Source organism: Prionailurus bengalensis, chromosome C1 (assembly GCF_016509475.1).
Source record: "Prionailurus bengalensis isolate Pbe53 chromosome C1, Fcat_Pben_1.1_paternal_pri, whole genome shotgun sequence".
NCBI classification, from domain to species: domain Eukaryota; kingdom Metazoa; phylum Chordata; class Mammalia; order Carnivora; family Felidae; genus Prionailurus; species Prionailurus bengalensis.
Window position 1 is genome coordinate 12016679 of NC_057345.1, and position 122744 is coordinate 12139422.

General features: G+C 55.2%; 4 protein-coding genes and 1 non-coding gene across 13 annotated transcripts; 2 read left to right on the forward strand and 3 right to left on the reverse strand.

Annotated features, from left to right (window-relative positions):
* Positions 1–1190: 1190 nt before the first annotated feature.
* CROCC (ciliary rootlet coiled-coil, rootletin) lies at positions 1191–46096 on the forward strand. Of its 3 annotated transcripts, none has more exons than XM_043573868.1 (37): positions 1191–1432; positions 2037–2178; positions 3324–3478; positions 7931–8116; positions 8213–8296; positions 8381–8442; positions 8529–8694; positions 9306–9412; positions 13610–13846; positions 14551–14647; positions 15314–15397; positions 15836–16069; positions 16812–17011; positions 19116–19298; positions 20607–20751; positions 21394–21540; positions 21985–22215; positions 23382–23575; positions 23858–23985; positions 25120–25289; positions 27317–27496; positions 28219–28353; positions 28679–28822; positions 29243–29481; positions 30201–30360; positions 31860–32027; positions 33452–33824; positions 39303–39472; positions 39590–39710; positions 40021–40184; positions 41469–41684; positions 42332–42556; positions 42931–43080; positions 43394–43594; positions 43798–43929; positions 44689–44868; positions 45575–46096. In XM_043573868.1, exons 1-37 carry the CDS (start codon positions 1373–1375, stop codon positions 45659–45661), a joined length of 6057 nt encoding a protein of 2018 aa, XP_043429803.1. In that variant the 5' UTR covers positions 1191–1372; the 3' UTR covers positions 45662–46096. The 3 variants fall into 3 exon arrangements, with proteins under 3 accessions (XP_043429803.1, XP_043429804.1, XP_043429805.1); XM_043573869.1 differs by having other exon boundaries at positions 44689–44760; XM_043573870.1 differs by lacking the exon at positions 7931–8116 and having other exon boundaries at positions 44689–46096.
* A 1138-nt stretch (positions 46097–47234) lies between these two features.
* Positions 47235–53210, reverse strand: MFAP2 (microfibril associated protein 2). 2 transcript variants are annotated; one of them, XM_043573872.1, is made up of 9 exons: positions 53109–53210; positions 50795–50870; positions 49725–49844; positions 49486–49512; positions 49308–49388; positions 49150–49194; positions 48255–48342; positions 47993–48066; positions 47235–47751 (listed from the first exon to the last, which is right to left on the reverse strand). In XM_043573872.1, exons 2-9 carry the CDS (start codon positions 50829–50831, stop codon positions 47648–47650), a joined length of 576 nt encoding a protein of 191 aa, XP_043429807.1. In that variant the 5' UTR covers positions 50832–50870; positions 53109–53210; the 3' UTR covers positions 47235–47647. The 2 variants fall into 2 exon arrangements, with proteins under 2 accessions (XP_043429807.1, XP_043429808.1); XM_043573873.1 differs by having other exon boundaries at positions 49725–49814; positions 53109–53209.
* A 3778-nt stretch (positions 53211–56988) lies between these two features.
* ATP13A2 (ATPase cation transporting 13A2) lies at positions 56989–76240 on the reverse strand. 6 transcript variants are annotated; one of them, XM_043573874.1, is made up of 29 exons: positions 75965–76240; positions 69373–69467; positions 69090–69272; positions 68696–68754; positions 68413–68527; positions 68072–68151; positions 66857–66934; positions 66606–66675; positions 65705–65839; positions 65549–65615; positions 65334–65465; positions 64360–64515; positions 63774–63884; positions 63641–63687; positions 63368–63556; positions 62278–62484; positions 61731–61826; positions 61485–61644; positions 61256–61376; positions 60987–61111; positions 60118–60278; positions 59877–59993; positions 59672–59751; positions 59203–59355; positions 59018–59114; positions 57976–58199; positions 57742–57893; positions 57490–57659; positions 56989–57397 (listed from the first exon to the last, which is right to left on the reverse strand). In XM_043573874.1, the coding sequence occupies exons 1-29, from the start codon at positions 75972–75974 to the stop codon at positions 57263–57265; spliced, it is 3525 nt and encodes a 1174-aa protein (XP_043429809.1). In that variant the 5' UTR covers positions 75975–76240; the 3' UTR covers positions 56989–57262. The 6 variants fall into 6 exon arrangements, with proteins under 6 accessions (XP_043429809.1, XP_043429813.1, XP_043429810.1 ...); XM_043573878.1 differs by having other exon boundaries at positions 57976–58034; positions 65705–65812; positions 75965–76215; XM_043573875.1 differs by having other exon boundaries at positions 59224–59355; positions 75965–76215.
* LOC122482343 lies at positions 69561–69723 on the forward strand. The gene has a single exon (XR_006297130.1). It is a non-coding gene; the product is annotated as a small nucleolar RNA SNORA16B/SNORA16A family (small nucleolar RNA).
* A 6200-nt stretch (positions 76241–82440) lies between the features above and the next one.
* Positions 82441–113866, reverse strand: SDHB (succinate dehydrogenase complex iron sulfur subunit B). The gene is made up of 8 exons (XM_043573880.1): positions 113649–113866; positions 102900–103027; positions 92343–92428; positions 89735–89871; positions 88989–89105; positions 87511–87612; positions 86152–86274; positions 82441–82662 (listed from the first exon to the last, which is right to left on the reverse strand). The coding sequence occupies exons 1-8, from the start codon at positions 113721–113723 to the stop codon at positions 82585–82587; spliced, it is 846 nt and encodes a 281-aa protein (XP_043429815.1). The 5' UTR covers positions 113724–113866; the 3' UTR covers positions 82441–82584.
* Between the last annotated feature and the right edge of the window lie 8878 nt (positions 113867–122744).

Sequence of the window (122744 nt, forward strand, 5' to 3'; positions counted from 1 at the left end):
TGGCTACGTGCCCGATGTGGTTCTAATCTCCTTCTACTTTTCAACCCACCCGATCCTCAGTGACTCTGTGTGGTAGGTCTTTCAGTCCCGTTTTAGAGATGAGGAAACTGAGGTCCAGAGAGGTACCTTGTCCAAGGTCATACTGCCAACGAGGGGCAGAGCTGGGACTCCCATGTGACCCCAGATCTGCCGCTCAGTCCGGAGTTTCGGGCCTAACTGCAGCAGGCAGCTTCCTTGCCACAGGGCAGGAACCGTGGGAGGTGGTGGGTGGACCTCTGGCCGTGGGGCACAGGGACTGTACATTTGGGATTTTCTTTTTTTTTTTTTTCAACGTTTTTATTTATTTTTGGGACAGAGAGAGACAGAGCATGAACAGGGGAGGGGCAGAGAGAGAGGGAGACACAGAATCGGAAACAGGCTCCAGGCTCCGAGCCATCAGCCCAGAGCCTGACGCGGGGCTCGAACTCACGGACCGCGAGATCGTGACCTGGCTGAAGTCGGACGCTTCACCGACTGCGCCACCCAGGCGCCCCAACATTTGGGATTTTCAAAGGAATGAAATCGACATTTATCAAATACTTAGTATGAGCCGGAGTCACACACTCTTTGTGCACACCCCAGTTTTTTGTTTAAATTCCCAGACAACTCCATGAGATTGATGCCGATATTATCTGCATCTTACAAGAGGACAGTGAGGCTCAGAGAGGCAAAGTTCCTTTCCCAGAGGCACACAGCCTGTGTGGGGGGGGGGGGGGGGGAGGAGAGGGGAATGGAGGCAAAGGGGTGTGGGCGATTCCACAGCCTGCGATCTTTGCCCCGAACCCGATGTGGGAAAACGTCATTCCAGCACCCTTTGAATACATTCTTAGCAAGTCACGTGACCCCCATCTGGGTCAGCAAAGGAGGTCTCAAAAGACTAGCCTTTCCCACCTCCTGATGCTGACCCCGCCCCCTAGGCTTGGAGGGCTCTAGGACCCAGCAGCTGGGAAGGGTGGACTGTGTGTGTGTGTGTGTGTGTGTGTGTGTGTGTGTGTGTGTGTGCGCGCGCGCGCTGGGGGGGTCCCCTCATCTTCAGGTCCCTCCTCCTCCCTCTCTCCAGCCTTTCCCTTTCTCCCCCACCTCTTCCCCCTTTCCTCCCCTCCCCCTCTTCATCCCTCCCCTTTCTTCTCTTCCCTCCCCTCTTCTCCTTCCCCAGCCCCTCCCCCTCCCTCATCCCTCCCACCTCGGTGGTCACATGGGGGGGCACCGCCGGATTTAAGCCTAATCTGCCCTGTGCTCAGCACAGCGGTCTGGCTGTGGGGTGGGAGAGCTGAGCTAGTCTCTGGGGCCCTGGAGAAGGGCCTGGAGGGGGGTGCCCACAGCTGCCCCCTCCATGAGCTTGGGGCTGGAGGAATCGGTGGAGGCCCAGCTGGCACTGGAGACGGTTATCCAGGTGGGTCCTGAGGACTGTGCCCACCCTGTCCGGGGCAGGGGAGCATGGGTTTAGCAGGAATGGATGAGTGGTAGGTACATCTTGGGGTCATGGGGTGGGAGGGGTGGGTGGGAGGGTGCACGGGGGCCCCAGCTTGCAACTCCCAGCCGGACTGGGGTACAGAGGTGCTCAGAGCAAAACTGCTTTGGCCCCTTTATCCCGGGGCCCTGTGGGAAAAGGGGATCCCTGCTCCCAGATTTAAGGGTTGAGGTGACCTCTGCTAGCACAGTGGAATCCTCTGGGATTGGAGGGTTGGAGCTGGACTGGAGCCCCCAGCCCTGTGCTGCCCCGATGGGTTTTGTGAGCGAGCCATGCGGTTTGGTTCGCTTCTCTGGCCCTCCATGGGGCCTCCTTCCCGGGGCAGGAGGCACTGAAGCGTGCCCTCCCATGGGGCGTTTTTCCGTTGTAGCTCCCAGGCTTCCCTCCGCATGGGGGCTTCCTGAGGGTCTCACGGGCCCCCACATCTTGGGCAGCAGGACTTTGTTCCTCTCCCATCCAGGCCAGGGAAACCAGGGCCCCCAGTCCCCTTCACACTCTCTCTCTCTCCCCCCCCCCCCCCCCACAGACCCTGGAGAGCAGCGTCCTGAGGGCAGGCCGGGAGAAGGGCCTGAGCGAGCAGGACCCTGCCCAGGACTCTCAGCTCGCCTGCCTACCTGCCCGCATCAGGGAGATCATCACCCGCAACCTCTCCCAGCCTGAGAACCAAGGTGCCGCTCTTCATTCGCCCCCACAGACACTGCCTGCACCTCACCCCTTCTCACATCCCCCTCTTCCACGGCCGTAATGACAGGAATGACCGCAGCTTCCATTTCTCAAATACTCACTGTGAGGCGGGCACAACCCTGTGATGGAGGGACCCATTTTACAGATGGGGAAATGGAGGCTCAGAGGTATAGTTTGGCCAGAGTCGTTCTCCATGTGACGCTGCGAGACAGTGGGGATGAGCACCCCCACCCGCAGCCCACAGCAGAGACTTAGACCCAAACACCACGTTCTCTCCCAGGGAAGGTGTGAGCTTGGCTGAACCCCAGATTACAGGGGGAGGGCAGCTCAGTTTAGCTCAGGGCTCTGCAGAAGTCCCAGGGATGGTCCTGTCCATTCCCCAGCAGGGCAGAGAGGCTGATGGGCCCCTGTTCCTCCTGCTGGGTGCCGTCCACAACCTCCTGTGTGGTTTGAGAGTCTGGGAAGGGCACACTCAGTTACAGCTGGCGTGTCGGCAGCTCTCCTTGGTGGTGATTCTGGGGCTCCGCCACAGTCCTTGTCCAACCTCTTTGGGACGACCAGGGGTGTTGGGGCCCCTGGGAGCCCCAGGCAAGGAGAGACTTAGAGAACCCTCACCTCAGGCTGAAAGAGCCTGGAGACCTGTGGCGTGTGTCCAGTTCTCCTGGGATGGAAGGGGAGCCCACAGGGCGGGGGACACTTCGACTTTTCCCTTTTTCCCCCTCTTCCTCTTCCTCCTCCTCCTCCCAACATGACCTATACTATCTGAAGCCCTGGCTTCAGAGGTTACATGAAGCCCTTCCCTTAAGTGAGGTCTTCCTGGTCTCCTGTTTACCAATTCCACCCAGGTTACAGATCAGCAAAACTGAGGCCCAGAGAAGAGTAATACTCGGAGAAAGAAGGAGCTAGAATTGCTGGACGGAGCCTCCCTCCAGCACGTTCTGGGCCCGCTGGGGCCACCCTTCGGCGGTGTCTGGGTCCGCTCTGAGTCTAGCCCTAGGCCTGTCTCTTTGCCCACCTTCCTGTTCTTATCTCTGTTTGTAGAGCACCTATCGTGGGAGCGTGTCCTCCTGGACCCGGGGGGGGCGGGGGGGGGAAGGAAGCCAACCATGTGCCTGCTGTCCCTCTCCAGCCCCGCTGCCGGCCGCGGAGATGGCATCAGTGCTGTCGCTGCAGGAGGAAAACCAGCTGCTGCAGCAGGAACTGTCCCGCGTGGAGGACCTGCTGGCCCAGAGCCGGGCGGAGCGTGACGAGCTGGCCATCAAGTACAACGCGGTCAGCGAGAGGGTGGGTGCTGCCTGGGGGCCGAGAGCTGGGCCACCGTGCTCCCCTGATGCGAGGGCAGGGAGACAGCCAGGCCAGGCCTGTGCCCCGGGCTGAAGGTGGGCCTGGGGTCCGGCTGGGCCGGATGTGGATTGTGGCCCTGCTGACGCGAGTGGCCTCGAGAAAATCACTGTGCTCTCCCAGTTTGTTTTCTGTCTTGGGGAGGCTAGTATGATGTGGGCTTGAGAGTACCTGTCACCAGGGGTGACACCGGGGGTGGGAGCACAAAGAGTAAGACCCCTAGAGACCCCTGCCACCCCTCGAGTGTCTGGACGTCTCTCTGTGCTCCCGTGGGTGGGGCTCTTGGGGCCCACCCAGCGGCGGCTGAACACGGAGGCCGGCAGGTGGAGGGGGCCCAGGCAGCATTCTGCAGGCCTTCTGGGGCCACCACAGACTTGCTGCCACCCCCCGTGGGACTGAGGACCAGCAAAGGAAGGAAAGAGAATCCAGGCTTGCCTCCAAGTCCAGACAGGATTCGCATTCCCCAGGCTTGTGCTGCAGGCTTGTGGGGCTCCCGGGGCAGGGGGTCGCTGTGGGCCAGGGCCGGGAGCACTGTCTCCTTTGGGCCCCCAGTCTTGTGAGAGGTGACGCTAGGGAGTTGATGGCTGCAAGTTCGGGAGAGAGTTGCACGGGGGAAGGAGTGTCTAGATGGGAGATGTGTGGGTTGTAATCACAGTCATAATCGTAGCTACTGGTTATTGAGTGCTTACTGTGTGCCAGGCACTTACTGGGTGCTTTACGTTTGATGCACCAAGCTTGGGACCATGATGATGCTCGTGTAGCAGAGGAACTAACAGGCTCCAAGAGGGAGAGCACCGTGCTTGGGGTCCCACAGCCGGTGAAGGCTAGGTCTCTCTACCCCCAGCCCCAGATGTGCATTGCAGGTTTGTTTTCTGGGTGTAGGAAGAGACGACTGGGCTGGGAGTTCCAGGGGGCAGTTGGAAAGCTGGAAGGACCTCGGACATGACCCTCTGGATGTAACAGAGAGACTGGAGCCCAGAGACTGAGGCTGGCCCAGAACGCCCTGTGCGGGAGGCAGAGCCAGGTTAGCCGAGGACCCCTGGGCTGGGCCTGTCCACGCGGGGGCATGCATACTCCTTTTGGGAAGAGGGATATGTGTTCGTGCCTGTGGTTGTGAGGTTCCGCCAGTGTCCTGGTATTTGCTTGCCTGGACAGGCTCCCGACGTGTTGGGACATGCAGAGGAACAGGGTGGGGGTCCCGTAGTGGCCCCAGCTCCGGGGACAGTATAGAGCTACTTTTCCCAGAGTTTTCGGGAGGTGTGGTGGGTGAGCTGGCCCGAATCCCACATTGTTGGTGGTGACGGGGCCTTGAGCCAGCCCTCTTCCAATTTAGCCCTCTCATCTTTTGGCCACTGGCACGATGCCAGGTCCCCGGGGGCTGTCTCTTAAATGCCAACTTCTGACTCATAGTGTGGCTAGCACGGCGCCCTAAGCGGGCAGGGGCAGAAAAGGAGAGGTGGGGGTGGGTGGGTGGCAGGTTTCTTTTCTGCTAACACGTGTTGCTGAGGCTGGGCTGCAGCAGGTCAGAGGCTGGGGTGTGTGTATGGCAGGGGGGGCTGTATTCGTCTAGAAGATTCCCTCGTGGCTGGGGAGGCCCCTGCATAGCATGTAGAGGGGGCCTGGTGTTTCACTTTTGTCTGTCTGAGATGGTGTGAGCGAGGCCCCCACCTGCAGGCAGGGTTTGGGTGCGAATGACCTCAAAGCCTGTCCTGGGGGGTGGGCTCACAGAGAACATGAGAGCCTGAAGATCACTTTATTACAGATGGGGAAATAGGCCCAGAGCAGGGGCATGATAGGCCCAAGGTCAGTGGTGGAGTTGGGTTGAGACCCCTGGTCCAGGGCTCTGTAGTCCTGTGGCACTCTGTCCCTGCTGCCCACTTGTGCCCAGGGTACCGGTGGTGGGGCCTGCCCCGGTGGCCATAAGTGTTACATGCGGGCAGCTTTGGAAGCCGGTCGGTGAGGTTGTTCACTGTTTTAAACCCCGCAGCATCCCTGGGAAAAAGAAGTGGAGGCAAGGTCAAGGTCTGTGTCCTGTTGACGCATGGAGAGAAACTGAGGCAGAGGATCCCAGTGGCCACTTCCCAGGTTCCAAGGAGGACCTCACGGTCCCTATGGAGGCCCCCCCATCTTCCTGTCCCTGTGGAGCAGGTGTTGGGCGAGGCAGCTGCGAATGGGAAGGAAGCCATGGCCACATCCCCTGGGCTCCACAGGACAGACCCCCTGGGCTCCCCCAGTGTCCATGGCAACCTGGACAGAGTGAATGAACGGCGGGTAGTTGGGCAGGGGTTGCTAGGGGAGACAGTAAACTTCTTTCATCCTCAGCGTGGTGACCGCCTCTTTCCCTTTTGAATTACAAGTAAAACTGAAAGGCTGTTTTGTGAGGGGTAGAGTTTGTGGAAAGGGGTGAGGTGTGGCCGGGAGTGGCCCTGGTCTGGCTGTGAGCACTGGGGAAGCGGGCGGAGCACCCAGCGACGGCCTGAACCCCTCCACGTCACAGCAGCAAACAGCCCCCGTGTGCAAAACGCACAGAGCACAGGCCGCGATCGGACCCCACACAAGACACGTCACACGGAAACACGAGTCCCCCGCGGTGATACGCGCTCAGATTCGTCGGATTCGTCACCGGACACAGCATAAGTCACACCGACAGCCGGGCACCGCACAGTCTCCCCCCCCCCCCCGTTCACAGCACGTACCACCCAGACGCACAGCCACATGGACGAGACGCACCATCCTGCGGACAACACGACACGTGGTCTCACATCTCACGGACACACACGGCCAGACAAAGGCATGCGTACCTGCACGTGGCCTAGAGTCGCTGATCCATGTGCCCCAGACCCCCCCACGTACAGGCCTGCATGCAGACATAAAAACATACGAACACACGGGCACCCCCGTCTTGCACCGCAACAGAGACCTGTGACCACAGAGGCCTCCTCGCGGAGGTCCCCATGAAGGCCTGGACACAGAGATACACGGGGTCCCTTATGGAGACAAATGCCAAAACACACCCAGCCGCTGCCAGATACACATGGCATCTCACTGCGCTGAGATGGAAACAGTCTGCCTGTCACCTGCCTTAGGTAGGCTCCAGGCAGACCCTGGTCACGGGCCTGCAGCCTGCCTTCCAGGCAGAAGCCCCCAAGAAGTCCCCACCGGCTCCTCTTTATGGGTGGCACCCCAGTGGCCACTGTCGCCCTGCCCCAGCACAGTGGCCCGTGGCTGAGTGGCCCCTGGGTGTCCTGGGTGTGAATACAGGCCCGGAGGGCTAGCCTGGTCTGGGCCTGGTATTTAGCCAGGGCAAATAACCCTGGAAGCTTTGGAACCCACGCGAATGCCGGGCCTGGGCTAGCAGCCCAGGCAGTGGGGAGGTGGATGGTGAGTGTGGGCCTGGGCTGGAGTCAGCTGGGCTGGGCTGTCTTCCCCTTGATTCTCCCTGACGAGTGTCACTCTCCTCTCAGTCCTGCTCACCCTCAACTGCCCATTCCCTCTTCCCTTCCCCAAAAGCTTGAGGAGGCTGCTGGGCCTCCCGGGGCCAGCAGGTGCCTAAGGGGTTAGGAGGCTCAGCCAGAGTGGGGCACCGCCTGGGCTCACGGGCTCTGACAAAGAAGGGGCTGCCAGCTGCCTGGGGGTGGAGCAGGGTGCTGACGGCAGCTTCCCGCAAGGTGGGAGGTGGGGGTAACTTGGGGCTGAGATGAGACAGTATTAATAAGCGTGCCTTATGTCAGAGAGTTTGTGCCTCTTACAGAGAGAGCACTGCGTGCGTGTCGGGGTGGGGGTAGGGGTGGGGTGGGGACTTCACCTCTGTCACCCTGGGGATGTTTGAGACCGCCCCTGTCCTTATGTGTGTGCGTGTCTCTAAGCTCAGATACGCACGTGTATATTTTTGCTTCTGCTTGAATGCATTCACATTTGCTCATGCGATTAATTCATGATCTCCACAAACATGCCACTGCCACTCCTCTGGGTCTAAGATACAACGGGGAACAGAAATCCAGGTTTTCCTGAGCACGCTTTGGGTGGTGGTGGGGAGACATAGGCATGGAGCTAATAATCAACCGCCGCGGGTTAGGTGTTTGGCGGAGAGGATCACTGTGCACGGTGCACGGAGGGTGTAATGTTTATCTCCGGGTGCAACTTTGTGTTTTGCATGCAAATGTTCCTGGGCCCACCTGCATGTGTCCATCCACGCCTTGCCTGTGTGTCGATGCATGTTCAGCCTATGTCCACGCACAGCGGCATTACCCTGTGCACGCGCGCATCACATCCCGGGCTTGCCCATCTATGCCTGCAAGGCATTGTGGGTCTGGGCCCAGCCTGGCACCCTCTGCAGAGCTCTGGGCCTGCTTTCCCGAGAGGCCTGCGCCTCTCACCCAGGCACCTTCCCTGCAGCTGGAGCAGGCTGTGCGGCTGGAGTCTGGGGAGCCAGAAACGCAGGAGCCCACGGGGCTGGTCCGGCAGAGCGTGGAGCTGCGGAGGCAGCTGCAGGAGGAGCAGGCCTCCTACCGGCGCAAGCTGCAGGCCTACCAGGAAGGCCAGCAGCGGCAGGCCCAGCTTGTGCAGCGGCTGCAGGCCAAGGTCAGGGCTACCCACTCCTGCTCCTGTCCCCCGTGTGCTTGCTTTGCCCTGTCCCCAGCCCCTGGGGCTAACCTTCCACTCCTCACCCACCCGCAGACCCTGCAGTACAAGAAGAAGTGCTCGGAGCTGGAGCAACAGCTTCTAGAGAGATCTACAGAGCTGGAGCGGCAGCGGCTGAGGGTGGGTGCCGGCGTCGAGGGGCGGGGCGCGAGGCGGTCCCCTCCCTCTGCTTGCCCAGGCTGATGCCCCACTTCTCCCACCCAGGACACAGAGCACAGCCATGACCTGGAGAGCGCCCTCATCCGCCTAGAGGAGGAGCAGCAGAGGTGGGGCGTGGTAGGGAGGGAGGCTAGCTGGTGGGGCTGGCCTCTCCTACCATGTGTCCACCGGTCCCCTTCATGTCCCCCCACAGGAGTTCCAGCCTGGCCCAGGTGAACTCCATGCTCCGAGAGCAGCTGGACCAGGCGAACTCGGCCAACCAGGCTCTGAGTGAGGACATCCGCAAGGTGACTTCTGACTGGACACGCAGCCGTAAGGAGCTGGAGCAGCGGGAGGCGGCGTGGAGGCGTGAGGAGGAGGTGGGCACGGGGCTCCTGGGAGGCCACTGGGGCCTCGGGGTCCCAGGCTGGCCGGCGGGGAAGGGCCACCGTAGAGTGGTGAGGACGAAGGAGCCGAGGGGAGAGGGGGAGAGAGAGAGGGACGGCCTGCTGGCCCATGAGCCTTTTAGGAGAGGTAAAGAGTTTGTCGTCGTAATAGCTGGCCTTGCTTAGCCTACACGACATGCCTGGCATGCACTTTCTCTTCTGTTCCTCCTAATAACTGTGTGTGGTAGGTGCTGTCATCCTCATTTTAAAGAGAAGTTAAGTCATCCGCCCACGGTCATGCAGCTGGCAGCTGGGATGCAAACCTAGGTCTAGCTCCAGCACTTTCTGCCTTTTGCGCTGCCTCGTGCAGCCGCAGCCCGTGGAGGCGTTGCAACCCGTTCCCTGTGCGAGAGGGAGGCTTGAGAGCCTGAGCGGTGCGCGCAGGCCGGGCGCGGGCCCGGGGGAAGACCCACTTCCCGGACCGACGACCGGGTCTCCCGCGATGGTTGGAGTTGGGGGAGGAGGCGGAGCTGGGGAGGGGGCGGGGCCGGGGCGGGGCCGGGAGGAGGCGGGGCCGGCCCTCACTCAGCCCGCCTTCCCTCCAGTCCTTCAACACCTACATCAGCAACGAGCACAGCCGCCTGCTCCTCCTCTGGAGGCAGGTTGTGGGGCTCCGTCGGCTGGTCAGCGAGGTGAAGATGTCCACCGAGAGGTGAGGCCCGGCTGGCGGAGGGGCGGCCTGGGGAGACGCTGCAGCCGCTGGAGACAGCCCCGCTTTTTAAATTGAATTCAACTCCGCAGTTGAACTTTAGTCCAATCTAACACACCTACTGTGTGCCAGGCCCTGTAGAGGTGCAGAGACAACTAGTAATAGTTAATTCCTACCACCGTCATGGCAGTCAGCAGGTACTAGGTGTTTACTCTGAGCTAGGCTCTTTGGCTGTTTCGTGGCTTCTGATATGGACAGGGTCCCAGGAGGTGGGAGCTGTGATACTCCCCACTTCACAGATGAGGGCACTGAGGCTCAGAGAGGTAGAGTGACCTCCCCAAGGTCACACAGCAGTAAGTAAGTGGCCTAGTCAGGATTTACAGCTCCTGCTTTTAATCTGCTAGAATGTGCAGCTTCTGCCACAGGACCTCGCCAGCTCTAGTGATGAAAAGATATGGACCCCCCAAATTCTAGACCGAGGAAGTGAGTGGTGAGTGAACAGAACAGAGAGACTATCCCAGATGCTCAGAAGGATGGGAGGGTTGGGGAGGTCAGAGAAACACTTCATAGATGAGGTGGAATTGGCACTGACCTCAAGGGCTGGGTAGGATTTTAACCACCAGAGACAGGGGCACTCCAAGCAGAAGAAAGAGCGTGAGCAAAGGCTCGGAGTTAGGAGGAAATGGCAGCCAGTGGGTCTGGAACAAAAGGCAGGGGAAGGGAGGTCAGGTTGGGAGAGCCTCAAAGGCCCATGTCAGCAGGGGAGCTCGGTCCTGCTTGATCTTTGAGCAAGTGAGGTGGCAGGGAGAGCTGAGACAGGCAGAGTAGTTCCTTTCTTTTTTCGCGTTACAATTTTATTTAATTATTTATTTGCTGATCTTTTGTTAAAGCTTTTTTTTAAATTTGTTTTTTTATTTAAAAAATGTTTTTAATGTTGATTTATTTTTGAGAGAGAGACAGACAGAGCATGAGCAGGGGAGGGGCAGAGAGAGAGGGAGACACAGAATCTGAGGCAGGCTCCAGGCTCTGAGTTGTCAGCACAGAGCCCGACGTGGGGCTCGAACCCACAAACTGCAAGATCATGATCTGAGCCAAAGTCGGACGCTTAACCAGCTGAGCCACCCAGGCACCCCAGATGATTTTTTTTTAAGTCATCAGGTATTCAGTGTCCAGATTTCTAATTGGCTCATCAGTGTCACAGATGGTTTTGCTTCACTTTTTGTGTTTACAGTTTGTTTGAATCAGGACCCATCGTAGATGCTCACCAAATGTGGTTGGCTGACTTGCCTCTTCAGTCTTTTCATTTATTTGTTTAGGAAACTGGGGCAGTTGTCCTGAGTGATTCCCATAGTCTAGATTCTGAGGTGGTGTTTAACACCTTTGTCCCCTGTATTTCTTGTAGATTGGATGTTGGATCTAAGCCTTGATCAGATGCAGGTTCAGGTTTTTGTTTTTTGTTTTTTTTTAAAGAAGACTTCTTCCTAAGTGCTGTGTGCTCTTCTGTCAGGAAACCCCAATGCCTGGGTGCCTCTCTTTGTGTACATTGGAGGCCCTCGATGCTCAGTGCCAAGACTCAGACACTCATCAGGGGTCACCAAATCATGAATGTCCCATTCTGTCACTTCTTCGTGTATTAACTGGAATTCTTCTATGAGGCACTTCCTCTCCTTAGTATTAGGCACCTAGTGGTATAGTTGATTCAGGAAAGGAAAGGATTTAGCCTGTTTGATATATTAAAAAAATATATATATGTGTATATAATATATATACTATATATATATGTTATATATATTATATCTGTATATATCTATATATATCTATACATCTATATATATCTATATATATCTATACATCTATATATCTATATATATTATATCTATATTTTATCTATATATATCTATATAATATATATAACATATATAGATATAATATATATAACATATATATGTATAATGTAATATATATATATTTTAAGTAAGCTCTTTGCCCAACGTGGGATTTGAACTCAGGACACCAAGATCAAGGGTTGCATGTTCTGCAGACTAGGCCAGCCAGTTGTCCCAAATATGTATTATTTTTATTTAGCATTTAAAAATTTAATTATTTTACTTTTGAATCACTTACATATTCACAAAATTCAAATTTCAAAAGGGTGTACAGTGAAAAGTCTCCCTCGCCTTTCTGGCCCAGATGCTTCCCTCCCAGTTTCCTACATGACCTGCCAGACTTATTTTATACAAGAAATACAGCAGATCTCATTCTCTCTCTCTCTCTCTCTCTCTCTCTCTTTTCTGCCCCCTTCGTTGTTCTATACTTTTGGTAGAATTTTGTCTTTGAGTTCTTGAAGATACTTTCTTCACCTAATAGTTATAACTTCAAGGTCGCTCCCTCTTAAGCTCTGAATAGCTGATGCATTTTTCTTGGTTACAGAGTATGCCATTGAATGGATATGCCAGATTTATTTAATAGTAGCTCTCTTTCTTTTTTTTTATGGCTAAGATTTTTAGTGTACTTATTTTCAATTGTTTTCTATCTAACATTGCTTACCTAGAAGTGATCAGTTTTGTTGTGGACCTCTTTAATTAATTAATTAATTTTAATTTGCAGCCACGTTAGTTAGCATATAGTCCAATAATGATTTCAGGAGTAGATTCCAGCGATTCATCCCCTACGTATAATACTCGGTGCTCATCCCAGCAAGTGTCCTCCTTGTCCGTTTAGCCCATCCCCCAACCCACAACCCCTTCAGCAACCCTCAATTTGTTCTTTGTATTTAAGAATCTCATGTTTTGTCCCCCTCCCTTTTATATTATTATATATATTATATAATTATTATATAATTATATTATATTATTATATAATAACATTATATTATATATTATATAATTATTATATAATTATATAATTATCATATAATTATATAATTATATAATAATTATATAATTATTATATATTATGTCCTCCCTTTTATATTATTCTTCTCTTCCCTTATGTTCATCTGCTTTATACCTTAAAGTCCTCATATGAGTGATGTCATATGATATTTGTCTTTCTCTGACTAATTTCACTTAGCATAATGCCCTCCAGTTCCATCCACGTAGTTGCAAATGGCAAGATTTCATTCTTTTTGATTGCCGAGTAATACTCCATTGTATATATATACCATATCTTCTTTATCCATTCATCCATCGATGGACATTTGGGCTCTTTCCATCCTTTGGCTGTTGTCGATAGCGCTGCTATAAACATGGGGGTGCGTGTGCCCCTTCGGAACAACACACCTTATCCTTTGGATAAATACCTAGTAGTGCAATTGCTGGGTCATAGGGTAGTTCTATTTTTAAGTTATGTTTTTACTTTACACAAAGCAATATATATTTTTTAAAATTTATTTTTGAGAGAGAGAAAGCGTGGGGAGGGGCAGAGAGAGAGGGAGACAGAATCCAAAGCAGGCTCCAGGCTCTGAGCTGTCAGCACAGAGCCCGACGCAGGGCTCGAACCCATGAGCTGCGAGATCATGACCTGAGCCAAAGTCAGATGCTTAACTGACTGAGCCACCCAGGTGCCCCACAATATTTTTTTAAGTTATTTATTTTGGGAGGGAGAGATCACAAGTCGGGGAGGGACAGAGAGAGAGAGAGGGAGTGAGAATCCCAAGCACTGTCAGTGCAGAGCCCGATGCGGGGCTCGAACCCACAAACCACGAGATCATGACCTGACCTGGTCAGATGCTTAACTGACTGAGCCACCCAATAGTGGCCCTCTTTTGATGCACGTGTAGATTGTCACCAGTATTTCTTACATGAGCAGTACTGCAGTGGATCACTTTATACACACGTCACTTCCCTTGCATTGGGCTATATCTGTAGGATAAATTCTTAGGAGTGTAGTCAGTGGGTCAAAGAATCTGCCCATTGATGCTTTTCAGAGTGCTTCCTAATTGCCCTGCACTGTGGTTACACCCACTTACCCTCCTGCCAGCAGTGTAGGCACAGCCTGTTTTTCCATAGCCTCATGTACACTGTGTGTTATGGGACTTTTTTTTTTTTTTTTTTTGCCCATCCGATAGTGGCATCCCACTGTTAACATCCTGGGATAGTTTTAGTTTATACTATAGTTAAATTAAACTATTAAACTATCCTGGGATGGTTTTAATTTATACCCCGCCATCCCATCCCCCTTCTGTGCTCTCTCCACCAGGGACCTGCTGCAGCTGGGAGGGGAGCTGGCCCGGACCTCAAGGGCCATCCAGGAGGCGGACCTGGGGCTGAGCGCAGGCCTGCGGCTGGCCGAGAGCCGGGCAGAGGCGGCCCTGGAGAAGCAGACACTGCTACAGGCCCAGCTGGAGGAGCAGCTGCGGGACAAGGTGCTCCAGGAGAAGGACCTGGCCCAGCTGCAGGTGCAGAGCAACCTGGACAAGGCCAACCTCAGTGCCAGGTGCGTGCCTGGGAGGCACCACGTGAGGCAGGCTTCCCTGCGGAGTGTGCGTCTGGGGGCGCAGGGAAGAGCGAGTGTTTGTTCACCGGGGCTGGGCCTTTCCCTTGTGTGAGCTCAGCCAGTCTTCCCAGGCACCCCATTTGGCAGAGGGGGAGACTGAGGTTCAGGGGGCTCTTGTCCAGGGCACATTATGAGCAGTTTAACCACTGAGGCTAGAATTTACGCTCCTAGCTCTTGAGATCTAGATGAGTCCCAGAGATAAAGTGAGTGGCCACTTCATTCTCCATTTGTTTGTTTATTTATTTATTATTTATTTATATTTTTGACAGAGAGGGAGAGAGAGAAGCGGGGCTCATATTCACCCAAAGCAGGGTTCATGCTTACCTGAAGCTGGGCTCGAGCTTACCCAAAGCAGGGCACGAGCTCACCCGATGTGGGACTCGAACTCATGAACTGTGGGATCATGACCTGAGCCAAAGTCAGAGGCTTAAAGACTGAGCCACCCAGGTGCCCTCATTCTCCTTTCATAGATGAGCAATCTGAAGTCCAGAGAGAAGTGACTTGCTCAAGGTCACACAGTTAGGGTGGTGGAACCGAGGGTCCCCCCTGAAGGTTTGGGAAAGCATGAAGGACACATTGCTGGTGGGTGTGAGGAGAGGCTGGGGTGGGTCTCGCATTCACCTCTGTTACTGCTCTTCTTCCAGAGTGACAGAGCTGTCCCTGACAGTGGAGCGCCTTCAGAACCAGAATCTGGAGAAGGATCGGGTCAACAAGGCCCTTACTGAGAAGCTTGAGGCCCTGGTGAGATGCACCTGACCCTGAGATGTGGCAGGGTGGGATCGGGAGGCCGACCAGACCCACAGATGAGGGCCATGTTTGCTAGGACCATCCCTAGCATTCCATTCCGATTTGGTTTCACCCCCCCCCCCCATTAATTGAGCACCTAGTGTGTGCCAGGCTTAGTGGTAAGTACATTCACCTCCTTTATCCCATTTCATTCTTTCAGCAGCCCTGTGGCATGATCCCCATTACACAGATGAGGAAACTGAGGCCTAAGGAGAGATACTATCTAGAGTCTCAGAGCCAATAAGCTGGGGCTTGAAAAGATGCTTGTGCCCTGCTAGCACAGGGCTCCTTCTCTAGGAACTGAGCTGCCTCCCCACCAGAGGGACGCCCTTCAAGGGTATTGCCTGGGTTGGTCATCCTTCTGTGTGGGGCCTGGCCTGGGTCCTATGTCTGGCTCTCCTCCAATAGGCTGTGTGACCTATATAGTGACACTGCACTTCTCCGGGCCTGGTCTGTGCATTGAGGGCATGGGGGATCCCATGGGGTCTACCAAGCATCTGGCCTCTGAGCATGGCCTTAGAGGCCACCTGATGGGTGGGGAGCCAGGGAGGGAGAATAAGGTGGAGATTCAGACTAGGGCAGAGACCCTGACCATCCCTTGTCTCCCCCACACCACTCCAGGAATCCCTGCGGCTCCAGGAGCAGGCGGCCCTGGAGACTGAGGACGGAGAGGGGCTGCAGCAGACCCTGAGAGACCTGGCACAGGTGGGAGGTGGGAAGGAGCCCTGGGCAGGGAGGGGCCGGGCAGCCTGGGGCCACCACGTCCTCTGGTGGCCTTGCGCTGAATCGCAAGCGGCTGGGGGCCCTGGGGACCCATGCTGCTGTTGGACACCCCTGCCAGCTGAGCCTGGCCTCTACCCCGAGGGGAGCCCCAGTCCGAGATGGGGAGGCGCTGCAAATTCCGGGCCCATCTGGGAGAATCGCCCAATGTCGTCTCGGCAATACACGGGAGAATAGCCGGCGTGCCGAGGCCTGTGAGCCAGGGCGGGTGGAATCGGGAGGACCTGTAGGAAGGGAGCTTAGAATGTGCGGCGGAGCGCGGAAGCCGGACACGGGGCGCCCGCCACCCCACTGCGTCGCCCGGGCTTCTTGGTCCAACTAACCCGCGGCCCCCTCCTCACTGGCCTGGCCCCCCCACCTCAGGCCGTCCTGTCGGACATGGAGAGCGGTGTCCAGCTAAGCGGCTCTGAGCGCACAGGGGACGCGTCGGACGGCAGCCTGCGGGGGCTCTCGGGCCCCCGGACCCCCTCCCCGCCGCGACGCTCCTCGCCCGGCCGCGGCCGATCCCCGCGCCGAGGCCCATCCCCGGCCTGCTCCGACTCCTCCACGCTCGCCCTGATCCACTCGGCCCTGCACAAGCGCCAGCTGCAGGTCCAGGTAGGCGGGGCACCAGCGCCCTGGGGCGGAGCCAGAGTCCCGGGGGCAAGGCTTGGGGCATCTGGGGCGGAGCCAGTATTGTGGGGGTGGAGCTAAGGAGGGGCGGGGGGGAGGGAGGAGCCTGGGCTGGGCCTGAGCATTTTGGGTGGAGCCAAAACCCAGAGTTAGAGCTACTGAGTCAGGTCCCATGGAGGTGGGTGAGAGCTCTGGGGCAGATCTGAGCCCAGAGTGGGAGGTGCTTGGGCAGCTGGGGGCGGAGCCTGGGGCAGAGCTAGAGTCCTGGTACCGAAATTAGAGAAGAGGTTCCCGGACAGGCAGAGCCAGGACCCTGGGAAAAGGCCTGGGGGGAGGAGCCAGTCTAGGATGAGAGGAACCGGGGGAGCTAGGGGCAAGGAGGAGTCTGGGGGAGAGTCAGAACCAGAATGCAAAGGGGAGGAGCCTAGGAGCCCTGGGATAGTCAGAACCGGGAAGAGGTCGGAATGTGCTTGGTGGTTTGCGTGGAGCTTACTTAGGTCAGTGTGTCTGAGGAAATGGCGGTCAGAGCCCCGGCAGAGCACTCGGAAGGGGGGTGGGGGCACAGTGGACGGGAGCGGAAACCTAGTCTGGAGGGCTTAGCCCCACTCTCCTGCCTCAGGCTTAGGCCACAGAGTAGGCTGGGTGTGTTCCTGGAATGAGCAGAGAGTAGGGGGCGCTCGAGGAGCTTCCTAGGGCTCCCCCAGACTCAATGGTTCCCCTGCCACAGGACATGCGTGGGCGCTATGAGGCCAGCCAGGACCTCCTGGGCACCCTGCGGAAGCAGCTTAGTGACAGCGAGGGTGAGCGCCGCAGCCTAGAGGAACAGCTGCAGCGTCTACGGGACAAGACCAACGGGGCCACCCAGGCTCATGAGGATGCCCAGCGTGAGGCCCAGCGTCTGCGGGGCACCATTGACCTTCTGAACAGGTGCCTGAGAGGTCAGAGGTGGGGGCCTGGATCTAATGCCAGCCCGCATGTGGATTGCACTTACATGGTCATAACTGGCCATATGTCTGTTAAAATTCAAATTAATTGAGGGCATCTGGGTGGCTCAGTCCATTAAATGTCTAACCCTGATTTCGGCTCAGGTCATAATCTCACAGTTTGTGAGTTCGTGCCCTGTGTCAGGTTCTGCGCTGACAGCACAGAACCTGCTTGAGATTCTCTGTCTCCCTCTCTTTCTGCCCCTCCCCTACTCCCTCTCTTATCTCTTTCTGTCTCTCAAAAATAAATAAATATTTAAAAAAATTAAATTAGTTAAACATTTTAAAAAGTAAAAGTTCAGTCCCTCAGTTGTCCTTGACACATTTTAAAAGCTCAGTAGCCACAAATGGCTACAGAACGTTTCTATCATCCCAGAGAGTTCTAATGACAGTGCCATTTAGACTCTGTCATTGGAGATCTTTGAGACAAGAAATTACCCACTCTTAGCTGTCTGGTTATTTTTGTTGTTGTTGTTGTTTGCTGTTTCTCCTCAATGTAACTGCAGAATTAAAAGTTTGAAAAAGGAAGGGGAGGGGTGCCTGGGTGGCTCAGTCTGTTGAGCATCCGACTTCAGCTCAGGTCATGACCTCATGGTGCGTGAGTTTGAGCCCTACGTTGGTCTCTGTGCTGACAGCTCAGAGCCTGGGGCCTGCTTGGGATTCTGTGTCTCCCTCTCTCTCTGCCCTCCCCAGCTTGTGCTCTGTCTCTCATTCTCTCTCCCAAAAATAAATAAACAATAAAAATTAAAAAAAAAAAAAAGAAGAAAAAGAAAAAAGAAGGGGAAATAAGAAGGCAGGACCTTCTCACAGCCTCACCTGCCTGTCCTAACCTCTGTTAGGGAGCACTGACTCTGCTCCCCGTTGTGTTTCCTGGCAGTGACGTAGATAAGGCTTCTAGTACACCTGCCATGTGCCAGGCTCATTGCCAAGCGCTTCGGGCAGATTATTTAAATTAGTCTTCCCATCAAACTCCCGCAGGTTGGAGCTGGGGCTATCCCGAGGTTGAAAGACTTGTCCCAGCTGACGCAGCAGTGTGGCTGGGGGTAGAAATTGGAACTCAGGTCCATCTGAGAGCAAAACCCGGGCTCCCCATGCCTTGGAAGGAGGGCCTTATACGTGGCTGTGTTCACGGTGAACTCCTCATCTTGCGTTCTGCTATTTAAAAAAAAATTTTTTTTTTTCAACGTTTATTTATTTTTGGGACAGAGAGACAGAGCATGAACGGGGGAAGGGCAGAGAGAGAGGGAGACACAGAATCGGAAACAGGCTCCAGGCTCCGAGCCATCAGCCCAGAGCCCGACGCGGGGCTCGAACTCACGGACCGCGAGATCGTGACCTGGCTGAAGTCGGATGCTTAACCGACTGCGCCACCCAGGCGCCCCGCGTTCTGCTATTTTTATTTCATATATCATGTTATATGGTTTTTCCCACCCACTGCGGCCTTCGTGTCTGGTATACTTACCGGTTGCCCCTTCAAGTGAAGAGGCGGGCAGTGGAGGCTATGCCAGCGATCAGCCCTAAGCTGATGCCCAAGCTAAGAACCCCGGCTGGCTCGGAAGGAGGGGTGACACCCCCTGCTCCGTTGCTGTGACCACTGGCACTGGGGCAAGAGGCAACACTCTGTGAACCTCCAGAGTTCCCAGTTGCAGTCCCCTCCCTCCCTTGCTGGCCACCGTGTGCAGCTGGGCATACCCAGCTCTACTGGGCCTTCCAGAATTGAGGGGCATTTCCTGGTCATACAGACTGGTCCGTGTGTCCCGAGAGCCTAGCGTGGCCTTTGCCACCTGGTGGGGTTGTTGGCCAGTGCCTCCATCCGTTCCTTTGGGTGGGCTGGGGGGGGAAGGAAAGCTGGGTGTCCTCTGACGGGAAGAGTCCGCTCCAGGGAGATGCGGACGAAGTGAGTCTTGCTGGGGCGGGGTCAGGGAAGGCTTCCTGGAGGCAGGTGCCTTAGAGGTCAGAGGACGGGGCTCACGGGAGGACAGCAGCACGGCCCTCTTGGCCGGGGAGAGCCGCCCCAGCAGCGCCTTCAGCTCTCCCTCCTCCTCCAGGGAGAAGGACAGCCTGGCCCGCAGCCTGCAGGCGGCCCAGCAGCAGGCCGAGGAGCTACGGCAGGAGCGAGAGAAGCTGCAGGCGGCTCAGGAGGAGCTGCGGCGCCAGCGGGACCGGCTGGAGGAAGAGCGGGAGGACACGGCGCGGGACAGCGAGCGGACTCGCAGGGAGCTCGAGCGCAGGTGAGCGGCTTCTGGCCTCCCCTGCCCAGAACCGACCTTGGGAGTCCCGACGGTCCTCCCTGGGGGCCGGGGAGGACCGACGGTGTCCCAGACATCCTACTGTCTGGGCACCTCTCTGAGGAAGGGTCTTCTCACCAGCCCCGTTTCGGGAAACTGAGGCTCAGGGAGATACAGTCACTTACCTGGGATCAGAGGACTGCTATGAGGCAGGAGTGTGGACGGTGACAACAACGATAACTAAAATAGCGGTAGTAACACTAATATCATTGTTTAGGGGCACCTGAGTGGCTCAGTCCGACTTCAGCTCAGGTCATGATCTCGAGGTTTGTGAGTTCGAGTCCCACGTCGGGCTCTGTGCTGACAGCTCAGAGCCTGGAGCCTGCTTCGGATTCTGTGTCTCCCTCTCTGTCTGCCCCTGCCCTGCTCCCACGCTCTCTCTCTCTCAATAATAAATAAACATAAAAAAATTAATATCATTGTTTAAATTGAAAGAGTAATCTAATATTACCAAGTATTAGACACCATTTTAAGCACTGAGGTTCTCTCTCCCCCCCCCCCTTTTTTTTAACGTGTATTTATTTTTCAGAGAAAGAGAGCAGGGGAGGGACAGAGAGAGAGGATCCCAAGCAGGCTCTGTGCTGTTAGCGCAGGACCCGACGCAGGGCTCGAGCTCACGAACCGTGAGATGACGACCTGAAGCAAAGTCGGCCGCTCACCCGACTGAGCCTCCCCGGCACCCCTACACTGAGGTTCTCGTGTTCAGCCCTCATGGCAACTCTGCTGTAGGAGCTCTCATCCCCATTTTGTGGATGGTGAAACTGAGGCATAGAAGGGCCATGTAATTTGACCTAGGTCATCACACGACTAGTTAGTAAAGAGCCAGGCTTTGAACCCAAGCGTTCTGCCTTCAGAGTTAACCTCTTGATCACTGCACTGCCTCCTCCTCTGAGGCATCAGTACCAGTGGTGTTTAGTACATTGTGGTAGAGAATATCGTTCTTGCTTCTGCAGACTGTTGGGGAGACATGTCAGGCACTATTTTAAGCATTTTATGTTCAGTAGATCACATATCCTTATAACAACTTCATGAGGCAGCTGTTACCCCATTTTGCAGATGTGACAACTGAGGCCCAGAGTCCCAGAGTCCCAGAGCCAAAAGTGGTGGGCTTGGCTGTCCTTGTGAGTGAGGCTCTGGCCTCCAGGGCTCCCGTCTCAGGCCTGGTCCCTGGCCTGCGCCAGCGCCGTCTGGCTGCGGGAGACTCTGAGCAGGGAGGTGACGTGGGGCACCCGCCCACCCTGTGTCCCACAGCCACAGACAGCTAGAGCAGCTGGAAATGAAGCGCTCAGGGCTGGCGAAAGAGCTGGTGGAGGTGAGGGAGGCGCTGAGCTGTGCCACGCTGCAGAGGGACATGCTACAGGCTGAGAAGGCCGAGGTGGCTGAGGCGCTGACCAAGGTGGGTCCCCGAGGCCCCAGGCCTTCTCCCTCTGGCCACACACTGCCCCCTGTTTCAGGCTGGCCTCTGACCCTGTGCACAGGCTGATCCCGGCCCCCCAGACCACAGGCTGTCCTCGGACCCCAGTCATAAGTGAACGGACCTCTATTAGTGGTCATGTCCTTGCTTTTCCAGATGCGTCTGGGGCGGTGCTGTTCAGGCTGTCCCATCCCACCTCTGGACACAGGTCCTGGGGTCTGTGAGAGCTGGGGACACAGTCGTTGGCGGGTGCCTGCCCCACCCCTGTACTCTGGGTCTTGAGCAGTGTCCCCTTAGACCCTGCTCTGTGGGACCCTCTGACCCCTGCCCTGCCCTACAAGAGCTGGGGTTCCCTTGGCTCCCGCACAGCTCTGCTGTGTGTGGTTTCTTTTGAGTAACTTCATAGGCAGCCGGCCTGTAGCGATTGTTTTCTGTCTCATGTTGTGTTTTCCCTCGCCCCCCACCCCGTCTCTGAGGGTGTTTCTCCCCACCCTCCCGCCTCCATGCCTCCACCCTCTCCCATCTCCGTGCCTCTGCACGTCGTTTCCTGCCTCTCCCCGCCTCTCCCCTCTCTCCATCTCTCCCATCCGGCTGTCTCTGGCCACCCTGGCCCCCACCCCACAGGCTGAGGCCGGCCGCGTGGAGCTCGAACTCTCAATGACCAAGCTGAGGGTCGAGGAGGCCTCTCTGCGGGACTCCTTGTCCAAGCTGAGCGCCCTCAACGAGAGCCTCGCCCAGGACAAGCTGGGTCTGAACCGCCTCGTCGCCCAGGTATGCCGTGTGCCCGCAGGCCGCCCACCCGTGTGCCCCACTCAGAAGCCCTACTCGCTGAGGTGCCCCAGGCCCAGCCTCGGCCCCCGCCCCTCACCCTCGCTGCATATCTGCCTGTACACCTCTGGCCCTGTACCTGTCGGGACAGGTCCCGGTCCTGTCCTGTGCCTGGTCCATCTGTGCCTGTCCCGGTCACTGCCTCTCTTTCTGTGTCTGTTCTGACTCCGTCTGTGTCTTCTCTCTCTCGGTCTGAGAGAAAAGAAGCTCCGTGGACCCTCCTCCCTGCTGCCTCCTCCTCAGTGTCCCCACACCCTTTCCCCCGGGGAGCCTCCCCTGGGCTGGCTGTGATGGGTGGGTGGAGAGGAGGGGGCGTCCGCGGTCCTTCCGCTGGTGGAGGGGCTGAGCTGACCCTCCGGCTGGTTCGCTTGCACCTGGCTGCCGCAGCTGGAAGAGGAAAAGGCGGCCCTGCTGGGCCGGCAACGGCAGGTGGAGCAGGAGGCCTGCTTGGCACGGGAGGCGCAGGAACGGCTGGAGCACCTACGGTTGGAGCAGGAGGTGGAACAGCAGGGCCTGGAGGGCTCCCTGCGGGTGGCCGAGCAGGCCCGGGAGGCCCTGGAGCACCAGCTCCCCACGTTGCGCCAGGAGCGCTGCCGGCTGCAGGAGCAGCTGGCCCAGGTGGGTGTAGGGGGGGTGGGGATGGGAGCGAGGAGGGGGAAGGGGTTTCTGCCTCCCAGCCTCCTGCCTCCTGGGATCCAGGGGATCCCCATCCAGGGGATAGCTCCCGGGCCTAGGAGCGTGATTCCGGGTTTAAGTCCAGCCCTCCCTTTGCTAGCTGGGAGCCGTGGGCAAGCTCCACAACCGCCCGATGCCTCAGTTGACCCCTCTGTCACGTGGGGCTAATAGTTCTTATCACAAAGGGTTGTTCTGAACAGCACAGTCGCGGAGGCACTTGGTAGACGGCTCACCACCCAGTAAAAATTCATGATACGATACCGGATAGAGAAGTTTTGAATTGGCACCTTAGACTTCTGGGGACCCAGCGGGAAGGCACCTTAGGATTTCAGGGATCCAGGGGCCTTGATATAGTGCCTGTCCTGGAGAGCCCAGGTTCCTGGGAGGGACCTCTAGGCGGTGGGCTACGGGGCACAGGACACAGGGCTCCAGGGCTCCGCTCTGTTTTGTGTATTCAGCTCCTCTGGAAATTTTCGGGCACAGAAAGCATTCTGGCACTCCCCACACTGAGTGAGGACACTTACTACTTTTTTATTTGAGAAGGAGAATGGGGGAGAGGGGCAGAGGCAGAGAGGGAGAATCTCAGGCAGGCCTCATGCTCAGTGCGGAACCTGACGTGGGGCTCAATCCTGTGAACATGAGATCATGACCTGAGCTGAAGTCAGGACGCTTAACCGACTGAGCCCCCCAGGCGCCCCTGTATTTATTTGTTTTGAGAGACAGAGAGAGAGAGAGAACGAGAGAAAATGAGTGGGGAGGGGCAGGGAGAGAGGGAGAGACAGAATCCCAAGCAGGCTCTGTGCTGTGAGCTCAGAGCCCAGGGCGGGGCTCGATCTCACAAACCGTGAGATCATGACCTGAGCCAAAATTAAGAGTCGGACGCTTAACGACGCACTGAGCCACCCAGGCGCCCCCTGACGCTTATTTTGTATGCGTGTACATCGTAGGTCCAGAGAACGCTGTGACTTGTCCAAGTACACACAGCACACACAGCCTGAGGTTGAATCCAGGTCTCCCTCCTGCCAGGTCGGGCTCAGGGTCGGGGTGCTGCCTGACGAGAAGCCGGGGAGTTTGGGGAGTGGTACTCATGGTGCCTGGGTCGGGGCCAGCTCTCCCGGCAGCTGAGCGGGCGCGAGCAGGAGCTGGAACAGGCACGGAGGGAGACGCAGCGGCAGGTGGAGGCGCTGGAGCGGGCAGCCCGGGAGAAGGAGGCTCTGGCCAAAGAGCGGGCCGGCCTGGCGGTGCAGCTGGCCGCAGCTGAGCGAGAAAGCCGGACCCTGTCAGAGGAGGCCACACGCTTGCGGTAAGGCCTTAGGCTCTGCCCAGCCCACCCTGGGCAGGCGGTGGGACGGGGGGGAGGGGGGTCTGCCTGGGGCCGCCCTGGCATTCGCCCATGGGGGCAGTTACTTAGGAGCCAGGCTTGCCAACACGTTCTAGCTAGGGCCCAGCCTTCCCCCAGGGAGCGTGGGCCTGGCTGAACAGGTAGGCTGGCACCTGGCCCACGGCCGGCCACGCCCTGGGAGCCACAGTTTCCTGGGGCCCAGGAGGCTGAGTCCCAAGGCCTCAGGGATTGTATGTGCCGCAGCCTGGAGAAGGAAGCCCTGGAGAGTAGCCTGTTCGAGGTGCAGCGGCAGTTGGCGCAGCTCGAGGCCCGCCGGGAGCAGCTGGAAGCCGACGGGCAGGCCCTGCTGCTGGCCAAGGAGACCCTGACTGGTATGGGGGCCCGAATCGGGGGTAGGGAACTCCAGGCTCCAGCCCGGTCTATATAACCCATCGGGTTCTGGGGGCTCTGGAGGTTGGGAGCACTGGCCCTGGAGTCTGGCTGACCTGAGTTCCGATTCTGCTTTTGCTACTTAGATCTGAGCTCTCTCGAGCAAGCCTCTTCCCTCTCTGGGCCGAAGGTTCCTCATTGGCAGTTAGAGGTGATAATGCTCCTCCTCTACAGCAGTTGCCAGGATGAGGCGAGAAAAGCGTGTGAAGGCCTTGGCCCAGGGCCTGGTTCAGCCAGCGGTGGCTGTTTGTCCTCGTCAGGGCACTTAGGTCTGAGTTCTCTGCAGAGCCACGGACTCTCTCGGCCCCCCACCCGCAGCCCCTCTTCCCTCCACGTTCCCCACCCAGTGTCTCAACTCAGGGGTTCCTCTTACTCAACGAGCATTTACCAGGCATCTACTTGGGCCGTAAAAATTAATTTTGCTGTCCACATCTACCTGAGCCAGACAGAACCAGGAAGGGGCAAGCTGACAGAGTCTCTGGTGGGCTTCCAACCCAGGAGATGGTGTTTAGATTGTTCCCAGTGGGGTATGACTTCCCCATGGTCACCTCCATTAGTGCTGACAGCCCAGCAAGTATGTTTATAGCAATCAGTCATTAAAGGAGACGCCTTATGGAAAGCCGTGCAGCTTTGGAAAATTACCTGACTTCCCTGAGCCTCCATTTCCTCATCTGTAGATTGGGCATGAGACAAGCCACGTAGGTGTGTTACGAAGGTGTGGTGAGAATATATCTCTCGTGTGCTCAGCCAGGAGTTTGACCCCTTGTAAGCATTCAGTCAATAATGGGGGCTGTTATATGTTTGCTAACCTCCCCATTTGGGGGAGGGAGGTCTTCCTCATGTCGTTTCATTTCTTTGATGCCCTTCGCAGTCGACAGGGAGGGAGACAGGGCCAATAGACTCATGTGGCAGATGGGGAAACTGAGGCCCAGAGAGAGCAGGGAGCTTCTCCAAGGGAACTCAGCTTAGATCCCAGGGGGACCCTCGATCATCTGGGAGCTGCCCACGTGGCTCATCAGGTTTGAGTCTGCTGGCCCATGGGAGGTTCTGACCCAAGGCTGTCCCTTCCTGTGCAGGGGAGCTGGTGGGCCTACGGCAACAGATGACAACTACAGAGGAGAAGGTGGCTCTGGACAAGGAGCTGATGGCCCAGAAGCTGGTGCAGGCTGAGCGGGAGGCCCAGGCCTCTCTGCGGGAGCAGCGGGCCGCCCATGAGGAGGACTTGCAACGACTCCAGCGAGAGAAGGTTCGGGCAGCTGGTTGGGGCAGGCGGGGCTCTGAACCGGTGTCTCCTCTGTGACCTCAGGCAACTCACCCTTCTCACTCTGCATCAGTCTCCAAATCTGTGAAACGGAACCTCATCCCTGTCCCAGGGGCCCTGAGGGCACCTGTGAGGATCCACTGGGGATGCCTTATCAAACATGCAGATTCCCAGGCCCCAAATCTGGTTCGGCCCTGGTGATCCTGATGCAGGGGGTCCACAGCCACATTTGGGAAACGCTGATCTAATGTATAGTAGGAAAGCACTTTTTTTTTTAAGTTTATTTATTTTGAGAGAGAGAGTGAGAGCGCGTGTGTAAGTCAGGGAGGGGCAGAGAGAGAGAAGACAGAAGATCTCAAGCCGACTCTGGACCGGCAGTGCAGAACCTGATGCGGAGCTCGAACCCACTCACGAACCAACCTTGAAATCAGGACCTGAGCTGATGTCAGACGCTTAACGCTTAACAAACACTTTCATTTGCTAAGAAGTGCTGTTTGCATACGAAAGACCCGCTCTGGGACCTGAGCACTTAGGCAAAGAGCCAGGTCACCAGAAGACCAAACAGAGCTATCTAAGAGCACTGGTTCTAGAGTTTCTTTGCCTGGGTTTGGACCTGATCTTGGTCATATATTGGTTAGGTTGCCTACGGCCTCAGTGCCTGTAACGATGGGGATAATGATAGTATAGAGTATTGTGAAGGTGAGGTGAGATAATCCATAAAAAGGGTTTGGAATAATGACTGGCACTTCATAAGTGCTCCATAAACGCTGATTGTTATTACTATGGCCCTAAGATACTGTCCAGAGCCCCGTGTTGGACAGGGCTGCGTCTCTCAGCAGTTCAGGCTGTTGCTTTATGACTCCAGGGGCCACCACATCGCGCCTAGAGTCAGTCGTCTTAGATTTGGGTGGATAGTATTTCCCTTCTCCAGCAGGGGGCAGCAAAGATTTGAAGAAGGGGCACCTGGGCCTACTTCTCGCAAGGTTGCTAGGGCCTACTGCTGGGGCCAAGTACCCGCCTGGGACCACCAGGGGGCCGTTCTTTCTTTCTTTCTTTTTTTTTTTTTTTAATTTTTTTTCAACGTTTATTTATTTTTGGGACAGAGAGAGACAGAGCATGAACGGGGGAGGGGCAGAGAGAGAGGGAGACACAGAATCGGAAACAGGCTCCGGGCTCTGAGCCGTCAGCCCAGAGCCCGACGCGGGGCTCGAACTCACGGACCGCGAGATCGTGACCTGGCTGAAGTCGGACGCTTAACTGACTGCGCCACCCAGGCACCCAAGGGGGGGGGGGGCGTTCTTTCTTTGCCTGTGGGTTCTACCTACTCACCCATCCACCCGGTCCCCAGGGCGCCAGACTCCTGTGTCCTCTCCGACTCCTCCTGTGCCTTCTGGCTTGGCCTCTTAACATCACCGAATCTGTTCTCTTCTGTCGGGCTGCTCTGCCATCCCCAGACCCCCTTTGCTCCCCACGGCCCACCCCGCCCCTCACTACCTCAGCCCGGATCCCCGTCCCTCTTCCACAGCTTCCAAACCGCCCCTCGATCCAGCTCATCCCTAGCTTGCCCCGACTCTTCTCAGAATCAGCTCTCTACAGCCCACAGGGCCTGGTCTGGCCTGGCCGCTGCCCATGGCTCTGATGCATGTCCCCTCGTAGTTCAAGCTCCAGTGACCTTAGATACAGTGTGTCGGGTTTTCTCTTTCCTCCGGGCCCGGGGCTGGCCTCTGGGTTTGGGATTCTGTTTCTCTCTTGACCTGACGGACTGCGGCTCATCTGTTCTTTGGGAAGTGTTCTCTGGCCCCCGGGCCAGGCTCCTGCCGCTCCCTGGGGCGCACACAGCCCCGGCGTGACCCCGTCACAGCCCTTACCATTCACCCCACCTTGTAGTTGCCTGGTGGCCTGCCCTGCCGCTCAGGTTCTGGGCTACAAGTGGCTCTCGCTGGCCTGAGGTCGGTGAGGGGCCGCCTGAGTCCAGCCTTGCGGGTCACACGTGCCCGGGGCCTGGCCCGCAGGAGGCAGCGTGGCGGGAGCTGGAGGCCGAGCGGGCCCAGCTGCAGGGTCAGATGTACCGGGAGCGAGAGGAGCTGTTGGCACGGCTGGAGGCAGAGAAGGAAGAGCTGAGCGAGGAGATCGCCGCCCTGCAGCAGGAGCGTGACGAGGGCCTCCTCCTGGCCGAGAGCGAGAAGCAGCAGGTTCGTGAGCCCCGGGGTGGCCTCCGCTGCTGCCCCAGAGGCCCCTGTTCTCCCGGGGCTGGTCCCTGTTCAGCCGCTCAGTAGCTGGGAGCTAGGAGTCCCTCTCTGGGTCTCAGTTTCCTCACCTGCAGGATGGGGGGACTCCAGGGGTGTGTGTGAAGCATTGCTGAGACCACGTTCAGTGAGCCGTGCCTGGGAACTCCCGGAGCGGCTGTCACATTCGTGGCACTGTGAGCACTGGGTCCCAGAAAGCTGACCCACAGCCTGCCATCCCTTCTGCCACTCCAGGCTGGCCATGGTGTCCCCGGGGCTGCCTTCTGAGAAGTCCTTGCGTTGCCCACGTGTAGCAGCTGAACCCTCCTCAAAGGAGCTAACTCCTGACTTTCCCATACCGTAAAGGAGACAGGCCTGTCCTTACTGGCTGTGTCACTCTGAGCAAGCCACTCTGCCTCTTTGAGTCGAAGGGCCAGGATTACCGTGGGAAGTTGGCAGGATTTCTAAGTTGTGTCCACGTCCAGACTTGCTGTTCTGGCGGTTGTGCCTTTTTCGGGGGCTACGGAGGGGCTGAGTCCGCACCGCTGCCCCGGGTCCACCTGTGGTGACCCAGACAAGGCACCGAGCCCCCAGGGGGCACATTTCCCAGGGCAGGGTGGGGGAAGGGCCCAAGCGTGCCCCCATGACCAGCCGAGCCCCCAAGCCCTTTGCTCCCCGCCTCTGCCCAGGCCCTGTCCCTGAAGGAGTCCGAGAAGACGGCGCTGTCGGAGAAGCTGATGGGTACACAGCACAGCCTGGCCGCCATCTCCCTGGATTTGGAGCGGCACAAGAGAGACGCCCAGAGCCGGCAGGAGCAGGACCGGGTAGGGCAGGCCAGGCAGGTGGGCCTCCATCCGAGCCAGGAGGCACGACCCTGCTTGGAGGGGCCCCCTCTCCCAGGCTGTGGGGGGAGCTTCAGCCCCTCCGTGGGGTCCCCCACGAGAGGGAGGTGGCACAACTCTGCCCGGTGAATCCTAGTCTGAGGGAGAGAGCGGCTGTGGGCACAGCACTCACTGGGCATCAAGGGATCAGCAGACGGTGTGGCAGGCCCGCGGGAAGGGCCGCGTTTGGAGCCGACCCTCCTGGAAACAGCCGGGGGAGGGGGAGGGGGACGGGAGCACCAAGTCTGAGGAGTCCTGTCTGTCCTAGAGCACTGTGAACGCGCTGACGTCCGAGCTGCGGGACCTACGGGCCCAGCTTGAGGAGGCTGCCGCAGCCCACGCCCAGGAGGCCAAGAGGCTGCAAGAACAGGCCCGAAACCTGGACAGGCAGCGGGAGTCCTCCATGCGCGAGGTGAGCCATTCCGGGCAGCACACCCTAAATGCCGCGGGGGGCCTGGCCCACTAGGGGCCCAGAAGAACGTGTAAGGTTTGTCCCTGCATTTGAGAGCGAGCGAACAGCCAATGTAGAAAGGAGGCGGGAAGCCTTTATTAAACGCTCGTTGTATCTGTCTGGGACTCGGCACTGGTGGGGTCCCTGCCCTCTTGGTGTCCCTCCATAGAAAGATCCTGGTGGATGATTATTTCAGGCCCAAACACCACTAACTCCAGCACGCTCTGCCCCCGAGTCAGAACTCACACCTGTGGTCTGAGTCGCTGCAGAGCCGCGGGGCAGGTGCCTGTGGCCGGGGATACAGGTGCGGGCTGGCTTCTGCCAAGTGCCGGCTCCGGCAGGGCCCGTACCCTGTCCCGTGACAACCTGCCACCCTCGCAGGCAGAAGAGCTTCGGACGCAGCTGCGCCTGCTGGAGGACGCCCGTGACGGGTTGCGGCGGGAGCTGCTGGAGGCCCAGCGCAAGGTGCGCGACAGTCAGGATGGCCGTGAGGCCCAGCGCCAGGAGGCCAGCGAGCTGCGGCGCAGCCTGGGTGAGGGCGTCAAGGAGCGCGAGGCCCTGCGGCGTTCCAACGAGGAGCTGCGGGCGGCCGTGAAGAAGGCTGAGAGCGAACGGATCAGGTGGGGCAACGTGGGGGCAGGGGCCAGCTCGGTCCTTCACCGGGCCCATCCTTCACCCCGGATCACGTCCCTGGAAGCTGACTTCACCCCCAGGGTTCTGGGGAAATCACACAGATGGGGAGTCTGTGCCCTTGAACCACAGCTGGCCACGTGGGTGGTTTTAGGCAATTTTCCCATCTGAAAGAAGGGGAAAGGAAGCAGCTGACCCCACCTGCTGGTGTCACCCTGGAGACTAGCCCCAACCCTGGAGTCACCTGTTGGCCTCTTGCAGCCTCGGGCCTGGCCCCCGGCCCTACAGGGCTTAGCTCAGGAGGGGCCACGTGGGCAAGTAACACTTGGGGCACCTCTAGGCCAAGAGCCAGTCCGACCAACTCCAGGGATTAGGGAAACAGACTTTTTTTTTTTTTTTAAAGTTTATTTATTTATTTTGAGAGACAGAGTACGCGGAGGAGGGGCAGAGAGAGGGGGAGAGAGAGAATCCAAGCAGGCGCCTCACTGTCAGCGCAGAGCCTGACGTGGGGCTTGAACTCACGAACCACGAGATCGTGACCTGAGCTGAAATTAGTAAGAGTCTACACTTAACCCACTGAGCCACCCAGGCCCCCAAGGAAAACAGGCTTCTGTGTAGATCCCCACCCTGCACTCTTCCCGGGACCCGTGGCTGCCGCTGACCTCTGCCCTCTGCCCTCTGCCTCCCCCCCGCCCCACCCCCACTCCAGCTTGAAGCTTGCCAACGAGGACAGGGAGCAGAAGCTGGTGCTCCTCACGGAGGCCCGGGTGGCCGCGGGCAGGGAGGCCGAGGAGCTGCGGGCCGGACTGCAGGAGGTGGAGCGCTCGCGGCTGGAGGCCCGCCGGGAACTGCAGGAGCTCCGGCGGCAGGTACCCGCCCCGGGCCCTTGCCTCGTGCTGCCTCTTGTCCAAATCTCAGAGGAATCCATGAGCAACAAAAGGTGTAGACCCTGTGAGATGGATGGGGAGCTGGCGAACACTTGTAAAGAGCCCGGCAGTAACTATTTCCAGCTCTAGGGGCCATACGGTCTCTGTCGCGATTACTCAACTCTGCCAGCAGGGCGAGAAAGCAGCCCGACACAGTACGTACATGTGTGGGCGCGTGTTCCATGAACACTTTGTTGATGGGCACCGAAATTCGATTTTATTTCATTTTTCGCGTGTAAGACATAATATTCCTAGATTTAAAACAAATTATTTTTTTTAATGTTTATTTATTTTTGAGACAACGCGAGAGACAGAGTGCAAGCAGTGGAGGGGCAGACAGAGGGAGACACAGAACCCGAAGGGGGGCTCCAGGCCCTGAGCTGTCAGCCCAGAGCCCGACGCGGGGCTCGAACTCACGAACCGTGAGATCATGACCTGAGCCGAAGTCGCATGTTTAACCGACTGAGCCACTCAGGCACCCCTGTTCTTGGATTTTGTTTCCACCATTTCATGTCCAACTATTTACAAACATGTAAAAACCGTCCTTGGCTCAGGCTTTCCCAGAAGACTTACAGAACAGGCAAGAGCCCCATTTGGCTGCTAGGCTCTACCTCGTCCAGAGATATCACAGCGTGACTACCAAACTCTCTTCATCTCCCACCGGGGCCCCCCCTTTACCACTTTGGGCTCCTTCCTGTTGGGTTGAAGTCCTGGGAAGCCACAGTAGTGTCTGAAAGGAAGTCACATTTATGTGCCAGGCTCTTGCTGGGTGTGGTGCATGCAGCCTCCTCACTCTAGCGGCGTGGGGTAGATGGGCCTTACCCCCCACCTGCTCCTGTGGGGAAATGGGGGCTTAGAACATACCTCTGTATTCCGCTCATCTGAGATTAAATCCCAGTCTGCTGCTTGTGGGCTGTGTGGCTTCGAGCAAGTCACTTCTCCTCTCTAGGCTCCATTATCTATTGAATAAGGATAATGTCAGTACCTGCCCTGTAGACAGTTGTGTGAGACCAAATGAGTTCGTACAATCGAAACGCTTAGAACAGATGTGGACACGTGGTAAGCACTCTGTAGGTCAGACATCACTGTAGAGGAAGGTGACCAGGAGGCCTGTGGTTCCTGCCCTGCAGAATTCCTTTTCTGATGCGGGTCCACCACGCCCCAAGATAAGTAGTTGCGATTAGGCAATAAATGGAGGTGATTGGTGTCCAGGTGCCTGGCATGGCTGGAGCTCAGTGAAGTTATCTGGAGCAGGTCCCCAGTGGATTCGAGGTGGTGTTCAATGTCTGTGTCCCTGGAGCAGTGGGTCCTGAGTGCTCCCTGTGCCTGGACAGGACAAGGTATAGGGGCAGAGTTGAACGGGCCCTCGCCACCCTGGGCTAGAAGGGGCTGTGGATGCCGAGAGTGGATGCTGGGTCCTACCTGTCTGCTCTCTCTCACAGATGAAGGTGCTGGACGGTGAGAACACCAGGCTGGGCCGGGAGCTGGTGGAGCTGCAGGGCCGCCTGGCCCTGGGCGAGCGGGCAGAAAAGGAGGGCCGGCGGGAGGCCCTGGGCCTCCGACAGAAGCTGCTGAAGGGCGAGGCCAGCCTGGAGGCCATTCGGCAGGAGGTAACTCGGGTGTGGATGGGGAGGGTCTTAGGAGGCAGTTGGGGGTGCCCTGGGTTTCCTCCCCCCCGTCAAGAAGCGGGTGGGGACTCCAATGCTGGAGTCATTCTGAGACATCACTCTGGAGGACTCGTTTCTGTCCTCCGCTCCTTGAGATTCTTCTCCAGGTATAATAGTAATAACAGCTGCGGGAACTGTGTAGCAGGGGTGAGGGGGGTAGGGGGAGCTCTGTAGACATAACCTTGTTTGATTCAGCAGCCTAATGAGGCAGGCTCTCTTACCCCATTTTTCACAGAGAACCAGACACTTAGGCTCAGAGAGGTCAAGGGGTCTACTCAAGATCACACAGCCACCCAGGTCTGTCTGACTCCCAAGCCCATACTCTTTCCATTCTGCTTTTCTGGCTGTTTTCACTTTAGTGCATCTACTGTGTGACCTTGACTAAATCACTTAACCTCTCTGTGGTTCAGAGCACTGATGGGATGGGGGCCCCAGCATTAAGTCCTGGCATCCAGGGGCTCTGTGAATGGTGGTTTCTAGTGAAACTGATGGCTGTGAGTGGTTGATTTATCCTCTAAACCAGAGGGGTATGTGTGGGATCATGCACTCCATCAGAAAATAATTTTTTAGTACATGCCCCATTGTGTGATTTATTGATAAGCTATGTGCACTGAGAGACAGTACAGCCTACTGGTTGGAAGAACAGCCACTGGAGGGGCGCCTGGGTGGCCCAGTCGGTTGAGCGTCCAACTTCGGCTCAGGTCCTGATCTCACGGTCTGTGAGTTCGAGCCCCGCGTCAGGCTCTGTGCTGACGGCTCAGGGCCCGGAGCCTGCTTCGGATTCTGTGTCTCCCTCTCTCTCTGTCCCTCCCCTGCTCACACTCGCTCACACTCTGTCAATCTCTCTCTCAAAAAATAAACATTAAAAACATAAGAAAGAAGGAAGGAAGGAAGAAAGAAAGAAGGAAAAAGAAAGAAACCAGCCATGGAGCTACTGTGCTTGGCTTTGAATCCTGGCTCCGAGCTTACTAGCAGTTTGGCCTTGGCACAGCTGCTCTGTGCCTCAGTTTCCTCCCTTGTAAAATGGAGATGATTCATGGTGGTAAAGTTTTTTGGGGAAAGTTCTTAGTCCCTGGCACTGATAAGTCCTGTCCAGGGAGGTGTGGGCTGTTAGTTTTATTACTAATAAATTGTATATATTACAAGGCATGTACACAGAAAGAAGAGAAAAAAAGATTCTAGTAGTTAGTTAATTCCCACTTTCCCGTGGATATTCCTGCACAAACTGCCTGGGTGGAGACCACTAAAGAAGCAGGTGTTGTGCCAGCCACTTTTGGGTGGGTGGGTTCCAGGCTGGGCCCGGGAGGCGGGGCGTCGGGTTGGGGGTGGCCTTGCTGACCCCCACCTCCCGGCGTTGCCCGACCCAGCTCCAGGGAGCCCAGAGGAAGCTGCAGGAACAAGAGGGCGAGTTCAGGGCCCGCGAGCGAGGCCTGCTGGCCTCCCTGGAGGAGGCACGCGGCGCCGAGAAGCTGCAGCTGGACCACGCCCGCAGCTTGGAGCTGAAGCTGGAGGCGGTGCGGGCCGAAGCCGCGGAGCTGGGGCTGCGGCTGAGCGCGGCCGAGGGCCGGGCGCAAGGCCTGGAGGCCGAGCTGGCCCGCGTGGAGGCGCAGCGGCGCGCAGCCGAGACCCAGCTGGGCGGCCTGCGCTCAGCTCTGCGTCGGGGCCTGGGCCTCGGGCGCACTCCCAGCCCGGCCCCGCTGCCCTCGCCGGGCTCGCCGGCCCGGGGCGCGCCCGCTGGAGGTGAGTGGAGCCACGAGGGAAAGGGCGAGGCGGTGGGCGGGCTTCACTGTGGCCACGCCCCCGATTAGGTCGGCTCCGCCTGAGAGCCGGCTGCTGTCTGGGCCATGTCTCTCTTTTAACGGACCAGTCTCAATCCCGCCCCATATCGCTTTCCTTCCCTTTGGGGAGTCTGCCCAGGCTCTTCCCCTTCGCTGATTTGTGTTCCTCTGGTTGCTTCATTTTATTTTTTTATTTTTTATTTTTTTAATTTTTTTTCAATGTTTATTTATTTTGGGGACAGAGAGAGACAGAGCATGAACGGGGGAGGGGCAGAGAGAGAGGGAGACACAGAATCGGAAACAGGCTCCAGGCTCTGAGCCATCAGCCCAGAGCCCGACGCGGGGCTCGAACTGACGGACCGCGAGATCGTGACCTGGCTGAAGTCGGACGCTTAACCGACTGCGCCACCCAGGCGCCCCTGGTTGCTTCATTTTAAAGGAGGTGCTGGTGCTTTTTTTTTTTAAGTGTTTTTCAGAGAGAGAGAGAGAGAGCGCGCGCGCGCGCGGGGGGGAGGGGCAGAGAGAGAGGGAGACAGAATCCGAAGCAGGCTCCAGGCTTTGAGCTGTCAGCACAGAGCTGGACGCGGGGCTTGAACCCAGGAACCGTGAGATCATGACCTGAGCTGAAGTCCAACGCTCAACCGACTGAGCCATCCAGGCGCCCCTGATGGTGCTTGTTCTTAATGCCCCTGACTCCTCTGAGACTTTGAGGCTCTGTCCTCTATAATTGATCCTCACTCCCTCTCTCCAGCAGTCTCCCACCCCTAGCTTGATACCCCTCCACACTAGACTTGTGACCCCAGCATCACAGCCAGACCGTTACCTACCTGGCCTAAAACCTCTTCCAGCAACTCCTTCAGAAATCGTTCCAGTCCCATTTGTTCCCAGGGCCCCGTGGATGACTCCGGGAAAGTCAGCGCTGTGCTATAGCAGGGGTGAGCACACCTTTGGAGAGCATCCTTGTCTCAGCCTGACATAATTCTATCTTGACTCCTAGGGCCTAGAATAGAACCTCTGGAATCTTAGCACCGTGGGCAATTCACTATGGGATACTGAGTTGTTGCCTCTTCAAATCCACAGATTGAACCCCTGGATCACATTCGATCAGTTATGCAATACTTATTAAGCGCTGGCTGGGTGCTCAAGACAGCTTCACTGTGGGATGGAGCAGTAAACAAACTGACTGGCGTTTCTGCGCTTAGGGAGTTTCTAGTCTAGGGAGAGGCGCAGACAATAAATGTGATATAGAGAGGAAATCGAGAATGTTCTGGGTGGTGGTAAGGGCTGGAGAATAGGTAAGGACAAATGCATTCAAGGACATTGCTGGTGAGAATGTAAAACAGCACAGCTGCAGTGGAAAACAGTTTGGCAGTTCGTCAAAAAACTTAGAATTACTGGCAGCCTGAGTGGCTCCGTCGGTTAAGCATCCAACTTCGGCTCAGGTCACGATCTCGCGGTTCACGAGTTCGAGCCCCACGTCGGGCTCTGTGCTGACGGCTCAGAGTCTGGAGCCTGCTGCGGATTTCGTGTCTCCCTCTCTCCCTGCCCCTCCCCTGCTCAGGCTCGGTCTCTCTCTGAAAAATAAACGGTTAAAAAAAAAAAAAACTTAGAAAAACACTTAGAATTACCATGTGCACCAACCATTCAGAGCATCATAAAAGGTGGAATCAACCAGTGTCCATCGACAGATGAGTAGATAAACGAAATGTGGCATAACCACACAAAGGAATATTATTCAGCCTTACAAAGCAATGCTATTCTGATCCGTGTTACAACATGGATGAGCCTCGACAATATTATGCTAAGTGAAAAGCCAGTCGCAAAGGGACGCTTGCGGGAAATACCCAGAAGAGACACATGTATAGAGGTAGAAAGTAGATTAGAGGTCACTAGGGACTTGGGGGAGGGGAGGCTCGGGAGTTAACTGCTTAGTGGGCACAGAGTTTCTGTTTGAGGCCGTACCTGTCAGTTTGCTGGGGCTGCAAAACCGAGTACCTTAAACTTCAGTTTGTGTCTCATTGTTCTGAAGGCCAGAGTCCCAGATTAAGGTGTCAGCAGGACCATGCTCCTTCTGAAGTCTCTAGGGAAGGATCTGTTCCAGGCCTCTCTCCTGGCTGCCTATAGTTCCTAGGCTTGTGGCAGCAGGACCCAAGCTTCACTTGGCCTTCTTGTGTGTGTATCCAAATTCCCCCTTTGTGGGGCGCCTGGGTGGCGCAGTCGGTTAGGCGTCCGACTTCAGCCAGGTCACGATCTCGCGGTCCGTGGGTTCGAGCCCCGCGTCGGGCTCTGGGCTGATGGCTCAGAGCCTGGAGCCTGCTTCCAATTCTGTGTCTCCCTCTCTCTCTGCCCCTCCCCTGCTCACGCTCTGTCTCTCAATAATAAATAAACGTTAAAAAATTAAAAAAAAAAAAAAGGCCACCAAAATGGATGTAGAAAAAGCATTTGATAAAATTCAACATACAGTTATGATCCAAACTCTTGGAAAACTAGAAAAAGGTTTCCTTAACTGATAAACTAGTTCTCCAAAACCCTACAGCAAATATTACATTTGACTCCTGTATTTAATATTGTACTGGAAGTCTCAAAGGTCCTAGCCGGTACGCTATGGTAAGAAACATAGAATTAATGTTTTAAGGTTCAGGAAGGGAGAAACAAAACTGCCACTATTTACAGATCACGTGATTTTTCTATGTAGAAAATACAGGAGGGGGCACCTGGGTGGCTCAGGCAGGTAAGCATCTGACTTCGGCTCCGGTTATGACCTCATGGTTTGTGAGTTCGAGCCCCGTGTCGGGCTCTGTGCTGACAGCTCAGAGCCTGGAGCCTCCTTTGGATTCTGTGTCACCCTCTCTCTCTGCCCCTCCCCTGCTCATGCTCTCTCTTTCTCAAAAATAAATAAACGTTAAAAAATTTGTAAAAAAATACAGGAGAAGCTACAACAAATTGTTAGAACAAGTAAGAACCTTTAGTAGGGTTGCTGGAAACAAGATCAACATACAAAAGTTAATTATATTTTACTATATCAACAGAAGCAGAACACGTTTGTTGTTTACTGCCAACAGCAGAATTGATAAAATATCATTTATACTGGCAATAAGAAATCTCTCCCCCAAAGAAAACACCAGCTCTAGATGACTTTACAGATAAGGTCTACTATCCAAGGAAAAAATAATTCTAATCTAATATGACTTTTATGGAGACAGCCATAAATGTTGAGAGACGTTAAAAGAAACCTAAATAGGAGAAATGATTGTATGTATCAACAAATTCACGATTATAAAGATGTCAGTTCTTCCAGATTCATCCATAGATTGAATGGTATTTCGGCAAAATTCTTTCTGTGTGTGTCAAACTTGACAAGCCAATTCTAAAACATCTATGGAAAAACAAAGACTAAGAAAGCCAACACACTCTTGAAGAAAAAGAACTACATGGCCAGGGGTAGGGGTTTGCCTTGCCAAAGATAAAAGTTAATATAAAGTTTTAGTAATTCAGGTGCTGTGCCACTGAGACCAACACTGGTTGTGTGGTCAGGGACCAGACCTGCATGTCCAAAGAAACCTGATCTGTGTTGGAAGCTGGATCTGTGATGGACTTTCCCAAAAGTCTCAAAAGTATTTGGATAATTGAGAATCCATACAGAAAAATAAAAAATAAAGAGACCCTTCCATCACCTTTTAGATAACATCAATTTCAGTTAGACGCACCACATTTTTTTAAGTTTTTTATTTATTTAGGTAATCTGTACATCCCTTGTGGGGCTTGAACTCACAACCCCAAGGTCAAGAGTCCCATGCTCTTCTGACTGAGCCAGCCAGGCACTCCTAAATAGATTTGAAGATTAAATACAAAAGACAAAACTGTAGCTTTTAAAAGACAACATAGGAAAATATTCTTACGGCTTTAGGACAGGAAAGGATTTCTTAAAACACACACACACACACACACCCTGCTAACCATAACGTTACTAAATGTTATTTAATTAAAATTAAGAACCTGAGAAAAAGATGGCTAGGAAAGCATATTGTATGTTATATATATTATCACAGCAAAGAAATTTAAAAAAGAATTTGAAGAGAGAGAGACAGAGTGCAAGCAGGGGAGGGGCAGAGAGAGAGGGAGACACAGAATCCGAAGCAGGCTCCAGGCTCTGAGCTGTCAGCACAGAGCCCGATGTGGGGCTCGAACTCGCAAACCATGAGATCATGACCTGAGCCGAAGTCAGATGCTCAACCTACTGAGCCACCCAGGCGCCCCAGAAAATTTTAAAGATACAGCAAGGGCAGGGGTAGGGGTGTTTGTGTGGGAAATGGAGAGCCCCGGTGAGGAGGTGGTAGGTGGGGGAAGGATGGGTGGGAGAGGAGACTCTGAGGACAAGGGACAAGTGGAAGGTCCTGACTGGCAGTTCCCCTGTCAACACCGAGGGGACAGCAGGCACGGGGCAGTGAACAGGTACAGACGAGTGGGAGGTGAGGACGTGAGGACAAAGGACACGCCTGAGTAATCCTTGCAGGCCACTCTGTGGGAGGGGCCCTTGGGGGCAGTGGGTAGACATCCTGCTCCAGGTCCTGTGGCTGTTGACAGAGCCGTTGGGCAGCTTAGGTGTCACTTGCGAAGGCAGGAGGAAGCTATGGGCAGGTTGACGCTCTGCCCTGTGGTTCCGATGCTGACCTCCAGGTGGCGCCCTGTCTCTGTGCGCCCCTCTGGCCTCTTCAAGCAGACAGAGTTCATTTCTCTTTCTGGAGGTAGGGCTACCTGGTTCTAAATCCCATTGCGGGATCTTCCCAGCTTGGAGACCAAGCAGATCGCTTAACTGCTTTGAGCGCGTCCAGCCTGTGAAGGTTCTTACTCCTCAGAGAATTATCGTGAAGTTGGGATAGGCCGTCAGTGCCTGGCAGATAGGAAGCAGGGAGATGTTGAGGCGGTGGAACAACCACCCTTGGACTGGGCCCTGGGTGTGCAGCCCTCACAGTGCCCCTGGTCTTGGCGGGGAGGCAGACCTTGGAGCCTCATGACCCAGCCTGGGATCAGGGACACGTCTGGGGAGCAGATCTAATGGAATGGGCCAGGCAAAGAGAGGCCGTTGGGGGGAGAAGGGGACAGCATGCACGAAGGCCCTGGTCCCGGAAGAGGGAATGTTCTAGAACTTGGGAGCCGAGGGTCATGTGGAATGGACGGCTTGTAAAAGGTGAGAGGGCTGTGCTAGGGTGAGCAACGGGGCCTCTGCACGACGGCAGGGAAGTTGGGCTTACTCTGAGGGGCCTGGGACCAGGGAAGGGTTAAGCAAGAAGGTGAGGGCCAGCGTGTGGTGGGAAGCTCCTGCAAGCTGCTGGGTGCGGCTCGGGGTGGGGGGGGGGGGAGGTGTGCGAGCAGCCCGCAGGCACCACCCAGGCCCGAGAGGCTCGGGTTCCCGCAGCCCTAAGCGTGCCGCCTCCCGCAGGAAGCGGCGAAGGGCTCAGCAGCCCCAGCCCCTTGGAACGCAGCCCTGGGTCCGAGCCACCATCCCCAGGACCTGCCACCTCCCCGGCATCCCCAGACCTGGACCCGGAGGCGGTACGGGGGGCCCTCCGGGAGTTCCTGCAGGAGCTGCGGAGTGCCCAGAGACAGCGGGTGAGGCTGGGTGTGAGCCGCTGGGTAGGGAACCGGGTGGCTGAGGGCCCTGCGAGGGGCTGCAGGTGTCAGAACAGGGGTCTTCCCTTCCTCCCCCGCCCCACGTCGGGGCCGCAGGATGAGCTTCAGGCCCAGACCGGTGTCCTGAGTCGACAGCTGGCTGAGATGGAGGCTGAGAGGGACAGTGCCACCTCACGGGCGAGGCAGCTGCAGAAGGCTGTGGCCGACGGTGCAGAAGGTGAGTTTGACCCCCCCCCCCCCCCCCCCGGCTCCCTGCTCTCTGTGCTCTTAGCCGCTGAGGTGGGACGTGTGGGATTGGCCTGAGCGGCTCCTCCGTCCCTGCCCTGCCCACCGTGACCTGAATGGGGGGCCGTCTCCTCTGGGGGTCCCTCCCTGGTCAGCTCCACTCCACGTGTGCAGACCGGCAGACCCTCAAGGACTCGGAGAGGCAGGCCCTGTGGCGGGCGGAGGGCAGGCCGGGCATCTGGTGGCCAGGTTCGGGTCTCGGGGTGCGCCCGGCCAGGCCTGACGGGGCTGGGGTGCTGCAGCCCGACGCCGCGTGGACGGGCGGCTGAGCGGGGCCCAGGCAGAGCTGGTGCTGCAGGAGGAGAATGTGCGGCGCAGCGAGCGGGAGCGCCGGGCCGCCCTGGACCAGGTGGCCGCCCTGGAGAGGAGCCTGCAGGCCACCGAGAGTGAGCTCCGGGCCAGCCAGGTAGACGGGAGCTTTTAAGTTTATTTGGTTTTGAGAGCGAGCACGAGCAGGGGAGGGGCAAAGAGAGAGGGAGGAAGAGAATCACAAGTGGGGTCCTCACTGTCAGCGCAGAGCCCGATGCGGGGCCTGATCCCTCAAACTGTGAGATCATGGCCTGAGCCGGAATCAAGAGTTGGATGCCGAACTGGCTGAGCCACCCAGGCGCCCCGTGAATGCACTTAACCTATGGTGTTCAGGGGACGTCGGTTTCCTTTGTCTCTGTATAGCCACATGAGTGGTGTTCTGGGGTTTTTGTATGTGTTTGGGGGACATCTGTGTACACGTGTCGTGTGTGTGTGTGTGTGTGTGCACACGCGGATGCGTGCGCCCGGTCCAGGACACCCTGGCCCTGGGGGCGACAGTCCAGGCCACCGAAGCCTTGAGCCCTTCTCATGCCAAAGGTCCCCTCACTCCTTCCCCCTTCCTCCCCGGCCCTCCATCGTTGCCCCCACAGCCCACCCCCCTGTCTCTGGCTCCAGGTCAAGTTCGAGCTGGATTGTTATGTCTGTGGTTCCAGCTCTGGCCTCCGGCCCAGCCGCAGGGGCCGCGGGAGGAGGCCAGGAACAAAGCTGGGCAGGGGCCAGAGTGGGGCTGCCGGGCCCAGACATGGCAGAGTTGGGGCTCTGAGCACGGCGGCAGGGGGCCGGGCTTGGGGGGGGGGGTTCAGTCTGTCTTCCTGTTCACTCCCTACTCCTCAAGCCTCTTTTTACTGTCTGACCCCATGTGGGGGAGGGAGGAACATCATGCCCTAAAAGCAGGGGGGCCCAAGGCTCCTACCTGACTCAGCTCAGATCACACAATGCAGCTTCTGGGCCTGGCTCTGGGGAGTGATGCAGCAGAACAGGGAAGCCCTGGAATCTGCCTTTTCACCCTCCCTTCCCACCCCGGGGCTCTGCGAACACTTCGTGGTACCCCTGGGCCCGTGCAGTCTCCCCACTGCACAGATGTGCGGTCGGGCCACAGAGCAGGAAGGGAGAATCCTGGATCACAGAGCCTGTTAGAAAGGCCAGATCAGCCAGATCCAGAAAGCGCTCTGGGATCCTCAGGCCAACCCATCCTGTGAACATGTGGGGAGGTGGAGGGCCTCGCAAGGGTCACAGGCTGGCCCCAGGTCACGCAGTGAGGGGTTGGGCCAGCCACTTCAAGGCTGCTCCCCACTTTCTCCTGAGGGTCCTGACGGGGTGTGGGAGGCGCGGGGTCGGGGGTGGCTGGGCGGCTGGGGCCTGACCCCTCCCTCACCCGCAGGAGAAGATCAGCAAGATGAAGGCCAATGAGGTGAAGCTGGAGAGTGACAAGCGGCGTCTGAAGGAGGTGTTGGATGCCTCTGAGAGCCGCACCATCAAGCTTGAGCTGCAGCGGCGCTCACTCGAGGGGGAACTGCAGCGCAGCCGCCTGGGCCTCAGTGACCGTGAGGCCCAGGCCCAGGCCCTCCAGGATCGGGTGGACTCCCTGCAGAGACAGGTGGGTCCCCATTACCCTTTGCGGGTTTCTCATCTGCACGCTCAGGGCCGGGTGCTTTACGGGGACTACGTAATACTCCCAACAACGCCGAGGCAAGCATCATCCTCATTTCGTGGACAGACAGAGAGGGGCTACCATCACCCAAGATCACATAGCTAATAAGAGACACAGCCGAAATTAGAATTTAGGACTCTTTGACACCAGAATCTTCATTCCTAGGAAACATGTGGGACGAGTTAGAGATGTAGGTTTCACTCATGTCCCTTTTTTGCCTTGGCTGCCAGGAAGCTCAGCTCTAACTAGAACGTTCAGTTACTCTGCTAGTCCTCCAAGGGCACCCACCAAAGTCAAGAACACAGAACATTTCTGGATTGTGGTGGTTACCTTTTCTCCTCCCTGGCAGGGGAGGAGACCCTGGGGTCTGGGACATCCGGGTTTGTGGCACTCCGGGTGAGGGTAGTTAAAACCAGCAGTGGGACGGAGCCTAGGCTGCAGTGGGTTGAGCCAGTGGGAGCGCATGGGAACAATGAGGGTCGATGATGAAGGCCTAGGCAGGGGTGGGAGGAGCTTGGCTTGGGTTCACCGTTCCTGCTGGAGGCCAGGGTGAGAGCAGAGCCACTTCACTGTCCTGTCTGCCCTCCTGCCAGGTGGCAGACAGTGAGGTGAAGGCGGGGACTCTGCAGCTGACAGTGGAGCGGCTGAACGGGGCCCTGGCCAAGATGGAAGAGAACGAGGGGGCCTTGCGGGACAAGGCGCAGGGCCTGTCAGAAGCACTGGCCCAGAGTAGCGCCAACCTTACCAGCACCCAGGACAAGAATCTGCACCTGCAGAAGGCCCTGACCGCTTGTGAACATGACCGCCAAGTTCTCCAAGTACGGGGGTTCCAGGGCCTGGCTGGGGGTGGCCCCAGTGAGAGCCAACAAGGGCAGACTTGGAGGGGCCCTTGGAGGACAGTCAGTTGGGAACCCTAGGGAGCCAGTCCATGAGCGCTCTGAGGTGGGTGGGCCCAGTAGGAGCATTGGCCAATAGGAGGGGGCTTGGGGTGGGCGGGGGCAATACGAATTCACCTACTGGTATAGGCTTGAGGGACCCAGATACGGGGTCATGCAGGTCAGTGGGCCAGGCCTGCTGTCTGCCTCGCCCTCCAGATAAGATTTTGGGGCTGTTTTGTGGGTTGTAACCCTGACCCAGAGGTACAGAGGGGAGCCTTTGCTCCATCCTGGCATCAAACGCCCCTGCCCCCCAGGAACGGCTGGAGGCCGCTCGGCAGGCGTTGTCGGAGGCCCGGAAGCAGAGCAGCTCCCTGAGTGAGCAGGTGCAGACGATGCGAGGCGAGCTGGCGGACCTGGAGGTGCAGCGGGCAGAGGCAGAGGGCCAGCTGCAACAGCTTCAGGAGGTGAGGGCCACGATGGGCCCCTTCTGTCCCCGGGACGCCGAGGCCCTCAGGATGCTGCGGGACCTTCCGTGTCCCCACCTCATCCCGAACCCGGGCCCAGCCTCCCGTGAGGAAGCGTGGTTCATTCAACCCGCGCCCCCATTACGCAGATGGAGAAGCTGAGGCTCAGAGAACAGCGTGGCCTCAGGTGATAGTTCTCTGATGGGGGCCTCACCACCCCCCCTGCGGGGCCAAGGCTGGCCTCACCATCCCCAAGCTTCAGAGGCACACGCACCGAGGCCCGGAGGCATTAGGGGCCTGCCGGCTTCTGCAGGTGCTGCGGCAGCGACAGGAGGGGGAGGCAGCGGCCCTGCACGCGGTCCAGAAGCTGCAGGAGGAGCGGCGGCTGCTCCAGGAGCGCCTGGACGGCCTGCAGCGAGCCCTCGCTCAGCTGGAGGCCGAGAAGCGGGAGGTGGAGCGGTCAGCGCTGCGGCTGGAGAAGGACCGGGTGGCCCTCAAGAGGATGCTGGACAAGGTGGGCTGAGCCGCCGGCGCTGTCCCCCCACTTCCTCGGGGTCTTGGCCTTACGTCCCCAGGGCCGGGGGCCTCAGGTGCCCTCCGGCCCCTGCTCCTGCTGCCTCTAACCTAACACCCCTCTCTGCGCCCCTCCCTCTTCACTGGAGCTCCCCCCACCCCTTCCCCCGGGTGCCTTAACCCCCTCCTCCTCTCCCGGCCTAGGTGGAGCGCGAGAAGCTTCGCAGCCATGAGGACACGGTGCGGCTGAGCGCCGAGAAGGGCCGCCTGGACCGCACGCTCACGGGGGCCGAGCTGGAGCTGGCTGAGGCCCAGAGGCAGATCCAGCTGCTGGAGGTCCAGCCCCTGGCCACCCCCTCTCTCCCTAGCCCTGGCCCCGGGCCCCACCCCTGCCCCAGGCCTGAGTGCCAGACCGTCCCAGGAGCTGCTGATGGCTCAGCCAGCCCAGGGTCCTCAACCTCCATAGCCCACGAGCCCAGACTCTTGCAGGGCACAGCCCAGAGCAAGGTCCTAGAGGGAGGGGTCCTCCCCAGAGTGGAGAGGAGAGATGCCGGTTAGCGTGTGAGCCTGTGTGTTTGCGTGTTGTGGAACATGGAGGCGTGAGCGTGCATGGGAGTGTTCTGCATGTAACGTGACTCTGGCACACAGATGTGACAAGTCTGCGTGTCAGGAACGTGTTCCAGGTGTGTGTGTATCTTCCTGTACCGAAGTCTTCCTGTCTGTAGATGTAGGAGTATTGGAGCTTTGCTCGTAGGCACGCGTCCCTGTGACCAAGGGCTAAGTACTTCCGTGCTTGCTTTGGGGCCGGTAGGAATGTGGGCGTGTCCACGTTTGACTACATCTGCGCGTGTGTGCACGGTGTGCGCATGTGCACGCCTGTCAGCGGGGTCACTAGGTACCCTGACCCCGGATTCGCAGACCCGGGGGGCCAGGAACATGGGGGACAAACCAGGATCTCTTTTGCTCCCCCCGCCTGCACTGTCCTGAGGGGCCTTCTAGGCTCCCATTCCTGGGACTGCCCGCCCCGCCCCCCTCTCCCCCCCCCCCCCCCCCCCCCCACAGGGTCACACCCCTGACTTGCTGCTCTTCCCGCAGGCCCAGGTGGTGGCACTGGAGCAGGACCAGAGCCCAGCCCGGCTGGAGGCCGCGGAGCAGCAGCAGCGGGAGGTAGAGCGGGAGGTGGAGCGCCTGCGCAGTGCCCAGGTGCAGACAGAGCGCACCCTGGAGGCTCGGGAGCGGGCCCACCGGCAGCGCGTGCGCGGTTTGGAAGAGCAGGTGCTCAGGCCTGGCCGGGTTCTGGCCCTGCCCCAGGATATTGCAGAAGCGCCCTCGGGGGGAGGAGCGGGAGAGGGCTGGCTGTGACCTCGGGTGTGAGCAGTCGGCGGCACCTAGGACCGAAGTGGTCCAGGGGATCTGTGCTGGTCTCCGTCATGGCTGGACACGGGCTCAAGTGATGTCACTGGAACTCCGTCCCCGTGCTGTGGCTCTACTGTCCTCATTGTTGTCTCCTGGGTGGCACAGGTGGCCTCAGCAGCCCCAGCCTAGGCTATCCCGACAAGCTACCATCCCAGAGGAGAGAGGGGGCCTTTTTCCTTAGAGCAACAGCAGAAGTCCCAGGGATGACCGTTCCTGGCCTTAGTCCCTGACTCCTTCCCAGCCATCCCTGACCTGACGTGTGCAGGACAAGGCTGCTTGGGTAGGGCCAGGCCTGGGTCACGGGCACCCCTGGTGGGGCTGGTGTCAGGCCTGCCTAAGTGATGAGAGTGGGGACGGGTGGCTCCTGACAAGATGCCAAGGAGCAGTCAGCAGCTGCCACGTGGGTCGGGACGGAAGGGGTAGGAAGCACCCTGGTGTTTAATGAGACCCATTTTTTCCTGAAGCGGGCAGATTGGGTCCCTTCTGGGGTCCCAGCTGCAGCCACATGCCCCTTTCTCTGGCATCAGGCTGGGGACCAGGCTGGCCCTACTTTCTCTCTTCCCAGGTGTCCACACTGAAGGGACAGTTGCAGCAGGAGCTCCGGAGGAGCTCAGCATCCTTCCCCCAAACCTCCGGCCCCCCAGGGGAATGAGCCCCTTCCTGGGTGGCCCCCTGGCCCAGAGCTCGGCTCAGGGTAGGGAGGAGCCAGGTGGCCGTGCTGGACGCCAGGGACTCTGGTGGCAGCTTCTTAGCGGCATCCGGGGCCCCACCTCAGTCCAGTCCCCACCCCTGGGATGAGCATCCAGGTCACCTGAGTGTCTGAGCCAAAGCCAGGGGGTCGGGGAGACCCCCTTGCCCCTGGCTGGCCCTAGAGCGTGGGCTCATGGGAAAGAGGAGGGGTGCCTGGGAGTCAGAGACCCAGACCCTCCCCTGGCTTCCCAGAGATCTCTCCGCCTTAGTTCAGAGTGTCAGGAAATTCCTCAGAGTCCCTGTATTTTTATACCTTTTTACAATGTTAATTGTTCAGAACTGTTGTTTTTTTGTAACACAAAGACCCCGTTTTCTAAAAATGGTGTGTACAGATGTGTCCCCTTACTTCAGTGTGCCTTCCTCCACTCGAGAGATGGGTGGGGAGACACAGGGGGCCTGGGGCAGGGGTGCAGGGGGAGATAGGGTCTTTGGAAAGGCCCGTGGAACTTTCCGGCCTCAAAGGATGCTGGCGTGGGGAGGTCTCCAGGGTCCCGCACCACCCATCCCATGTAACAGACGGGGCTGCTGAGGCCCAAACTGCACAGCCCGGCTCTTTCCAGCCACAGCGTTCTGGCCCCTTTCTCTGGCCCCTCGTCAGGACTGGGCCCACCCTCTGCACCGTGGCAGGCCTCTCAGGCAGTGTGCGGGCCTGGGAGTGAACGTGGGTCTTGCCCTGGCTCCGCTGAGTGAGCCTAGCAAAGCTGCGTGACCTCTCAGAGCCTTGGTTTGCTCATCTGTAAACTGGGAACGTGCCTCACAGGGTGGTTATGAGGAGGCACACGTGGCAGGTGCTCAGGGTCTCCGAGGAGAAAGTACTCGTCTCCTTGGAGTCTGATGGGGTCGGGTGGTGTCCCCCCGCCCTGCCACTTCTAGCTGTGGCTCCTTGGTGGGTCACTTAATGACCCTGTCCGTAAGGTGGCGATATTACCTGTGCCCGCCACATGGGCCTGTCTGGAAGGCAAACGGGACTGCGTGCTGATCGCTCACGTGGAGCCTGGGCCTCTATTTCTGCCCCCCCGAACTCGCAGCCCTCCCCCCAAAGGCGGATCTCAGAGCCCACCTCCCATGACCTGCTTTATACCCTATAAACACCTCTGCGCCTCCACATGGGTGGCCTCCCGTCTTGGCCTGCATGCCTCTGATGACAGGGCACTCACGCCCTCACTGAGCAGCCCAATGAGAAAGTTGTATCCCTGAACCTTCTATTTCCAACGCAGCCCTCTGCAGTGCCCCCCCCCCCCCACCGCCGACGCAGGACCTGGAGGGGGCAGTGGTCATGATCCACCTTTCTGGGGCGGGGGGGTCAGCTGAAGCTGGTGGGTGAAGAGGCAGGACTGGGACCGCAGAGGCAAGGCCACAGGTCACCTGAACGGTCCCTTCTCCCCAAGGGGCCAGGCAGCCTCTCAATGAGGACAGGCAGTGTCAGAGACACCTGGCCACCCGCTCTGTGCTCCCAACTGAGAAATGACTAAAGCTTTTGTAAAAACAATTTTAATTTTGTATAAAACAAAGGTGGTCTATGCCCGGGAGCTGTAGGAAGTCCAAGCAGACCGGCTGGGGTGAGGGGCACAGCCTACCTCAAAGGGGCTGGTGGGCAGGGGGACTGTCCTCGAGGGACTGAGAAGGCACATCAGAGGCCCAGGTCCCACCGAGAGGCCTGGGATGCCCCTCCTCTGGGGGCGAAAACTGGGCTGTGGGGAGCCCCCATTGTGCCCCAGGGGTGGCCACAGGCTGGGGGAGGGGCCTGAGACAAACCCCCAGGGCCACAGTCCACTAACTTTTTACAGGATAAAAGGAATGTCAGGCTGGGGAGAAAAGCACCAGGTGAGGCAGGGCCCGAGGGCCCCGGATCTGAGGAAGGCCCAGGGCTTGGGGTGCTGGCTCCGCCCTAGCAGCCCCCACAGCTCCTCGCACAGGAGGCCGCCACGGACTGGCACAGGCCACTGCTGGCCATCACGCCACATTTGGAGAACTTGTCCCGACACAGGTCAGCTGTTGCGGGGGGCAAGGAGTCGGGGTCAGGGAGAGGCTGGTCATGGGAAACCATCGGCCCCTTCCCGATCCCGGGACAGGGAATGTTCTGAGGAGAAGCAGCCGGGAGGGAGTTCAGGAGCCCCCTGGAAGTGGCCGTGGTGCGGAACACGGGTTTAATAAACACCAGGTGGACGGACCGGAAGAAGGGCGGCGAGTGGGTGTGGGGAGGGGGAAGGTGTGGGGGTGCAGGCCTCCCTACCTCGGAGGAGCTCCTCGTGGGCACACACCGTGCGGACACAGATCTCCTTGTTGACCACGTACACGCGGCGGAGGCTGGGGGGTGGAGCCGGGACGGTGGGGTCACCCCCGACCCCGCCAGGGGGGCCCCACGCATCCCCGCCCCTAGGCCTGGGCTCACCCGAGTGGAGTTCAATTCAGGGCTCATGCTCCCCTACAGTCCCACCTCGGGCGGGGGGCACTGTGGCTGCCTGCCCTGCCCCCCAAACCCCGCCTGTGCTCACCTATAGAAGCAGACCTCATTGAGACACTGTTTGCAGGGCTTGTGGATGGAGTAGAGGCGGGTGCACGGGTACTGTTCCTCGCGGCAGTCTGGGTGACGGGCAGGATCAGGCTAGGGGCCGCGGCTTGGGCGTAGCGTAGCCCCCAACGATGCCCACCGAGACTGGCTCTCATCGCGGGGTCTAGGTCCGCCCTGCACCCTCTGGCACAGCGCAGGCACACACACACACACACACACGCACGCACACACACACAGCGCAGACAGCATCGCTGGGGCTCCCAGGGCTGCCCGATTTTATACAACATATGCATACACGCGCAAGTTTGCAACCACGCTTGGAAGCACGTACCTGAACGGGCATAAGCTCAAACACAACCGCACCCACACACAACGGTCACCCAAGTCCACACCAACCAACTGGGCCGGGCTCAGAGGAGCACACGCGGACACTGAGCTCACGGGAGCGAGAGCAGCCTGCACAGTCTGGCCGTCTCCGGCTCTCGGTGGGGGCGGCACGGGGGCGGGCTCAGCTGGCCTGGGCTTCTGGTCCCCTCTCTGCCTCGCTGGCCACGAGCACCACCCACTCTGCTGGCTGGCAGGCAGGCAGGAAGGCCCCAGCACGCTCCCTCCCTCTTCCCAGTGTCTGGGGGTGGAGGGCCCTTCCTGAGGCTGCGACCAACTGCGGGGGGGGGGGGGGCAAGGGGGGCATCTCCCAGAGCTTCCCGGGGGGCCCTGCGGTTGCCTAAAGCACTGGCCTGTCTGCAAGCCCCCGACCCTGCCATCGGCCCGGCAAAAGCAAAAGGCTTGTCCGTCTCTGTCCCATCAGCGCTGCAATCAGCTCTACCCCCGCTGCTGAGGCCGTGCCTCTGTTTCTCCAGCTGTCAGGAAGCTCTTACCCAGAGGCCCAGGCTCCGTGGGCTCTGTCTCCGCATTTCCTGGTGCTGGTGTCAGGAGAGGAGCAGGCAGACATCACTGAGAGGGGTCCATTCAGGGCACCAGCCCCGCCCCGGCACTGACCCGCCGCTCCCAGGGTTGACAGGAGCCGGCAGCCTACCTGGGGTGGGGGCCAGGACGACTTCCTGCTGGACTTGCTGCTGGGACTGGAACTGCTCCGCAGGGGGCCGAGGAGTCACCTCTGAGTGGGGCGGCAGGCGACAAGGGGGTCCACTCCATCTCTCCACCTCAGCGCTCAGCTGCCCGCCCCCGCCGCCTGCCCCACCCCAGCCCTTTACCTTGATAATCATAGTAGTCCGGTTGGTCTAAGAACAAAGACGAATGCGAGGTTGCCGGGGGTCAGGCGAGCTCCCAGTCTCGGGGGGCACAGGGGGTCACGGCTACACCCAGGACCACCCCCTATGACTCCCACCACCCTTCCCCACCTGGTCCCCAGCTGCATCGTGCACACCTGGGAGCCAGGCCTTGATGATGTGGCCGGGTGTGGGGAGGGCTGGGCGGGGGGCAAGTCCCTTACCTATCTGGTCACTGTAGTGGGTGTACTGGACGTGTTCCGGGAACGGAGACAGAGAGTCTAGGTCATATTGGCCCTGAGCCAGCAGGCCCGCTGTGAAGAAGCAAAGCATGAGGGGGTGCCCTGCAGGGAAGGACAGCACTTCTGGGAGGACAGGTAGAGGTCCCAAGGGCAGGCCGGCAAGACCCTAAGATCCTACAACCCAAGGGATCCAAACTCCTTCCTCGACCCTTACAGAGGCCCTTACAGAGCCGGCTCCTGGGCACCTCACGGACCTTTTCTGGCCTGTCTTCCCCTGCTAGCCTCCTGGCTGTTCCTGGAACTCAGCACACTCCTGTCTGCCCCAGGGCCTTTGCACTCGACTTTCCCTAGGCCTGCGATCCTGGTTAACTTCTCCTCCTTCAGATCTCAGCTAAAAATTCAGTTCTGCCAAAAGGCCGTCCCCGGCCTACCCACCCTCTCCATCCAGTTCCTCTGTTTATTTCCATCCCCATGCTCAACACGCTGGCATTTATCACGCCTACTTGATATAGCAGCCTCCCTTCTCTAGACGGGCAGCACCAAGAAGGCAGGAGTATGTCTGCCCAGGTCATCATTGTACCCCAGGGTCTAGCCCAGTGCGTGGCACATGGTAGGAACTCCGTATCTGTTAAATGAATAAATGTTAGCTATGGCAGGGCCTTTGATCCCTATGGATAACTCCTCATTTCGCCAATAGGGATCACTCCAAAGTCAAGATTGCATGGCGGGGGAGTGGGGATGGAGAGGGGGTTGGGGTTGGGTCCCAAATGGGTCTAGAACCCAGACCTGCAGACTCCCTGCCTTGGGTGCCTCCCCCTCCTACACATCGGCTTCCTCCTGGAAGGCCTCCCTGCCTGGCTGCTGCTGTGGAGGGTTGGGGTGAGGGCTGGGGAGGCTCATGCTCTGGGAGGGGTTGGCCAAGTACAGTCTGTGGTCCGGGAGGTCCCGGGACCGGGGAGTTGAGTTCAGGCCACAGGGCACAATAAAGGCTCACTGCCAGCTCCCAACCCCCAGCCACACAAGGGGAGCCCCCAACCCCAGGAGCCACTTACCAGGCAGGAACAGCAGGAAGAGGTAGGCAGCTCTCATGGCTACGCGGCGAGGCAGTCTGGGCTGGTGTCAGGACAGCTGGAGGGGGTGGGGGGGGCGGGCTGTAGCTTGGACCCACTCACCCAGGACTGTGGAGCCCACCTCTGCTCCCCTGCATCTAGCCCGGTGAAGGAGGGGGTGCTGGGAACAGAAGCCAGGCATAGGGAGTGCCGGGGAGTAGGGCGGAGCGGGGGCGGGGTCTACATCGGCTGTCCCCGAGGGCCCACTGGGTGTTCAGGTCCCAAGTCACAAGGCCCCCAACCTCGCTCCAGAGTTGATCTTACAAGCGGACAGAACCCACCCCGCCCTTCTCACCGAGGGCACGTTTCTAGCCCCCCGCTAGCTCTGACTCTGCTCTCCTGGCCCGCAGCCGTGCCCGCTTCCGATTCAGCACCTCCCGGTGCCTGGTGCACTGATCATGGAAACCCTTGACCCCAGGCCCATCCTCAGGACCCCAGCCCCTCTCGGCCACCATCATAGCCCCGACTCTGCAGCGTCTGCCAACCCCACCACCTGTTCCCAATTAGCCCCTGGGCCCCGAGTGTCTTGCTCTGCGGGGAACCACATGCATGCATGGGCCCCAGGGGCCGAAGGGCAGCCAGGCCCGGGCAGGGCTCCCACCCCCAGAAGATTCCTCTCCTGCCAGGCCTCCAGGCCTCCTAAGACCTGGCTGTCTTCACCACAGACTCACGAGACTAAGGTCTATTTGCAGCAGCAGGAAACGCTCAGGGTGGAGTCTGAGGAGAGATTCTCTGGATCCTAGAAGGGCAGAGCTGGAGGGGACAGTGATGTCACCCAGCCCAGAGGCTCTGAACCCCTGAACACTTATGACAAGTGTTGTGTGTGCAATTCTGGGGGGAGAGGGCAGTGGTCCACAGCTTTCACCAGGCTCTGGAGGTTCAAGAACTCCAGCCTTTGGCCACACAGTGGGCTTGGCAGGGTCTACAGGTCCCAGCTCAGTGGGGGGGCAGGCATCAGCCTTCCGCCTGGAGCGCCTGGAGCGCTGGGAGAGAGTCCATGGGCTCACCCATCCAGGAAGGCCCCTCCCACCACACAAAGGGACGTCTTCCAGACGGCTAACTGGAGACCTAACTGCCACAGGGCATCTAAGGAGAGAGGAAGGACGCACGGGCATCTGTCCCTCTTCGCGCCCAATCCAGAACCTTCCGGGACCCCCTGCCCGGCTCATACATTTTCCATCTCCCTTCCTTACTGAGCTGGGGGTGGGGTGGGGTGGAGGAGAAGAGACCCGCCACTCAGGCTGCCCCAGAGGCAGGGGACCGCGGGCTCCCGGTGTTCCTATCCCGAAATCCCTTGGCCCTCTCTCAGTAGGAGGGACCCAAAGACCTGGAGCTCTTTCCCTGTAACTCGCCGCAAGGCCTCATCATCCCCTCCTTGTCCCCACGGGGCTAGTGGCAGCCAGGCCAGTTGGAGCTGTCACCACTCAGAAGGAGGCCCTGAGTTGGGGCCTAAGAGGCCTTAAGAGGTGGGGTGGGGGCTGTCTGTCCCCAAAGCCCCTCCTAGGCCTCACAGCCTCCTGCGTGGGGTCGTTTCCTCCCCTGGAAGGTCTGGCACCCAGGCCCAGGCTTACTGGGGGCAAGGGGCCCCCAGGGCAAGGGGCGCGGGAGTCCTGGATCCTCCCCCCGGGGCCACATCTCCAAGCACTGCTGTCTAGACTACGGATTTTGGGGTGTGGGGGAGGCCAGGACCTGCCTAGAAGGCGGCCCCCCTCTGGCCCCTTCCGCAGCTGGGGACCCCACCCCGAGGCGTTCGTGGGCAGGAGGGAATGAGCGGGGCCTACTCAGAGCCCGGCCCCCACACTGCCCCGCGGGGAGGCCAGCCGCGGTGCGGTGCGGCCGGAGGGGACCAGATGTGGCCGCCGCCGCACAGCTGGGAACAATCAGCCACGGAACTTGCTCGGCGGCTCCCCACGCCCTCCCGGTCTCGGGTCTCCCTTTGTCTCTCTCTCCGCCGCTCTAGCCCGGCGGCTCCGGCCGACGCCCCCACCCCACTCGCCAAAGTCCAGCCTCCCGGGGCGAACGGAAGCCCCCCCCCCCCCCGGCCCCGACGCCCCCAAACGGGCCCCCCTCCCAGCGACCCCCAACCCCCCAAGTGTCCTCGTAGCATCTGCTCAGACGGCCCCGGGGTCGGGAACTCGGGCAGCCGCCCCCAGGCCTGGGGGCCCGCAGACCCCTACACCCCTGCCTCCCCCCCGGGACCCCCTCCGCCCACTCCCGAGCGCCGCCCTGCCGCTCCCGCCGCCAGGCCCGCGCCTACCTGGCCGGGTCACTCCGCCGCCCGCTCCGAGTCCGCCCGCGGAGCCGCCCCTGCGCCCGCTCTGAGCCCCCCTCCGGGCCCCCGACGGGCCGGCGCCCGCCCTCCAGCCCCGGAGCCGCTGGGTCCTAACGCGAGCCCCGCCCGCCCGCCGTGCGTGCGGGTCTCCAGCCCGCTCCGGGGGCGGCCCTGGGGGAGGCGCCCCAGGAGCCGTCCTCACGTCTGCGCCGACCTCTGGCGGGCAGGACGCCTCTCCAGCCTCCTCGGCACGTCTGGGCTGGGGTCTAGTGTGAGGTGGGTTTTGGAGGACGTGTTACCCCGTTTCGCAGAGGAGGAAACTGAGGCTCCTAAAGGCGATACACCCGCCGCGACTCAGCTCTCCCCTCTGGCTTCTCCTACCGTCCAGGACAGCCTTCCGGGGCTGCTTTCCCTCCTGCCTCTCTGGCTCTGCCTTCTGGGTATTCTTAGCCAGTTCCAGGCTGGGGGCTGGCTTCCATAACCTGCATTGCAGACCGCGGGCCACAGGCTACCAGGCCTGGCCCCATGCATGTCTCCGAGGATCCAAGTCCAAATTCATGACCCCTGACCCTCCCCCAGACCTGGCTGTCCTAGAGGTTCCCGTCTAGGGAGCAGTCCCAGCACCCTTCCATTACTCAGGCTGCCTCTCTTGCTCTCAGCCCCTGTGTCCAGTCCAGCACCCGCCTCTAATCCTGCTTCACAAGTATTTTTCACCTGGGGCCGCTCTCTGCGCTGTGCGGTAAGCCACCATTAGCTCTTGCCTGGACTCTGTAATAAACTCTAATCTAGGCTTTCCCAAGTGGGGCCTGCCCTTCCAGACCCACCTCTGACACTGGCCCCCTTGTACTTAAAGCTTCTGCTGGTTTCCATGGTACCTGGGATCAAGGCTGAATTCCCCTGTGGCCCCCAAGGACCCTACCCTTCCCCTCCGTCTGGCTCTGCCTCCTGGTTCCGTGCAGCCACAATGGCCTTTTGGTAATCTCTCACTAAACCCCTTCCTCTGTCTGCTCCAGGACCTTTGCTCAAGCCGTTTCTTCCTCTTGGAACCCTGGTGAGGTCTGCCTCCTCCCGGTTATAGAGCAAACCCTCCCTTCTTCAGGGGAGCCTTCGCTTTCTCCCCGCCGCCCCTGAGCACTTTCTGCTCTACCGCTCACAGCTGTCGTGCTGCCCTATGTCTGTGACCATGTGAATCCTGCTCCTCTCCCGGATGAGCTCATGAGCTTGTGCGCCACACGAAGACAGCAAGACGGCGACAAAGTCTGTTTTCCCTCATCCCTGTTGATGCTCATTAGGCACAGCGCCAGGCTCAGAGCAGCTGTTCGGTAAACATTAACGGAATGAATGAACGCGCACTCAATTCTCCCGGGAGAGCCTGCGTGGGGGTGGGGTGGGTTCCTGCCTCTGGGGCAGTCCTCAGCCCTGCCTGAACCTGGGGCAGGGGCTCAGGCTGGGAGGACGTGGGGGGTCTCCTTGCCCCCAGTCAGGCACCCCACGACCGCCTAGCCCTTGGACTCTGAATCCTATTAGGACCTCAATATGTCTCATGCATCATTTGCTCCCCGGTGCTGGTTTGGCAAATGAATGAATATCTGCCACCCCCTCTCCAGGGCCTATCACCGAATAGCAGGGGCTTCTGCTACCTGGAGCCCTGTGGGCCCCGGGGGCCAGCACAGCCCTCCCTGCCCTCCCTTAGCCCTTGCCTGCTCCAGGCACAGTCCCACTAGGGTAGGAGAGGCAGAAACACCTGGCAGAAATGCTGTTCCCTACACTCGACAAAAAGGGGAAACAGAGGCCCCAGAGCTTGCCACTCTCGTGTCCTGGCCCCCAGATTCTCCGTGCTGCTTCTATCCACTCCCCTGGCCCTAAGGACCCAAGCAGAGGCGGCAGATACTTGGGGAGCGGGTAGTGGGTGTGGGTCCTCTTCTCTCGTGACCTTGAAGATTCGCTCTGTCTGTTCACCTCTCACACCAGGTTACAAGGTACATGTGCAGAGGCCAAGTTCTTTTTTTTTTTTAATTATTTATTTATTATTATTATTATTTTTTTTTTTTTTGAGAGAGAGAGAGAGAAAGCACAGGAGGGGCAGAGAGAGAGAGGCACACAGAATCGAAAGCAGGCTCCAGGCTCTGAGCTGTCAGCACAGAGCCCGACACGGGGCTAGAACCCATGAACTGCAAGATCATGACCTGAGCCGAAGTCGGACGCTTAAGTGACACAGCCACCCAGGCACCCCTAGGCCAAGTTCTTTTGTACCCTGTGGTAGCACCTGTGCCTGGCACATGACTGTCCAATAAATGTGTGAACCAATCGGTTGAGGGATTCGAACCCAGCCTCTCCCCGGGTCCTCCAGCCTCCACCACCCTGAACTGTTGCTGGTTGACGACTCCGTGCCCGGTACAGGAGGTCTGTGGATGTACCTCATGTTAGAAATTGCTTTTTCGGGGCGCCTGGGTGGCTCAGTCGGTTAAGCGGCCGACTTCAGCTCAGGTCATGATCTCGCGGTCCATGAGTTTGAGCCCCGCATTGGGCTCTGTGCCAACAGCTCAGAGCCTGGAGCCTGTTTCAGATTCTGTGTCTCCCTCTCTCTGACCCTCCCCCCGTTCATGCTCTGTCTCTCTCTGTCTCAAAAATAAACGTTAAAAAAAAAATTGCTTTTTCATGCTAACTCGGATGTAAATTAAAAAAAAATAAATAGGGGCTCCTGGGTGGCTCAGTCGGTTAAGTGCCTGACTTCGGCTCAGGTCATGATCTCACGGTTTGTGGGTTCCAGCCCCGCGTCAGGCTCTGTGCTGACAGCTGGGAGCCTGGAGCCTGCTTCGGATTCTGTGTCTCCCTCTCTCTCTGTTCCTCCCCTGCTCTCACTCTGTCTCTCTCTCAAAAATAAAGATTAAAATAATAAAAAAAAACAAAAACAAATTTCTACTCCAAAAAAAAAGAAAATTGCTTTTTCACACCCCACATCCTTTCTGCTCAGTTTGATTCAACATTTACTCGGTTCCTGTAAGGGCAGGCCAGGGATGGCACCAGGACTCCCAGGAATGAGGTCAGCGGGGGGCTTCTGGAGGGCAGGAAGCAGTCTTTCTTTCCCGCTCTCTTCTGCCCAGCACTCGGATGACCGAGTTACATCTCTAGAGTGGGGCTTGGCCAGGGTCCCACTGATGGGATGAGGTCAGAAGCACCCACCCTTCCCCGGGGGACAGTGCACGTGGTTCGGGCTGGGAGACGTGGGCTCAGAGCCTGGACCACAAACACGGCCCACGATGCGGGGGGAGGGGGGCGGATAGGAGGGAACTGCCTCAGTCAAATGCCCCCTCGGCGCTGGCACAGGAGCGTGGCAAGCGGGTACTTGGAGTCAAGGCGATCTGGCCCCACCTCCGGCAACTTGTGTGACCTCTGGACCTTAGTCTCCGTATCTGCAAAAGGGGAATCAGACGCCCCAGTCGTAAGGATTAAAAGATGATGCGCACAAAATGCTTGTCGGAGGGGCGCCTGGGTGGCACAGTTAAGCCTCGGAGCTTCCGATTCTGGATCTTGGTTCGGGTCATGGCCTCACGGTTCCTGAGTTCCTGCATCGGGCTCCGCGTTGATGGTGCGGAGACCGCTTGGGATTCTGTCTCTCCCCCTCTCTGCCCCCTCCCCACTCGTTATTATAAATAAATTTAAAAAAAAGAGAAAAACAAAACCCCAGATGCTTAACGGAGGACCAGGCACTGCTCAACCTGAAAACATTACTGTCCCACGAGGAGACGGAGGCCTGGAGAGGGGAGTCGCCCAACGTGACCTGAGGGACTCAGAGCGGACACGTGCCAGGGGCTCCCAGCCGGGGACCCGGTCAGCGGTACCACGTAGGAGACAGCCACGGCCGTGCCAGGAAAATATCATGACTTTATTTGCTCCACTGACAGAGGCTCTGGGGGCATTGGTAGCTGTCATGTGTACACGGGAGGTCTGAAGTTGGGGACGACAGCATTTCCCCGGCCGAGGGCAGGGAAGGCTGGGCCGGGCAGACCCGGGGCAGGAGCAGGACACCTGCCAGCCTCCGGGCTGCACGAGCGGCGGCGGTGGCGTCTCCGGAGACGGGTCCCAGTCGGTGGCTCAGAGGCAGGGAGATCGGCGTCCGGTGTGCGGACGGGCCCGCGCTACCTCGCGGGCCCGGCGGGCGGCGGCCAGGGCTGCTCGGCCAGCTCCCGCTCCAGCTGCTTGAAACGCTTCTTCGAGACCTTTTTGGGTCGGAGCCGCCGCAGGCAGGCTGGGAGGCACTGGTCCAGCACGCTCTGCGGAGGACAGGGAGAGGGTGGGAGGGGCAGCCGCGGCCGAGCCCACCCTGAAAGCCCCCCCTCCAGCCCCAACCCAGGGTGCGCCCCACCTCCAGCATGAAGGCCCCCACGAAGTTGCAGGCCACCAGGCCCAGCAGCAGCAGCTTGAAGCAGGTGTCAGCGATGTTCCTCAGCCCCAGCGGGCCTTGCAGGAGGCCAGGGACCAGGAGGAGGCCCACCAGGACGGAGCCCAGGAGCGCCAGGGCCATCAGGAAGGGCACTGGAGGGGGAGGGAGTCCGTCAGGCCGGTGGGCCCCTCCCCACTCCACCCACGCCAGCCCCGCCCTGCCCCGCGGCCGCACCGTTGGTGTAGAGCGGCCGGCGGAAGGGCGCCCCCTTGGACACAGCGGCGGCCAGGATGAGGTACTGGAAGCTGGACAGCGAGAAGACCACCGTGTTCTCGTAGTTGGGCAGGTTGTCTGGCGCGGGCACGGTCTTGTTCAGGGGCACGAACCTGGGGGCGCGAAGCCCGGGCTCAGGGAACGAGCGTGGAGGAGGGGGCAGGGCTGGGATTGGGGGGCGGACTCGCTACTCACCAGGGTTGGGCCACGGTCAGGAAGTAGCCCCCCAGCTGCACGCCGGCCACCAGGGCCACCTGCAGCAGGAGGCTGCTCAGCACGGGCGCACTGAGCAGGGCCCCCGGCGGCCGCGCCCGCCCCAGCGCCAGCGCCGGCCCCGTGCGGCTCATGAGCACTGCCACCGTGGTGGTGATGACCAGGTCGATGGCCAGGAACTGCAGGTCGCCCAGGTTGGTGTTGATCTGCCAGCAGGGGAGGGAGGGCAGAGGGGCAGGTAGCAGCGGGGGCACCAGACCTGCGCCCAACGAGTCCGATGGGAAGGGAATCGTTCCGCCCCAAACCTGATGGGGCGGCAGCGCCTTCCTGCCTCCGGGAAGCGCCTAGTCTGATGGAGAAGACACTGCACCGCCTTCGGGGAGCCCCTCTCCCGGTCTGAGGGAGAAGGCAGGGGGGCCTAAATCTGAGACGGCACGTTCCTCCTACCCACGGGGAGCTCCCTCCCAGGCTGAAGGGGGTGCTTCGGCTCTGCCCGTAGAGGACGCAGGTCCTGGTGGACACAGGGACAGAGGCTCGTACGAGATCTGCACTGCCCGGTGGGGTCACCTCCTTTCCATGGGGGTGAGCTGCGTGTGCTCAGAGCAGAGCGGGGAGATACCCCTCCGGGCAGGGTGTGACGGGTACAGCCAAGGTCTCGGCCAGGGCAAGCAGGGAAACAGGTGGATCCGTGGCGCAGCGACCCTGGCTCTCCGTCCCACGCCTGCCTCGGTCCCTGCCTGGATGGACTCTGCCTCAGTCTCCCTCGGGCATGGCAGCTCCCGGAGGGCAGGCGTGAAACGCCAGCACGGGACAGCCGCCCTCATTCTGTGGACCTACTGTGTGCCGGGCGCTGAGCTCGGCGTTGTGCGACCCAGGGCTCGGGAGTCGTCCAAGCCACACAGCCAGAACGTGGCAGGGCAGGATGGGAGGCCGCACCGTCCATTCCAGAACCCGCTGGGCTCCCAGCCACGCTGCCGAGCGTCCAGGCCGTGGGCCTGCTCTGGGCGGCAAGATCACTACTCACCGTGTAGAGGATCAGGACGGAGATGAACTGGGTCAGGCTGTACAGAGCCATGTACTTGAAGACGCTGAACGACGTGTCGAGGGAACACCGGCCTTCCCTGGGTAGCAGGGTATGGGCATTAGGGGGCCTGGGCTGGGCCGACGGGCCCTGATGAGCCCTGGCCCACTGGCCCCTGCCCGCCTCACCTGATGACCATGGGCACACACTCGATGCTGGCCATGCTCGAGGTGAAGGGCGAGACCACAGAGGCCTCGGCCTGGGAGAGCGAGATGCCCACGTCGGCCGCCTTCAGGGCCCCACAGTCATTGGCGCCGTCCCCACACATGCCCACGCAGTATCTGATGCAGAGAGGTGTGCAGGAATGGCCGGAGCCGGTGAGGAGCCTCCGTGTCTGTGAAGTGACCCCTCTCCCCTCCCATGGGCTTGCTGGCAGAAGGTGGGGTTGGCCGGGTCCCTGCTGCCTGCATGGCACCCGGCACATGCTGAGCAGGGGCTCACCAAATAGGGGCAGTTACTGCTTCCGGCATCATGGACCCAGGAGAGCCTGCTTGGGTTTTCCCGGAGGGTGAGGATCATTCTTAATGCCTGAGGTGTTCATGCACCACCACGACCACCACGGACCAGCTGCCCCCTGCAGGTCCCACATGTACTCACTGAAGCTTCTGGAGCTCACAAACCAGCTCTGTCTTCTGCTCAGGAGCCATGCGGGCGAAGACAGTGCCCTGGACCAGGACCTGAGAGCACAGGGAGACAGGGGAGGCTGGGGCAGCTGTAGGGTGGGGGCGGGAGAGCCACAAGGAGGGAGGAGAACATGGGGAGGCGTAGAGCGACCAGGGGTGAGGCTTGAGGGCAGCCCTACCTTGGGCAGCAGCTTGGGGAAGTGCTTCATAAGGACACCAAAGGTGGACCCGCTGAGGGCCAGGTGGCTGGATCGGGGGTCTGGCTCCATGGTGCAGCTTGCGGCCTGGCCAAGATCCTGGGGGCCCAGGAAGCTCCGCTCAGCTTCCCCTGCCCACCCCGGAGAGCTGGGGCCTGGGTCAGGTGACGCAGGGGCGGGGTCATCGGTGGGGTGTGCGGCCGGAACCCCGGCTCTGCCTCACCTTAGCCCCGTTCGTAGCCGTGGAGGATTCTAGTGGCAGGAGCTCGAGGGAGGCAGGCTGGCCTCGCTCGGGGGGGGTGGCGTGGATGAGGACCAGACGCTCCTGGGGACCCACCATGCCGCAACCCTGGGCCACGGTGACGGCCGTCTGCAGGTTGTCCCCTAGGAGCGTGGGGACAAGGTCAGGGTCCAGGTGCTATCTGGGGGGCCGTCCTCACCCTGACACTTACAGATGGGAAAACTGAGGCCAGACACAGTGTGTCTATCACGGCTGGCTGGGTGAGCTCGGGCAGGTACATTAACGTCTCTGAACCCCACTTTCCTCTTCTAGAAAACCAGGTATCGAAGGGCTTAGGGGAAACTGGGCACCCGGGTTTCAAGTTCCACATACACTACTTGGTGCTGCTGGACCTTGCTGGCAGGTGTGCGTGCGTGCGAGGGTGTGCATGCGAGGGTGGGGAGGACCAGGACGAGGACGCAGACCTGCTGGGCTCCTCCGTGTTGCCCTGGCTAGAGTCTTTCCTTCCTTGCTCCATGAAATCGTCACCACTTTCGAGGCTGACATAACTTCCCCCATTTCCTACAGGTGGAGCTGGAACTCGGGACTTGGAGCCAGGCTGGAACCCAGGCTGATCAGCACCACCCCGGGACTCTCTGGAGGTCATTCTACTCCCCTGAGTTTCGCCTGCCTCATCCATCGAATGGAGGGACAGTTACCCCCTGGGAGGGACGTTGTGAAGATCCACGAAACGTCTGAAAAAGCCCCGGCCTGAAGCGGGGGTCCGAAAAGAAGGGACGCGGCGTGCCCTTCCCTCTGCCCGGACGGGGTAGATTCTGCCCTCCTGACCCAGGCCCTGCCGCCCGGGGTACCTGTCACCATGACGGTGCGGATGCGGGTCCTCCGCAGAGCCCGGATGACCGGCGTGGTCTGCGGCTTCAGCAGGTTCCTCATGACGAGCAGCCCCAGGAGGCTCAGGTCCTGCTCCACGGTGTCCCTGGAGGGCGCCAGAGCTGGGTCAGAGGTCAGGCGGTGGCCAAGGCCCCTCTGCCAGCCACCGGGCAAGGACACCTTCCCAGGGCGCTGCCTACGCCTGGGCCTGGTGCGCAGTCCCCAAGGGGTGGGACAGGGGACGGTCCACCTGGTCAGTCGCTGAGCGGCCTCCAGGCTGGGCGCGATGGGCAGCGGCTTGCTGGCGAGGGCCACGACGCGGTAGCCGGCGGCCGTGTAGCTCTGCAGCATCTGGGCGAAGTCCGTGGGCACTGCCAGGGACAGGCAGGTGTCACCGGGCCGGGGTGGGGGCGGGGGGCAGGGCCAGGGGCAGAAGCTGGGTGCCCACCCCATTCCGGTCGGTGACCCGCCCCCTGCACCTGTCTCGGGGTCGCAGAGGCCTGCCACCAGCTCAGGGGCGCCCTTGACATAGGCCTCCGGCTGTGCGGCCCCCGGCCACGCCACCACCACGTCCATGCGCTGCAGGGCTGACGAGAACGGGAAGCGGCTGAGGACGCTGACAGGTGCCGGGGGCTCCTCCTGCAGAGTCGGAGGGGCGGCTGAAGGGCCGGCCTGTGGGGCCCACCCCGGCCGCCCCACGCCCCGCAGGCACACCCGAGACTCACCACGCCCTGCAGCTGGGGCTCCTGAAGCGGGGGTTTCATCACCGCCAGGACCTGGGCCCCGAATGCCGAGTCTGCGGCCGGCCCCTCCTCCAGGACCTGCGAGGCGGGCAGAGAAGGTTGGCATCTGACGGGCTGGGCACCGGCTTGGCCCCGGGGCGGCCAATCCTTGGCCCACGGAGGGAGGCGGCGCGGGATTCAGATCGGATTCGAGGAAGACTCCCTCCACGGGAGACTGGATGGAACGGGAAGTCACGAGCACGGGCTTTGGAGTCGGATGGACCCAAGTTCAAACTCTGGCTTTGCCACTTACAAGCTGCAGGGTGACCTTGGACAAGTTATTCCAAATCTCCCTCAGCCCGGTCCTTCCTCCCTGTGAGGCAGGTTTGAAGCTTCCTTCCTGGGCTACAGGAGGAGCCCGAGACAAGGCCTGTGCAGCGGAGCGCTGGCACACAGTAGGTGCTCGTGTGTGGCCTTGGCCACATTGTCATTAATGACGGTGGCGCACTGGACGCCACCTGAAGTCCTGGAACGGAGACCTGCTCCTCACCCAGCCAGTAGATTCCACCATCTTGAGGTCCATAGGGTCGCCCACCGGGGTGTCCTGGAGCCGGGTGAGGGCGTGGCAGGTGGCCAGCGCTCGGAGCAGGGGCCCCACGGGCAGGCGGCGGGGCTCCGGGACCAGAGGCAGGAACGCCTGCCCTTTTAGGGGCACCACGCCCATCACATCCAAGCCGTCCTCCGTGAGGGTGCCCGTCTGCAGGGGGCAAGGGGCAGGCCAGTGGTGAGTCCTCGGGTTGAGCCGCGTGCGGCTGTGCCGGGCGTCCACGCCCCAGAGTCGCCCTCCCCAGCCCCCACTTCCTCTGTCTGGCACCACTGCCTCCGGGTCCCCACCCGAGGCCCCTTTGCGACCCTATCACCCATCCGATGCGGTGCCAGGAAGGGGCCCTGCCACACGCAGCGCTCGGTGTACCTGCTGAACGGGTGAGCGAGGCAGGCGCCAGGCTGCACGCCCCAGGCTGTGTTCCCGCGGCCCAGGGACAGCCGGGGAGCTCTGTGAACACGATCAGCTTAAAACCTCTGCGGCCCCCGGTGCCCTCAGAATAATTAATGTCCAAACTCCTCCACGGGGCTCACCAGCCTCTGACGACCAGGGCGCCCCCCCATCTTGCCCTGCCCCCTTCCCCCCTGCTCCTCTTGCCTCAGGCACGTGGTCTGCTCAGCTCCTCCGGCCCTGCCCCGGTGGCCCAGCCTCCCAGAGAAGACTTCCTCACTGCCATCTCCCTGAGGGAGTGACCTCAAGTAGCACCCGTCCCATTACCCCGTTCGCTTCCTTCCCCAAGCCCCATCACATCATCTGCCGCTTTCTGGTGGGGGGACATCGCCGTGGGGTCTCTGCTGGGCCTCAGCGCTGAGAGCAATACAGGGGAAAAGCCTGAATGATCTCGGACAGCTCATCCGCCAGGCCGTGAGCTTGACGCGGCTGGGACCTGGGTGGGGGCTGGGGGGTGGTATCTCTAAGGGTCTCCTCCCCAGGACGGGATCTGGCACCAAGCAGGCCCTTGGTCAGCGCTGCCGAATGAAACACGGGTGCGGAGGCCTGGCCGTGGCGCCCGGGCCCCCTGCCCTGCGGCCCCCACCTTGTCGAAACACACCAGCTGGAGCTTGCCCCCCAGGTTGATGCGCAGCGGGTGGATACAGAAGATACCCTGACTCCGGAGCCGGCTCTGGGCGTAAAGCGTGCACACGGTCATGGCGGCTGGCAGGGCGGGGGGCACCACGACCGTCACCAGGTCCAGAGCGCGGATCACGATCTCATTCAGAGGCACCTGGCGGGAGGCACCGTGAACGCCAAGGGCCAGGCCGGCCCCGGGTCCCCGCTGCCGGGCCCCACCCGGCGCCCCGAGACTCACCCGGTTGCGGTGAAGGACAAAGATGCTGTAGATAGTGCCGAGGAGAGCTGGGGAGACAGCAAGGGACTCAGCGGGATTTGGGACGGGATGTGGGACGTCCCACCAGCAGAGGGGAATGCAGGGGGACGCTCACCCAGGACAGAGAGGGCGGCCACAAACTTCATGCTGTGCCTGTAGAACTTGAAGCTGATGGGCCGGGGATGCAAGATGGAGCTCACCAGGCCCCCTTTGGCTGTGCAGAACCCTGGGGGGAGCCGGGGAGGCCGAGGGTCAGGACGGGTCCTCTCGGCCCCTCCCCTCCACCACCGCGCCTGGGGGCTGTGAGATGCGGTGCTCCCAGGATTAGGAATCATCCGGTTTGGGGGTCCTCGTGATGGCCCGGCGCTCGCAGGGCTCAGTAAAACCGGAATGAATGCACAGTTATCTATAAAGGGGGTGGTTTCACTTAAAATTCAGGTATGTGGCTTGTGCTGAAACACTCAGACCTGGTGACCCCGGGTCCCATTCCCACACGACAAGAACCTGCCGGCGTCGTACGGGGCTGCTCCCTTCCGGAGGGGTGGGCTCCTCCTTGCTGGCCACATCCCTGCCCACATCAGCCAACCCCAAGTTGGCAGTGGGACTTGTCTCGGGTCCCACGGTAGGACAGCAGCGGAGATGGCCCCCGCCCTGCCCGGTGTCACGAGCCCAGCATCCCTCCCTGCGTCCCGGACTCCCACCTGTTCGAGTCACCACCGCCAGGACATGGGGTCCAACAAAGGCCCGGGCCTGCAGGACGAGGGTCCCACAGAAGAGCGTGTGCCGCCGGTGGGTCTCGGGGCAGTAGGGCACCGGTCCTTCCGGCAGGGCCGTCTTCAGCACTGGAACGCTCTCCCCTGGAAGGGACGCGGTACGAAGCTGGTGAGGGCGTCCCATGCCACTCCTTCCCGCCGACCAGAGCGAAGCACAGAATTGTTTCCTAAAGCCCTAGGTCTCATTTAACTCTGGGAACCATGTGTGCGGAAACCACTGCTCCCACTTTACACGGAGGGACACTGAGGCTGAGAGAGGGCAAAAGACCTAACAGACACAGCCAGGCAACCCTGGAAGGCCGTGTGCCAGCCAGGTACCGGGACCCCTCCCGCGGGGAAGATGGGAAAGCGGGTGTGCACTCGTGTCCACATAGTGGGGGGCAGGGGGTGGGGAGGATGTTCTCATTCTGCTGGAATTATTTCATAACAAGCTGTACTTCTTTTATAACTCAAGCCAATAAACCACAGGGTGGGGCGTGGGGACTAAACCTCTACAAAGCCCCGAGCATGCTGTCCGGCAGAGTAGTAATCTTTTTTTTTTTAACGTCCATTTATTTTTGAGAGAGAGAGAGCACAAGCTGGGGAGGGGCAGAGAGAGAGAGAGAGGGAGACACAGAATCTGAGGCAGGCTCCAGGCTCTGAGCCGTCAGCACAGAGCCCCACGTGGGACTCGAACCCACCGACATGTGAGATCAGGACCTGAGCTGAAGTCGGAGGCTCAACCGACTGAGCCACCCAGGCGTGCCCCGAGGGTCAATCTCTTACTGAGTGCCTGAGCGTGTAGGATTAGCAAGTGCCGACCCGACCCCCGGGGTTGTGACTTGAGCACAAAAGAAAAACCTCAATGTCCCCATGCGGGCAGAGGGGCCTGCTGGCAGGGGAGGAAGACCCGGAGGACTGACCTGTCAGAGAGCTCTCGTTGACCATGCACTCCCCAGCCACCAGGGCAGCGTCGCAGGGCACCAGGCCGCCTTCCTGGGGCAGCACCAGGCAGTCTCCAGGCACCAGCTCGCTGGAGTCCACCCACTCCTCCTCTGTGGGCAAGCGGAGGGGGTCTCAGCACGGCCCAGGGCGCCCCAGGGCGCCCCCCCCACCCCCTCCCTTCCCCAGCACTCACCTCCCCCGGGCCGGCACACGCACACCCGTGTGGACAGCTGCACCATGTCCCTCAGAGTCTGGCTTTGCTGCGGGCAGGGGGACACGCGGGGAGTGGGTGGGCGGTGGCCCCCTTGGGGACCCGCCTGCCCTGCCCCGGCCCCCTCACACCACTCACCTTTCTGGTCTTGTAGAGCGACAGACAGATGGAGGCGGTGGAGATGAACAGTATGCAAAGGGCATATGAGTAGTAGCGGTCCGCCAGCCACAGCCCGATGCTGAAGGCCTGGAACCCATAGTAGGGGTTCAGTGCCTGGGGGAGGGGCGGGGAGGCAGCATCAGGGCCCGTGACACCGGGCCAGCGCAGCCCCGGGCGGGGCCGTTTCCCTGCTCAGCCCCATCCGGACAGCTCTCGAGCCCCCGGCTTCTCTGCTCTAGGGAGGACGCGGGCATTTCCATGCCAGGCCCCTGCTAAGCACCACATCTGGGTACCATCCGATGGTGATGACAATTCCACGGGGTGGATGCTACCCTCACTCCATTTTGCAGACAAGGAAACTGAGGCACAGTAGGGTCAAGTCACTTGCCCCAAACCACACAGCTCCCGAGTGGCTGCCTGGGGTTTACATCGGGCCAGACTCCTGAAGTCTGTCCCCCTTCAGGGGCGTCTGCCTCTGGCTCAGAGGGCTCAGATCCCTCAGAGGGATCCCTTTGTCCCCTATGCCGTGTCACCCCTCTGAAGCCTGGGTTCTTTGCATATGAACCGAGTGTCCCTACTCCACGGCTGCCAGACGGTTAAAGCGGCTTAAGCACAGAGAGTCACGGCTCTCACCCACAGGAGAAGCCCAGCCCCTGTGGCTTTGCCTCCGGGCCTCTCTTCCCAGCCTCAGCCTGGATCAGAGCCTCCAATTCCTGGCCCTGAGCTGATGGGGCTGGGTCTGAGATGACTCTCCCCTGTGGAGAAGGGGACGGCTGCTCTGGTCTGCCACTGGAAAGTGGCCCAGAGAGGCCAAGTCCCCGGCCAGGGTCACATAGCCCATCCAGGCCAGAGCTGGGGCGAGGCCCAGGGACAGCCCTACCTCGTCCACCAGCAGCTGGGGATAGGACTTGACCGGCACGCTGATCACGTTGGGGCCATAGATGGTCTTCCTGCGAGAGAAGTGACGAGGCCAAAAGATGGAGGGGGGGAGTGGCGGCCGGATCCTCCAAGGGCGACAGAGGTCCTCATCTCACAGCCAGGGAAACCGAGGCCCAGAGAAGGCCACACTCAGGGGAGCAAGACAGGGGTCCCCAAGAGCGCAGGGAACCTCTGGTCCAGGGCAGCACCCACCTCACGGCTTGCTCCTGGAGGCTGAGGCCGGAGCAGGAGCGGCGGACGTCGTCACAGGTGCGGCCGTGGTCCAGCAGGCTGCGGGGGGCGGGGGGGTGACTCAGATGGGTGATGGGACCCGGGCGCCCTGCAGGCCAGGGACTTGGGGCTCCAGGTCCCTTCTGGCCCACTGAGCTCCTAGGAGGAGGCAGGTCCCTCACAAACTCTGGGCTTAACTTTCTCCTTCCATCCCTCTGACTGGCCCCAAACTACCTCGCCGAGGAAGAACAAAGAGAGATGATTGATAATATTTAATAGCGACAAGAACCACTCTTATTTAGTGACAGGAGCATCATTTACAATGATGACGCCTTCGTCAAGCGACTCAACCTCTCTGTGACTCAGTTTCCTCCCCTGCGGAATGGGGATGGTGACAGCACCCGCCTCACAGGGCTACTGGTGGAATAAAATAGAAGCCACGCAAAGCGCGTGGCTAGTCCCCGGCACCTACGTCGTGACGAACACGTCAGCCATTTGTGCTATTCTCCTCCTGTGGCAGAGGCTGGCCCCGTCCCCCCGTCCGCGGGGTGCCCACTTCTGCAGACACAGCTGGCACTGCAAACAGCTGTCTTCGCTGGCGGGTTGTTCCTGGCTGCGGGAGGGTGCTCCACCGCGAGCCGGGAAGCACCAAGGAATTCACGTCCGTGGCCAGGAGCCAGCCGCCAACACGGGTGGGGCGGGGGTGGGGGGGATGATGGGAAGTACCCCCAGCCTCCTCGCTCCTCGGGTGAGGGCACCCCGGGCTCCACACTGGCTCGAGAAGATCCCCAAGGGGACCAAGCTCCCTATGATACCTCCTGCACCCCCCACACCCCCCAGTGTTCCTGGGATCACCTTAAGATGTGTTGTGATCTCCCATTTCTCTAGGTGGCAGAGCAGGGACGAGACCCCAAATGGAGGGTCCCAGTCCAGAGCCTCAGGTCTGATTTGGTGTCACCCCCTTGGCCCGAGGCTGAGCCAGACTTTACGTGAAGCTTACAGATTTCCCCCTCAAGATAACCCTAGGAGGCATGGATTCTCTTCATGTCCCGGTTACAGGGACCCTGAGGCCTGGAGAGACTCGCTCACGCCGCAGGGGACCAAGGCACAGAGCTGCAGGGAGCCCGCCGGGCCACCTCATGCCACCCCTCCCGCCCAGCCCAGCATCGGCGTGTGCGCGCCGGCCTTGACCCCTACCTGACTTGGCAGAAGGCCTGTTGGCTCTCGATCCAGACGTAGCGCTGGCCCCGGAAGAGGTAATATCGCAGCTTCCGCTGCTGCATGGGAGAGAGAAGAGGCTGGAAAGCAGCCCCAAGAGGAGCTGGGGGGTGGGGAGGGCAGGGGTAGAGAGGCCAGAGTCACAGGAAAGAGGGAGGGAGGCCTGGATGTGTTAAGGTGCTCAGCCGGCATCCGGGGCATTTGGGACAATGGAACCGGAGGTGCCTGGGGAGCGTGGAGTCCAATCCATCGCTGTATAGAGCGTGAAAGTGAGACCCAGGGACGGGTAAGGACTTGTCCGGACCCAGCTGTCCACTCACTGCCTCTTCGTTCCTGCAGAACTGGGTGGTGTCCTTCCATGCACCCTCTGGCACTGCCCCCACAGCCGCCTGGCTCCGGCCGTCCTCCGCCTGGACCTGGGCAGGCAGCTCCAGGCTGGGAGGGGTGTGGGGGTTACCGCGGCACTCTGGAACGTTCCAGCACCACCCCATCCCCACGGAGCCATGGTCCCTCCCGGGGGTGCACGGCACCAGGGTCAGAGCCTTTGTGGGAGGAGGCCAGTGGGGAGCAGGGGCTTCTGGGAAGGGTGATGGGCTGCCTCACCTGCTCTCACTGATGGCCTCAGTCTGCACCTGCACAGTATACAGCTGCCACGAATTATCCTGGAACACAGAGGTGTGGACTTGGTCTCAGAGGAGACTCCTCCCTTCCCAGGCCCCACCCTGCCCACCCTGTGGCCCCTGCTGGAGAAGGCAGGGATCAAGGACGTAGATGATCCTCCTCTCAGGAGCCACCTAACCTGTCCCTTCTACCCACTGCTCAGACGGGAAAGCTGAGGGCCAGAAAGGACAACCTGTGTAAGGTCCCACAGAGATTCCGGGGCCGGATCGGGCTGAGAACCAGAGCAGGATCCATCGCCTTCCTCCCCCTGCATCGGACCCTCTCCAGCGCCAGACCCACCCCACCCTCTCCTCTGCCCCTGCCGGCCGGGACTCACCTCTTTGTCTCTTATTTCGATGACGAGTGTTTCGGCGCGGGCCAGGTTGCAGGGCCGGAGCCGCAGCCGCACCCGCCACACCGGCTTCCAGCGGAACAGCAGCAAAGGGACCCCTGCCATCATCCAGACCACGATGTGATAGCCTATGACCCTCCATGGACTGCCACAGTAACCGCTGAGCCTCTGCGGAGACGCCGACAGAGAAGGCCGAGGTGGGGGCGGGGCGGGCTAGAGGAGGAGCCGGGGGTCTGGGGGGCCCACCTGCCCACACCCGCCCACGTACCACGGATGAAACTGAGGAGCTGAGGGGATCTACAGATGTCTCTATCGTCAGGGTCCCATAACCGGCGGGCGTGCTGCCCACGAGAGGGCTGCTGTCTGTGGGCACAAAGGAGAGAGGTCATGGCCGGGGGAGCTGGGGGGGCTCCTCCTGCTCCTATGTTTCTTTAAACATGACAAGCATTGTCATTTTGTGGCCCCTACAGAAGCCGCGGCTGTTTCCATGCAGCCGCTGTGGTCAAAAAGGAGCCGGCGTGGCTGTTTTCCCTGACGGCCACGGTTCTGTTTGCCTGCAACAGTAACTGTAGTTACTGCAGTCTGTAACTGACCTGCAACATTTTGGGAAAAGACAGTCCCCGCTGTCCCTGCCAACTCTTGGGTACAGAGCCCTTTGCTAAAACTGGCATGTTTCCAGAGGTCAGGAGAAACGTTCCATGGGTGGGGTCTCGCATATAGTTGTTACCAGAAGGAGGCTCTCGAGAACTCGCCTGCTGAGACCAAGGACCCGTCCGGAGGGGCAGATGGGAGCGGGCTGGACACGTGTACTGGAAAAGACCTGTGTGGTGCTTTGGGTCCTCGCCCTGAAAGGCTTAAGGTGTCAGTACCAGCACCAAAGGCAGTCAAACCTTGATGCTGAGGAGCACAAGAAGGGGACCATAAGCTTATTCAAGACAACTGTAGTCACAGCTGTGCGAGACGAAGGTTCTGGCGTGAGTGAAGTGGCGCTTTCCGTGCGTGGGGTTCCTGGGGTCAGGACCGCGACGGAGCACAACCCCCTCAGGACCTGGCTGCCCCCAGGTTTCCTGGCAGCGTCTGATTCTGAAGACGCTGGAGACGCCAGCTTGTTGCTGATGCTGTGTTCAGAGTGAGGTCTGCTGGGGCGCCTGGGCGGCTCGGTCGGTTAAGCCTCCGACTTCGGCTCAGCTTATGACGTCACGGTTCGTGGGTTCGAGCCCCGCGTCGGGCTCGGCGCTGACAGCTCGGAGCCTGGAGCCTGCTTCCGATTCTGTGTCTCCCTCTCTCTCTGCCCCTCTCCCGCTTACTCTCAAAAATACACATTAAAAAAATAATAATAATAATAAAGTGAGGTCTACAAAGCCGTGTCTGTGATTAAGCTCCCCTAATTCCCCTAGTGTTTCTCTCCCAACTGTGAACCCATAACCACCCGGCCTGACCAATAAAAGACTGAGGTAAAAAGCATCGCTGTTTTATAAACTGGTCTGACGGATCTAAGAGCAGTGATCTGGCTGGTTCTCACTCACCATGTCGAGCTCCTTTGTGCGTCTGGCTCTCTCTGGCTGGGTGTCGGCTCAGAATGGGGTGGGGGACAGGCCCTGGGGGGGAGGCACCCTGAGCTCACACCGCCCTCACACATCTAGCTGGTAGCTTCCTGGGAGCTATGTGCCCCTCTTTTCCGTCTGGTCCCCACCCTGAGGGCAGGGATCAGGGCTGCTCCTCCTTGGTCAACTCCCGTGCCCGGCAGAGTCCTGGCAGCGAGGAGATGCTGAGAAGCCAAGACGTCAGGCCCGCCTCTGATGGCAGCCAGGAAAGGGGCCTCCACTGCAAAGGGGAACTGGGGAGGGGTGAGGGGAGGGAGGAGCCCAGCCAGTGGGGGGGGTGGGGTGGGCAGAGAGGAGGGTTCAGCTGCAAAGAGCAGATGCTGTGTCCCAGCTGAGCAGTTACCAGGGTTCCTTAACCTCTGCAAAGGGAGGGCTATCACCCCCATTTTACAGATGGGAGAACTGAGGCTCAGAGAACAGCACTAGGTGGCTCTACTGCAGAAATTCTGTTTACTTCTGTATCCCCAGCTGTAGAACTGTGGTCCTGGCAGGGCGGGCAGGCAGTGAATGTTCCAGGGCTGCAGATGGGGTGGGCTCACGGCTCCCGCTGTCAGGCAGCCTTTGTGGGGTTCAGACATGCAGGTGCCTGGGCCCCTCCCCAGACCTGCCGGAGCAATGGCAGGAGCCTCTGGAAAAGCTCGCTTAGAGGGATGGGAGGGCCGGGCGGGTGGGGGCGGGCTGCAGGTTTCCCAAGCTCCCGTCCTTTCCCCTCCCCAGAGGAGCCCTGCACCGCCCTGGCCTAGAAGTTTCCACCAACGAGCCCAGAGTGTCCCAGGACGCTGCCACTGTCATAAACATCCCCAGCCCCTCAGCTGCTCTCTCCCCACACACCTGGGCTTCTGGAGCTTTCCAAACAGCCAACGCCTCCGAAGGCCCATTGTACACACATACCCTCTGCTCCTGGCCCTTTTTACACGGTTGACACAATAACCCTGCCATGGGAGCTCAATTATTAGCCCCTTTCTATAGAAGAAAAGGAGGCTCAGAGAGGTTAAGTCACTTGGCCAAATCACACAGCAAGTACACGGGAGCGTCGGGATGCAAGTCCTGGCAGGCTGACTCCAGGGTTTTCTCCCTCTGCTGGACCACCCGAGGACACCCTGAGGATTGGGGCCACGGGTCCCCATCAGGCCACGCAGATCTCCTACCCCAGCCCCCATATCGCCACGTAACGACGGTGATAATAATGACTATGGTAATGACTATAAAAAGAGCAGCCAACAGCCAATAAGCACTTCCCGGGTGACAAGACCCACTGGGAGCATCCCTATGAATTAGCTCCTTTACCCTCCAGCAACGCGAGGAGGCCGACTCATTTTTCTCATTTTATAAATGAGGGAACTGAGGCTCGGAGGGACAGAGAGCCCCAGGTAAATGATGGAGCCAGGAAGCTGGAGCCAGATCCTGTGTTTCGGGGGCCCATGTGGGCACTTTCAGAGACCAGGGCTCATGGCCTGCACCTCCCTAGGCCTCTCTGAACCTGATGAGTCAACAACCAATTAAGCCCCACAAGCCCCACCTCCAGCCAGTCCCTCCCCTGCCCTGTCCACTTGGCTGACTCAGAACACAAATGGAGCCTCAGCTCAGGGACAGGGACACACACACACACACACACACACACACACACACACACAGCCTGGGTGTCTGGCCGGCAACAGAGTCTCAAAGCCGGAAGGGCAGGAGGCCAGGTCAGCCTTCTTCCCTGGGGTTCACACAGGTCCCAGACCAGGTCTCCTGAGATGGTCCCTTTCACTCTCTGCTCCCAGCCCAGTCCAGCTTGTGAGTGAGGCTTAGCAGAGCATCACTTCCTTCCCTTCCCGACAGCAGCCTGCAGATGACACACAGCGGAGGGCCCTCTGCTATCTGGTGTGGCCTGGGGGTGGTGATCACTAGGGTTCCGGGCCTGGAGGAGGGGGGGCAGAGAAGCAGGCATGTGGGGCAAGTGACACAGCCTGGCAAGCTGGGTTCGCAGGTCCTTGGCCACCCAAAAAGCCACAGTCTTCTCTCGCCCCACTTCAAAAGGGGACAGTCCCAGTTGCTACCAGAACCCCAGCCATCTCTTCTGCCAGACAACTGCTCCCCGAGTGGGGCAGGGTGGGGAGTTTCTCCTTTAAGGCTGATCTCGGCTGGTCCTAGGTGTAAGGGAAAGAGAGAGCATCTTGGGGTGATAAGGGGTTGACACAGGCCGGGCATCGTTCCGTGGGCTTTATACACATTAACTCACTCAATTCCTCACCACAACTCTATGAAGAGGGGACTCCTTTTATCCCTATTTTACAGATTAGGAAACTGAGGCCGGGAGGGGTGAAGTAAGTTGCCCAGACGCCACAGAGCCGGTGAGCGGCGGGATCCGGATCCAGGCGGTCTCGCGCAGGGGTCCGTGCTTTTTTTTTTTTTTTTTTTTTTTAATTTTTAAGCTTATTCATTTATTTTGAGAGAGGCAGAGACAGTGTGAGTAGGGGAAGGGCAGAGAGAGAGAGAGAATCCCAAGCAGGCTCCGCACTGTCACCACAGAGCCCGATGCAGGGCTCAAACGTATGGAAACGATGCATTTGAACCGATCATGAACCGCGCCGAAACCGGAGAGTCGGACGCTCACCCGACTGAGCCACCCAGGCGCCCCTAGGGTCCGCGCCCTTAACCACTGCCCTACCGTCCTCACAGCTGTCTTCGTCCCAGCCCCTGGCTCCCTTACAGGCAAGCTGTGTTTTGTGAGGCAAGCACCTTAACCTCTCTGGGCTTCCATTGCCCCTCTCGGGGAGCATAACCCTGACCAGCTGGCACATGAGGAAGCGAGAGTAGCCACCACCCAGGGGTGTCTAAAGTTCCTGAAGCGTGGCCAGTACACGTGGCAGAGGCTGGCTTCCCTGCCACGGAAGGGCTCTGCCCTATTTCTCAGGCTCCCCTCTACTTTCCCATCACCCCGTCTGAAACCCACAGTGTCCCCTGCTCCCCGGTGCACACTCAACAGCCTCTCCGGGCTAACTGCTCAGCTGGGGATGGGGAAGAAGCCTGCAGCACGCCGGGCCACCCAGAGCGGGTCGCTTCGCTGATCTGGTTTCATCCTGCAACCATCCTGCCATTTACCCCACTTAACAGGTGCGAAGGCTGAGTCCTGGGGAGGCAGTTTGCCCACCGACTTGTCGCAGCTGGAAAGGATCTGTCTCGCTCCCCCGTCCTCTCTGTCCGCCTCAGCCACACCCACTGGCAGCCATCACAGCATCAGGCCTGCCCGGGCGTCCCCCTCCGGCTCACAGTGCCTGGCACGAGGCTGGGACTCTGGAACCGTTTACTGAACGAACGAACGGCCGAGGCACGCCTGCACGTCTCGCTGACATGACAGCACCGGCCCCTGCCTCCGGGCCAGTCAGCTGCCAGGTGCAGAAGTACGGGCCTCGTCTTGAAGGGCCCTGCCAGAGATCACCCTGTGCCACCCTCGTTTGCTCGCTTCCCCCAGGCCCCAAACACCGTTCCCTCTGGGCAGTTCTTCCTGGTGCCATCACACACCCCTCCTTTCAGGACGGGATGCTCTCCCAGTCAACCTCGGGAGGAAGGAAGGAAAGAAAGAGGGGCTTGGAGGAGGAAGTCAGATCTATGGAAAAGTCTAGCCTAGAAAACTCTGGTCTTCCAGCAAGATCAAGCCTAGGGCACTCTCTCCCTCCAGCAGGACACTTGTCGAGACACTGGCAAGTGCCTGTTGATCTCCTGTCACATCTCAGCTCCCCAGGAGTGGCACAGGAGGATCAGGGCAGTATCTGATCTCTTTCAGTATCACTAGCTCAGGCTGGCCCAGAGCGGTCTGCGCGGTGCGGGATGAGAATACTTTTCAGGATGATTCGGTTGCTCTTCTGAATAACAGTGACTGAGGGGCAATTATCATCTCATTTTACAGTAGGGAAAACTGTGGAACAAAGCTTCAAGATGCCTCGCCCAGAGACCTACAGCTCGAAAGGGCAGAAGCTGGACACGAGTGGGTCTGCAGGAACACATTCCTCTTAGCTCATCCTCGCAGCCGCACCGTGAAAGCGATGGATTTGGATCCCATTTAAAATGAGGCACAGAGAGGTTGATGAATATGTCCACAGTCACACAGATATGGGTGGTCAAGACTAGACTTGAACCCAGCCTGACTCTGCAGCCCCCGGGGCAATGCCACCAGCACTCCAGAGTGAAGGGGCTGCAAAGCCATCTGAGAACCTCTCGTTTCCTGCGGAAGCCCCAGCTTCCTGCTGGTGACCTGGCAGTGGCCCAGGGCAGCAGCGCTGCCTCCTCCTGCACTGTGCTTCCCCTGTGGCCAGAAGCTCCTCTCCTCTGCCAGGCTAGGGGGGAGAGGAACAGCCTGCTAGTAGTAATCCGATCTTCGGGTCTGGTGTTCAGAGGGTATCTTTCCCCAGCTTTCCCCCTTCCTCACCCGCTGGTGCACTCCCAGCTTCCGGTGGGCTGGCAGCGGTGGTTGGGGAGAGAGGTGGGAGGTGGGGCGGAAGAGCCCAGAACTGAGCCTTCTGCGGCTGTACAGGATGCTCGACCTTTGGTGGGCCCTCTGCTGAGGCCTGAGTGACTGACATGGAGATGAGACCTCCCCCCTCCCGGAGAAGAGCGGCCCCTTCTCAGCAGGTGGGATTTAATTTATACTCAGAAAAGGGTGGGCTTGGGACACGTGGTCTGGGAAGGGTAACAGGCAGGGTGTGGTCCTCGGACCCGGGGTGTTGACAGGCTTCCTCTGGAGGCCTGAGGCAGGAGTGGCATTTTGTGTCCAGGGCACTCTGACCCAGGGACTCGGGAGCCTGGCGTCTCCAAACCCATTCATTCATTCATTCTTCATTCATACAAGAGGAGTAAGCACCCAGAGGCCCCGGATGCGGCGGCGTCCACGCATCTTCCCCATACATGCGGCCTTTCCGCCGCCCTGGACATCCGTCACTGCGGGAGGGAGTCCAGTGGGAGTGGGGCATCTCCCCGCGCCCCTTCCCCGAGGGCCGCCAATCACCCTCGTGCACAGCGCCCAGGGCTGCTGGAAAGCAGGGAGGCGACGGTTCCGCGCGGCGCCATCCCCGGGCTCCTGGCCTCTCTGGGAAGGGTCCCCGCGCCGACTCCCCCAGGAGGGGGCCGGGATGGGCGCGGGCATGCCTCCGGAGGTCGTTCCCCTGGCCTGCGAGCCTGCGGTGGGGGTGTCGCGCCACGGCAGGCGCGACGACAGGAGGCCCAGGAGGCCCGGGGACCGCGCCCTGTTCGGGGAGGCCCCAGCCGCGGACTCACCTGCGCTCATGCCGGCTCCTCGCGCTCATCGCCGGCCCCGGCGCTGCGGCCCGTGGCCCGGGCCCGGGCGTCGCGATGCCCCGCGGCGGGGGCGCGAGGCAGGAGGCGGGAGGCGGCGGGGGGTGGGGTGCGGGGCAGAAGTCCGGTGGCGCGAAGTGGTCCGAGGCACCTGCACGGGAGCCGGCTGCCGGCGCGGCTGGGACGGTGCCGCAGTCGGGGTGTGCGCGCAGCCAAGCCCCGCCCGGCCCACTGCGGCCCCACGTCCGCCCCGCGCGCGGGCTGCCGGGACTTGTAGTCCGAGCCGTCTCCGCCGCCCGCGTAGAGGCGGATCCACCTCCCGAGATACACAGACCCGGAGGAGGGCGCCGGTGGGGCGGGGGGGGGGGGGGGGGGGGGGGGGGGGGGGGGGGGGGGGGGGGGGGGGGGGGGGGGGGGGGGGGGGGGGAGGTGGGTTCCGACAGGGACCGTCAGGAACTCCGACGGCCAGTCCTCAGACACGTGAACACACGGACACACACTCAGAGATGGTAACCTTCAGACACACAAACACCAGTGCACAACACCCCTCCCACTCCACCCAGATTCACACACAGAGGTGTGACATTTAGAGAGAGGACAGCAGCCCTCAGGCGCACCCACACAGACGCACACACAGAGGCAGGGCTCTGTTTCAGGGAAACAGGACAGCTCTGGCCCAACAACACACAGGTACACAACAACCTCAGATACACGCATACAGAGTCACACACAGAGGTGACACGTAGAGACAACACACACATACGCAACGGTGATGTGATGCTCAGAAACACAGCTATGACAACCCCCTACCAACGCGCGGCACGCACAGAGTGGGCCCCAGATACTGGTCAAGGGCTATGCAGGCTGGGTCAAGCTGGCCTCCATCTTTTCCAGGCTGGGTGACCTTGGGCAAGTCACTTGACTCTCTGGGCCTCCCTTTTGAACCTACGGGATGCCAATGACATTAGCGATACCTGCTTTCACAGCGTTGTGAGGCTCACATGAGGAAAGACATCAAACACTTGGGACAGTAGCTGGCACGGCTCGCTAAATGTCAAAGAAGGAAGACACACCCGCCCAGAGACTCACACGGTCAGATACGCCCCTCAGAGATAGGCGTGGGCACGGGGAGACTGCAGCGATGCACGAGAAGCCTCTAAAATGCCGGAGAAATAGCGGAGGTATAACCCAGGCCTCAGAAGCCTCACCTCATGACTGCGGATACACCTGCACAAGTGGGACGCACGGAGGCCTCATACCTGTATGCAGCTTGTGACACTGCCAACATGGCGTCCCCTGACCCTGGGGTCGGTGGCTTCTGGACCAAGGACCTCCAAAGGCAGAGGGTGAGCCAGAGACCCCCAGGGTCTGGAGTAAATCAGGGAACGATCATATCAGGGCCGAGGATGGGACCTGTCATCTATCCAATATGTTATCTATCCAATTGTCATCTACCCAATATGACCTATGGCGTGCCAAGCAGTTCTAGAAGCTGGGAACACGATGGTGAATAAAGCAGACACGGGGAACAGCCAAAGGCAGGCAGAGGAAAACTTCCAACAATTGCCTGTCATGGAAAGGGCTGGAAGAAGCCAGAGCTCCGATGGGGGTTTATGGTGTAGGGTGGACTCCAGAAGGGAAAGAAGGGAAGGCCTTGACAGTGTCTGAAACAGCAAGAGCTCGATACGTCCATTTGCTAAAGGGACAGATGTTGGCAGGACCCTCTCATGGGTGGGACGAGAACGTGCAGGAGTATGGAATCAGCTATGCTCCAGGGTTCAGTTCTGAGCAGATGGGGGACAGTGGAGCCACTTACCGAGCTGGGAGGCTGCTGGCCTAGCAGCTTGACTGCCTGGGGGACGAGGCTGGCTTCACTCAGTTCAGATAAGTCCTGTGTCATCTGCCGATGACATTTCCAGTGCGGGCAGGCTAACTTCTCACAGTCCCCATTTCTTCCCCCAGGGCTTAGCTCAATATGCCTGACGGACGTCCTCCTCGGGGAGCCCAGACCCCAACAGCAGGCATAGTGGCTGCGTGTGGAGAAGTGGCCTGCCAGGATGGCCTTGCCAAGAGGCAGTGTGGTCCTGGGGCTGGGGCTGAGCTGTGACACCTCTCCTGGGTTGGGATGTGCATCAGGCACTTTCTAGCTGTATGAGCTTACAAAAGTCACTTTCCCTCTCTGAGCCTCTTTCGTGGCTCAGAGGGTGAAGTGAGATAGCAGGTGCCTGGGTAGAAGCCAGTTGCTTTCTTTAGCTCCTGGCGCTGGGCTAGAAGCTTCATAAGAGCAGGGGGCTCAGATACCCCACTGCAAGGTTGGTTCCCTCGCCCACCCCCCGCCCCCGTTCCTACTGCTTGGCTTTGAAGAGGCTCCACCCTCTACGGCCATCTAGGGAGGAGCCACACCTGCCGCTCTGCCCATCGCCTTCATGGGGCAGGAAGCCAGAGGAAGCTTCTTCCCAAACCACAGAGGATGTGGAAGTCTCTGCCGTCTGCTGGGGTTACCTCTGGGGAAGTGGCTCTCCCTGTGTGGTCCTCTGAGTGGTTTGTGGGTTGGGCTCCAGGCACCTGTGGGTCAGGACCCATCAAGGAACTTTCCTTGCAGGGCTGCTGCTCCCTTGGGGACTGACGAGAAAGACATAAAATATGTGCGGTCCACGTGGCCAAAGGATTGAGAAGTCACTAGTTTGGGCCAGTTGATTCTAGAGCGCTGCCTTACTTCTCAATTTCTCCAGCTTCCCTAGATTTTTGCTATGAAAGCGGATTTTCTCACCTAGTGACAGAACCCATGACAAGATGATGGCTGTTCAGACACATGAAGTGGGGTTTCAGCAATTTGGTTTATAGTCTCCTGGGCAAAAAGGAGAAGGGCCAGAGAGAATTTGGGTGTTGGGGTCTGTTGGTGGCATTCTGTCCCTGCACCGAGTGAGTGGTCAGTGGGACATGAGAAATGAGCATTGTTGGTTCCGCCCAGAAAAACCACCCTCTGAGTGGGAGGGAGGTCCCTCACTCTGGTCAGGCGTGTCAGAAACGTCCCGGGTCGTCAAGTCCAAGGGGCCAGGAATAGAAGGCCTGTGTGGTCCCTGTGGCACTGAGTGGGCCTTGCATGCCGTGGGTAGTTGAAACCAATCAGTTGAATTGTGTTTCTGGAGCATTTGCTCTACCGCAGGCTAGATGCTTTCTCATTTATCTTTTTTTTTTTTTTTTAACGTTTATTTATTTTTGAGACAGAGAGAGACAGAGCATGAACGGGGGAGGGTCAGAGAGAGGGAGACACAGAATCTGAAACAGGCTCCAGGCTCCGAGCAGTCAGCACAGAGCCCGACGCGGGGCTCGAACTCACGGACCATGAGATCATGACCTGAGCCGAAGTCAGATACTCAACCGACTGAGCCACCCAGGTGCCCCATCTTTTTGAAAACTAATGTTAAGTATTTATTTAAAAAATTTTCAGCTTGGGGCGCCTGGGTGGCGCAGTCGGTTAAGCGTCCGACTTCAGCCAGGTCACGATCTCGCGCTCCGTGAGTTCGAGCCCCGCGTCAGGCTCTGGGCTGATGGCTTAGAGCCTGGAGCCTGTTTCCGATTCTGTGTCTCCCTCTCTCTCTGCCCCTCCCCCGTTCATGCTCTGTCTCTCTCTGTCCCAAAAATAAAATAAAACGTTGAAAAAAAAAATTAAAAAAAAAAAATTTTCAGCTTTTTTGAGGTATAAAGGATTCCCTTCATTGAGTTAACACATCTATCACCTCACATACTTACTTATTTTTTGAGTAAGAACTTAACATTTATTCTCATTGAGACTTGAACCACAATTCTAGTAGGCGAATGCTGTTAATGCTCGTTTTATAGATAGGAAAAGAGAGGCACAGAAGTTAAAGTTGCCCAACGACCAGGTAAGAAGACGTGGCTGGGTTCAGTTTTAGAGAAACTGGACGAATTCCACAGTATTACTTTTGCAGATGAAGGCACATCGTCCGGACACAATCGGGGCACAGAAGTAGCACAAAGGACAGGTTACCGTCTCTCCGCTCAGATCTGCAGTTTCTATTAGAACGAGCCTTTGTGACTGTTAAAAATAGAACAGTTGCCTGCATGCAATCCAGGGAAAGATGAAATAAGCAGTCAATACAACTCTCGGTTGGTACCGTGTTCCCATTTGGCCCCGGTGGAGACGGGGTGCCCTGAAGCCACAAATCTGACGTGCCCTGAGGCAGATTTGCAGTGACAACTCCCAGGACACTGCCTCGTACCAGCAGCTGGGGGGGCAGAGCTCGTCTTTCTGAGCCATCATGTTATTCGTGGGAAAAACTTATGTTTCTCTGCAGACCTAGATATTAGAAGCAAAGTCAAATTATCCATGAATCCAAGGAATGTGACCTCCCCGAGGCTGAATCGGGTGTCAACGGTATGGAAGTTATGGGGGCTGCCCCGGGGGTTTTTCAGTTCTCAGTTCCGGGTTTAGGCTTCAACACCACAGGATGGGTTACCTGTGTGGTCTCACTGGGGTGGTCGAGCATCTGAGATGCTATACTTTAGGGCGAGGACCCTGTTCTGAATTTCTAATAATACAATGTTTGTGTTTTTTTTTTTTTTTTTTTTTTTGGTGTGTGTGTGTGTGTTTTAATTTGGCGACCTTGGCAGGGATGGCAGGGAACGTATCTCGCTCATCTTTACCCCCCAGCACCTCGCCTCTCGTAATGAGTAATGCTGGAGACAAGACTAGTGCTTTTGAACTGTCCCTTTTCAAAGCCACCAATGCTCATTAAAGGTTCATCCTGGGTGAGTCAGACATTTTTCTTGGCTGCCTGCCTCACGATGCAAGAGGCCTTTGTTTCCTGGATGATCTCACTGCTGGGAGTTAAAAAGCAGCCTTGGAGTGTTCCTGAATGTAAGGAGGGCTTGCCCGAATGGGCAGCAGTAGAGAATCACTGTGCACCTGCCCACCAAACACTTAACCAGTGGTTCCAAAGGCTAAGGTGGACAATAAATCACACACACACACACACACACACACACACACACTGAGGCAGATCATTATTAGCACCAAAGAGGCCCTTATATATTGTGGGGTGAGAATAGAACGCTGCTATATTATTGACGATAGCCAAAACGTGGAAGCAACCAAGTATCCGCCGAGGGATGGATGGATCCAGCAAACTGTGGCATCTACACACAATGGAGTATTATTCAGCCTTAGAAAGAAAAGTAATTCTCGGGGCGCCTGGCTGGCTCAGTCCGTGGATCTTGGGGTTGTGGGTTTGAGCCCCATGATGGGTGAAGAAATTACTTAAAAAATAAAATCTTAAAAAAATAAAATCTTTTATGAAGAATGTTTATTTTTGACAGAGAGCATGAGCACGCATGTGGGGGAGGGGCAGAGAGGGCCAGAGAGAATCCCAAGCAGGCTCTGTGCTGACAGCACGGGCGTGGAGCCTGAACCCACGAACCGGGAGATCATGACCTGAGCTGAAGTTGGACACTCAATGACTGAGCCACCTGGGCGACCCATATTGTACTGTATGTGTGTGTGTGTGTGTGTGTATATATATATATATATGTAGTTTTAAAAATTTCTTTTAATCTTTATTTTTGAGAGAGACAGAGTGCGAGTGGGGGAGGAACAGAGAGAGAGACACAAATCCGAAGCAGGTTCCAGGCTCTGAGCTGTCAGCACAGAGCCTGACGCGGGGCTCGAACCCACGAACTGTGAGATCATGACCTGAGCTGAAGTCCGACGCTTAACTGACTGAGCCACCCAGGGGCCCCTGCACTCTATTCTTGAAGGGAAAGCTTTCTGTATGCCCATTTGTCATGGCAGAAAGGTCTGGAAGGAAGTGCCTCAGCTGTCAGTGGGGGAGGCGGCGTGGGACTCGGGGTGTTTGCGGGGCTTTCCGTTTCCGGCCTGCCGCACTTTTGGCACCCTCTGTCTTTTCAGTGAATGTTGCTGCCTTCGTGGTAGAGCGTTACAGCCAAGGTGGCAGTGTTGGGAATTCGTGCTTGCCTGGAGAGGTCTCCTGAGGTCAGCCGTGGAACTCAAGGTCACGGCTGATCCCGGTCATTGCTCTGTGCTGGAGGCGTCTAACTGACTTAGCAAGACGCGGCTCGAAGTAATTCTAATACTGAAAGCTGCAGGACCCGGGAGGCTGTAGGACAAGGGCTCCCATCGGTGAACGGGCACATTCCCTCCTGCAGGCAGCAGGGGTGAGGTGGGCAGGGTCACCCCCCCCCCCCCCCCCGTCCCCCACATGGGCAGACCAAGAGGCCAGGAGGAGGAGGAAGCTGCCCGAGGGCGTCCCACGGGGGAAGGGCAAAGGGAACAAGTCCCAGGCCCAGCAGGCCTGTCCACCGGGACCCTGCCCTACCCCCAGGGGCTCAGTCCCAGGGTCGGGCCCTCTTCCAGGATAAGGGCCCTTCCTTCTGGCACCCGTGCATCCCTCTTCAGCAAGTAAAAGGAACAGGCGTGCTTTTTTGTTAATAAAGTAGAATAACATTTATTTATTTCTTAGAATCTTTATTATACATGCTGTATTCATGGAAAATCAAGACCTCAAATTGGATATAAAGTATGTCCAGCTGGGCCGGTTAAGTCGCGGTTAGCGCGGGAACAGTTACACTGACGCTTTCTTCCCCTTATAGGTGGCCATCATTTTCTTGATTTCAGCAATAGCTTTGCCTGGATTCAGCCCCTTGAGAGAAGAAAAGAGAATCAGTACCAAAGGGTACGTGAGACTGAATGAAGAACCCAGGGCCTGGGGCGAAACCCCCTCAAGCGGGGCTGGGGTCAAAGCAAGGCGATGCCAATCTCATCCTTTCAAAGCCAGGGGCTGGGGCTCAGGGCTCTCCGGTGTCCACCTGCAGACACCTCACAGCGGCCGGATGGCTCCGGTGACCCCTCCCGCCCCCCTGCGCAGACCCACGGGGGCCGTGTGCCTGAGACGCACGCACGTCCAGGAGAGGGCAGCTCTTCCACGGCCACGGCCGGCGTCCCAACCGGCCGGCAGCGCTCAGTCTCTTACACGTTCCCGTGGACACACAAGAGCCCTCACGGGTGCCGGGAAGGAAGGGCCCTCCCTGGGGACCCTTCCCAAGCTCCCGTGGCAGCCTGACTGGCCAGTAACCCTGATCCCGCCAGGAGGCACCATGACGAGCCCAGTGAGCGCCGGCCGCCTCAGCAGGGACACAAGGACGCAGCCGAGGTGAGAAGAGAGCCCCGTCTTTCTAGAAGCACAACTCTACCCTTGAAATGACAGTGTGGGTCGCACGGGCCCTGAGCAGGAAGTGGAAGTTTGCCACCTCTAACACCCATGGCCGGGGCGGGGGGCGGGGGGGGAGTGGCGCTGCCCTCTCAGGGGCCCGAATCTGTACGCACACGCAGCTCCAACAAGCGTGCAGAGGAAACTGAGGGAGTGAAGAAGGAGGTGGCACTTTTTAAAAAGTTTACTTATGTATTTTGAGGGGGGAGAGAAGCAGAGAGAAAGGGAGAGAGGGAGGAAGGGGGAAGGAGAGGGAGGGTGAGGGACAGAGAGAGGGGGAGAGAGGAGTAGAGAGGGAGAGAGAATCCCAAGCAGACTCTGTGACACGGGGCTCAAACTCACGAGCCATGAGATTGTGACCTGAGTCTGGTGGACGCTTAACCCAGGCTCCCAGGAGGTGTCACTTTTTTTTTTTTAATTTATTTTATTTTTTTAATTTTATTTTTTACTTTTTAAAATTTACATCCAAATTAGTTAGCATATAGTGCAACAATGATTTCAGGAGTAGCTTCCTTAGTGCCCCTTCCCCATTTAGCCCATCCCCCCTCCTACAAGCCCTCCAGTAATCCTGTTTGTTCTCCATATTTAAGAGTCTCTTATGTTTTGTCCCCCTTCCTGTTTTTTTATATTATTTTTGTTTCCCTTTCCTTATGTTCATCTGTTTTGTCTCTTAAAGTCCTCATGTGAGTGAAGTCATATGATTTTTGTCTTTCTCTGACTAATTTCACTTAACATAATAGCCTCCAGTTCCATCCACGTAGTTGCAAATGGCAAGATTCCATTCTTTTTGATTGCCGAGTAATACTCCATTGTATATATATACACCACATTTTCTTTATCCATTCATCCGTCGATAGACATTCGGGCTCTTTCCATACTTTGGCCATTGTCGATAGTGCTGCTATAAACATGGGGGTGCACATGTCCCTTCAAAACAGCACACCTGTATCCCATGGATCAATGCCTAGTAGTGCCATTGCTGGGTCATAGGGCAGTTCTATTTTCAGTTTTTTGAGGAACCTCCATGCTGTTTTCCAGAGTGGCTGCACCAACTTGCATTCCCACCAACAATGCAAAAGAGATCCTCTTTCCAGGAGGTGGCACCTTTTAACAACTTTCTCACTGATGCCACGCACCCAGCTCTGCCTGAGATCAAGCCCGTCCGGCCAGCTGGCCCTGCCCAGATGCTCCGCCCTGGCCTGACCCCGGCACTCCCCTCTCCATACTGGACTCCGCGGGGCCTGATGCCCCCGATCTTGGGCTATGGAGCCAGTGCTGTCCGCCCTGCAGTCCCCACTCTGGTGGGGCCGAGTAACTATGACGCCTCCCGAGGCCAAGGAGGCTGTCCTGGGAAGCCCTGGAACAGGATGGTCGGAGGAGACCCACGGGCTGCTGTGGAGTGCTGTGATCCGGACGCTCCAGATGATGGGATTTCTTTTAAGCCATCTCCCTCTCCTCACTCATGGTGTCATCTATCCTCGTGACTGCCTGGTCCCATCCGCTGAGAACCTTTTGTATGTTCGACCCTACTGCCAATAAAGCACTTCCATAGTGTGGGGGGTGGCGGTGGGGGAGGGGGGGAAATGTGTGGAAAGAAAGAAAAGAGAAAAAGAGAAAGAAAAAAAGAGATCTTCAGAAGGAAAGAAAAGGAGAGAGAACACTCTTCCAAGGCTGCTATGGAATGATCTCGAAAATAAATTAAGGGGTAAAGGCAGTGACTGGGACTGAACAGGCCCTGTATGCATTTGGTACAGCGTGCAATCTCTGGAAAGGCACACGAGAGGCGGGGAACATAGGCTGCGTTGGGGAGGTGGAGGGGGTGATGGGGTGAGGGATGAGCGTCCACGGTGCCCTGCCCGCCTCCGCTTACCACAGGACTAGTGGGTCAGCACACACGAGCCCACCTGATCTGGGGCAGCAGGAAGAGACTAGTCTGGGAGGCAGGGGGCCTGCTTTTCTGGCCTTGCCCTGCCCCGACAGTGACGTTGGCAAGTCGCTGCCCTCCCTACTCCTGCCCGGGCTCGGCTTCCCCGTCTGTAAAAGGGTCCCTTCCAGTTCAAACAATCTGGGCCTGTGTGTCCTCCCATGGGTCCCAGACAGCCTCCGTTCTTGTTTGCTCCCAGGTGTCATGCAAAGACGCCCGCCAGGGAATGCACCCAGAAGCCAAGTGCCCCCCAGGGCTGCTGTCTCTGAGTCTGGAACAGGCCAGGCATCTGTCTGCAGGCCCATTTCCTGAGCGCTCACTGTGCCAGGAGCTGTTCTGAGCACGTCAGTGGTCTAACTTGCCCCACAAATTAGAGGTCCCGGGGGCAGAGCCTCACCCCCGCCTGGGGGCCCCTACCAGGCCCCACTGCTGATGGACCACGAGAAGCGCCGTGGCAGAGATGGGCACCTGGAAACACGGGTGTCAGGCAAAAAAAGAAGGAAATTAGCCACCTGTATGTCCTGTTTAAGCTTGGCTGCCTCCCCCCACCCTTTCTTTAAAGCTGCTGGCTGGTTACCCCAGTTTCCATCTTGCTGCCTGCTCACCCACTCACCCCACTGTCTACAGTCTCTGCTCGAGGGGCAGCCACGCTTTGAGCCGCGTGGCCCGGGCTGCTCCCTGCCCACCGCCTGGACCGAAGGGCAGCCAGCCCACAGCGGGCCATGCGCCTCGGATGTGGCACGGAAACGCAGAGAAGACAGGCGGATGGCCAAAGCTGAAATCAGGGCGAGTCCAGGAAGCAGGAGGACGAGCAGGAAGGGGAGGGAAAGCTAGGTGAGCTCGAGCTGAGACTGAGAAAAGACCCCGAGAACGAACGGGTGTCTGTGCGACGCTGCGAGACGGAGGCACAGGGACACAGAGGGAACCGCACACGCCGCTTCGGACGCTTCGGACACGTCGGCCCGGAGGCAGGGCGGAGGGCCGCCGGCGCCTCGTACCTTGGGGCAGGTCCTCGTGCAGTTCATGATGGTGTGGCAGCGATACAGGGAGAACGGGTCCTGCAGCTTGGCCAGGCGCTCCTCCGTGAAGTCGTCTCTGGAGTCGATCATCCAGCGATAGGCCTGGGGAACCGGGGGCCGAGGCGCTGAGCTGGCAGCTTAACCCGTCACAGCTCAAAGCCCCAGGCAGGGGTGCAGAGGGGAGGGAGTCTCCCAGTTTAGGGGCCTTGTCTCTGCTCCTTAAGTCCTGCCATCTTTCAAGGCAAGGCCCCCCCCCCCACTCCTCGGTAACCCCCTTGATTAACAAGCCCCCAACTTCTGAGCCACACTGCACCTGGTACCCTGGTGCTTAATTACATGCGAGCAGGCACCGCCCCCTCATCACTTCAAGGCGCTCATTGGCTTCCTGGATGCCCAGCTTCTGAGTCAGGGAACCGCCTTCACAGCACCTACCCATGGTCTCCCATAGACTGATGACTTAAGATCTCTGTCCAGAGAGGATATTTAATATTTGTTCCACCGACAGACTCCCGTGATTGGTCAGCCCATCTGGGAGCCTGGCATGGGCCGGCCGAAGGCGGTCAACCGCCCGAGCACGGGCTGCTGGCGCAGGGAGGCGGAGGGGGCTCCGTTCCCCAGCACCTCACAGCGATGGTGCGGGTGCCAACGGTGAACGAACGGGCCTCGTCGTTCGATCTTTTATGTGGATGGGAATCAATGCTGCTAAGTGGTCACACCGCACGGAGCTTCCCTTTTCGTGGGAAGATCAGAAATGAGAACTGGTGTTTTTGAGCTGCTCGAGAATCTGAGAAAAGCACTGGCCAGAAACTTAAAAAGCACAGCTTTATGGGAAGGAACAAAGGCAGTTTCCCTGCCGTGAGTACACATGCAGCGATGTGCCCAGAAAGGCCGTGCTGCCTCCTCTCCAAGCAACCCCTAAACCCAGGACTCCAGGTTTTCATCAGCCTGGAAACAAGTTCCAAACTTACAGCTGGGAGGCTGCCCCTCAGTCAAATTTCTCTCTCCGGCCTGCACGTCCAAACTCCCCGGGGAGGGAGATGGGGGGCTGCCTGACAGATGTGGTCTGGGGAAAGCGGGCACGTGGGGAAGCAAGAGACAGCTGCACAGGGAATGCGTTTTAACATCTGCAGGGCGTGCGTTGCCTCGGGGTGACCCTCACCACACAGAAACGAGGTATCTTGCAGAAGATGTACTGAAACCACGCGAAGTCCAGGCACCCCATTGCCCTGCCTGTGACGGACACCCGTTGGCATCCTGGTTGCCAATAAGCCACCGTCCTCTTGGACTTCTGGATGCCTCAGTTTTAACTTCTCTTAGAGCAACGAAGGAGCACCTTACCTGCATAAGGACTGCAGGTCCCAGGTATTTGTCTCCGTTCCACCAGTAGCTGGGGCAGCTGGTGCTGCAGCAGGCACAGAGAATACACTCATACAGCCCGTCCTGTGCGGAGGGAAAGGGCGGTCAGGGGCCCAAGGCCGAAGAGACTCGGGTTTCTAGCCGACTGAATGTGATGTCGGCGGTCGGCACGTGAACAAAGCGACTATTTGCAGGGTTTTCTTGGCAAAACCCTAGGGGTGGCTTGTACGGATGTATCAGATTTGTAAAAAGAGATCTTGGAGCCAAAATGTAAACATTTGCTGGATTAGAACCCAGAGTTCTGAAGGCCAAGTCCAATGTACTTATCCTTTAATACACCACCTCTGTTACCTAAAAGCAAACAAACCCCCCAAAAAAGCAAAACAAAGAGAAGCAACCAGGGAAACCTGGGTGGCTCAGTTGGTTAAATGTCCGACTTCGGCTCAGGTCATGATCTCAAGGTTCATGAGTTCGAGCCCCGCGTCGGTCTCTGTGCTGACCAGCTCTGAGCCTGCTTGGGATTCCGTCTCCCTCCCTCTCTCCCTCCATGTCCCTCCCCAGCTCGTGCTTTCTCTCTCAAAAATAAATAAATAAACATTAAAAAAAACCAAAACAAAAACACTTCACAGCCTGGATACTGGAACTCAGAGTGACAGGGCTGTCCCCCACCCTGCCCAGCAATCCCTGGACTCTCGGTGTCAGCAAAGAACAGCAAGGTTCTAGTCCCAGTTGTGCCATGAGCGACTTTGCTCCTGTCTGCAAAACAGGTGGTGGAAGCAGGACCACCAACGGCCAGGACGTGTCTGATTTGCCCCCGAGTGTCAAAGAGCCTCTGATGGGGGTGTCAGCTTGGAAAAACCTGGTAATCTGCACACAGGTTTCTTTTGAAAAAGACAAACAGGGGCGCCTGGGTGGCGCAGTCGGTTAAGCGTCCGACTTCAGCCAGGTCACGATCTCGCGGTCCGTGAGTTCGAGCCCCGCGTCAGGCTCTGCGCTGATGGCTCGGAGCCTGGAGCCTGTTTCCGATTCTGTGTCTCCCTCTCTCTCTGCCCCTCCCCTCCCCCGTTCATGCTCTGTCTCTCTCTGTCCCAAAAATAAAATAAAAAAACGTTGAAAAAAAAAAAATTTAAAAAAATAAAAAAAAAAAAAAAAAAAGAAAAGAAAAAGACAAACATCCTGCAACACGGTAATGACGTGCCCTTCTAGGCAGCGTGGGCCTGCTCCAGACCCCCGGTCCACTGTGGGCCTTTGTGGGTTCACACTGCCCGCGTGGTCCCGAGAGGATGGCAGTCCAGCCCTTGGACAGATGCTCTTGCAGTTTCCTTCCAGAACACACTAAATGAAGGGTCTGCACGACCCCATGCTGCCACTCCCCACCCCATCCCCCCAAGCCACACTTCCTGGCAAGCATCTTGGCAACAAGATTCCTCAAAGCAAGACAATAAATGGGGACTAATGACCAGTTTCTCACGATCTTCTATGGACTGCAGGTACTGCTGCTTGCCTTCCTGGGATTCATCCTTTTTCTTCAAATAAGGCTCAATGGATTTGTACTGAGCATAGAAGTTGCTCAAGTCCTGAGGTTAAGAGGCAGAAGGAAAAAAGGGTCAGATTTCACCAGCACTCCTTAGCTTTCTTATTCACCCCATTTCGTGGACAATCCCTACTTCCCCCCGATCCTACAGAAGTCCGACTCACTTTGGCGTGGATCTGTGCAAAGACTACAGAAGGAGAAATGGTCAGCATTAATCGTGGCTCGGAAATCTCTCCCTCACCCAGTCAGGAAGCCTTCCAATCCCATAGCCCCTCCAGTGAAGGTGGTCAAACACGGGGAGGCAGAAATTAAAGTCCAACGCGTAACCAGTGTTGCCTTCCCCACTGGGATTTTCCACATGAATTCTTTGTAGTTATGGCCAAATTCTTGATTCTGGGACTGTTCCAACTCTACAATCTTGTGCCCAGTTATTCCCAAACAATCCTCACCAAATGAGCTGCTGGAGAATCTTCTAGGTGTGTTTATCTTCCACCATTCAAATTCCTTAACTCAGGGAAAAAGCCTGCCCTAAAGAACTGATAACATATCTTTCTCTCTCTCTCACACACACCTCTTCCCCTCTCCCCTGAAGATAAAAAAGGGGAAGGGATGGGGGGGATAGGAGACAGAAGGGGGGATGGGAGGGAGGGAGGGAGGGAGGCAGAAACTCACGGGAACAAGATCCTTTATCACATACATATGTGGAAGAGGGTAGATTTTGGAGACTTTGCTGAGGTTGGTGTCAATCCTGCGGGTGCAAGCCAGAGTGTTGCCTCCGTTGATGTTCATCGCGCAAGAGCCACAGATGCCTGATAGAGAGAATGCATTTAACACCTCCTCCCCCAGGCTCAGGCAGTCCAGCTTCAAACTCTCTTTTCTGGAATGTTGCTCCTCTACCATCAGGGGCAGCACTGACACAGAATCCACCCGGGGCAGAAGGTGATGCTGTTTTCCCTCTCCTCCATCTTTCTGCCTGGAATGCAGATCTAACGGCCGCAGTTCCAAAAGCCATTTTGGGACCACGAGGCAACCTTGAGGCTGGAATCGACACGCCACAGATGGCGCTGGAAGGCAGAAGGGGCCTGGGGCACTGGTGGCATCGCAGAGTGCCCACATCAGTCCTAGCTCCATGATTCATGTATTTTCAGGGGGGAAAAAAGTTTTTTTAAAAGTCCCTGTTATTTGAACTCAAACTCTAACAGACAGAAACCAAAAGCAAAATATCATCTTCCGGTTTAGGCCTGGGTGTGGATCATCCACGTAGAGCTCTTACTCCGTTTTCACCAAAACTAGCAGCATAGCGGCTCTGGGGATATGAAACCCACGTAAACTGGCTAAGCACTGACCTTCCAAGGAGAAGAATGAACTAACTGAAACCAAAGCACAGCAAAAATAAGGTGCTGACGCAGGACCCTGATGATGAGACTTCTCTTTGCCTGGACTCACGTCCCGTGTATGGAAATTTCCTAGGTATTTCAGAGTTTAAAGATGACTATGCAATATGAATCCACTTCTCTGAAGCTGTCTTTTGAAGATCAGGCCAGAGAAATGTGATTACTTGTGAGACGTGCACTGGGTTATCACTTTAGTGAGACCACTCCCTTCTGTGAATCTTAATAAGCGTGTCTTAAGCAAATACTCCTATAGTTCCCCAGGGGACTGAATGTCGTCAATATATTTATGTAAGCCTGGCATCCCAGCAGAGAAATATGCTTTTGTAAGCGATGGCATACAACTTAAAAAATAAATCTGGGGTGCCTGGGTGGCTCAGACGGTTAGGTATCCAACTTTCTGCTCAGGTCATGATCTCACAGCTTGTGAGTTCAAGCCCCGCGTTGGGTTCTGTGCTGACAGCTCAGAGCCTGGAGCCACTTATGCTCTCTCTCAAAAATAAACAAATTTTCTTCTTCTCTGTAAAAGGCTCCCCTAGAAATTCTCTTACCAACAAGGGGAAGAGAAAGGAGTGGTAATTAATATCATTTTGCTTCGTAGTTTTTAGTCCAGATGGGCCACAGCTTATATTCTTGGCTCTGAGAAAGTCTTACGGGGAACGGTTACTGAAAAGCATCTATATTTCCTGTGTTGCCAGGACTTACATGGGGAAGGTTGGTGTTTAATTACAGCAGAATGTTCCCTGAACAGCAGGACTCAGCCAAACTATGGTAATATCTGTCAGCATTTGGTACACTAAATCCCATCCTGTAAGATTAGATGAATCAAAGCAGATGTCTTAGAAGCAGGACTGAATGACCTGAAATGTACAGCAGAACAAAGATTAAAAAGTGATGGGCCAATATCTATAGTGACTTTTCCTTTTAGGAAAGGTTATTTTAGGAAGAAGATTCAATCACTTGTTTTGGCCCACACTACCCTCTGTTTCGTTTTGTCAGGTTTTCCAAGCCTGGCCAGCAGAGTGTACCGCCTGAGTGCAGTTCTGGAATCTGACAAATCTGGTGGACTCCTGGCTCCCCAACTATCTGTGTGTTTTTCTGGAAGTCCCTTAACCTCCCCGGACCTCAGCACAAACACTAATGGGGCTGGTCTATTCCGTGTAAAGTGAACAGAACAGAGCTGGGCACACAGACCGTGCTCCACGGCCATCGGGACCAGTCAGCCCTCGTAGCATCCCTCTGTGACTTTTGTGATTGGTACTCAACATGTACCACTAGAAGATTATTTAGGGGTTTTCTTAAAATCAACTCATGTTTACTTAGATTTATATTAAAAAAACTTTACCACTGTTACACTGTCATCAGTAATTATATTTTTCTAACGTATCACATAAACACACGGCTATTAAAGTAAAACACGCAGGTCTGAATACTGCTGGAAATCAGCTCCTGTGACACCGGCTGCACACTGTGGGAAACTCTGTTCCCATCCAGGATGTTCCTACTGAGCAGCTGCTCTGAGCGCGCGTAACGCTGGGAGCTGGGGGTGGGGGCACACCTGTACCCCCCTGCCCCCCGGCCAAGCAGCTTGGCAGGGGTGCGGAAGTGGCCGGCCAGCAGACCCAAGCTGGTCCCTGAGGGTGTGACAGCTCACGGGGACCGCCGGATGCAGTGACCACGTGACATAAAGCTCCTGACGGGAAGAAAATTCAGAAACCAGAGCTTGTACTACAGTTCGAATTTTTGACACATTTACCCAAGAAAAGGAAGTGCGACGCACAGCAAGGTCACCCGGCAGATGGCCAGCTGTGCGGGTAGCTGTCTCAGTCGTGGCCGGCCCGGGCACCAAGCATAAGGGTCTAAAGCCTAATAAGGAAGGAGATGCTTACCTTCTCTGCATGATCGTCGGAAAGTCAAAGTCGAATCGATTTCATTCTTAATCTTGATTAAAGCATCCAACACCATAGGACCACATCTGACCAAAAACAACAAGACACCCCAGTCGTACTGATGCGAAGTCCAATGTACCTACACTTCATTATTATAGTATGATCTGACATGTCTGTGTATATTAGCTGCTCTTACCCTTTTGGCTTTCTGAGGTCACACTCAGGAATTTTTCCATCGTTCTATTTTTTTTTTTTTCAACTTTTATTTATTTTTGGGACAGAGAGAGAGAGAGAGAGAGAGAGAGAGAGAGAGCGAGCATGAACGGGGGAGGGGCAGAGAGAGAGGGAGACACAGAATCGGAAACAGGCTCCAGGCTCCGAGCCATCAGCCCAGAGCCTGACGCGGGGCTCGAACTCACAGACTGCGAGATCGTGATCTGGCTGAAGTCGGACGCTTAACCGACTGCGCCACCCAGGCGCCCCGCCATCGTTCTATTTTTGTGTATTCTTACACATTGTAAGTCCTGCAGAGTCGCGCTGCGTATACATTTCTAGGGAAAGGAAAGCTGAAGGAGCAGAGAGAGAGCCCCCTTACTCCAAAGCACTGTGAGTGCCCATGCGTGAGGGGGCAGTGGGGTGAGAGGAAGGGCAGTAGCACAGGGCTTGGAACTTGGGGCGCAGGCTTGGTGTCTGAGAACCTGGTCAGAACCCTGGCTTGGCCACTCGCTAGGTTCTTGGCAAACCGCTTCACCAGTTTCCCACCTACGAAGCAGAGGCAGCCCCTACATCTCATGGGACCGCTGCAGGTGAATTAACACACAGGACAGTCAAACAGAGCGCCTGCCACATTCGCTCAGTGTAACTGTGACCATCATCATGCAGAGGCTGCAGTTGTATGAACGGTTCACTCTCCCTGAGCCTGTTTCCCTATTTGTCAAATGGAACCAAAACTTAAAATCGCAGGACTATTACAAAGATGAAATAAAAGCATGTGACTTTCATAGTATCTGGCACAGTCACGTGCTCAACAAACCTATTTCCTGGTTGTCACGCCCATGCCTCCCAGTCCTGCTCTATGCATGGGATTTTAAAAAATATGCCCCCGCCCCAATATCCTTTAGCATTATCCAGATTTCTTTTTTTTCTACTTTATTGAGATATAATTGCCATATGACATGCAAATTTAAGGTGCACAGCATGATAGCGTAGCACATAATTTAATATACGTATATACTGGGGCGCGCGGGTGGCTCAGGCAGTTAAGCGTCGGACTCTTGATTTCAGCTCGGGTCATGATCTCATGGTTTGTGAGTTTGAGCCCTGCGTCGGGCTCTGTGCCGACAGCGCAGAGCCTGTTCGAGATTCTCTCTACCTGCCCCCCCCTCAAAATAAATAAACTTAAAAAAAAAAAGCGCCCCTATGTACAGATGGTGAAATGATCACAACAAGATTAGTTAACAGGGCTGCATTATCTGTATTTCTATCAGCAATATGCAAGTACCATTTCCACCCTATCTTTGCTAACACTGGGAACTACCCTTTAAAAACCTCTGCTATTTTGAGAATGGAGAAGTATTATTGTTTTAATCTGAGATATTTGAGTATTTCAGTGGTTGAGTATCTGTCATAAAGCCATTGATTTTTCTTCACGCTCCAGATGCTTATTGGAAGTGTGCTGTGCCAGGTTCCATGCTGGCTGCTGGACATACACCAGAGAACAGATGAAAACTCCTGCCCGCGCGGCACCTTCATTCTAGTCGACTATGCTACAGACTCGGTCCACCCATGTTCTTTGCCTCTTTGTTTAGGAGATCTTAGGAATTGTTTTTAAAGGAAAAACCTTTTTTAAAGCTCCAAAACTCATCATTCCCAGTACTTCACTTCTGACACTCCTGGTCACCAGGCGTGTGGTTTCCGGAACCGAGCAATCCTGCAACCCCAGCCGGGTGTCCCCACAGTGTAACTCAATCTGGCCCCATCACCACTGGCCAGTGACAGCATGAGATCCCACAGTTGAAGGGCTTGGTCCCAGCCCCCACCCCCACCGTCCTCGGACACCCGCTGCTGGCTGCAAGCTCGGGCTGTCCCCTGGAAGACTGGCTGTGGATGAGATTCTCATGATCCCCTCTCTTGGGTTTGACATTTGCTAGAGCAGCTTACAGAACTTAGATAAACAGGTAATTCACTAGGTTCTGATTTAGTAGAATGGCCAAGTGGAAGAGGTGCACAGGGCAAGGTGCCCAGGAAGGGGAGCAGAGCTTCCGTGCCCTCTCCCTGCACCTGCACGAGTTCACGCACCCAGACTCTCTGAACCCCACAATCCGGGTCCTTTCATGGAGGCTTCAGTGCACAGGCATGATTGATTACATGGTGCTGCCGGTCGGTGGTTTGACCTCTAACCTCTCTTCCCTCTCAGGTCAAGGGGTAGGGCAGAGGGTTCCAACAGTCTAAACACAGGGTTGGTTCCCTAGTAATCAGCCCCCACCTCAACCTGTGGTTATCTGGACTTCTAGAAACCACCTTATTAGAGTAAACTCAGGCGGCTGAAATGAATAAAAAATACAAGCCCATTTCACCTTCAGTATTTATCCGGAGCTATTTCAGGAACTGGGAAAAAAACCAAAACTATTATAACAAAAGATGACCCTATAGCTCTTATCACTTTGGATCGCAAGGGTTTTAGGAGCCTGAAACCCTGGAAAAGACCAAATTTATACCACCAATCTATTCTATCAGTGGCGAATCCTGCCCCTCCCTCACCTCCAGCCCATAACCAGCAATTGGCTATTTGACTTCTAATTTTGGTAATGGAACTTTTAAACCACACAGATTTAAATGCTTGCATGTTACAGTTGACCACCCTTTCCCCTTATGATACTATCACTATTTTTAATGTATGTATGTATTTATAAAATTTTATTTTTTAATAATCTCTATACCCAATATGGGGCTTGAACTCACAATCCCAAGATCAAGAGTCACACACTCCTCTGCCTGAGCCAGCCAGGGCCCCAGTACTATCAATTTTAAATCTAAAAAGATTAAACCCCTTCCTGACGTTTCAAGACTAGAATTTTCCTCTAGATTTTACATTAAAAAAAAAAAATGTGTATTTATTTTTGAGAGAGAGAGAGAGAGAGAGCGCGCGCGCGAGCAGGGGAGGGGCTCGAATTTATGAACTGTGAGATCATGACCTGAGCTGAGGTTGGAAGCTTAACTGAGCCACCCAGGCACCCCATGCATTTTAAAATTATTCCCCCCCAAATTACAAAAACTGCTAATCAATTGCCCCAAATCACTGACTGACTAAACCTTCTTTTGCTTCTGATTTGTGGTACCTCCTTCTGGTATTCTGTAACAGAATTTCACTGAAGTAGAGTTTATTTTGCAACTTAAAAAAATTCAAACGATCTGTCTATTCTTGTCCTGGCATGTTTTAAATGGCAGCAATCCTCTTTATTTTTACAAAAATTTCAAGTATCAAGTTAAAAAGCCAAAGCCCTCCCTTCAAGTGATCTCTCCTGCTAAATTTCATAATAGCTAGGGACTGTTAAAGAGTCTGGTATATTTTTCTCACACCTAAAAAAAGCAATATATATAATAACACCTTGCTTTTTTCATTCAACATCTCCAATAAAGGACAGTAATCACCTGTTTTCCTATGGAAGGACCCTTAGCTTGCTTAAATCCTTCTCTATTATATACAATGATGCAAATAACATTTTTACATAGAAATCAAGATTTTTTTGGTTATTCTGTGTCCCTTACATTTCCATATACCTTTTAGGATCTGCTTGTCAATTTCTGCAAAAATGACTGGTGGGCTTTTGACAGTAATTGTGTTGAATCTGTAAATCGATTTAGGGGCGCAGTGCCACCTTAAAAAGATTGTTTTCCAGGGGCGTCTGGTTGGCTCAGTTGGAGCAGTGTGTGACTCAGTCTTGTGAGTTTGAGCCCCACGTTGGGCGTAGACTACTTAAAAAAATTGTTTTCCAGCCCTTAAGCATGGGATGTCTTTCCATTTATCTAAGTCTTTAATTTCTTTCCTTTTTTTCTTCCCCCCCATTTGAGAGTGAACAGGGCAGAGGGAGAGAGTGAATCTTAAGCAGGCTCCACATTCAGTGTGTTGCCCAATGTGGGGCTTGATCCCTTGACCTGGGGATCATGACTGGAGCCATAATTAAGAACTGGGACACTTGGGGCACCCAGGGTGGCTCAGTCGATTAAGCATCTGACCCTTTTTAGTTCAGGTCATGATCTCACAGTCTGAGTTGGAGCCCTGCAATGGGCTCTGCACTGACAGTGAGGAGCCTGCTTGGGATTCTTGCTTTCTGCCCCTCCCCCACTTGCATTCTTTCCCTAATAAGAGTAAAAAAAAAAAAAAAAAAAAAGGAATGTATCATACCATCTTAAAAAAAAAAAAAAAGGGTCAGATGCTCAACAGACTGTACCAGCCAGTTGTCCCTAGGTTTTTAATTTCTTGTCACCGATGTTTTATAGTTCTCAGCGTACAAGTCTTGCATTTCTTTTGCTAAGTTGGATCCTCAGTATTTTATCCTTTTTCAAGTTATTGTAAATGGAACCATTTTCTTATTTAAGGACTGTTCACGACTAGTTTATAGAAATACAACTGATTTTTATATACTGATCTTATATCCTCGCTGAACTAGTTTATTAGATCTAATAGTTTCTTGGTGTGGATTTGTTAAGATTTTCTATATACAAGGTCATGTCATCTATGAAGAGTTTCCTTCTTCCCTGTCAATTTGCTCTATTTTCTCTTGCCTAATTTCCTTGGTTAGAACCTCCAATAAAATTCTATAATGGCTGATGCTAGTAAAACAAACAAACAAAAAAACCCTTTTTGCATGACCTTGTACCATGCAACCTTGCTAAATTTACTTAGGTCCTTGTAGTTTTGTAGATTCCCTGGAATTTTCTTTTTTTTTTGGTAGATTCTCTAAAATTTTCTATGTAAGCAATGATGTTATTTGTGACTGGTGACAGTTTTATTTCCTCCTTTCCAAATTTCATGCCCTTTATTTTTAACTTGCCCTTAATGCATTTGTTCAAATGTCATGTAGAACACTCAACAGAAGTGGAGTGGACACCCTTGCTATGTTCCTTACGGGCAGAGCACGAACTATTTCATAGCGAGCTGTCGATTTTCCATAGATGCTCTTTATCTAGTCGAGGAATCTCCCCCTCTTTTTTCAAGCGTGCAGACTTCTGGTTTTTCTCCTTTATCTTGTTACTATGGTGAATGACACGGACTGATTTTCCAATTTTCTTAAATGTTTACTTATTTTGATAGAGAGGTGGGGGTGGGAGTGGGAACTGTGAGCAGGGAGGGGCAGAGAGGAGAGAATCTCAAACAGGCTCCACACCCAGCCCGGACCCTGAAGGCTGGTGTGGACTCCATTTCACAAACAGTGAGATCATGACCTGAGCTGAAATCAAGAGTTGGATACTTAACCAACTGAGCCACCCAGGCACCCATGATTTTCCAATGTTAAAACTACTCTGCACCCCTGGGACAAGCCCAAACTTGGTTATTAAGGCATTATCCTTTTCTTATAGATGGTTAGATTTGATCTGCTGAAATCTTGAGAATTTTTGTGTCTATGTTCATGAAAGATACCAATCTATATCCTTCCTTTTTGTAATGAGACGTCTCCACTAGATTTTGGAATCAGGTTTTGATGGCCTCCTAAAATGAACTGGGAAGTGATTATTCCTTGTTTATTTTCTGAAAGGATGTAACAGGCATTAGGAGTTTTCTTAAATGTTTCATGATTCATCAGTGAAGCCACCTGGGCCTGGAGTTTTCTTCATGAAAAGGTCTTTGACAACGCATCTCATATCTATAGTGAATACAGAACTATTCATATTTTCTTTTTATTTGAGAGAGAGAGAGAGAGAGAGAGAGACAGAGAGAGAGTGTGTGCATGAGAAGGGGAGAGGGACAGAAGGAGAGAGAATCTTAAGCACACTCCACACTCAGCATGGAGCCCAACATGGGGCTTGATCCCAGGACACTGGGATCATGACCTGAGTCAAAATCAAGAGTCAGATGCTCAACCGAGCTATCCAGGTGCCCCCTGTTTCTGTGTTCTATTCGAATTCCATTGTGGTCAGAGAATACACTCTAGAAGATCCTAATTTTTTGGAATTTACTGAGATTTGTTTTATGGCCCAGCATCACAGTGAATGTTCCCTGCACACTTGATAAGAACATGTATTTTACAACTGTTTGGTGTGGTGTCTCAAAAATATTAATTAGATCAAGATGATTGATAATGTTCAGATGATCTGTCTTTAGTTAAAAAAAATTTATTTTTAAATTATGCAAAAATTTTTAAGGTTTATTTATTTTGAGAGAGAGAGAGAGAGAGAGCGTGTGCGCTCAAGAGAGAGCATGTGTGCGAGCAGGGGAGAGGCAAAGAGACAGGGAGCAAGAATCCCAAGCAGCCTGTGCACCATCAGCACGGAGCCCGATGTGGGCTCAAACTCACAAACTGAGATCTTAACCTGAGCCGAAACCAAGAAATCAAGAGTTGGGCACTTAATCGACTGAGCCACCCAGACATCCCTTTCCTTTTTTTTTTTTTTTTTTTTTTTAAAAGAGACAGCATGAGCGTGTGAGCAGGGGAGGGGCAGACTGAGAGGGAGAATCTTAAGCAGGCTCCATGCTCAGCGTGGAGCCTGACTCAGGGCTCGATCTCAGGACCCTGGGATCATGACCTGAGCCAAAAATCAAGGGTTGGACGCTTAACCGAATGAGCCACCCAGGTCCCCCATGCCAGTAAGATCTTTAAATTTTACTTAGTTGAGTTTTGTTTTTAACAATATTTAAAGTGTATTTCTTATAAGTACCATGAAATTGGGTTTTGCTTTTTATCTGTTCTGACAGTCTTTGCCTTTTAATTGGAGTGTTTAATGCCTTTAATGATATAATTATTGATGAGGTTGGATTTGGCTCTCTCATTTTACTATTTGTCCCAATATTTTTGCCCCTGTTCTTTCTTTCCTGCTTTAAGTAGTATTTTTAGATGGAGTAAGCAGTTTTGGAATTCCATTTGATTTATATATTGGCTTTTAGCTATCTCACTCTGCATTTTAATAAATGGTTATTCTAGAATTATAATGTGTCCTTAACTTTTCAACCTATTTCGAGTTAATACTGTACCATTTCATGTACTGTAAGAACCCTCCAACCTTATAGGTCAACCCACTCCCAGCCCTTATGCTGGTCATCACACACATTACATCTGTATAAGCGGTCTGTTACACAATACAGTATTAGATTTTTAACAGTCATATGTATACTTTAATGGAATTAAGAGGAAAAATGGTTTCCTATTTACCATAGCTAGTGCTTTTCATTCCTTCTCCTTTCTTCCTTCTCAACAGGCAAGATAACTTCTCACACTGCACTTAGTACAGGTCTTCTGGCTGTGAATTCTTGGATTTTTTATTACCTGAAAACGTCTTCATTCCATCCTCACCATTTTGCGGAGTACAGGATTCTGGCTGACGGTGTTTTTCTTTTAGTAATTAAGCGATGGCATTTCATGGTCCTTTGGCATCTACAATTATTGAGTAAACAATCATTTGTATCGTTTCCCAGGCTGTAACGTGTTTTACTGTTCCTGCTTTCAAGATTTCCTCTTTCATTCTGATCTTCAGCAACTGGAGTATGATGTTCCTGGGTGTAGTTTTCCTTGTATTTACCTTGTCTGAAGTTCATGCTTCCTGAATGTGTCAATTATGTCTTTCACCAGCCTGGGGAATTCTTGGTCATTAGTTCTTCAAGTATTTTTTTTTGCCCTTTCTCTTTCTCCACTCCTTCTGGGACTCCAATGACATATGTTAAACTTTCTGATATCATTCCAATCTTTTTAGTCTCAAGAACACGTGATTCTTGTTAATGTATTTTCAGGGTCACTGAATCTTCCTGCTGTCTTCAATCTGCTATCCAGTAAATTTTCTATTTCAGATATTGCTGTTTTCAGTTCCAGATTTTCCATTTGGTTCTTTTTAAAAGTTTCTATTTCCCTGCTGAGATTTTCTAGCTCGTGAGCATCTTTTCCTTTATCTACGAGCATAGGGATAACTCCTTAAAATGCACATCTAGTTCCAACACCTGGACTGCTTCAGGGCTGGGTGGCCTCCATTGCTGGTCTTTCCATTTGAGGATGGGTCAGGTTTCACTGTTTCTTCATATGATTAGTAATTCTGGACTATGTGCTGGACTTTGTGAATAAATGACGTGGCAACTCTGGATTTTATTGTGTTTCTCTATAGAGTATCGATTAAAAAAAAAAACCCTTTTAAAATAGTTTTTTATTTTAAGTACACTCCATGCACAATGTGGGGCTTAAATTCATGACCCTGGGATCAAGAGTTGCATGCTCTACCGACTGAGCCAGCCAAGGGCCCCTGAGTTGTTTTTTTTTTTTTTTTTTTTTTTTTAAAAGCAATAATTAATATGGGCTGAACTCCAGACTTGGGCAGTTCACAAACAGACTTTGGGGCTCCCCCTCTATGTTTCTTTCCAGGACTGCCCCCTCGTTTACTGGTTACTGTGGTAGCTATACAACATCAAGCTAGTAAGTTAAGACTGTGGTTTTATCGTGTTTTTGGCCTTGTACCTCTGCTTCCACTGGGGTTTGCCCTCAGGTCACAGAGTGTAAAACCCAATAACATTCTGTTCTTCCAAGTGTCAACTCATTCCCAGTGTCTCTGGTCACTCTGCTGTGTCTGTAGGTCATTACTGCTTGTCTTCTGTCCAGAGTTTATAGCTGTTACTTGAGGGTTAGTACGTGAAAGCTACTCTGCCGTAACTGGAGAAGAATGCAATTACTCTTTACGTTTTTTAGCGTCAAAAAATAGTTATAGGGGCACCTGGGTGGCTCAGTCGGTTAAGTGTCCGACTCTTGATTTCGGCTCAGGTCACGATCTCAGGGTTCATGGGATTGAGCCCTGCATCAAGCTCTGCGCTGACAACACGGAGCCTGCTTGGGAGTCTTCTCTCTCTCTGCCCCTCCCCTGCTTGTGCTCTCTCTCTCTCTCAAAATAAATAAACATTAAAAAGTTAGTTATGAATTTAACTCTTCTGAAGTTTCAGCCACATTCTGTAGGTTTTGATTTGCATTGTTTTTATTCTCCAAGTATCCAACAATATTTGAAATGATTCCTTAATAAAAGTAGTTGTTTAAAAGAGTGCTTTTTAACTTCCAAGTAGTTAAGAGTTTTTTGTTTTTAACACGCATTTTACTAATCACTTTTGGTTGTTGGGTATTTGGTAAGTGTCTGTCTGACAAGGTTATATATCAACTAACTCAGAACTTACATGTTGGTAAAGTCAAAGAAAGCATTAGAATAGTAGTTTTCAAATCTTTTTTTTTTTTTGTGCCACAGAAGCTTTTGTTCAAAACACATAGAGTCCTTATTCATTTACAAATAAAACAGATCATGAAATAGGACAGTTCTGATTATACTGGAGAGGGGAGAGGTGGTGCAGTGGGGAGCTGGGGAGCCCAGCTCACCAGATTTTCTTCCCTTTGGCTGCCTGTGGAGGTCCTCCGGGGTGGAAGATGATGAAAGAGTGGTTCAGAAAGAGGTGAGGACTCACCTCGCTGTCGCTGGCTTTGAAGACGGGGGGTATGAGCTGCGGGGTGCATGGCCTCTAAAACTTGGGGGCGGCCCTTAGCTTACAGCCAACAAGAAACCAGGGACCTCAGTGTTGCAACCATAAGGAACTGAATTCTGCCAACAGCCCAAGGGAACAGAAAGCGGATTTCCCCGGTCTCCAGAAAGAAACAGGGCCTGCTGACACATCGACCCATGGTCTGATGACACCTTCACCAGACTTCTAACCTGCAGAACTGAAAAGTAATAAATCCAGGCGTTTTAAGTCGCTAGGTCTGTGGCACTTTGATATGACAGAAAGACAAATTAAATACAGAGGTATGGATCTCTGCTACTATTTCAACTGCATTGCTATCTTGTCATATTACCACTCCAGAGACATTTATGGTGTCCTTCCAGCTCTACCAGTACTCCTAGAGACTTGTCATCCTCTGGGGGGGCCTGGGTGGCTCAGTCGGTTAAATGTCCACCTCTTGATTTCGGCTCAGGCCACGATCTCATGGTTCGGGAGTTCGAGCCCCACGTCGGGCTCTGCGATGACTGCGTGGGGCCTGCTTGTGATTCTTTTTCCATCTCTCTCTGCCCCTCCCCCACTCATGTGCACATGCTCTCTCTCTCTCTCTCTCTCAAAAAGAAAGAAATAAACTTTATTAAAAAAAAAAGAAATTTGTCATCCTCTGATTTGGGGAAAGGAAAGGAATTTTACAAAAGTTATTCTTCCTGGTATTAATTATCGTTTCGAATCAGGTGCCCACCTCATTCATTTGCAAAAGAGACGATAAATTCCAGGGCCACTGGATGATCCGTTTTTAAACCTTCCGCGGATGTGAAAAGCAGGTCCCTGACTCGGATCAACAGCTCACCTTCACTTAGCAAACATCTAGCTCTCACAGAGATACTCACTTATTCAAATCAATTTCATAAGTTTGCATACGAGGCTTATCTCCCGTCTTGTCTGGGTCCCATCGGTAGATGGCAAACTTCTTGATTCGGGGAGCTGTGGCTGCCGCTGTCTGTGCCCCCCGGCAGGCCTGGAATCGAAAAGGTTCACAAGAAGGGGGGAAAAAACTGTCAAAAATGCAAGACAAATCCTACTGTTTAGCTGGTGCTATAAACTACAGCACTGGCTACAAACCCACACATTACTGTCTTCTTGCAAAAGGCATTCAACATCCATCAAATATTAAGCACCTAGCACGTCACGTACCAGACATGGTGCTGGGGGCTAGTGAAATAGCACTTAATGAAACAGTCTTTGCCCTCACGGAATCTACTTTAAGCAAGAGAGAAATTAAATATCTATGATAAAGTATAAAGAGGGAAGAATACAGAAAAGACTTACACTAGTACAAGAGATCAGGGAAGGCCCCATAAATGATAATGAAGCTGAGACTTGGTGAGTAGGGATTAGAGAGTGTTATAAACTGAGGGAACAACACGTGTAGAGGCCTGGATGGGGGAGAGCACAGCACATCTGGGAGAAAAGTCCAATATGAGTCAGGGGGGCTTGAGTAAGGTCGGAGGAGTGGGAAACGTGAGGAAGTCAAGATTCTGATGTTACCCTAAGAGCAATGAGAAGCCAGAACGAATTATCAGGTGGATGACATAATCATTTTTATTTTTGAGAACGATATCACTGGCTACAAAGGAAGAATTGTCAGGCAACATGTGGAGAAACCAGTAGAAAGCTACTGCGGTTGTCAAAACAAGATGCCGGTGTTTCTAGATTAGGTGTCTCCATCAGTCTGGGCTGTTGTAACAAGACATCAAAGACCGGGTGGCTTAGACACGACTAATTTCTCACGGTTCTGGAGGCTGGGAAGTCCAAGATCAAGGTCTCAGGCAGACTTGGTGTCTGATGAAGACCCTCTTCTTGGCTGACACATGGCCACCTTCTTGCTGTCTCCTCATGTGGCGGAGAGAGAGATCTCACGTCTTTTCCCCTTTGTGTAAGGGCACTAATCCCATCGTAGAGCTCTACCCTCATGACCTCATCTAACCCTGATTCCCTCTCATACGTTCCATCTTTAAATACCATCATAATAGGGATTAGAGTTTCGACGTTTGAACTTGGGGGAACACGAACGTTCAGCTCACAGCACTGCAGCAGGAAAGACGGTGAAGAATACTGTAAAACAGAACCCATGTAGGGAACTAACCAACACCCGAGTCCTGTTCTCCATGATGATTCTATCCCATCTCCTGGATACTTACGTCTCTGCCAGCGGGTCTCACACGGTGAGCCCAGCAACTCCAGAGTGCTACCACCTTAGAGGCTGCTATGAGAGGGTCAGGTTAAGAGGGCTGGTCTCTGGGTAATTCCGTCCTTCACCAGAACAGCTTCCCCATAACATATTTACAAAAAGGGTGCTGTTGCTCAAAAGTTTTACATTTAAATTCACACTCATTTTTAAGGCCACGATTTATTATTGCCAGGAACTGTAGTAAATGCTTTATACTAATTACTCCACTGAGTCTTTGTATGAGAAAAACGAGGCTCAGGGACCGAGCGATGGGCCCGTAACACAGCTGACAAGAGGAGTTATGACTGGAACCCAAGTCTGTCTGACCCCAGAGCCGATGCTCCTGAACACTGTACTAGTCCATTTATTTGTGAATATTTGGAGGTTTCTTCTTGGCTCTGTCTCCTTTTTATGTCTCAATGCCTTGAGGGCATGTGTATTAGAGTTCTCCAGAGAAACAGAACCAATAGTGTGTCTACCCATATAAATACATGATACATATGAAAGGTATACATACACATATACATATACATAAAAAGAGATTTTTTTTTAATGAGAAATTGGCTCACATGATTATAGAGGATAGAAAGTCCCAAGAGCTGCAGTTAGCAAGCGGAGAGCGAGGAGAGCCAATGATGTAAATCTAGTCAAAGCCTGAAGGTCCATGAACCAGGAGAGCCGATGATGCAGTTCTAGGCCAAACGCCAGCAGGCTTAAGACCCAAGAAGAGTCGATGTTTCAGTTCGAAAGCAGTCAGGCAGGAAGAATTCCTTCTTATTTGGAGGAAGGGGAGCTTTTTGGTCTATTCATGCCTTCAACTGATTGGATAAGGCCCACCTACATCAGGAAGGTCAATCTGCATTACTGGGTCTATTGATTTATTTAAAAAAAATTTTTTTTAACGTTTATTTATTTAAAAAAAATTTTTTTTTTCAACGTTTATTTATTTTTGGGACAGAGAGATACAGAGCATGAACGGGCGAGGGGCAGAGAGAGAGGGAGACACAGAATCAGAAACAGGCTCCAGGCTCTGAGCCATCAGCCCAGAGCCCGACGCGGGGCTTGAACTCCCGGACCGCGAGATCGTGACCTGGCTGAAGTCGGACGCTTAACCAACTGCACCACCCAGGCGCCCCAACGTTTATTTATTTTTGAGACAGAGAGAGACAGAGCATGAACGGGGGAGGGTCACAGAGAGAGGGAGACACAGAATCCAAAACACGCTCCAGGCTCTGAGCTGTCAGCACAGAGCTGGACGCGGGGCTCGAACCCACGGACTGCGAGATCATGACCTGAGGTGAAGTCGGACGCTTAACCGACCGAGCCACCCAGGCGCCCCTGGGTCTATTGATTTAAATGTTAACCTCCTCTAAAAACACCCTCACAGAAACACCCAAAATGTTTGACCAGCTATCTGGCACCCTGTGGCCCAGCTGACACATAAAACTAATCATTCACAGCATGGAACAGGTTCTATTTTGCATCTTCTAGCATACCTGGTCCAGGCCTTTGTGTATAGCATTTCAATTCGTGGTTAGGAAAAATTGAAGACAAACGCAAGAAATTATACTGGAACTTAAAATTAAATTAAATTAAAAAAAAAAAGTACAAAGCAGAAATTGAGCATTAGGCAAATGCAAACATGCTGTCCCCATTCCACAGTCCTTGAAGACCTTTCCCTCGAGGTGAACACACAAGGCGGCCACCGCTGGCTCTACCCTGGGAGCAGAGCAGGGATCCTGTCAGTCCAACGGCAGTTAGAAGCTGAGCCCCTAGTCTGTATGCAGAAACACACAGACTATATCCCAGGCCAGCTAACTCTCTTACAAACTGGTAAAAACAGACAAAACTGGGGAGGTTAATGGTGTAATTACAAGAGGTGCGACAGTGTTTCTTACTTGCCGGCAAAAAACGTCCCAAATTAAGTGAGGCTGAAAATATAAACATCAGCTACCAGGAGGAAAAAAGGAAATATGGGAAGATGAAAGTGAAGGTGAAGAGAAAAGCAGATTTTTCCTTTATCACCAGGCTGGCTAACGTCAGCAATAAAAGGAGAGTCATTTCTACAAAAGAACATCTTCCATTAGGGACTTCCTTTTTTTTTTTTTTTTTTTTCCTTTAGCAGATTCTATTCCATGCTATTGTATTTTACTTATTCTTAAAAAGCTCTCTGCAGGGCCTGAACTCATGACTCCAAGATTAAGAGTCGCTCCCTTCACCAACTGAGCCAGCCAGGCGTCCCTAGGGACTCCATTTTGTAAAACAGGAACATTTGGCTAACGCCACCTTGTGGCACTTAAGACAAAGTGAAGGAAGCGAAAAGAAAAGATCACTGAAGATACTCCAGCAGGCTTCTGCTTGCTTAGTGCTTCACCTTGTTTTGGTTAGATGACAAAGTCTACTTCATTATGATAAAACTCACCAATTTTAAGTGTACAGTTTGAAGAGTTTTAATAAAGTGGTATAACTACTACCATAATTATGACGGCACACTTCCACCTAGAAAGTTCTCTAGTGTTCCTTTACAATCAGTGCCCACTCCCTCCCCCTTGCAACTGATCTGCTTTCTATCACTACAGATTTTTTTACAGAATTTCATTTTTTAAAATACTTATTAATTTTTGAGAGAGAAGAACGAGCAGGGGAGGGGCAAAGACAGGGGACAGAAGATCCAAAGTGGGCTCTGCGCTAACAGCAGAGAGTCTGATGTGGGGCTCAAACTCATGATCTGCGAGATCCTGACCTGAGCTGAAGTCATACAATTAAGCCACTGAGCCACCCAGGCACCCCTGCCCCCTTTTACAGAATTTCATATAAATGCAATCAGACAGTGCATCCTGGGTCTAGTTTTTACCACCTAATATAATGCTTCTGGATTTCCCTCATGCTGTCGCATATATCCAGTCTGTTGCTTTGTTAAAAAATTAAACTTTCCATTCTGAGGTAACTGTAGAATCACATGCATTTTTAAGAATTAATAATGAGACCCCTCATACCCTTTACTCAATTTCCCCCAATGAAAACAGTCCCGATCTATAGCACAATCTCAAAACATCAGCACTGATAACGGTCAAGACACAGAGCATTCCCACCCCCGAAAAGACCCCCGGGATTGCTTTATCAAAGCCACTCCCCTCACACCTCCCCCCTTAGTCCTTCACTCCTGTAATTTTGCTATTTCAACAATGTTATATAAATGGAATCATCTAGTATGGAACCTTTTGATTGGTTTTTCTCCATTCAGCAGAATTCTCTGGAGATTCATCCAAGTCGTGTGCACCTCAACAGTAGTTTCTTTTTACTACCGAGTAGTGCTGCATGATATGATGGACCCTAGTTTGTTCAGCCATTCTCCCACTAGAGGACCACGGGGCTGTTTCCAGGTTTTGGCTATTATGAGTGAAATTATAACGAGTATGTGTGAACATATCTCCACTTCTCTGGGATAAATAAATGCCCAGGAAGGTAACTCCTGGATTCTAGGACAGTTGCCTGTCTCGTTCTTTTTACAAAATAACCAAATTATTTCCCAGAGTGGGTGGCTGCCTTGCCTGTGGTAGGTGGTAGAGAGAGGGAGAAAAATAAAATGCATTTAAAAAAATATCTAACTCCTTAAAAAAGAAACTTTTTTTTTTTTTACACTAAAATATTGGTAAAGCTTGGACTTTCAAAAAAACTTGGGACTTTGAGGTTGTCAATTACAGCTTCATGGCCATGAAGCCTGATTTAAAAGTACTGTCTGAGGGCAACAGGCATCCAGCCGTATCAAGCTTGGTCTCATTCCCACAAAGCCTGCCAAAGGTGACCGTGGAGTCCTGCAACGGTCCTCACCTTAACAACTCTTTCTAATACTTATGTCTGCTTCATATCCACTCTACAAAACTACAAAGGTCTAGACTTGATCATGCAGATCTTCCCAAAAGTGATTAGGTTTTTTAGACATCATTTACAAAGTCTTATCTTGTGAACGATGTGAGCAAGAAACCACAAGGGTGCATCACAACAGAGCACCATGAGGAACCCCAAAACATAACTAATTCTTTAAAAAACACCTAATTTAAGTTTATTTTGAGTTAAGAACATGTTTTACACAACACTTGGAGGGATAATGGGGGGGGGGCGGCTAACAGGAATGAGGAGAGAAGATGCAAAAAATAAAAATTACCAGAGGTGGTTGTGGTTCTAAACTGAAGGAGTTTGCTTGTCTTGAGCTGCACTAAGAGTTAATCCACAGGATTATGGCAGGTGTGATAAGAACAAATACATTTATGCAATAGAGAAACGTGAAAATTTGTTATGTCGGTGTTCTAGTAGAAGTAGAAAAAAAAAAAAATAATGGCTTTCATTCACTGAGCCCCTACCGTGTAAGAAATGTTGTACTAAACTGTCTCTAATCTTTATAACATCTCTACAAAGGGAAGTTTTATTATTCTCATTAAAAAATTAAAATGGGGCGCCTGGGTGGCTCAGTTGGTTAAATGTCCAACTCTTGACTTTGGCTCAGGTCATGATCTCAGGGTTGTGGGATTGAGCCCCACGTCTGGCTCCGTGCTGAGTGTGGAGCCTGCTTGGGATTCTTTCTCTCTCCCTCTGCCCCTCTCCCTGCTCATTCTCTCTCTAAAATGAAAACAAAAAATAGGGGCTCCTGGGTGGCTCAGTTGGTTAAGTGTCCGGCTTCGGCTCAGGTCATGATCTCAAGGTGTTGGGAGTTTGAACCCTGTGTTGGGCTCTGTGCCAACAGCTCAGAGCCTGGAGCCTGTTTCGGATTCTGTGTCTCCCTCTCTCTCTGCTCCCTCCCCGCTCATGCTCTGTCTCTATCTCTCAAAAATAAATAAATGTAAAAAATAAAAATAAAAATAAAAATAAAAATAAAAATAAAAAATAAAATAAAAATCATAGACCAAAAGAGCCAGGATTCAAATACAGGTTTCTTTGTTTTTGTTTTTAATCTCCAAAGCCCGACCTTTTACCCATTATACATGTGGCGAAAATGCAAATCCAATACTGAAGAGCACAAAGATAATTCCTTTTCTCAAACAAATCCAAGGGACACTGAATTCATACAATTAGTAAGATCTTGCGCAGTAGCTGGCCCACACACACTCATTTATTTGTTCAGTAAATAATTACAGAGTGGCTAATATGTTCCAGGGGCTGTTCTAGGCCCTGGGGATCAGGGCAAAACACACACACACTCTGATCCTTATGGAGCTTATGGTGACTGGAGACACACACAAATAGCATCTATAGTAATGTCAGGGGGTGATAAGTACAATGGAGAGGGTGGCCAGGGAACTCTTCACTGAAAAGGTGACAGACAGCTAAGCAAAGACCTGAAAGAGGTGAGTAAGCCATACCCAACTCAGGGGAAGAGCAAATTGGGCAGAGGGGACACTGAGCCCAAATCTTGAGGTGAAAATGTGTTTGAGGAGCAACAAGGCAGTCAGTGTAGTTGAGAATGGAGTGAGCTACAGGGGCAGGAATGGGAGGGGAGATCGGGAAGTTAATGGGACAGCCAGATCACATAGGATCCTGTAAGGTTCTTTTTTTTTTTTTTAAACATTTATTTATTTTTGAGAGACAGAGAGAGGCAGAGCATGAGCAGGGGAGGGGCAGAGAGAGAAGGAGACACAGAATCTGGAAGCAGGTTCCAGGCTCCGAGCTGTCATCACCGAGCCCGATGCAGGACTCGAACCTGTGAATCACGAGATCGTAACCTGAGCTGAAGTTGGAAGCTTAACGGGCCAAACCACCCAGGCTCCCCCACCCCTCTTTTTTTTAAAGTAATCTCTGTGCTGGAACTCATGACCCGGAGATCAACAGTCTCTCATGCTCTACCGACTGAGCCAGCCAGGTACCCCCTAGCAAATTTCTTTAAATGCACTCAATGAGTTGTATATTTGAGATTCCAACTTTGGAGAATATTCTATCTCTCTCTTTTTATTTTTTATTTAAAAAAAAATTTTTTTTTCAACGTTTATTTATTTTTGGGACAGAGAGAGACAGAGCATGAACGGGGGAGGGGCAGAGAGAGAGGGAGACACAGAATCAGAAACAGGCTCCAGGCTCTGAGCCATCAGCCCAGAGCCCGACGCGGGGCTCGAACTCCCAGACCGCGAGATCGTGACCTGGCTGAAGTCGGACGCTTAACCAACTGCGCCACCCAGGCGCCCCTATCTCTCTCTTTTTAAATTAAGTACACTCTATGCCCAACATGGGCCTTGAACTCATGACCTCAAGATCAAGAGTCGCGTGCAGTACTGAATGAGCCAGCCAGGTGCCCCAACCTTGTAATGGTTTTTGCTTTTACCGTAAGATGAGAAAATACTGGTTTTGAGCAGAGGAGTGACAGAGTCAGATTTCAGCTTTTTTTTTTTTTTTAATTTTTTTTTTCAACGTTTATTTTTTTGGGACAGAGAGAGACAGAGCATGAATGGGGGAGGGGCAGAGAGAGAGGGAGACACAGAATCGGAAACAGGCTCCAGGCTCGGAGCCATCAGCCCAGAGCCTGACGCGGGGCTCGAACTCACAGAGCGCGAGATCGTGACCTGGCTGAAGTCGGACGCTTAACCGACTGCGCCACCCAGGCGCCCCTAGATTTCAGCTTTGAAAGGATTATTTTGGTTTGTGTTGAGAATCAAAGATGAAAGTGAGAAAACCACACAAGAATTACAGTATACGGTAATTAGCTAAGGGATATTGGCAGCTTGAGCCAGGCTGGTGGCTGTGGATGGTAAGAAGCGGTACGTTTTGTTTTGTTTTTGCCTTTTTTTAGAAGTGGTAAGTTTCTGAATACATTTTAAGAAGGAACTGACAGGACTTCCACGCAGACTGGATGTGACAGTGGGGCAAAGAGCAAGGATGACTGCAGTTTTTGGCCCAAGCCCCATGGAAGATGGAGGTGCCATCACCTGAGAAGGAAGGACAAAGCGGGGCTGTGTGTGGTGAGGGGTAGGTATTAGGAGCTGGGTTTTGGGCCAACAAAGTTTGTGATGTATTATCAGATATCCAGGTGGATATTAAAAAAAAAAGTTTTTTAAATGTTTATTTAATTTGAGACAGAGAGAGAGCAATAGGGGTGGGGCAGAGAGAGAGAGCAAGAGAGAGAATCCCAAGCAGGGTCCATGCTGTCAGCACAGAGCCCGACGCGGGGCTCAAACTCACGGACCGCGAGATCGTGACCTGAGCCGAAGTCGGCCGCTTAACCGACTGAGCCACCCAGGCGCCCCACAGAGCCGTCTTTTGTATAGGGGTAGGGAGTGTTAATATCTACCTTGTAAACTGGAGGGTCAACCTTCTAGCATAGCCCAGAAAATAATTTCTGCTTTTCAATGTTGGCAATATCATCAGTTTCTGATTGGCAGATGGGCATCCTAAGACCTGCCAGTGCTAAGTACAATGAGATACACAAATGAAAGCGGGCAGTACTTGCCCTAACGGAATTCACGATCTAGATGAAGAAATAAGGCAATACAATTGCAGGTAATACATTACAGCTAAACACTTATAGGCAGAACTATGGTTCGGTGCAGACTAATGCATGAAAGGAATTCAGAAGAGCCATTCTACTGTGTCTTAGAGTCCGAGGCACCTGAACATCACTCAGATAATACACCAAGCTCATTTCAGGATTCTTTTCAAGTGACTTTCGTGGGTATGAATGCACATTCCTACGAGGGGGAGTGGACAGGAGGCAGCTCTCTATTTCTCTAGCCTCAGGAGGCCCTGCAACGGCCTCACCTGTTATGAAACTGACCTATGAAACCAACCTTCTGCTCAACTCATTCATGGAAGAGGGACCTGAGCTTTGGAACTTGCTCTCACTGGCGGGGCTCTCACAACTTGCCTGCTTGCTCAGCAACTATGAAAGGAACTGGTAAACAAGGTCATTACTACTCATTAATGCTCAGCGGATACAAACTTCAAGCTCTATCTCCCCTTTTTAGAAAGACTATAAAATGACTCATTCAAGTTCATATACAGCACATTGGAAAGAACTAGCACTTGAAGGCGGGCCGTATGCACTGTGTTATGCAGCCGGGGCTGTATTTAAAATGAGAGAAGATTCTCGTGTCAGTGCAAGAGTATTTCTGGTTCACCTGTGCCCAGATCTGGGCTAAGAGTTTTTCCCATATTATGTAACAAACAGACAAACAAGCTGGATTTTGGTCTTAGATCACCACTTTTCAGCTGTGATATTTTGAGCAAGTAAAAAATTTTCTCTCTGGGGCCTCAGTGTTGACACTTCTAAAAAGGAGGTAAGAACTACTATTCGCCCACGTTGCAGGGGTTGTTGAGGAGCTGAGAGGAGGAGACAGACTTCAAAGGGATTTGTAGGGGCACCCGGGGGGGGGCTTGGTGGGTTAAGTGTTCAACTTCGGCTCAGGTCATGATCTCACGCTCTGTGAGTTTGAGCCCCGCGTCAGGCTCTGTGCTGACAGCTCGGAGCCTGGAGCCTGCTTCAGAATCTGTGACTCCGTCTCTCTCTGCCCCTGCCCCTCTCATGCTCCATCTTTCTCTGTCTCTCGAAAAATAAATAAACGTAAAAAAAAAAAAAAAAAAAAAGGGGGGATTTGTAAATTCTTAGTTCCTTATGTGTGCAATGCCAATTTCCCTTCCCCTTCCAAATAAATCTTCCATTTGGAATGGAGATAATTGTGTAGAGTCCTAATACAAGGGGTGTGGGGAAACTTATCACCGCAAACTGAGTAGTAAATAAGGGCAGCACCAGGCTCAGTTCCTATGGGATCCATGCCAAAACTCTGTGCTTGGTACCGTCGTAAACCCTTTACAGACAGGGACACTGAGTCAGTGTCATCCCACACTGCTTTAAAGCACCTTTCCCGCAGCCCCCCACCCCCACCGGGAAGGGCCCAGATCCTTCAGGGATCTGATTTGCCTCCATTTTCCCTTTCCTCTGCCCTTTATCAATTCCGGTCCAGTCTCTGTTTACTGAGCCCCCAACCCTGCACCCTGGAGGAGAGACCTCGATTCCCAGCTCCCATTCCTCCCACTCCCGCAGGCCTGTGTCTTCCACAGAGGCTAGTTTGAGGACAGAGAACGGGCTTAGAGCCCAAACGTTTGGATTCGAATTCGGCTACAACAGTCACTCGCTTGCCACATGACCTTGGCCACCTCAAGACCCCCCCCCCCCCCACCACCCCGAATACTTTCCCCTTAACTTAAAAATCGTCTCCGCCCTTTAAAACTCCCAGGCTGCGGCGAGGCGCAGAAGGATAACGGACTGGGATGCTCCAGGACCAAACCCGCGCGCGACACAGCGGGAGCGGGTCCTTCCACTCCCTGTGGCCTTGTCCTGTGCTCCCTCGCCCTCCTCCACGGCCCCCTCAGCGCCAGGCTGCCTCCGTGACTCTCATGCCTGCCCTCTTCCTCCGGCCCCGCAGCTCACCTGCAGGCAGGCTCCGCCAAGGGCCGTGGCCGGGAACCGGCGCCTCAAGGAGACTCCGACCGCCGCCGCCGCCATCTTGGCTCCTGACGTCAAGCCCCACCCCTTAACCCTGAGGTCGCTCTCCGCCGTCGTCCCGCCGAGCACCGCGGCGCCCAGCCGGCATCCACCGAGGCCCCGCTAGCCGGGCAGGAGCCGCCGAGTGGGAGGCGGTTCCAGTTTCCCCGGTGGGAGGAGGGAAGGCGGAGAAAGCCAACGCGAGCGTGCGCAGTTGCGGTGTGCGCGGCGCATGCTAATGGACCTCCCGCCTTCCTAAGGTGACCTTCCCAGAAGGGAGCGGAGTCGGAGAGGGGGAGTGTTGGGACGGCTGGGGCTGAGAGGACGGCGGGGAGGAGCCGTCCGATCGGGAGTTCAGTCCGTATTTAGCCCCCTTTTCTTCCTGAAACTTTGTCAGTAGTATCCCTCATCTCTTAGTGATGAGCTTGGTGGCTTTGGTCAGACATTTGTCAGACACGGTGTTGTTTGTCCGAGACTGTCCTGGTTTCAGCACGGCTTACTTAGCCATTTAGCAGTAGAATCCATTGCTTGAACACCTGCTATACGCCTAGCGTTAGGATCCATCATCTCACTTAAGACCCAAAACAGTCTTACGGGAGAGGTCTGTGCATGAAGTCTCCACTTTGGGCATCTCAGCTGCTTTCCCCAACCTCTCCGTGGTTCATCCCAGGACCAGCCTCCCTCTGGGGGCTTGATGACCTCAGTCTTCCGAGTCACATGGTCTCCTGGGTCACCTGGGGCGTTTATGCAGGTAGTTAGCTTTCCAGGTACTTGTGTTTGTCAGGAATGATGTTTCCCTTCTCTGCCTGCTTGTTTGTGACATACGAAGGGCATCTTTTCATAGTCTTTGGTTTCCTCACAGCTCATGTACATGCGGCTGGGGAAATTAAGATGGCCAGGCAAATTGGTTTGTTGGGGCTAAGTTTCTGGAGCCCTGGGCTGGAACCAGCTAGCTACACTGCTGTCTGATCTCATTAAAGGAGGTGTGTAGTGAGGTCACAAGAAACAGCCTGGACCCCTGGGTCTAACCTTGAATCTTCTCTAGGCTGTGTGACCTTAAACAAGTCCCTCCCCATCTCTGGCCTATAGTTTCCTTGCCTGTAGCATCAGGGTGTTGGGCCAGCTGATTTAGGGTTCTGGGATTCATGTGACTGTCTTGGGGCGCTGTCTTGGCGGTGACTATGGACAAGGCTGAGGTCACCTTGGCTTTCCACTGGGGCTGACCCAGCACTGGAATAGGGCTTCTCCAAGTCTGCCCCAGGGCCTCTTGGGCCACCCAACCTGGATGGAATCATGGGAAGATTATCACCCTCTCTCTAACTCCTCCTGGCTGAATCTTCTTCTGAGATAAAGGGAGAGCATCCTCTCCCTCCAAGGACCGTGTTCCTAAAGAATGGGGCCCGTTGGCATTTTCACGACTCTTTCGTCTCCAAGGCCGATGCTACTCCTAGATAAGTGATAACTCTTTTACTGTACCCAGGTCACCTTGGAAAGAGCCATCTGAGGCCAGCAGAAGTGAGACCTTGATTTATGGAGGGGCTCCTGGTGCCAATGGGCCCACGCGCCCTGCAGTCACATCGTTCCTGGGCTTCATGGGGATTTGGGGAGCTCAGAGTTATGGAGGAACAAATTCCTGGGCGGCTGCACCTCCGCCCTGAACTTTGGGATTCCAGAAAGGCACAGCTGCACGGCTTAGAGGTTTTCATGGCCAGCTCCTGACAGATCTTCCCAAGGTGTCCTCATGGTGAGAACCAAGGTTTTTTTCTTTGTCAGTTTCCATTTGTCTAGCGAGTGAAGTATGGCTTTTCAACACTTGGCTAGTCACTTTAAGTTTATGCGGAACCTCATCGCTTATAAATGTGTTTACATAAACAGTCTGCTTCGTCCTCATAACAACCCTTCCAGTTGGAATAACTCCTCCCCCTCCCCCCGCCCCCATTTTACAGACTTTCTTAGTCTTTGGGTAATGAGAAAGGGGAGCAATCTGGGGTGAGAATCTTGCATCAGGAGTGCTTTCTTTCCCAAGGGCTGGAAATCCACTCGAGAGTTAAAAATTAAACCCCAAGAGCATTGTGTTGTATCCACTGTCATTTGTACGATCAACTCTATTTCTAGTGTCTTGTGATTTAGGGCAACCTGCACTGATTCCCCTTCCCCACCCCCAACCAGAGGGCCAAGGATTTAAGAGAGATTTATTTTATTTTATATATATATATATATATATATATATTTATATATTTATTAAATACGAAATTTATTGTCAAATCGGTTTCATACAACACCCAGTGCTCATCCCAACAGGTGCCCTCCTCAATACCCATCACCCACCCTCCCCGCCCTCCCACCCCCCAAAAGAGATTTATCAGGTAAGATTTAGGGGAGAAATATCAGATAATTTTATTGCCTGGGAGAGTTATTTGTCTCCAAGAAAAACCCACCTCACCCCAATTCATCTCTGTGGTGGGACTTAGTATCCGTGCCATCCAAAATTTGGGATTTCATGCTCCTTCGACCAGTGGGCTGTCACTCTCTTCCGTCTCTCTGGCTGACCCCCTCCCTCCCTTTGTCCAGCTGTCTCCTGAGCATCTGTCTGGGTGTCCCAATGGCCTCTGAAACTCAACCTGTCCCCAATCATACATACCACCTGAGGCGCTCACATCTCTCTTTTCAGCACCATCTACCCAGTCTCTAAGCCAGAAACCTAGTGTGCACCTGACTCTTCCCTCTGCCACATCCAGTCAACCACCAACCCCCAGCATGGCCTCCAAGGTCTCCAGGTCAGCTGCCACCTCGAGAGGTGCACAGCTGCTCCTGTGTACCAGGCCCTCTGCAGGGCACTCTGGGGACGTTTTCTCTGTCTAATCATTACAGCAACCCCACGAGGTAGGGATTTGTGTCCTTCATTTCAAGTTGAGGCAGCTGAGCCTCAGAGAGGGTCAACGCCTCACCTAAGTCACACAGCCGGGAGGTCAGGTCAGTATCCTCTGTTAGAGAGACGGCTGGGCTCTGGGCCTGCCACCCAAGGAACACAGTGGTTCGCGGGCTCTTGGGAACGTAGTGGCAGCTACTGTGTCTGGTCCACCTGCAGAGGGGGCCCCTGCCTCACGGAACTGCCCAAGGCTCCCTAATAGCCCTTTTCAACCTGCCCTTAGAAAGGGCTTATCTAGCCCCTCTTCCCTCCAAACCCCACCATATAATTAGACTTCTCAAAATATTCTCTCCGAGTGGGATGGGGACAATCATATGCCACAGACTTCTCCAATTTCATGAGCAGCCTCTGTGGAACTCCCGGAGCAAAAGTCACGAGCCACTCCCAGTCCAGATGGGGCTGCGTTTCGCACAGCTGAAGTCAGCTCAGCTGCTGGGACTTAGCGAGTGGCCCAGGGCCTTCTGGGGACTGTCACGTTGCTGGGCCCTATAGCATCACACCACAGCACACACCACACATGCACACACACAAAGAGCTCACCCACCCTGCTTAACCTCTGTCCCCCTCCTGTCTGCCTGCCCCATCACCAGCGTAGTCTCCAATTAGCAGTTAATTTGGTCCTCGGGGCCTGTGTGTGGGTGTGTGCTTTGTAAACGCAGTACATGATGCAACTCCCTTTCCAGCCGAATCTGAAGTTTGAGCACTTCTTTCTATCAGAGACAGAGCCGTGTAAATGAAATGCAAAAAAAGGAATCAGTGGTAAATATTCATTGGTAGTGACTATTTATTGGCTTACTGCAAACAGCTCAAGTCAGAGGGGTGAAGAAACTTAAAAGCAATTTTGACCTTCTAGAGAGCAAGGAGGGGGAGTGTTTAAGTCTGCCGGCCTTTGGGGGTTCAAATCCTGTTTTATCAGTCATTTGCTGTGTGACATCTCGGTGCATTACTTTCCTATGGCGTAAAATGGGGGGAAAGAATCATGGTCACCTCATGGGCAGGAGTAAATGAATCAGTTATCTGGAAGGAAGTGTAAGTCTTAAACTGGCAGTAGGAAGCCCAGTTGGGGGAACGAAAGAGGCCAAAGAGAGCTGTGAATTATTAGAGAGAAGAGATTATGCTAATCAGGATGGGAAGACTGCAGCATAAATAAGATGCCAAGGGTTTCGGGCGGCTTTAAAAAATTATTTAAAAATACATAGGTAATTAAATTCTCACTATGTAAAAATGTCAAGCAACGTAGGTAATGTGTAAATCCCCTCATCATGCTACCTTTCCCAGAGGTGATTAGTATTGTCAATTTCAGGGATTGCTTCCCTATCTTTTTCTTTGCATGTATATACATATGTATGTTTCTATAGAAATCCATGGCTTTGCTTGGCGTTCTTTTTTTTTTTTTTTCTTTTAAATGCCAACATCACATGCTCTGCCTCGGAGCTCTTCCCGCATCAGTGTCCAAAATCTATTTCATCTCCACGCTGCCAACTGTTTAAATGTAGGGATGTGCCGCAGTTTGATCATTCCTCAGGTGGTTTCTTAAAAAATGATTTTCCTATTAGCTTTTAATTTTTAATTTTTATTTTTGAGAGAGAGAGAGAGAGAGAGCGAGCGAGCGAGCAAGCAAGTGCACGTGTGTGTGGTTGCATGCTTGAGCAGCCAAGGGGCAGAGGGAGAGAATCTTAGGCCCCATACTCAGCAAGGAGCCCATGGTGGGGCTCCATCTCATGACCATGAGATCATGACCTGAACTGAAATCAAGAGTCAGATGCTTAACCAGCTGAGTCAGCCAGGAGCCCCATCATCGCCATTTCTTAAACGTGTCATACATTTACATCCGGTTGTGTCTCTGCTCAGTTTGCCAGCCCTCCCTTCTCTGACCAGTCTTCCATTCCTACATTCATTCAAGACTCATCTTAGCCTAAATGAACACCAGGGCCACCCTTGGTCTTTCCCCAGCTGGAAATAAGTGTGTGTGTGTGTGTGTGTGTGTGTGTGTGTGTGTGTATGTGTGATTCCATAGCTTTTTGTACCTTTTTAAAAAAAAATTTTTTTAACATTTTTTTATTTATTTTTGAGACAGAGAGAGACAGAGCATGAACAGGGGAGGGGCAGAGAGAGAGGGAGACACAGAATCTGAAACAGGCTCCAGGCTCTGAGCTGTCAGCACAGAGCCCGACGCGGGGCTCGAACCCATGGACCGTGAGATCGTGAGCTGAGCCGAAGTCGGACGCTTAACCGACCGAGCCACCCAGGCGCCCCCAACAGCTTTTTGTACCTTATTCATTCCTCCATTCGGCAAATATTTGTCAGGTGCCTACTCTATCAATCTGCCTCCTTGCTCTCCTGTCTCCCTGACTTGGCAGTCAGTTCCTGGGGAAGGGGGTGAGCTCATGTCTCACGCATAGGGGTTTCCAGGGAGAACAAGTATCCTGGTCTACCCAGCATGGCTCCAGTTTTCATCAGTTATCTGGGTGGAATTATTGGTAGTGCCCCCTTTTCACTCTGGCTTAGATGAAACGATCACGCGATCACTTGAGTTTTACGCACGATAGACGCTTGCCGTAACTGTTCATTGGAAACAAGAACGGATGGTGGATGAATGAACGTAATTTGCCGCTCACGATTTGAGATGCCACCTTACTCTGGGCTGAAGACTGGAGAGAACGCGCTCCATCATGGAGAGGTCATTTCAACCTGGGCTCTGTTGCCTTTGAGGGGTTTGGTTTACGGAATCCTATAATCCCCAGACAGCTTGCTTATAGGTAGTGGGGCATTCTTGTTGTAAGATTCTAACGGGACATGCTAAGAAGTAACTGGCACAAAGGCAGCATTTATGAATGAAAGACGATGACCCATTGAACTGGGGTTAGGGGGGCGCCTGGGTGGCGCAGTCGGTTAAGCGTCCGACTTCAGCCAGGTCACGATCTCGCGGTCCGTGAGTTCGAGCCCCGCGTCAGGCTCTGGGCTGATGGCTCAGAGCCTGGAGCCTGTTTCCGATTCTGTGTCTCCCTCTCTCTCTGCCCCTCCTCCATTCATGCTCTGTCTCTCTCTGTCCCAAAAATAAATAAATGTTGAAAAAAAAAAACATTAAAAAAAAAATGAACTGGGGTTAGGAAGCTGTTTCTTTTTTTTTTTTTTTTTTAACGTTTATATATTTTTGAGACAGAGACAGAGCATGAACGGGGGAGGGTCAGAGAGAGAGGGAGACACAGAATCCGAAGCAGGCTCCAGGCTCTGAGCTCTCAGCCCAGAGCCCGATGTGGGGCTCGAACTCACAGACTGTGAGATCATGACCTGAGTGGAAGTCGGACGCTCAACCGACGGAGCCACCCAGGAGCCCCAGGAAGCTGTTTCTAAGACGAGGTAGTGCAGAGCAGAGGTTCAGCAGGTGAGCTCTGGGGTTAGATCACCGGGGTGTGAGTCCCGGTTTTGCTACTTGTGGCTGCGGAAACTCGAGCCAAGTCACTTCCTCTCGGAGCCTCAGTTTCTTCATCTCTAAAGTGGGGATGGTAAAATATCAGGCTGAACTATACGAAATTACCCCTATTTGATCATTTTGGCCTTCAAAACGGCCTGTCATATAGTACCAGCTGGCAGCTGGCATGTAGTTGCTGCATAAGAAAGGGTAGCTGTTTGCACCTCACGTCTGGTTGGGCTGATCTTTCTGCTTTCATTGCCTAGCTGAAAAGTTACTTCATTGTGTTTCATTCAGAACATATTTGCCGGGGCGCCCGGCTGGCTCAGTCAATAGAGCGGTTGACTGTCAGTCTCGGGGTCGTAAGTTTGAGCCTCACGCTGGGCATAGAGATTACTCAAAAAAATAAAAGTCTTAAAACAAAACAAAACAAAAAAAACCGCAAACGTATTTGCTGAGCACTAGGTGCCAGGAACCGCAGGAAGGAAGTAGAACAGTCTTTCAACATTTTCAGCAACGGGATAGCAGGGCAGGAGGGCTCCAGAATGCAGGTCAGAGACTGCTCTGTAAGACTGCCTGGCCGGGGGCGCCTGGGTGGCTCGGTCGGTTGAGCGTCCGACCTCGGCTCAGGTCATGATCTCGAGGTTCGTGAGTTCGAGTCCCACATCGGGCTCGCTGCTGTCGGCCTGTCAGCGCAGAGCCCGCTTCGGACCCTCTCTCCCCCTCTCTCCGCTCCTACCCCGTCTGCGCTCTCTCAAAAATAAATATTAAAGTCATCTGGCGGTATGCCCCATGACCGACAAGACGGGCCTTGGCTGACAGAGCATGAAGGGCTGAGGCAGAAACGGGCTTGACCTGAACCTGGCACTTTGCTTCGAGACTGGCAAGAGGAGCCCAGACCTTCGCTTTCTCGAAGATCACGGCTCGAAAGGAGCCTGGGCTGCCCAGAGGTGAAGCACAGGGGAAGAGGCTGATTTCTCACATCAGCCAGGCTCGAGACAAGGCTGTTGAGCTGAGCTTTCTGCCTGGGCATGTCCTTTTTGTGGTTGTCCGGCTGGAGACGAGAGTCCACACACTGTCACTTGATGTCATTCGCTATATTTAGTTACCAATAATATCGCCGTTAGGCCCCCTGGACCTGATGCCACTTGGGTCAGGATCCTGGATGAGTTCCACTTTCAGGCAGAATTCATCCCTGGCTGCTCTTTTTTTGGGCGTGGGGTGGGGTGGAGGAGGGATCCTGTTTCTACACCTTTTGGCCATGCCGAGGTGTGGATTGGATCCCGTCTGGAATGAAGGGTTTGAGCTGATGAGGACCTCAACTCGGCTCACCCGGGACCTGCCGCCCACATCCTAGAGTAACATACAGAAGCAAGTTGTATCCCAGGCAGTGGTGAGGGGAAGGAGGCTAGAAGTGAGGGAGTTATATTTTCCCTTTCCACGGGCATGGGGCCAGTGGGGGTTCTCATCTTGACAGGGGGCAGAGGCGACCTGGCCAAAGGCACTCCCCTGGCTGAGAGAGAGGCCAGTTCGGGCAACACAGCAGCAGCCACGGGCAAGAGGACCTTCTGGAGGGACAAGGCCCTGCACACCAGGGCTATGGAGGGCTGACGTCTATTGTATACTTCTCTTTTTGGTGTTATAATAATAAATTTTTGTTAGCCATTGCAGTCAGACTAGCCGGACTCTGGGGATTTAAGGAATGTGCCTACTCTTATAATTGGGGCTCAGCCTGGCAGAGAAGATTCTAGAACTATGCTTTCAAACCTGGTAGCCACTTGTGGCTATCGAACACCTAAAATACAGCTAGTCTGGGGGCACCTGGGTGGCTCAGTCAGTTGAGCATCTGACTTCAGCTCAGGTTATGATCTTGTGGTTCGTGAGTTTGAGCTCTACACTGGGGTCGCTGCTCTCAGCCTGTCAGCACACAGCCCGCTTTGGATCCTCTGTCACCCTCTTTCGGCCCCTCCCCCGCTTGTGCTGTCCCCAAAATAAATAAATATTTTAAAAGTATGGCTAGCCTGAATGAAGATTGTAAGTACAAAATATACATCAGCGTTCAAGGACTTACTATAGAAGAATGTGAAATGATGTGGTTTTGGGGGTGGTCTGGAGTTGACAACCAAGAAAGAATTCTTGAGATGTCTTTGGTGCAAAAAGGTATTCTTTTTTTTTTTAATTAAAAAATTTTTTTTAATGTTTATTTATTTTTGAGACAGAGAGAGACAGAGCATGAATGGGGGAGGGTCAGAGAGAGAGAGGGAGACACAGAATCCGAAGCAGGCTCCAGGCTCCGGGCTGTCAGCACAGAGCCCGACGCGGGGCTCGAACTCACGGACCGCGAGATCATGACCTGAGCCGAAGTCGGCCGCTCAACCGACTGAGCCACCCAGGCGCCCCCAAAAAGGTGGTTTTATTAAAGCACGGGGGGACAGGACCCGTGGGCAGAAAGAGCTGTCCGGGGATTGTGAGGAGTGACTGACTGTATACTCCTTGGGAGTTGGGGGAGGTAAAGGCAAGGGGAGGTCTCCAAAAGGACTTTCATAGGCTACAGAGGACTCACAGTGTCCTGGAGGCCTAGCTATTGTCAAGCTAAGGTTGTTTTTCTCTGGAGGAATGGCCTACTCTGCCTGCCTCAAATATTCGTCCGTGTGCTGAAGACTATAAGGAAATTTAAATTTCTCTACCATTTCCTTCTTGC

What these genes read in the sequence shown, in the direction of transcription:
- SDHB (XM_043573880.1), bottom strand. Translation starts at nt 113,723, where the DNA reads ATGGCGGCGGCGGCGGTCGGAGTCTCCTTGAGGCGCCGGTTCCCGGCC. An exon ending in TTGGCGGAGCCTGCCTGCAG is followed by an intron (nt 103,028 to 113,648) that starts GTGAGCTGCGGG and finishes TTTCGATTCCAG; the next exon opens with GCCTGCCGGGGGGCACAGAC. An exon ending in GCACGAGGACCTGCCCCAAG is followed by an intron (nt 82,663 to 86,151) that starts GTACGAGGCGCC and finishes TCTTCTCTCAAG; the next exon opens with GGGCTGAATCCAGGCAAAGC.
- MFAP2 (XM_043573872.1), bottom strand. Translation starts at nt 50,831, where the DNA reads ATGAGAGCTGCCTACCTCTTCCTGCTGTTCCTGCCTG. An exon ending in CTTCCTGCTGTTCCTGCCTG is followed by an intron (nt 49,845 to 50,794) that starts GTAAGTGGCTCC and finishes CCTTCCCTGCAG; the next exon opens with GGCACCCCCTCATGCTTTGC. An exon ending in CCACTACAGTGACCAGATAG is followed by an intron (nt 49,513 to 49,724) that starts GTAAGGGACTTG and finishes CTTTGTTCTTAG; the next exon opens with ACCAACCGGACTACTATGAT.
- CROCC (XM_043573868.1), top strand. Translation starts at nt 1,373, where the DNA reads ATGAGCTTGGGGCTGGAGGAATCGGTGGAGGCCCAGCTGGCACTGGAG. An exon ending in TGCAGGAGCAGCTGGCCCAG is followed by an intron (nt 22,216 to 23,381) that starts GTGGGTGTAGGG and finishes GGTCGGGGCCAG; the next exon opens with CTCTCCCGGCAGCTGAGCGG. An exon ending in AACGACTCCAGCGAGAGAAG is followed by an intron (nt 25,290 to 27,316) that starts GTTCGGGCAGCT and finishes CCTGGCCCGCAG; the next exon opens with GAGGCAGCGTGGCGGGAGCT.
- ATP13A2 (XM_043573874.1), bottom strand. An exon ending in TCCCCAAGCTGCTGCCCAAG is followed by an intron (nt 59,752 to 59,876) that starts GTAGGGCTGCCC and finishes CTGTGCTCTCAG; the next exon opens with GTCCTGGTCCAGGGCACTGT. An exon ending in CCGGCCGCTCTACACCAACG is followed by an intron (nt 57,660 to 57,741) that starts GTGCGGCCGCGG and finishes CTCCCCCTCCAG; the next exon opens with TGCCCTTCCTGATGGCCCTG.